Below are 144179 nucleotides of genomic sequence, written 5' to 3' on the forward strand. Positions count from 1 at the left end.
CGAAACGGCCAAGCCGTACAGTTTGAAGATGTTGGCTTTATACAGTTAGAGCTTATAAAGTTAGGACTTACAGGAGTAAAAGTCTTGGTACCTACTACGGGATCTGATAACTTTTTAGTGTAAAAGCTTTAGGCGCCTAGTCTTGGCAACACTTTACATACATGAAATGTTTTTGGTGGGATCACACTTACCCGTATGCCACACTTACCTGTCATCATCTTTCGCTTGCCCTTATCCCATTCACTTGGGGTCGGCCCATGTCTTTTTCTTCCATATCCCTCTGTCGCCCGTCATCCCATCGTTTACTTGCGTTCGTTTCATATCGTATTGACCTTATAGGATATCAATAACAATACTGCAAAAGACAGAACAAACTAAATGTTACGATCACACAAACAAATGTACGTAATGGAGACCAATAAAATCTAATTCTAAATGAAGTTTTTGGCGATGGTACCTTTGTTTATATATAATTTGACAGTTGGTCAAGTATAGTCGTATCATCGAGAGCGTGGAATTGCATATGTAGTAGTATTGTTTGTTTACAGGCATTCTATATTTGAATTTTCTATTTTCTTGTACTATCAGCATACAACCACTACAAATGCAATTCCATCTTCTCGATAATTCAACTATATATAGCGCTTTCGACGGTGGTACTTTCTTGTATGGAATTTGACAGTAGGTACCATAGGCTGCCTTTCCTATTTAGTCGGATTTGTTGTTGGCTAACTAAAGTACCTTGGTGAATATCTTGGACACAACACCGTATATACAAACGTCTCCATACTTGAAGAACTCAAGGTGAAAGAGAGGCTCTCAGCTACGGTCAGAGCGCGTATCCTCAGATACGTCGGACATGTGACGCGACGTGGAGAGCAGGCCATGGAGAGACTTGTTGTCCATCAGGGACGGGTCAATGGCTGTAGGTCAAGAGGACGTTCCCCAATGCGTTGGACGGATCAGATAAAAGCCCTTACTAACACCTCACTTAACACATGTGCCAGAGAAGCATCTGCCAGGGAGAACTGGCGTAGAATCGTTCGTCATTCAACGTGACCACGACTGCTCTGCCAAGAGTAATTCGACGGAGAAGAGATCCAAAGTACCAAACTTGACTACCACAACACAACATAGTTTGACAGCCATTTAGACTTATGCCCAATGACGAAAACTAAAACCACGACTAAAAACAAAAGGGAATAGTAATAGCTAGGAAATAAATATTTACTAGTCTCTGCCTAAAATGTATTCATCCTTACTTGTCCTATCATGTAAACAAACACTTCTCGAAGCCATTTATCTCACTTTTCTTTGGAATTACAATATTCATCACTTAAAATGTTGTTGTATACTTAAAGCAACTCACAAAGTATTGAAATCAACCAAATAACCACTGAAAAATATCATTTCTAATAAGATTTTCATCAATAATCGCACTAACGAACGGATCACCTCAAAAACATATGACATTACGGTGTCTAGATTGTCTATGAATCTTATTGTTGGAATGACACTTTGACATCACGTTTGTTTAGGCACATGATAAGACATGTAAGAAGATATTTTATACTTAATGGTGTTTTTATTAAACACCAAAGAAATCATGAGTAACTAACTAAACCAATCTGTAACCTATTTTAAACTACGAATTACTGCTGTTTAGAAAACCTAACTGTCAAGAGAAACAATTTCAACTTCTCAACATGCCATCCCTAATCTGCGGAACACAGAACTTAGGAATCGGGGATCTTCGGGCAATGTCGTTGGGAAACTTCGGCAACCTACCCTAATATGAGTCCAATCCTTTATCTCTGTTGTTGCATATCTAAATTAGTATTGTTTTGATTAGTTTGTGTTTATAGAGCATCTTGAGTTCCGAAAACAGGTTTACGTACCTACCTATATTGTATAGAAAGTCTGCATAAATCTTTGTCTAAGAACGGGCCAATTTCAAGACAACAGTCAGTCGATTATTTAAGATAAAGAGTGGTGGTATCATCTTGGGTCGTCCCATTCGTTTTTCGTCAAGTTCTTAAATTAGTCCTATTCTGCTTTCGTCACTCATTCTACATTCGTCACAATCCTTAGAGCCCATCAACGTGCACACTAGCGCCCCTGCTAAATAATCGTGATTATTTAAATTTAACGATAAGTATTTTTATAAAGGGGGCCGCTACGTACTGTATTTTGTATTTAAGTACCTTTTGAATATACATCAAACTAGTTTTTATGTTGCTGGATTCGTCGATCTATGATCTCGAAACAAAAACGGCCGTTTTAACTTTGGACGCATAGACTGACGAATCCAGCAACATAAAAATATAGTTTGATGTATTCAAAAGGTACATAAATACAAAACACAGTACATAGCGGTCCCCTTTTTAAATTTAAATTAATTATTAAATTTAATTTAAATAATCACGATTATTTAGCAGTGGCGCTAGTGTGCACTTTGATGGACTCTTAAAGGTATCGTCTTGGGTCGTCTCATTCGTTTTTCGTCACGTTCTTAAATTAGTCCTATTCTGCTTTCGTCACTCATTCTACATTGAAAGCCACCGACGCATAGGTAAAAGGTTGAACATAATCAGAGTTGTGCCGTTCTCGGGAACGTTCTCTGTTTTGTATGTTTTGAATGAATTTATTGAATATTCTCGCTCGAGAATATTTCCCATAGTAAACGGAGAACATTCTCGAGAACGGCACAACTACAAACATAATAAAGTTTTGGACTATTGAATTTAATTAGAATCACATTTAAGTGAAAAGTTTTTTCCAGAACAATTGTTTTTCTTTTTCTTTTTTGAGCAGTTGTCAATTCTACATGTTGTCACTAACAGCCGATTTTTCAGTCCCCGCGACAGATGGATAGAATTTATTCAATTGATAACACGATTATCATGTGCCATTCTCATAACTTAAGCCAAAGGCAAGAGCAGAAGGCAGAGGGTTTTTTTTTCGTATTCTACTTTGACAGGGTTGAGTGGAGAAAACGAGGGGAGGCCTTTGCCCAGCAGAGGGAATATATTTCCCATATAATATTGAACTTTGTTTCAAAGTGATAGAGTTAAATTTTATATAGTATCTGTCATTATGATTATGCCTTATAAAGGGTTAATTCATTAGGTTGGTTTATCGGACAAGTTACTTAAATAGTAACTGAAAAATCGGCATTAAGGCTTTTGGAACTTAGTTTTAATCAAAGATAGTTAAACCTTTTAACGGAAACATTTATGACTAGTTTTTAATAAACAAAAACAAGAAAATAATATATGTTTTTATTAGCCAATAACGGATTTCATCCGTAATAAAATAGATGTGCTACGTAAACTCTATTGCAAGTGATAAAGCTTGTAAAATATACTTTACGGTTCCTCATTAATACAAAATGTATCATAAAGGTGCAAATTTATGATCCCAAGCTAGGAAATATCTCCGAGATGAAGCTATCCGGAAGGTGGCAGCTGCCTGTTTTAATATGCTTCGCTGGAAGCCGTTCAAACTAGGAAAACGACTTTGATCAGTTATTAACTTTGTTTATGACTTTGTAGAACGGTATAATATACAGTTCCGTTTAGCGAAATGTGAGGTTTTTATTTTTAAATCGATGTAGGTACCTACTCAATTAACATCTGAATTGTGGAGTACCGACATCGTACAGAATTTTTATTAAAACACCAATATATCATCTTTGTGTTTTTTTGTATGAGCATGTATGGAGTTTGTAGATTGCATATTTAACTAGGTAGTCATTTTATAAAAATAAATGATGAATAATGCAATTAAATACTGTGAGTTACAATAGGAGACTGAGCATATTACTAACAAAGATCTAATAAAAATATGAAGCAGACCCATACTTACCTAAAAAAGTGAGGTGTAAATCACTTAGGTAAGGTGTAAATCACTTAGGTACAAATATAAAAAAAAAAGTTTTACCGAAATTAATTGGCTGGTACTGTATTATTATTTGTGCGTGTTTGTCAATCAGCTAAACCCAAATGCTGAAACCAATTGTACTTACTGAATAAAATACCACAGGTATTAAGTAGGTATAAATTAATCACGAAAATACATTTGCTACAATTTTTTTTCTTTAATTTATCATGGTTTTACACGAGTTAATTTCAACAAAAATAGGAGAATTAGGTAAAATTTATCATCATTTAACAAAGCAAATTAAATCGAGCGCAAAAACAGACTAATAGGCGAACATTTGCCAAAACGTGTAAATAATCCCTTGGGCCTTGGTTATCAATCCAGTAATTTAGCCTTTTTTCGAACCCTAGGGAAAACGTATGTTTTCACATAAAATATACGGCTTAACAATATTTTTTTATTAAATGCAGGGATAACGAAATGAGGCAGATCAGGGTCAATTTCACCAAACGACCATTTTTATCTAATTTCTATGGAATTTTGAAATATTGATTTAATATAATAAAATGTAATATGAATTGAAAATTTCTACTAAATGAAATTTTAATCAATACTATTGGCTACAGCTTTATCTTTAGCTGTAGGGGCCGATACAGACGGACTGCAACCCGACTGCAATTTGTATGGGAACTGCACGCCGACTGCACGTCAACTGCAACGTCGGCGTGCAGCCAACAAGTTGCAGTCGGGTTGCAGTCTGTCTGTACCGGCCCTAAAATCGAACAACATTCCAATACTTGTAAGGCGGACGCAGATGTAAAACCGCACTAGTGAACTTGTAACTTTCGCAGTAAGGGTGGTATTCCACCTGTCCGATTTCTTTCTCCAATGTGTATTTTGTCTCACATTTTGCTTAATGAGAGAGTGAGACGCAGTGACATTGGACCAACATATTGGACAGATGGAATACCACCCTAGCCAAGGCCGCGTGAGATACGGCTTCGCCCCGCTCTGTTTTACTGCGGCGCAGTTTAAAGTTCGGCCGTAGAACTGGCGGGACTTGTGCGATTTATGGTCACCTAAATATCTAGGAAGTGGGGTTGGATTATTAGTACTCTTAACTTCTTTATTCCCTGATAAATGTAGTAGGTACTAGAACTCTTCAAAAGTGTATAGGGAAAGCTGTTCTACCTCGGCCAGTTTTTTATTTTCGGAGTTTTAGAAAAAAATGAACAGTTTCAGAATTGTCTAACACGGGAATTTATACGGTTACATTATTAAACTACATATCGCCCTATGAAGTCAAGCTATTCCTTTATTAGTTTTGTTAGGATTGGCTGACGAAAAAAAGGGAAAAGTGTCCATGGTACTACACACGCGATGTTCCTTGGACAACAGCCGTTGGACCTTGGACGCATGATAATTAAAAAAAAAACGTTATAATCATCACATTTTTTTTACGAAATCACAGACAAGATTACCACATGTATAGATTAATGTTATAGGTACACGTGAACTTAGAAAAAATATTTTATAAAGGCCAAATTTTTCTTCTGCATTAGAATAATAGGAAACCTCCCTGAGATCGATTATTTATGGTATCTTTTAACGTAGATAATCAACAATAACAAACAAACAATCATTAAACTTGTCATAAAAACAAGATATACTTCTTAGAAAGTATATTTCTACATGTATATTTCTATAGATTAATGTTATACACGCGAACTAAGTAAAATTAACTTATAAAGGCCAAATTTTCCTTCTGCCTTAAGAATAATAGGAAACCTCCCTGAGATCGATTATTTATGGTATATTTTAACGTAGATAATCAACAATAACAAATAAACAATCATATTGACGACCGGTCTGGCCTAGTGACCCTACCTATGAAACCGATGGTCCCGGGTTCGAATCCTGGTAAGGGCATTTATTTGTATGATGATACAGATATTTGTTCCTGAGTCATGGTTGTTTTCTATTTATTTAAGTATTTATATATTATATATATCGTTGTCTGAGTACCCACAACACAAGCCTTCTTGAGCTTACCGTGGGGCTTAGTCAATTTGTGTAAAAATGTCCTATAATATTTATTTATTTATTTATATCGCATTAATCGTATTGTAAATCACTTTAAATCATAAGAAAAATCCCTACCAGTACTTAGATATTTCCGGAACAGAATACACATCCCTTTTACTATTAATTTTCTTCGGTTTGGCTATTTTTTGTTTAATGTCTCCGTGAAGATATAAGTTTACATCAGGTTTTGCTGGCCATTTCCAGTTTTTTAAAGATTTCTGCATATAATTAATTAATACACCCTCTTCGCATACAGATTCGACTTTGCCGACAAAGTGTTCATCTTCATATTCATATTCATATTCATTTATTCATAAAATTACAAACTTTACATGTCAAAAGGGTAGGGCCATATTTAGTTCATAAGTTATTTGTCTTTCTACTGTCTTTTTCAATGAAATAAAACATTGTTTCCTCATATATAAATATGACTAAATCACCTACAATCAACGTTTTCTAGAATCATCGGAGTCGTGGACGGGAATAAGCATCAACGTCACAATCGTCAATTGAATGATCAGAGTCACTTTTATGCAACATTTTTCTCTTGACTCTAGATTTTAGTGATTTAAGCGATGAGAAGTTTTTTTAGGCTTTGATTATTGGTACAAAATCAAATTGTAAAGTAAAAGAATCAACCTCGACCCGCATCAGCTTTATAATTTTAGAGTTCCATTCCAATGGAACAAATAAGAAATAGATATTCCTTTAACCCATTCCAAACGCTAGTTGTATGGCCACATCTTTACTGATACGAAGTTTCTTGGACAATTAATTAGTTGATGCCACTGTGAGACCGACGAACTTTTTGCAGACTGGTCAAAACAATGGAGCTATTTCGCTTGTTTGTCTTCCAAACTCTTGTGAAAAACATATGACTGCTTTCAAATTGTAAGATTCTCTAGATTTGTGGAAATTTGGCGCATAATAAGCTTCTTATTCAGTCTACAATGTATGCATGCACGTATGTGGGTACTTAGCCAAAAATAAGGTAAGTTGTAAGTGGGTAGTACTAGATTTCTTTGTCTCGATTAAATATTGTAAAGAACGGATGTGTAATTCTGCAACCCTTAGTTTGATGCTACCCTGTTCATCCCTACTTATCAATGTAGATTCTACCTTATTCACTAAATACAGGCTATTGCATCAAAGGCCGAGCATTGCCGGCCGAGTGAAGCGAGATCGTTTAGTAACACAAGGCCGTAGTACCTATGTATGGAGCTGCTCAAAATCATTTGCGATAAAATCTTAACGTTAAATGAATATGTTAGAAATGTTCAATACGTTTGAATCTGTTGCTGTCGTACTTTCGAAACAAAACTTGGTTTCGCAAATCAAACTCGAGCCCTTGCACACAAAAATGTGTCTACACACATAAATGTTCCAATTTCACCGTCAAGGAATACATCTGAGACTACATAAATTACAATACAATACAATATATTTATATGTATTAAAATCAGGAACAGATAAATACATTGACGAAAAAAGCATGTCTAAACTTATAGTCAAAAATCCTCTGGAAACTAAGTCAAGCTTCAGCATTTCGTTGTTTCGCTTATTATTCATCACACACCATTATTTACATACACAATAACCTGGATTCCCAAAATAATCAATTCCCAACCCCTGCAGAATCCCTATTTGCATTTACTTTCTCATTTGGTTACGGGTATAAAAAGGCAAGCACGGGCTTGCGAGATTTCGCTGCGATCCCGACACGCCGAGACAAGACAAAGCCAATATGACACCTAGTAATAACATTCGGTGCTTGTCGTAATAAGGAGGTGACGTTATGGCACGGTGAAGAGATGTCACACACAAAACTCGTGTATCTCTATAGATATGATAAGGTCTTTGTCTCTACCCAGTCTTGCCATAAATGTCCCGAGAGATTATGAGTTTAAAGTTATTAAATTATGTTATTTATTTTATTCATCATCATCATCATTTTATTCAATATTACAATGTGTTACATTATACGGACTTATAACGAATAAAAATACCTAATGATTATTCCATGTTGTCATCCCTTGCCTTTTGGCAATCAAATTTGGGTTTAATTAATTGACGCACCTTTTTCTGTAGAGATAAAAAAAACATTTAATATTACAAGCTTCAAGGCTTCTTATCATTTTTATAAAATGTCATAAAATATTGTACAAAAATATATATGTACAAATATAATAATTAAAATTCATCTTAATTAATATTATTAATATTCACACTACAGCAAAATTAAAAATCAAATTTGAAAACTGAAATTGGTATTAATAATACAATAAATATACAATGTATACAAAATTTCAAGTCCCTATCCTATCCTAGTCACAATTCCATGCATGTGCAGTGCATGATGTAAGGACAGTCCAGGATCTTGACGTGAAACACGATGTGATTCAGTAATTCGTTCGTGTTCACGTTCCCTATACCTACGCAGGATCTTAACGTGAACCACGATGTGATTCAGTATTTCGTTCCTGTTCACGTTCCCTATACGCAGGATCTTGACATGAATCACGATGTGATTCAGTATTTCGTTCTCGTTCACGTTACCTATACGCAGGATCTTGACGTGAACCACGATGTGATTCAGCATTTCGTTCCTGTTCACGTTCCCTATACGCAGGATCTTGACGTGAAACACGATGTGATTCGTTCCCGTTCACGTTTCCTATACCCAGGATCTTGACGTGAAACACGATGTGATTCAGTATTTCGTTCCTAATATTTACGTTCCATACATGCAGGGTTTTTACGTGAAATACGACCTGAAATAGTGTTGCGTTTTTGTTCTGCTTTGCGGTTACGAGATAGTGATCTTTGCAGTTTTTTAGACTTTTTGTCTGTTTCTTTTTCTTTGTTTCTAATGTCATTGTTACATCTCGACAATCTTTTTCGTTTCAGGTTATTCTCTACTTCTTTGATGATTTTCGCTTGCCGGCAATGAGTGGAGAGTTTTTTCCCAGAATTTACATTATCATATATAGGGGAGAATTGTCCAGAGATAGGGAGGTATTCCCATGATTCGTAAGAAACACCATGTTGGCGACTGGCTGGCGCGCGACCTCTTTGGAATATATACTATTTTCTTATTACCTTTTGATTTATTATGTCAATGCAGTCTGTCTGTCACCGTGTTACAACATCCTTGTACTTAATATTGTTTATTAAAATACTTAATTATACGAGTATAACGCGTTTCCATCATCCCATTAGTCATAATATTTACAGTCCACTTCATTAGCTATCACACCACCAGTATTAGAAAGCACTGTTTCGCCTAAGACGTTTATTTGACTGCAGTTCGATAATTCGAGGTCATTTTCTGTCATCTTAATTGTTAGAGCATTTTTTTTCAGAACTTAAATCACTATCTATAATGAAAATTTGAGAACAATAAGGATATTCTGTCGATTTATTAGGAATAAGACCAGGATTCGATAGCACTACTTGGAATGGCTTGAAGTGGTTATTTGACTGCATTTCGATAATTTGTTAACTTTCTGGCGCTGTTTTTTCTATTTCAGCAATAAGTTTTCTTTCTGACTTAGTGCTAACATACCTACTTGTTTGAGGGACGTCCATGGCGATTAATAACCGTAGAAGGAAACTCTGTTAACCCATGTGTTATAAGAATATTTAAGATATGACTTCTTAGATACTTAATTGACATCATATTTAATATTACACAGATCAACACCTAATACAATCGAAGTACTAAATGCAATTGCATATAAGCCACAACCAATACTGTTTGTTTGTTTTTGAACTTTCGGAAATATCATAAATATATTCCTCTGGAATAACTTGCCTGTGTTTCATTCAAATTTTGATACAATCTGCCCGCAATCATTGCTAGAACTGTGTTGGGGCTGGCTCGCACCCGCTGGACCAAGGACGCGGCGCATATGACATGTTTGTTCGAAACTTATTATTGTTTTCGTATTTTTTTTCAGAGAGTGTGGATTTTCTGTTGTTTGTGTTCAATTTAGTAGGTACATTGAGTAAGGCGTATTGGGGTAACTACGAAAACGGGTTAAATTTTACAGTAACAAATAAATACTAAACTAGAAGTACTTTCTGATGGCTAAAGCAGAAAGTGCTTCTACATAGATAGGGCATGAGTTTTGCGGATGAAGTAGCTAGTAGACAGAGGCTAGTAGGTAAATAATGAATAAAAGTCCGTAATATACCTAGGTATTATAAAAATATGTTATGAAACCACCCGGCTCGCATTCGACCCAAATTTTTATGACATTTTTTCTTGTGACTTCCTGTTTCAAACTTCGCCGCTTGCCACGGATGAAAAATTTACTATTATCGGTGTCCGATAACTTGATCAACGAATTCTTTGGCAACCGTTTGATTTGGCAACAATTTCACTTGCCAGCATGCATTTCTTGTTGAAACAGTAAACGTTTCGGGATTTTTCAGAGATATTCAGATAGAAGCGTCGAAGTTAGATTATTCAACCGTGAAAAATATGGTTTCGAAAACATGCGGTTTTTTCAGTTGTATCTTGTAGATGAATTAATCACGTAGCATTGAGTAAAATTGAAAGATTCTACAGAGATCTGAAGATGAAGATCTGAAATACTTATATAAAACTACTTTATAATAAAATTAAAAACTAAACTAATCTAAATTAAAATACGTCTAAATAAGGCCCCCACGGCATTGTGCCAAAGATGCTGGCAGCATTCCCTCGCTGAATGGCAATGCTAATGCGCTGCGAGAGAAAGCTGCTAGCTCTCTGGTCGTCGGTAAAATCGACGAGCTTTATGCATAGTTCTTTGGAGAGAACATGTGCGCTTGGACCCCACGGCCCCAGTGTCTCGACCCCAAATGCCACAAAATGGTATTGGGGGCCGAGACCTTGATATATGAAGATTCTTAGATAAGGATAACTTCTTACACAATATTATTTCATACTCGTACTGCCGGTGAGATGTCATAATGACATGGCGCGGACAAGACGCACAATCGGCACGATAACTAAATAACATGATTAAAATAATTTATCATTCAGATGTCAGTATACGTTCGCATTGCTCTGTTATTCACGCTTAATCCAAGAAGATTATTTAAATTGCTGACATCAATCTTATTACATTTGAATAAATAAAATACCTAGAAAAACGTTACCAACTTTAGCTTTTGGTTTCTTCCAAGTAAAATACGGCAATTGCATGAATATAACAACAGCGGGCGGGTATTTCAGAGTCGAGAAGTTTTCTTTAGTAACACTGAATGTGTATAATAATTTACATTCCTTTCTTTGATAGAATGCTGATTGTAGTAAGTAAAAAAAAACCGGACAAGTGTGAGTCGGACTGGCCCACCGAGGGTTCCGTACTTTTTAGTATTTGTTGTTATAGCGGCAATAGAAATACATCCTCTGTGAAAATTTCAACTGTCTATCACGGTTTATGAGATACAGCCTGGTGACAGACAGACAGACAGACGGACAGTGGAGTCTTAGTAATAGGGTCCCGTTTTTACCCTTTGGGTACGGAACCCTAAAAAGTAAAGGCTCACAATGTGGTACCTAATTCAATAAGTCATTTGTTTATTTATTTAAGTTATGAGGCTGACTGATCTTAATTCGTCTTCTTACTAATGAAAGTACGCTTAGCACAAGGAAATTCGTTCATTGACTCGTGCTTAAGGGGTTATCCGAGGTTTTCATCGATTTTTGACAAGTTTTGAATCGTATCTCCTTTTTTTGCACTACAGATAGAATTATAAGACAAGCGGTTATCGGTTTTTCAATGTTTTATCTCCGGTTTTGTCTACCGGATTTTGAAAGAAATGAATACCTACTTATTTTTTTAAGAATTTATTAAAGATTGTCTAAAAAACCGAAATCTACATATTTGGGTTCGTCTTTGACGTCTCGAAAAACTTGTCCAGGGTTTTAATTTTAAACTAATTAACACTAAAGTTATGGCCAGAAAACCAGTTTTTTAGGCTAAAATTGTTTAACTTTGATGCCAAATATCTCGAAGACAATGAACTTTGAAGTAAATATGGGAAACTATATTGCTTAAAGCCGTTGCTGTTAATATAATAATATAAGCGACAATAACATTATATTTAAGGGATTCAGATCGAAGGTCATTGTAATTGTCTAATATGTGGTAGTGTGCAGTGAATGCTGAATTGATCTTGAAATGCGTTTAACCACCATTTTGGTGTCAACGGCCGGTAGTCCACGTGCTACTTGTAAAGTCCAGCTATCGCTTTACAAGAGCTAATAAAATCACCGTACACTGTCTTGTACTAACTGTACAATTTTATTCGTCGAATTTAGCTCCTAATACCATGATACTGGCGAAATAGTCCCACTAGACTGAAGCCATAATTTAAAAAAATGAAGAAATTCTTGACGTATCTTAAAGTTGGAGTTAGGACGTATGACTTTTCCAGTTTTCCTTTACATTGTCCTATTGTTTGCAGACGTTACTGCTTATTACAAAATTAATTAATGGTACAAATAGCAATACTCCTAACTGTACATCGGTGGACCTTGTTACAACAGGCATAAGGTCCGCCGATGTACAGTTAACAGTGTGGGCGATGGTACAGTGAATGCCAAAATAGAGAACGCTGTGAGAAATGAATACACACGATGCAATGCATATAACTACTAAAATAATTAGTAATGTCTGCCATGAATAGCTTCCAATATCTTGTTTCAAAGCAAAGCTCTTTGAAATCCGATTTCTATTAAACATGTTACGCGCAATAATACAAAGCAATGCTATATATAGAATTATTTGATGTACCGTCTCGTCGTTACAAATGAACTGACATACACATTTAATACATATCTGGATGACGGACGTCGACGTCGGTGGTCGAAATAGACAGTGAAACCTCGATAGCACGAATTAAAAAAAAATGTAAAAAAATCCTCTTAGGGGGTATCGACTTAAAGAGGTTCTTAAAGGTTTTTTTCGTTTTAAAGAGTTTTCGAGTTACTCGAGAACATGAACAATTAAAAGATTACTGACGTTTGTTAGTCTATTCTTAGAGTTAAGAGATAAGAATTTTTTTAGAGTTAATGAGGTCAAACTTAATTTTTTGAGTTATGAAGGTAAAAATTGTACTGCATAAGCGCACAGCTGTGCGGGGATCGTTAGTTATTTTATTTTATTTGAATGGGAAGAGGTTTTGGGCTTTGAAGGGAAGAGAATAGCATTTTATCTCGTGTTAACGAGGATTTCGCTTTATAAAGGTTGGAGTTATCGAGGTTCTACTGTAATTACTTTCGGCTGCTTGTCAATGTAAGATCAAGCCCAGTGAATTATAATAGAATCCAAAGTCCAAAATTGAACCTCGAGGGTACTTTGCGACTCTTGTGGATAAAATGCAAATCTCATCAGTTTTTCAATAATAAAGAGAGCCTTTACGAGCGGGTGTGGTGAAAAATGTTTTCCAGCTTACGAAAGCAGAGAAAGCAATTGTAAAGAAATTACACTTTTGCAGAAAACTTTGTATTTATGAAACAATACAAATTGCAATCCGAGTCACAGCAAAGCGAAAAAGACACCCGACATCCAATAAGACTGTAACTGAAAAATGAATCACTACTTACTACTAGATTGAGCATTTAAACAAAATGCAACTGTCTCTGTCGCGCTAATATGAGTGAGAGAGAGATTACTACGTTACGGAGCGTAAACGACGACACGTTGGCTAGGCACCCAGTTCACATACGATGTCACACAATAGGCCTGATGACAAATTTTGAAATCCCTTTTATTATTGTCGATACACTTGTATTGGTTCCGAAAAACACAATATATTCATCAGATTTAACAAAAATAATTGCATTTTATTATAGCTAGTTTAAACCTCGCGCGAAAACGCCTCGCACGCCATTTGTGACGACATCAATTAGTTGGTAGTAGGGTGGTAGACATTGTTTACATACTTACAGTTACGAATTTCCCTTGAATCCGAATGATATTGTTAATTCAGCACCATATATTACGATTAGCCCGGGAAGCCGGTTACTGGCTACATGCCCATCCTTCGCCCAATACTGGTACTTTCTTGGATCCGGCCTCCCTTAGACTGGCGACTGGTTTGCGACTCGGGGTTTCGGTGTGTACGCCACACGTATGCTCTTGTGGCACGGACGTGGACCGACTGGGACAGCACGGATTATCTTGTCAAAAAAGTGCAGGCCGTTTTTCGAGACATGCGACGCTTAATGACATAGTCCGTCGGTCTCTTGCCACCATCAATGTGCCTGCTCTTCTTGAGCCGACTGGCATTATCAGAGATGATGGCAAGAGGCCCGATGGGGTGTCTTTAGTTCCTTGGAGCTTGGGACGGATGTTAGTGTGGGATGCTACCTGCGTAGACACACTGGCACCGTCCCACCTCCAACGGACTACTGTAAAAGCGGGCGGAGCGGCGGAAAGCGCCGAAATTCTAAAACGTAACAAATATAAGAGCCTCGGTAGAGAGTACCATTTTGTACCATTTGGAGTTGAAACTCTAGGTCCATGGGGTCCCAGCGCGCATAAGTTGTTCGCAGAAACCGCGAAGCGTCTGGTTGACGTAACTGGTGACCGAAGAGCTGGCGGCTACCTCGCACAACGTATCAGCATTGCGATACAGCGAGGAAATGCCGCCAGCATCCTTGGTACAATGCCTCAAGGGCCTATTTTAGATTTAAGCTAGTTATTAATTTCGTTTAGTAGTACCACTGTATATATATTGTATGTAAATAAATTATATTTACTTACTTAAAAAAAAAAAAAAAATTACGATTAGGGATGATAAATACATTATAAAAATTTATCACAATAACTCATTTTACACTAAAACTTTCACACGGTTGCAATTTAAGATGAATTATTTAATACATGTAAATAAATAAATCACCGAGCGCCGGTTTTAGTTTTTAATTTTTAGTTTTTTCTAATCTAATTAATAACATGGCAATGATAATTCCATTCAGCCAAATAATTAAAAAAGTTTGTTGGTGAAATATCGTATTATTTAGCATTTTATTTAGATAATAACAAATAGATATCTACTTTATATCGTGTAATAATATTTTTTGGACGTAATAAATGTTTAGTGGCGAAATAATATTTTTTTTGCACCTTCGAACTCTTTGGTGAGGACTTATGGATTTCGGTCAATGAGGTTGTCTATGTTGCTCTAAGAAATATGTTATGGATTGATGACGTCACTACTTAGATCGCTTCTGATTGGCGTTTCAGTAATAATGGCTGATTGGAGAATTTTGCACTTTTATTTTATTGAATATATTAATAATCCTTCAGTTTATACTGAGATTGGGCCATTTTTTTAGAATCATATTAACATATATGTTTCTTTGAAACCATTATTTCCATGATTATTTGTTACTTGCAACAGGCCTCACACAATCACAATCACAATTTCAGTTGAAATACTTCTACAATCGGACAAAGGATCTAGCGAGAGGTGATCTTCAGAAAACAAGTGCAAAAAGCCAGTGTTATAGCGCTGGCTCGAAAAGTTCAGTCATCCGCAACGAAGTGTCTGTTGTGTCGCAATCGGGAAGGTGGGATTGCGGTCGGGAGCTGGGATAGAAAAATTGCTTTTAAATCCTGATTGCTTAGCCAACGTGCCAATCGTTTACGGGCATCTTAATTTTAACTTGTACCTACTTTCAAGCGCCTTAACGGCTCGGCCGCGATATCCAGCGGCTTGCGATGGCGGGCCTATGGTTATCGCTCCCGCCGTCGCAAGTCGCTCGATGTCGTGGCTGAGCCGTAAGGCGTGTTTCAGTAACGTCTAACCGTCACATTCCCGACAAAATGTATGGGGTTTGATACTGACCGACTGACCGTCACAGATAAAGACAAACGATTCATAGCTAATTCAGGCCAGTAACGCGTTTATGAATAACGCCGTAAGGCTATCGGTTTGAAATTTGGGATTTGGATCCAGACTAACCTTTTTTATTACCTTATTTTTTTATTTAGGACAAAAAGTTAGGTAGGGTAACATTTGAAGCTTGAGTTTTGAGCCATAATATTTTTTTTACAACGAAGAAAAATACAATTTCCATATTTTATCTATTTTAGGGTTCCGTACCCAAAGGGTAAAAACGGGACTCCACTGTCCGTGCGTCTGTCCGTCTGTCTGTCTGTCACCAGGTTGTATCTCATGAACCGTGATAGACAGTTGAAATTTTCACAGATGATTTATTTCTGTTGCTGCTATAACAACAAATACTAAAAAGTACGGAACCCTCGGTGGGCGAGTCCGACTTGCACTTGTCCGGTTTTTACATAATACCACTAGACCCGAGTTCAAAATTAAAAGTGAAAATAATCCGACCTCACCTCCCGTGGTATAATATTTTTCGGTTACATCGTTATTAAGGGGCGGGTAAATTGCACGGAAATCCTATAGAGATAACCCGCTAGCGGCGCCGATCTCGTGTAAAAACGCCCACGGAAATGAATGCATGCGGTAAGCCGAGCGTTTACTGGAGATCAATTCCAGTTTTACAACTTGGACAGGTTTTGATACGACCTTGAAATCTCTTAAAATAAATAAATATTATAAGGACATTCTTACACAAATTGACTAGTCCCACGGTAAGCTCCAGAAAGCTTGAGTTTTTGTTGTGCTTGTGCTTGTGTGTGTGTCTTGGTGATTAGCTTATTAATAAAAACTAGGTATTATAGAGTTGACGATTTTTTAAATTATTTCGATGTTTGTACCAACTAATGTGATTATGTAAATTATTATAATTTTTATTTATTAATTATTTAATAGCACTAGTCCTAGTTTTAAGTTTTAATTGCCATAACCGTTCCGGGTCCATGAGATACTTTTTCATGTTTTAACATCCTGTAATTACCATAAACAAATACAAATACAATTAGCGTGCAACTCTCGCACGAGTTTCACTTCATTTCACATGCACGAATCAGCGTGAGCTATCTTTCAGGTAAAATCAAATCATAACAATTCTGTTTTGACAATTTGAAATGGTTTTTATTGTTTTGATACGACCTTGACCACTCAGCGTTAGCGGCTCACGCTGATTGGTGCCAAGGCTCGGAACCGGTTTTTACTTCATACAAAAAATACCGGTATTATTACGTTCTTTGGTTTATTATTTCATTTTTAAAGGGACAATCTAATAATACGAAGTTGTTACCTAAATACATGATTCAGAGCTACGTAAAGAGCATAAAATAATTAATAATATTGGGCTGTTTCGGGGTTTTGAAAAAACCGTCTCCGAGCCTTGATTGGTGCAGACGAAATGCAATCAGGCGTCGCCTCAAGGCATTTCGCTAGCAGTTTTTGGTGCGTGTACCGAACCCTCGAACAACTTGTATGTCGAATCGGTCCAAATTATATTTCGTCAAGTATTGTTGACGAGAGTCGAAGGAAGTCTTGGTTGGTACCTACAAATGTAAATTTAAAAATTGTAGGTATGGTAGAGTTAGACCAAGAAAAGTCTGCAGCGATTTTGATAGCCCACACAGTGCAAGTGTTATTTTAAACGTCAAACTTCTATGAAATTATGACGTATAAATAACACTTGCATAGCCCATGCGCTATCAAAATCGCTGCAGACTTTTCTTGGTCTAACTCTAAGTTAGGTAACGGAATATTTTTTTTTTAATATTAGTTAATGATAGCACCAATAGGCCTGATGACAAATTTTGAAAACCCTTTTAATATCGTCAGTACACTTGTATTAGTTCCGAAAAACACTATATTTCAGTTATACTCATAAGATTTAACATAGATAATTGCATTTTATTATAGCTAGTTTAAACTTCGCGCGAAAACGCCTCGCATGCCATTTGTGACGTCATCATTTAGTTGGTGGTAGGGTGGTAGATATTGTTTACATACTTACAGTTACGAATTTCCCTTGAATCCGAATGATATTGTTAATTCAGCCCCATATATTACGATTAGGGATGATAAATACATTACAAAAATTTATCACAATAACTCATTTTACACAAAAACTCTCACACGGTTGCAGTTTAAGATGAATTATTTAGATACATGTAAATTTTGAGTGAAAATCACCGAACGCCGCTTTTACTTTTTAATTTTTCATTTTTTCTAGTTACGACAGCCAACATGGCAACGATAGTTCCTCAGCCAAATAATTAAAAAAGTTTGTTGTTGAAATATCGTATTATTTAGCATTTTATTTAAATAATAACATATAGATATCTACTTTATATCGTGTAATAATATTTTTTGGACGTAATAAATGTTTAGTGGCGAAATAACATTTTTTTTGCACCTTTCGAACTCTTTGGTGCCCACGTATAGATTTCGGTCAATGAGGTTGTCTATGTTGCTCTAAGAAATATGTTATGGATTGATGACGTCACTGTTTGGAACGTTTCTGATTGGCGTTTCAGTAAAAATGGCCGATTGGAGAATTTTGCACTTTTATTTTATTGAATATATTAATAATCCTTCAGTTTATACTGAGATTGGGCCATTTTTTAGAATCATATTAACATATATGTTTTGTTGAAACCATTATTTCCATGATTCTTTGTTACTTGCAACAGGCCTATTATGTAAATACACCAGTATTTGACAAGGATTTTTGAGTTATCCGAGTCTTAGAGTAAGTATGAGAAATGTTTTGGAATTTTTTCCGGTAAAATTGAAAGTCATTTTACACGAAAAAGCATGTATTTTTTACTAAAACGCAACTGCAGTACTACCAATAGCGAGAGTACTAGTAATTGCAATTTCAGGTATAAATGCAGCTCGTATTTCAGAATTCACACTCAAAGGAAAATTTAGGCTTCATTGAAATTCGCTATTAAGACACACGGCACCATACGGTGTATGTACAACTTGCTCGTTAATAACTTTTAAAATTAAGTTATATTATAAACAATATCAGTTTATTTATTTATTGATTTAACATTATTGCACTACAAATGGCGGAAGGAGGCATTCTCTACCAGTCAACCATGGGCTAAACCGAAATATTGAGTTGGTGCAAGCCCTTGCATACAGTTAGTTCAAAGAACAATATACCTAATTGCTTAGTCGAAAATAAGACTGAGACAAATAATATTGAAATTACTTTAAAATTATTTCAAATACTTGTAAAAATAATTTAATTTATGTTCGAGTCTCACTAGAAAATATCATTCAGAATAAATAAAGAAGTTTATCACTGTCTAATTAGTAAATATCGTATAAGTTAATTAATAAGTTGAGAATAAATTCAGTAAGATTAAACAATTTTTTTATTTGTTTTATTTTATATTTAGTTAAAACGACATATTCTTATCTTATCTACGATTTGAATGAATCATATTCAGTTGAATTATACTTGAAAACAACGCTCGAAACCAAACTATCTATTTATACCTACGTACATAATTTATTTAAACCTGCATATTCAAAAACCGTCAATTACTCGACTCAATACGTACCGAGTGCACTTGGCTCGTAAATAAAAAGGGGTTATTACCCCCGAGTTATTATATTTCATACTTCGTCGCTCAACGATCGTCCACTCTTGGTAAATGGGCCAGAAATGCATTTCAGGCATCGATCATCGTGCAAAACGAAGATTTTATCTAATAAATTTTCCGGATAATGGATTTTTTTGATGTTTATCGTAGTTTTAATGCTTTATATTAATCCTGATTGCAATTATGTTGAGTTTAATACAGAAAAATCTGTTGAAGGTTAAAAAGATCGTCTGGATAATTTTATGCCTTTCTTATCCATTTAATGGTGATTACGGTGAGTATTGAGGCAATTATTGAATTTATGGACATCTTATATTCAATAAGTTAAATTCTGACTTCTTCAGAATGGCGGCTAATTTTGTAAAACACCCATAGGTATTTATTTTGAACTTGTACCTACGATATTTTAACCTTTTAATTTTTTTATTCTAAACCAATCAAATTAGATCCATAAAGCGTTTTAGATAAAAAAAAAGATATTTATTCGTGACGTTCACAAAACATGTACGAACATGTACAGACAACAACAGCAAGGAAATAAGACATCAATAAGTGTGCATCACGAAATGGACCCAACTCAGCATAATGCTGCTATAAAGCCAGCGCTGGTCTTTCGTAGGGCCCATTCGGAGGAATTCCATTCATTTCCATTCATCCATTTTGAGGAATTAATAGCAACCTGAAATCGTTTACCTAAGTACATTCATTTGGTCCTAAATGCGTGTACCTAATCCGAGTTGTGCACCTGGAGGTGTTTAGTTCGCAAGTCCCAATTTTTGTGTACTGCAAAATATTATGATTATCAAACTGCACTCGGGACTTAATCGCGTATTTAAGTTTTAAAATTTACCTCCGACGTTTCGAGGACGGCGATGTCCCCGTGGTCTCAAAAACTCGCGCGGCTAGAAGATGTTGATGTCAACTTGAGCCAGTCTTCTCCGAGACCACGGGGACAACGCCGTCCTCGAAACGTCGGAGGTAAATTTTAAAACTTAAATACGCGATTAAGTGCCGAGTGCAGTTTTAATAATGTTTAATAATCGTGACAGTTTAAATCAAAATATTATGATATTATCCAACCATTTCTTTTAGTGTTTGCGCAATATTTGGAAAACTCATTTCTTTGTAAATTCGTTATTCTATTTCATGAACATGTAAAAAATGAGATACGAAAAGTATTAAAATACAATCGCTTATACATTCAGTGGCGCAAACTAAAATCGTTCGCAGAACCAACAACCAGCCTCTTTCGTATTCTCGCGACGCCGTTGTGGAGCAACTACATTATGGATGGCTTATAGGATCTCAAATATTGATAGTGTTATAAATTGTGATGGCACATTTACATGTTACTGGCTCAACACAATTTTATGACGCATTCTTATACATTTGAATTTGAAGCTTTACCTTTTGGTTTCTTAACGGTAGCGAGAAAATTCGACCGCTCGATTTCGTGTATTTCGTTCAATAATATCTCCACTACTAGGCATTTAAATTCTACTAATAGAATTGAAAACGAGTGGTCAATACCACTAGATTCCCAATTTTTATCGCTCGTATTTCAAAAATTAGCATTTCGCCGTTTTCCACCGATTTTCGAGTGACGAAATCGAACGATCGAAATTCAAAAATCGGCCCCCTGTACGTAGATGGTAGCCTAATTTTTAGAAATTACAATTATTCAGGCCTAAACTGGTAGTAGGAGATCCCCCATATAGCGGACCTTCACCGATCTGTCTGACGGATGAAACTATGAAAATATGAAGGAAAATATGTTCCAGAACATAAATAAATAGGGTTGCCTAAAGAAATATGGTGGAAAGAAATTTATTTTTTTCAAAAATTTGTTAAAAATAGCCTTGACCATATTTCTTTAGGCAACCCTATTTATTTATATCCTGGAACATATTTTCATAGTTTTAGCCGTCAGACAGATTGGTGACGGTCGACCATATATGGGATCTTAGACCATGGGTACCTACACTTAAAGGTAATCCTGACTAAAGAAAGCCTTTTACTTATTTTACCATTTTAGATTTGTACAGCAACTTTAGGTTTCGCAACTTTTCATTTTGGTTTAACAAATTAGAAAATTATTTATGATCATGTGCATGGCGTAAGAGAAAAATAGTTTACTTTGGTATATTATATTTAAAACTTTAACGTTTTGAACACATATATTGTTAACTGTATTTGTGAACTGTGAACTTTATTAAATGTGAGTATACTTTAGGTGGGTATAGCTTCTCTTACCCTTAAAGTTAGATGACTTTACGCGAATTTTAGTAACCCTATGTGGTTGCCTATTTGACTCTACAGAATGACAGGTCAAGATGCAAAGAAGCTTTTTGAAATTAATTATGAAAATAGTAGTAAAGTAGAAGAAGAACTAAGAAGGTTTCAAGAGAAGCAGTGGGTCACAAGTATTTTTTCACCACACCAACTGGTAAAGGCTCTCTTCCTTGTTCAAAAACTGATAGAAAAGTTGCATTTTATTCACATGTGCGGCAAAGTAATGAAATGCAAATTTTGAGTTGTTTTCGTTTGCTGGTAGAATCGACTTTTATAAATGATGATTTAAAATGATAAATATTTAATAACATTTATTTGGATTTGATTTGGTTTGATTTTGTTTAATATCTTACAGTTAACATTTTCTTCCGGTTGGTGTGGTGAAAAATTTTGTGTTTTACTCGGGGGAAAACTTTCACCCTCGTGCTTTGAAACCCTCGCAACGCTCTAGATTTCATATTTTGGAATCTTTCGCTTGCTCGGGTATCAGTATTAGCACAACTTTGCCCCCTTGTAACTATAGTTCTTCGACAAACATTCTCATTTCTGTTCCATTTTTATTTTCTAGGCTAAGTACGGAGTAACATGCGTCCTTTACATTCCAAGCGAACAAGATTGCAGCAATATAAAAACACGTAGCGTCCCCAACTCGCCTCGTTACGAAACTTCAATACCGCGCCTTGAACTCCTGATTTAATTTCGAATCCCTTTCGCAGGTGTGCAAAGGGACTGTAATGAGCTACGAAGATGTGGCGCTGGATTTTAGGGTTTATTATTTCTGAGTTTTTTTTTAGTTTCATTACGGCTATAATTCTGACATAACTCTATTTGACCCTGAGGTAGTGTCGCTACAAGCTTATTCTAGTATGTATTTATTAAAACAGAGATTAAACAAATGATCATAAGTCTAAACCTAAATTAGCTTGAGGCATTGTTCCCAGGACACTAGCTGCGTTCCCCTTCTGCACAGTGAGGCTTAAATAAATAGGTATTTTCTGTTTACTGATATAGAATTGGTAACAGAACTAAACCTACTTTCTTTTTTGGCGCGTCTTAAGCATGCATCTCAAACTCATTGCAGAAAAAATACACAAAATTGTACCTGTACAACTATTTCATGCAGAAATTGTTTTTTTTTTCACGAACAAGGTTCCACACCAATATCGGCACAAATGCTTTATTGCATCGCCAGCATATTGCTTTGACGTGACACCGTGTAAAATATTTATGAAAAATCCTAAAGCAAGGCACGTATACAAATAAAATATTGTACAGACGTATAAAACTCGGCAAAGTCATGAAGAGATCAGAAATATTATATTATACATATTTCAATAAGTCGTAACATTTACGCGTATTTACTTATAGTAATATAATACTTCGGCCACATAATGAGGAGGGGAGATGAAAGCCTTGAAAAGCTGATCATTGTTGGAAACACGGAGGGCAAACGAAACCGAGGACGATCTCCAACAAGATGGAGCGATCAATTTAAAGGGGCTCCATCCTCAACCAACTTTTGCTCGGTTGTCAGAGACGCGATGAACAGACACCGTTGGAGGCAGATCATAAAGACCAGGTGTGGAGCATCCACATCCACCGATGACCACGATCCTCAGTCATGCGGGAGCGACCACAGACAGAGAGAATATAATACAGAGTAGGTAACTGGCACCTACAATCTTCAAATATTATTTCCTAGCTCAGAGACCCAATGAGATATTGTTACGGTCCAACTTTTGAGATTTGAAATTTAGATCTAAAAGATCTCTGTTTATTTTAGCATGATATTAACGGCTCCCTAGGGAACCCTTTGAAACCAATTTTTAATTAACCCCCTCTAATTGCCACGGAATTCGTTACAGTTTATCCTTTCAATTGACTTTTCGTTTCTAAATATTGCGGTGCCGAGGTTAAGAGAAAAGGTCCCGCTTTTCCATAGAAAAGTACTTCCCATTTTCCTCTCTGGATGTATAGATTTTAGAAAATATTTCAACGCAATTTTACGTATTTTAACCTTAACTTCGTTTGATTTTTAAAAAATTTAGAGTACCTAGGTATTATACAAGTTAGGAGCGAAAAACAAATACTATAAAAAAAATTTAACGCTCCTAACTCTAAAAATTCGAACGAATGGGGAAAGCTGTGCAGGTTGATATACATCAAATTGTGTCAACGTATTTTCAATAATGTTAATACTATGAAAGGAAAATTGGGACTACGTTTGTAAGGAGAAACGGTCGTTCCTTTTCCTCTTAACTTGGAACTTACAATTTTGAATGGTTTCCGTTTTTGGTGAAAAACCGGACAGGTTCCAAGTGTTCCAACAATAAATTAATTGAAATCCGAATCTGTTTTGAAGCAAGAACGCCCACGTCAAAATATAAATTATATTTATTGAATCACGACAGCTAAATATTTCTACTTTGATAAATCATATTTTTGTGTTCTTGAAATACAATATCCATGCTCTATTTATAATAGGTACCAAGTTTCCACTTTAGAGTTATAAAACTTATAAAGGACCATTAAAACATTTATTTATATAAGAAACCTCAAAAGCAATTATTTCAAACACTACCTTCGAATTCCGTTTAGTCTTATTTTGATTAAAATCTTTTCTAAGAATCAGGTTTTAAACTAAATTTCATTACTAACAGGCCTATTCGAACGTACACTGATACCAGTATGACATCTAACTGATGCCATTCATATATCATGCATTTCGGTCGTACTAGTCCGCACATGTAATGGCGCGGGCGAGACGCACGATAACTAAATAACTTGATTCAAATATCAGTCTGATGTCAGTGTATGTTCGAATAGGTCTGTTGTTAGGGAAAGGTGTTATAAAGAATTTGACGTTGCGTTATTTATGTAAAGCGTCGTGAGAAAATTAATTAAAATAACATTTTTAAACATTTTTTAAAAATTTAAACATTTTTTACTGCAATGACTTGTTGACGAAAATTACACAAAAAACCATGAAATAAGTAAGTACTGTTACTATCACTATAATATGTCGTTTAGTTTACTAACTAAGTAACACATTATGACAAATCTTGGACACTGTATGGTTCTTCTGATAAGGATGATATTATTACCTAAGGGGAGAATTGTGCTCCAACAATTTATTATACATGAAAACTATATCATAACCTCATTTAAATTTTAGAATATGACAGCAGCATGTTTACTTTAAATTGGCATAGAGTTATATCAATATACCTAGTTACCTACCACAATATAATAAGTTTAAAACTTAAAATAATTTTGTAGCAAGCTAGTTACATTTTACAGTGCTCTTATAGTTGTGTCTTTGTAAGTGCTGAACTTGGCGGGAGTACTGCTTTGCCTCCAAAATTCTTAACTGAATGATTTATGCTGCATCATGTCACGAACATAAATTGACACAAAATATGTGAAATATTAGACTATGTACCAGTTACGTACATGTATTTAGTACACGGTAATAGTAAATATACCAAAAATAGGTATTTACAATCCTGGATATCAAAATTATCAAATAACCAATAACAAATTGTAACACGACAGTCGTACAAATAGCTTTTAAGGTATAAACTTGTATCTAAATCCTCTTGGCCTGGTCTCTGTTTAATTTCGAATGAAATATTAGACTGGCATTTAATTAAGCAATTAACTCCGTGACAGGCTACGAACATCAGTCACCTGGTTTATCATTCCCGTGCTTTATCATGGTCAGTGATGCAGCCTCTAGGAATGTTCCCGGGAATTTCCCGGTATCACTGTCAACCTATCTCGATAGGCTACGAACGTCAGTTATCTTGTCTAATCAGCCCCGTGCTTTTCATGGTGAGTGCTGTGCTGTTTTCGGAAATTTTACCGGTAACTTTCCAGTTTCATCATCATCATCTAACTCGACAGGCTACGAACATCAATCATCTGGTTTGTCATCCACGTGCTTTATCATGCCCAGTGTTCATTTCAGGAATGTTCCCGGGAATTTCCCTGTACCGTGATAAGCATGAACTTAAGAGATAAATATGATATTTCATACGTTCATTCGAATTCATTCATCATTTCATCCAAAAAACTCATCGGTACCAGCCGGTGTTCGAATGCGCGACCTGAACGTCATACTCACGCATCTTACCTTCAGGCTAACAAAGCTATTAAACACCAATAGTGTTTCCTTTTTACCTTTTGGGAGTTAACCCTAAATACGCCACGGCACATCTTGGATAAACGTAGAATATCAGGTATTTTCACACTGTTTTCGCCGTTGATCTCTCATTGGGGAATATTCCCACACACGGGCAATTTCCTAGAATCGGGAATTTTCGCGGCACATCACTCGTCGCCAGTTTATCATTCCTTTGCTTCATCAGGCCTGCAATGTACATCAATATCTCGGGCCCCAATCAATCTTAGTTTAAGGGTAACATTCCATTTCTGACCGCAGCTGCACTACTAGTACGAACGCATCGGTGTTATTGTCAATTTCCATAGTAAAATGAATGGTAGTGCTGCTGTCGTTGGAAATGGAACACCTTTAGTCGGCGAACACTGAGGGCCTACCGCGGACATTCAAAATTCAATTTTTGGTATCTGACTCTCTATTGATATGTTTTCACGCGGCCCTCATTCAGTCATTGGCGTAGCTACTGGTACTAGACAGGTATACCAATTATTTTGACTGGGAACCAAATAATCCTTAAATGCTTAAAATAGGATGAAGCTTTTAGCTAAAAATCATTTGTTTTTCTGACATTATTAACTTATTTATTTGTAAGGAAGGGATATAGTACATTGTAGGAGAGGACGGAAAACCGCTAAAAGATGGACGAGTCGTTTGAGGGCCGACACGTTAGTGGAGGCCCTCTAATAATACGAGTCCATCTTTAGCGTTTCCGGCCGAGGCATTACATAGTGCTTTTCACGACTACTGCGAGGAAATAAGAAAACATTTGCATAACTATAAGTACTATCCCGCGATTTCTCTGGTAGCAAATTACTAGCCACTGCCTGTGCTGTCTCTTGAATTTCGGTAGGCGTCAGCGTAAGAATATAATTTTCTTCACTAACTCATTTTTATAGCGAGCGTTGATACGTGTTTCTTGTATTTTTTAGTCAAACACAATTTACACTATCCAATTCAGTAAGTATTTTCAGATCCCGCCTTTTTACTTTTTTTATCACTTTTAAGAGGCGTATTTCTGTTATTTGCTTCAAACCGACTCTAAACTTAGAAGCGTTTTTGTTAAAAAAAAACCACAAACAGCTTCAAAAGTAAAAAATGTCTTAAGCGTGAACTGAATGGATAATTGTTAAAAAATAATGAAATGAATGGTTTTGACATTTCTTTTTTTTTAAACAAGAAATTGGTCCTATAAATAACCTAATTTTATTTTTGAAGGAAAAAGTTGCACCAAAAAAGACCTTTTATTGATTTTTATGTTTTAAATGATACTCATTGCTGTAGCAAACCGTCATCAATGACAGATGATGATAACAATGAAACATTGTAGTAGTGGTGGTTCAGGTGCTACAGCTATTGCTTACTTTCCAGCTTGGTTTTAGACCATCTATTGCCACATTTCCGAACAGTGGCGTGAAAAAATATAAACTAACTAATTGACGCTTGAAGTGCATTTATGAATAAGGGGGTAAGTAACACTTTATCGGGACTGACATAGGTATTAACTAAAAACCACAAATAGAATAAAATAATCTATTTCTTCACACTTCACCCATGAAAATGTTTAAAACTTAAAAGGGAATCGCCGAAATCCATTCGTCTTTTTTACGACTTAGATGCGATTTCCGATCCACGTTCTATTTCAGTTCTTACGCTTATAAAAATAAGGTTAATATTCGGTTTGAAATAAGTTTATGTTAGATCGTTTTTCTATCTATGGAACGCCGGTCTAATAAACGGTTCGAATGTTTTGCTCTACACGCTTTGATGAAGTGATATATTTACGAAAGGATTCCCCACTACCATGTATGAGGAAAAAGTTAGTTTTTCTACTCGTCGACTGTAATTCTTGAATTAAGATTTCTTATACCAAACTGCAATTGTTTATTTTTAATCTATGGGCTCCCAACTCAACTACAATATTCATTTCGATACAGTCTAGGCAACTATAATGAAATTGACCAATCATAGCTCGCCGCGATCAAGAGGACGAAACAAAACCATAGCTCAAAATAATTATTTATTTTAGGTTGTATAGTAGAAACAATTGCTCCATAAGTCAAAAACGCGCATGTGACACCCTTAATATACCAACATCCATAGACTACGAAAACCACTTAGCGTTGCTTGTTAGTCTCCATAGGCTACGGTCGCCGAAATCGAGAAAACAACTGTCTAAAAATTGAATTCACCGCGGAGCAAGTACCAGGGCCTCATCAGTTACGAGAAGGTGTCGTTGACCAGCCCGCCGGGGCGCGTACCAGTATGAAGGTATCGCGGCTGCTGGAGTATCTTAGCTTTTGGTTTGGTTTGTTTGTATGATTCTACTAGATTAAAGTATTATTTTTGTTGACGCGTAGAAAAAGTATTGTATACAATAGTGATATAATCAAGCTTTTCAATCTCGCACCTTACTTAGACAACTCAGCAAGCTTCGTTGTCTAAACACGGTACTCGACTGAAAAACTCTCTATTATATCACGATTGTATAAAATACTATTTTCGCACTTTCACGTCAGACAAAATAAGTCAAGTGTTATACATAAAAGTAAAACACATCGCAACTACAACTCTGAGTGACACTTACTTTGGGAATGAGGAAATTGCGTTTTTCTTTATATTTAGGTACGCGTTAACGTATACTGGCCTGTTTGTTTATCGTCTACTTTAGCATTCTGAATCTTCTTCCTCGCGTAATCCTGGCATTTCGCCACGGCTCATGGGAGCCTGGGGTCTGCTTGACAACTATCCCAAGAATTAACATAGGCCCTAGTTTTTACGAAAGCGACTGCCATCTGACCTTCCAACTCAGAGGTGAAACTAGGCCTTATTGGTATTAGTTCGGTTTCCTCACGACTTAATCAGAACTATAAATATCCAATATCTAACATTGACTCGAGTCACTGATAAAACTTTAAAATTACATTGAATTTTAATTCACGTCGCCTTACAGGCCAATTCGAACGTGCATCTGTGATCAAACCGATATTTGAATAATATTGGAATCATATCGATTACCTGTTATTCACGCGTTAATTTCGCACTGACTAGTCCGTGCATGTATTAGTGCGAGCGAGACGCCCGAATAACAGCTAACTGGTATGATTCCAATAAGATTGAAATATTGGTTTGATGTCAAGGTGCACCTTCGAATTGGCCTCACATCATCTTCCTCGCGCTATCCCGGCATTTTGCCACGGTTGATAGAAGCCTGGAGTCCGCTTTACAAGTAATCCCAAGAATTAACATAGGCCCTAGTTTTTACGAAAGCGACTGCCATCTGATCTTCCAGAGGGGAAACTAGGCGTTATTAGGATTAGTCCGAGTTCTTCGCCATGTTTTCCTTCACCGAAAAGCGACTGGTAAATATCAAATGATATTTCGTACATAAGTTGCGAAAGACTCATTGGTACGAGCCGGGGTTTGAACCCGCGACCTCCGGATTGAAAGTCGCGCGCTCTTACCGCTAGGAGCGCTCGCTTGCACCCGTCAAACCGGTGTCTCGCCACAGTCTCGTCAGTCTCATCCTACCCTACCTCACCCTACCTCTGCCTAATAGGGCTGATTTAGACGGCGCGCGAACTCGCATGCGATTTTAGTTATATTGCGGACTGTGGATTACGTCCAATTCAACCAACCAATCAAAACCCGCAATGGTATGAAACTCGCATGCGAGTTCTCGCATCGTCTAAATCAGCCCTAATCTTTCAACTCTTTGCATTATACAAGATGCCCTTTTAGACGATATACATAAAGAATGTGAACGTTACCACGTGCATATGCTAGACGTTTTGTATTTTCACACCTCGGATATGTTAATAAACATGTTGGTGTGATGGACGCCATATTTTAATAGCATAAAAAAGTCAAAATGATTGATATGTTTGACTGACGGTTTCCACGTAGTGCTTTGTAATAAATATTTACATTAATTTTGATTGAGTTTTATTCTAATACATGTTGATACAATTACTTTAAATTTTATGTGTTTGAGTTGTAAATTTATTCATCAAAGGAAATACTAACAGTTTTATTTTAAAGTCATCTTTGAACATATAGTAGTATTAATTAATATCTGGGAGACCGAGCTTTACTCGGGAAGAATATAAAAGCTCAAAAATGCGCGTTTTTCCAGAAATAAGACCTAGCTAGAGCAGAGATAAGATCGATTTTTCGTCCCCAAAAACCCCCATTATAGGAAATTTCATCGAAATCGTTAGAGCCGTTTCCGAGATCCCCGAAATATACATACCTATAATTATATAAGACATATCCATACATATACCAATACAAGAATTGCTCGTTTAAAGGTATAAGATTATATCAATCATAGGTACCTACCTATATGTTCGTCTTCTTACTGCCTGGCCACGACATCGCGCGACCAGCGGCAGCGGCGGCGACGAGCGAAAAGCGAATGTTACAAAAAGGCGAAAAGAAGAGAGAGGCCACGACGCGCCGCTGCCAGCGGCGACTCGCGCGAATTTACTCGAGCGACCGGCGGCGGCGGTGCGCGGCGCGGCGGGCGGTAGAAACAAAGACACGGGCGCGAGGCACGCGGCCACGACTCAGCGGCGCGACCGGTCTTAGCGGCGGTACGCATCGGGCGGTGAATCGGGGAACAAACATTTTTATAATATTGGCGCGCGATAATGGACACGGAAGTGTCTATCACGGAAATATTGTTGATCAGTCAGAATTATTTTTGATCGGAGTTTAGGTCGTTTCAGCTAGGTAGTATTTTAACACGAAAGCAGTTAAATTTAATGAATATTGGTCTGTTTTTACACAAGACACCTCAAATGAATTTACCAATACGTAATGGTAAGTACCTATACTTATAGTCGAAATTTCTAATCATGAAACGCCTAATGGCTATTATACCATTAGATCTTTAAATTTTTAATTACTAATTTCAATAGTTACCACTGCGTTTTGCTAGAGTAAACAGATAGGTGCGACGACGAGCAAAGCGAAGAGGAGCGTGTTAGATTGACCGTGTAATGACCAAACAAAATATTTTAAAAGAACTTCATTTTTTAATTGATAGAAAGCCGTTTTCTTTTTAAAGTGTGCTTCATAAATGATCTCCAATATAATAATTCAGTTGCCAAATAAATACTTGGTACCTGCCTAAAAATAATCAAAAGCTGTAACGGCATTGAAATAAAACTCAAATTGATATATTTTAAGGCTCCGTTTTTGTTGCCAAACTATTAATTTTAGTACCCATTTCTATTTTTTTAAACTACCCAAATTGTATTAATTAGTTGACCGGTTAAATACGTGCCTATTTAAAATATCATGAAATATGAGCCGCTGTCGAGGCACTGAAGAGCCACTTCTGACAAAGACATTTTTAAACACTTGAGTACGTCCCATTCGCTCGACGCCGCTGCCGCTGCTGCGAAGTCGTGGCATGCTCGCCGCGCCGCGCCGCTCTACCTTGCCGCGCCGCCCGCCGCCCCGCTCGTCGCTTAAGACAATGTCGTGGCCAGGCCGTTGTTAACAAGATATTTTTAATTTTCCAAAATTAACGAGTTACAAAATATGTAATAATAAATCGATTTTCATGTTTAGTTTAACAAATTATATTTTTGCAGCAAGACTACATAAGGTACAGCGAGGCAATTTCGACTGCGGGTTAATTTCAACTAATCGAAATATCTTCCATGTTTTACATTATTAACTAGAGTGCCATATATATGTCCAGATAGCGAACAAGATGTTTTAGTGTGTGTTGTGTGTGACTCTAGTTAATAATGTAAAATATAGAAGATATTTCGATTAGTTGAAATTACTCCGAAGTTGAAATTGGCCCCCTGCACCTTACTAATGTTTAAGTAGGTATAACTATATTGGCATGTTCCAATCTGAGTCTATGTTAAACTTAAGTGGCACGAAACCGCGGCCAAAAAGCCGCTCCCATTTGGGTCGTGACCAGCTAGTTTCACGATACACAAGGTGTGTATACTTCATCAAGATTAAATGTTTTTATAAACAACTCATTAACATAATAACAGAGAAATAACCCGAGGGACAAAACGACTCCAAACCTCTCGTTTTATAACTTGGCGGGACTTAATGAAATATTATTTTGGGCCATTGGTGGGAAATGTGGCATTGTTTCTAAGAAATTATTTTCCTGTTTATAATGAGCTATAGGTTACTTTTTAGGGTTCCGTACCCAAAGGGTAAAAATATTACTAAGACTCCACTGACCGTCTGTCTGTCACCAGGCTGTATCTCATGAACCGTGATAGCTAGACAGTTGAAACACAGATGGTGTATTTCTGTTGCCGCTATAACAACAAATACTAAAAAGTACGGAACCCTCGGTGGGCGAATCCGACTCGCACTTCTCCGGTTTTTATAAACGTACTTACAGGCCGATTAGAACGTACACTAATGATAACTAAATGATATCTAATGAAGTTATTTAGGTAGGTACCTATTGTGCTTTCCTCGCGCCAATATCTAATATATGAGCTTTAGGGAGGCCCTAGCGACATCTACCGTAACAGTGTTATACTTCTTAAACAGCTCAAGTCCCACCCAAGACAAGTCAATTTCTGAATATTTCCACTTTTTGCATAATTAGCATCGTTCGCAGACGTTTCTGCTTGATACGAAATTAATTTCATTCAGATTCTTACTCTAATTTCTAACAGCAAAATGACAATTAAATGAAATATGACAGCACCGAGTTGGATTTAAGCGACATTAAATTAAATCTATATACATTTTAACGGGCACTTCTTAGAAATTCCAGTTCAAGATATAATTATCCTTCGTTTAATTCAACGGTCATTGCTCTGAAAGTTGAAGCTCGACCGCGAAGACCTAAGATTTGACAGATTGGTTAACCTCAACCAATCTGTCAAATCTTAGGTCTTTGACATTTTCATCTTGGATTGTGCGGGAACGTACAGTCGACGTCATATTGCAAGAAAAAACAACGGGTTGCACTCCGGGAGTGCCGGCAGAAGTGAAAACTCAATGACATTGTAACATTACAGTTTTTCGATCAGGTCACGTGTCCGTCTTACGTCTTACGAATCTTACGGTCACGTGACCTATCGCGAGTTTAACATTTTTCCCCCGTCACAAAAAGTGCACAGCGCCACTAAAGAAGTTTTCACTTCAAAAACGGTGGCAACCTCGAAAAGCTTTTTGTGCCCGGCAAAGTGGATGGGAAAAAGCCTGGACGTGGACGGACGCAGTTCAATACGTTGGTCTGACCAGATCCGCACCGCTCTTGACTCCACAGTTCACATGGCTCTCCACACCGCCAAAGACAGAAACAGATGGAGAAAGATCGTAAAAGTGACACACAAGGGAGGTCAGGACCCTCAATATTGAGGAATACGACGCAAGAAGGAGGAAGGACAGTCGACGTCAAAGATATGTTTACATTTTCCGCCTTATTACAAAGCAGTCAGATGCAAAAGTGTAAACATGTCTTTGACGTCGATTGTACATCAGATTAGGACTTAAACTTTATAAATACAATAATTTTAGCTTAGGTGCCGTGGGTTCTGCCATCAGAGTTTTTGAGTCGGGCTAAGGTGAAAATAATGAAACTATACCCGTTATATAATTGAATATGTTAATTTAGTGAAGTTCTACTTTATCCTTATCCATCGATGATGTATATCCCTTGAATGCATAAACATAAACGTGGGATCAGTCAATCAATCACATAAGGGGTCGATCTCCATTTGAATATTTACATTCCCTCCTACCTTTCCCTTCGAACAACTTTATTGCATGCAAGATCGAATTGAGTCCTTGAGACTCTTGAGAGGCACAGTCAAATTTTAGCAGTATATTTTTAGTACATTTATTTGGTACATACATACTTACATACATATTTTTTTATTTTATTTATTTATTTAAGCCATTTAATTCCTTAACAAAAAAAAGTATACATATTTCATTATTAAATTAAATAGTAATACATTATTAAATTAAATTAAATTAAATATTATCAAACTAATGTCGTGCAAATTTAAATTGAATTCTGATCAATAATTTAGTTTTTATTATTAAGGACCTCTTGACGAGTAAAGGCCTCCTCCATTTTACTCCACATTTCCCTGTCTTGGGCTATTGTTACCCAGTCGTCGCTGGCAAACTTCTTTAGGTCTTCCGTCCATCTTCCCAGTGGGTGGCCTGACTTTCTTTTACCGGGAGGTCCCTTACATATATACATATACTTACATACATATAATCACGCCTATTTCCCGGAGGGGTAGGCAGATACCACGGATTTCCACTTGCTACGATCCTGATATACCTCTTTCGCTTCCTTCACTTTCATAACATTCCTCATACACGCTCGCCGGTTTAGGGTGCTCTTGACCTGGCCTATTACCTACCTTCCTGACCTATTATTTATTTGGTAACCGAGTAAATCATACCCCTTTAAGGATGACTCACGTTAGAGTCGTTAGACCGGGCCGTGTTCGGGCCGGAGCTTCCGGCGCTTACTTTTCTATGACATAACATGCGATCACGTGATGCTTACCATAGAAAACGATGCACCGGAAGCTCCGGCCCGGACACTGCCCAGTCTAACGCGAGTCATGGTTTATTCTTCTGTAGACTTTTTATTTGCCATCATCAAAGATAAAAAAATCAAATATAAAAATAAGAAATACACCTATCTATATTTAATTTGGTGTACCTTGAAAGTAAGCTTAATATTACAATATCTTGTCGAAAATCTGATATGATTTAGACGCTAAAGGGTAAACAAAGTCCCAATTAACAGATCCTTCAAGGCGACGTTGCAAAATAAATATTTGAATTTTGAATACAACGTTACCCTTACCGGGTTTAACGAAAATCTCAAGGTTAGAAAGCGTTATTTACCTACAGGTTTTCGTTTTATGACGAGTCTTATTTCTTAATCGCTCAGTGAACAGTTAAAATTGTCGTGTTTTATCGATATTAAAACTCGGTCGCAAAGGAGGAGAATAAAAATAAACAATTTCATTTCGCTTATAGCTTAGCTGACTAAAATGTATGGTTCCAATATTAGCCGCTTATAGAACGCCCGGAATGCTTTTTGTAATTTTAGATATTCTTGGCTATAAAGAATAGTTTAAGGGCCCGATTCGGATTTTGAAATAGATACCTATTAGATATCTTTTAGACATCACCAAGATACGATGACGATATGCTTTAGATCTAACCTGTCAAATTTGACATTTGCGCGATCCTGGAGATACTCTTGAACGATTTCCACAGGATATGACTTAGAGATCCAATTCACATCTTATAGATATCTTACTCTATCTAACGTAAAAGTGACATTGGTTGCCCGAATTGCGCTTCAAAAGAGAACTAGTTGATATCTAAACTATAACGTATCTAGAATGGATCTTGTACGTGTCGTCTCTTGTGAAGTTCGAATACGGCAGTAAGACGGTGCTAACGCAAAATAGTTTTTCTAATATTTAATTTTTACATGTTTTAATCAAGGGGAAATGTCATCAGAAATCACACGGAATCAAGACTTTATGTTTGAAATGGCACAATGACAAAAAAAAGACTCCTAACTAAAAGACTCTAACGGAAAGATTAAAGTTGGTTCGATATAAAAACACAGTTACCTATTTTGCTGAGAAATAACACTTTTTTAGAAAGGCAATTGTTTTTTTAACTCTTACGAATTTAAACAAAAACCTGGCCGACATGGCGAATACTGGCGCATACTCCACCGACAAGAGCCATGCTCTTAAATTTTGATGATGATGATGAATTTAAACAAGACAATGGTCGAGTTTTTATCGCCTGTCGTGTCATTTTATGAGTCACTTTCGCACTGACATACATGGTGACATGCGATGAAAATGCGACCATGCTACCGCCGTACGTGTCATTGTCCTAAACAGCATCAATCTACTACACTGTAAAAATTTTACTGTTCCGTCTGTCAAATCTCATAATCTATTAAACGCATTCTTTGTTCCTGATCGACACCCGATCTTACAAGCCGACATGCGTATTTGCGTCCCTGTCATTCCGTTCTTAAGAGAAAAAAGACATACGGACCTACTTGATGGATAATAAGCCTCAAAAATGTATACTTCGGTGCCAGTATTCATTACTTTGTAGGAATGAAAAAGATATGAGTCGTTCATTTCGCATTTTGATGGAGACGAATCTTATTTTTCGTACTCTTAACGTACAGGTACTTTAATATCACAAATACGATAAAAACATAGGCAATTATAAAACAAAGACAAGTTTATTGCGATAACAGAAAGATAAAGTGTCGTCTTTTTTTTAGTATTTTACCTCTAGAATCTCAAATAGCCAATCGGCTTGGCAACTAATGTTTCTACTTGAAATAACATAAATTGAAATATTTTCATGGCATAATATTATTTGTTTCCGTTATTTCTTGAAAAGCTGTAAGTACGTTCTTTGTCCGCAATTTTTCATTTCAAAAACCATGATCAAAGTCGGGAATAAAATTTTGACGCCATTCCTACGGAATTTTATCTCTGAATTATGGAAATTCTTCTCTTTCAATTAATGTAATCCGCCTTAGATTTGTATCTGTGTTTTCTGGCGGTTCCAGGATTTTTGAGCCAAAATAAAAGAAAGCCCTTGAGAGAACCGACTAAATTTGTTTAGATACCACTAGAAGACGTAATCACAATAATGTGAATTGCGAGTCTTGCTATTTCAGTCAGTGTCTGTACAAAAAGTACTGAGTTTGACTGAAATATCATGATAAATACGAAAGTTTCCGTCAAAATACGAAGGAAAATAATGATGCACTAAATCTGTATATTATTTTCACCACACCAGCTGGTAAAACTCTCTTGATTGTTCAAAAACGAATGAGAAATTTGCGTTTTATCCACATGTGTGGCAAAGCAATCGAATGCAAATTTTGAGTTGTTTCCTTATGTTTGCTGGTAGAACTGGCCTTTAAATGATAAATATTTAATAACGTACATTTGGATTTGATTTGGTTTGATTTGGTTTGATTTTGTTTGATATTTTACAGTAAGTATTTACATCGCGTTGGTGTGGTGAAAAATTTTGTGTTATAAAACAAATAACTCTTATTTTATCATCATTCCTTTTATGGTGTTTTGTATGTATGTATGTATGTGTGTCACTTTATCTTTTTTGTCTTTTTTGTGTGTTTTCATTGCTGAGGCTTATTTTCGCCTAGAGGTTAGGACATCCAGTAAAAGTCGTTTTCGTAAAAACCCAAGTCTGTTTTAATTTTGGAGATTGGACTGATAAAAAGAGATCCCGGTGGCCGATTCAGAATTTACAATTTGTTATAGGTTTGATACGACGCGGACCTGGACGATCGTCTTATACTATACTACTATGTGATCGTGTTAACGCACCAGCGGTCAAACCAGTCCCGGAGGGGTGAGGGCCGCGGAGCATGACATCACGAGCGCGGCGAGCACTCACCACGCATACCACACATACGGCTCTCGACGACTGCCGTCTCATATATGTACATTGTACATACCTACTCGATACCTAATCCTTTGTAAAAAGCAAGTTAAAATAAGTTAACGTCAAGCAGGAGTTTTCTTGAAGAGTCAACCCCTCAGCTGAGTTCATGAATAACAGCACCTAACAGGACCGAATATCACACGCGTGAGCAATCCTTAAAATCGTGTCAAAATAATCGAATCTAACTATCGAGACATACTAAGCTAATTTTACGGTTTCACTCAGGTGATTTAGTCACTCGCGCGACATGTTTCGGACAGCTTAGGTCTCCATTTTCAAGCACTAACAGCGCATGAGTGAGTAGCGGTCACGACAGGCGGGCGTCACAAAATAATATCAAAACCGTATCAGGATTTTTAAATCTGAATTGCGCTCCTTTGGGATATGCGGCCGAGAAAACGCTAAAGGGGCCCACTGATTAACATCGGCCTGTCAGTTGTTCGGAACTGTCAAAATTTTGTTCTAACTGACAGGCCGATACCGTCCGGCGGACTGTTAATCAGTGGGGCCCTTAAGACAAGTAGGATGGCGTTTCCATAGCTTCTAAACATGCTATAATGGACCATTTTCAATGTTTTAGACCAGGACGGCGATAAAGAACGTAAATAATTTCGACAATCCATTTCGTTGTAAAAAAATTCGACAGATTTGTCACAAGTCACAGCCGGGGAAGATTATAACTAGAGCTCCTATATTTTGAATATTTTATCTTATTTATGAAGAGCGGTGGTAGCCGAGTGGATATGACGTCCGACTCTCAATCCGGAGGTCGCGGGTTCAAATCCTGGCTCGTACCAATGAGTTTTACGGAACTTATGTACGAAATATCATTTGATATTTACCACTAGCTTTTCGGTGAAGGAAAACATCGTGAGGAATCCTGCATACGTCTGCGAAGAAATTCAAAGGTGTATGTGAAGTCCCCAATCCGCATTGGGCTAGCGTGGGGACTATAGCCCAAGCCCTCTCGCGCATGAGAGGAGGCCTGTGCCCAGCAGTGGGACGTATATAGGCTGAAATGATGATGATGATGATGATGAAATTATGAAGAGGCATATAAGGCCCGGCAGGTAACAAGGCAGCAGCAAACAAGGGTCAATTATTAATAAAAGAAATGTTGCATTAACTTCTTAATATTAGTTGTTTCTTTTTTAAGCGGTTTTCGGTCAATTTATAGCCAATTTTAGGCTACTAAAAACCTAAGTTGCATAATTTTTTAGCAGATAATTCTAACAATTAACTGAAATTCGGGGGCGTACAACCTTAGAGTTGAACACAGAACATAAACTTATTTTTTAATTTTTTTTTTTTACTTTTGTAGCTTTTTATCGCATTTTTTAAGCTAACATGACTACTCCTTCCTATAGCACTTTCAGCAATTAGATTCTTCTCAAGGTAACTTCTCCATGAATAACATATATTTATCTATTTGCCAAATTACTGTCGAACGCACGTACATAAATATTTTTATGTCGCGAGGGGAGCGGGGCTAGATCCAGCTTCATACGCTGTCCGGTAGCCGCGGCGCACGATCGTGTCGCTCCGCCCCGCTCTCCCCACGTGTGCAGTGCTGTGAAATGTTGAAACTGTGAATATGTTGGATATAGTGTACTAGGAATTGTTCCCTGTTCTATGGTGAGTTATTGTTTTATTTGCGGCTGGCTGTCGTTACTCGGAATTGACGTGTTTGAAAAGTTTATTTTTAGTGTCGGAAATGTTGGCGGCAAAATTTTTTGACTTTAAAACTTATAAGGAAGATATTGAAATTAGTAAGTAATAACGGTTAATTTATTGTATTCTGTTTGTGCAGGTTTATGTAATATCGTTAACCTGTATTTTTCATTCAAATCTTGATTCTACATTCGCGTTTATTACGCTAATAATAATATATTTCTTTTTAAATGGATATTGTAGAGGTAATACATCTAAACTAATTAGTCTTAAGAAAATACATATGAATAAACCACAAGCAAACAAGTAACGAATAAAAATATTTTTATTTTTAAATAAACTTTGTTGCAAATCGAAATGCTGCGTTCTCTCCAGTATATTTGAGGATTACGACGACGTAAAATTGGTGCAGCTAGAAAATCCAATTGATTAAATGAATCCACTTACTTACGCCATGCGTACAGTTAACAACCAACCCCCTTATTCATTGATACGGGCCTGATTTAGTTAAATTATGTTTTATCCATTTCTTACAAATACGTAAGTCAAAACGACAGATAAGGAAAAACGATTATTAGCTAATTGTTGTTTGTAGCGCGTTTATGAATAAGGGGGTTTATTAATATCTATAAATAAACTTAAAATTATCTGTGTTATATGCTGGAGATATTGAGGAATAATATAATCTATTGGAAAGTTTGGAGAACTTGGGTTGACACTAATTATCTTATATATTATTAGAATTTTCAGAATATCAAAACCATATTATCGCAGTAATTTTAAAGGTTGTCTGGAAGAGATCGCTCTTTAGCGATAAGGCCGCCTGTTGTCTACCATAGTAATTTATATGCCTAATTTGTGTTACGTTTATTTTGATACGGTGAGCTATAAAGAATATTTGTAATGTAATTTCTTACAAAGTTATTATTAATTTATTTTTGTACGGAGAAACAGTAAATAACAGAAATAAAAATATTTTTTTAGACATGTATAGTCATAATGATAAAACGATGGGTTACTTTACTTCCATCATTTCATTTTCTAATAAGCCAACAGACGTGATTTAGTATCACTCCCTTTTTGTTTGCTTGTCCGTACTCATACGCAAACAAGCTTCATAAATCAGGGCCTGGAATATGTATTTAATTTTGGCAAATTTAAGCCGTGCAGGATTTATCCATCTGTTTTTTTCTCTTTCATCTCAATTCGGATTTTTTTATTATTATCAAATCAGTACCTTATATGTAATATATTATGTGCACCATTATGTTTACGTCATTTTATGTTAAAAGGCAGTTTTTCAGTCCGGGATTCCGGTAAACAGGCGTTTTGTGTACACTTGTAGGTAGAATATAAAATCCGGACATTTTAATTAAATGTCACTTCAGGACACTTTATATTACAATTGGTACCTACTTATTTGTGTACCTGAAACTTAAATAACGCATGGAAAAGGTGACACGACTTTTCGACTCACCTGTCACCGCGATACATATTTACTTTTTGATAGGATTTTGTGAATTTTGTCGATAGCTACTTAAAGAATTGTCATCTTGGCCACTGCCCCTCGTATGTAGGTGCCAACTGTACCTACATATGTACGGTTCATTAGTACGGTCAAGGAATTTAATTAGGGTTCCGTACCTCAAAAGGAAAAAACGGAACCTGCCTGTCTTTCTCGGAAACTACTGGACCAATTAAGTTGAAATTTGGTACACATATGGAAATTAGTGACCCAAAGATAGACATGTTTTTTTTATAATTTTAAAATACATAGGTTAAAAGTTATTTAAGAAAATAGCCAAAAAATTACCAACCCCCCCCCCCCTTTATCTCTGAAACTACTGGGTCTAAAATTTAAAAAAAAATACACAAAATAGTTCTTTACCTACAGATGACAGGAAAACCTATTAGAAATGTGCAGTCAAGCGTGAGTGGGACTTATGTATGGAACCCTAGAAACGCGAGTCCGACTCGCACTTGGCCGGTTTTTTTAGTACTATTTCGTACCTTGTCACAGTGATAACAGTATGAGCTCTCTTGACGACTTTCATATTGATTGTCACTGTGACAAAGTAGGTACGAAATGTACAATATACAAAGTACTGATATTTAACTCTTTGCCTGTACCTACATATATTCCACATATAAAAAAATAACAATAAATAAATAAATCATTTATTCAGGCGAAATAAACCATATTCGTATAGTTTTTTCTTCTGCCAAACTGCAGGACAGTTTGTTGGCAGAGGGAACTCCCTTAAAACATAGATAAGTATTAGCAAAGACATATGTAACTCCGTGTAAGATGAATAAAGTCTACGAAAAAAACGTGCCTCGGAAATCAAGAAAAAGTCATTTTCGTATAGATGGCGCACACACCTTTGGCCTATGGTCGGCTAGATGGCGTTGATGACACCGTTTCATATTTAACAATTTTAACACATAGGTATCAGTGAATGAACATGGGTCAAAATGATATAAAAATAATAACATCATATATCCATATATATAATTTTTTCGATAGTTTTATACGTTTTCATTTTGAGTTTTAGTCGTGTGTCGATAGATGGCAGTAAATTTACTGTGACTACAAAATTTACTATGACAGGACCCCTCTATACTATCTATTCTCTTTGGTATTAGGAAGGTACAAAAGGTTACAAAATTTATAGAAAATTAAATCTGTCACATAAATCGTCATGTTCACGTCTTGCGTATAGGTACATGTACTGTTAAAATTACAGTCTTTTTTCGCCCCATTTTGAACATGCATTACTCGTATATACGAGTAATGCACGTTCAAAACCTATATAGGTATACACGTATTACACGCTCGTTTTTCCGTACACATGCAATACAAATCGGGTCCCGGGACACGTATTTAATTTAAGCAGTACAGGCTTTATCCATCTGCTTTCCTCTTCCGTCTCAATTTAGCGAATGGCCGCCGCTATGGAGTCTTCCTCATTTATTATTTATTTCGATTGCTACGAAGCTGAGTGTACTTTTTGACAAAATGTGATGAGTTTTAGTGTAATATTGTCTTCGGTTAAATAAAATAAAACTATTGAAACGGATTATATCGCGTATATTGAAATCATCCCAACGTTTCGAACAGGGTTTACAGGGTTCGTGGTGGTGGTGGTGGTGGTATATAATCCGTTTCAATAGTTTTATTTCATGAGTTTTAGTGTGTTCAAGAAAGAACATAGTAGGATATAAGCATTTACCATTTTTTTAGTTTCATTAGATTTAAAAACAAAGCGACTCTAGAAACTTGGTCGCCATACATAGATAGAGTTAGACCAACAAAAGTCTGCAGCGATTTTGATAGCAGGCAGAGTGCAAGTATTTTAAACGTATAACTTCTATGAAATGTATGACGTATGAAATAACACTTGCACTGCGTATACTATCAAAATCGCTGCAGACTTGGTCTAACTCTAGAAAAACTAAGAATGTATTTGTAAGAACATTGGAATTTAATTTCTAGTTGTGACTAGATAGATAACCCAAAATCCGATGTAGTTTTCGTAGTAATAAAAATTATGTAAATAGAAATTTAGGTGGGCTTATTTCTAAGTCAAAGAATATAATTTCTGACCCATTTCGTAACAAATGAAAGTCGCTAGAGACCTTATACTTTTGTTACTGTGACAAAGTACAAAATGGGTAGGAAATTGAATTCTTTGACTGTAGGTACCTAGAAATTTCGACTGGAGTTAAAGTTGGTGTCATTCGGTGTTAGATTATTTGTAATAGTGTCAGAACCGCATAACAAGTTAACAACACACAAAGGACAAACTTAACTGGGCATTTAACATTTAACAGGCGATTTAGAAACACGCCATCGAATTGTAAACCCCTTATTCATAAACGCTAAAGGCCTCAATTAGCTAACAATCGTTTGTCTTTATGTGTCATTTTGACTTATGTATTTGTAAGAAAGGGGTAAAACATAATTTAATTAAATCCAGTCTCTTAAAATATAACCTAACCTGAGAGCCTCGGTAGAGAGTACCATTTTGTACCATAGGAGTTGAAACTCTAGGTCCATGGGGTCCCAGCGCGCATAAGTTGTTCGCAGAAATCGCGAAGCGTCTGGTTGACGTAACTGGTGACCGAAGAGCTGGCGGCTACCTCGCACAACGTATCAGCATTGCGATACAGCGAGGAAGTGCTGCCAGCATCCTTGGTACAATGCCTCAGGGGCCTATTTTAGATTTAAGCTAGTTATTAATTTCGTTTAGTAGTACCACTGTATATATATATTGTATGTAAATAAATGATTTTCTACCACCTAATAATAATATATATATATGAACATGCATATTCAGTTAAAAAATTCCATTGTACGTATACTGACCAAGATAAAATTAACAAAAAAAGAAAATAAGCCGGCTTACACCGAGCAGCGAGTAAAACAGCACTTTCGGCTTAACATTTGTACTACAATTAGGACAGCGGGCTTTCAGAGTAGTTAGGATCACAAAGGACGCGTTGAGGGCATCAAGAACTTTGGGCTATTTTTCATTTGTTACCTAAATTACTGCTCTTTGTTTGTAAAATATGATATTTTATCTCTTTGTAACGTAAGAATATTCTCATTATTTAGATAACGAAAAAAAGCGATTACCTATCTACGTAGTTATAGCCTGTAATTGGTCTAACAACTCGCTGGCCCAATATTTATTTATTTATTTTGAAGGTACAAATGACGGACTTAATGCTTTAAGGCATTCTCTACCAGTCAACCAATGGGTTAAACCAGAAAGATTAAGTGGATGCAGTGTCTTTTAAAGGGTTTGTATTTCAATATTACAGGGTTTTAGGCACTTGTCCCACCGCCGACGATGAGCGATAAGCGAGTAGAACGATAAACTAGAAACGAGTGGGCGACCGGCGAGAAGCGAGTGTTAGCTCCAATAGTTTTGTCGCTCGGCTATAGGCGAGTGTTCGAGTGCGACGGGCTATTACTCGCGTCACTCGCTCGGGCGGTGCAGCGTAGCCGAACACGCAGACTGATTGGTGTCGCAGCTTGAGTTCTGACTACGAAGCGAGCATCGGCGAGCGAGTACCGCTGAGCTAGTTTTATCTTATCGCGGCGACAAACTAGTAGAGCGAGTGTTCTCGCCGGCAGTGTGAACAGCCAGCGATGAACTATTAATATATGTGTCTCTTTTACTAACACAGGATCCTAATCTTTTGTTCGTTTCTTGGGCAGGGGCGTATTTTGAAATTTGGCGCCCCGGGCCAATAAGTTTCGGCGCCCTAGAAGTTAATGAAATAAAAAAAACAACGGGTTGCACTCCGGGAGTGCCGGCAGAAGTAAAAACTCAATGACATTGTAACAGTTTTTCGATCAGGTCACGTGTCCGTCTTACGAATCTTACGGTCACGTGACCTGTCGCGAGTTTAACATTTTTTCCCCATCACAAAAAGTGCACAGCGCCGCTAAAGAAGTTTTCACTTCAAAAAAAATAAAAAAATACAGAATGTTTAATTATGTATTTTTGACGTGAAACGTTAGGTAAACGTCTATGAAAACCCGTAGAAGGGGGGTCGGACCATAAACAAGATGTAACGAAGTGCTATGGCGTGGTGGGCTGGTGGCATAATTATAGCGATCTCTGTAAAGGCGTATCCAGACTAGTAAATTTTTCGCCAATCTGATTAAATTGCCCGATCGAATCAGGACGTGCGGACGCAAACGCCAATTTGGATCGCCGAATTCAACCGCCGATGATAACCGATATTACCGTCCGCACCTCATTTTATAATGAGGTGCGGACGCAAGAATACCAATTTGTGACGCCAGTATTTTCGTTCTGGGGCATTTTATTCGATTTAGAGGGCTTTAATATCATCATAAATATAAAATTGGTGATTAAATTGGATATTGACGCCAATTTCATTTCTGATCAAATCGGTTGATTTGATCGTCCCGTCTGGATACCGCTTAACTTTGTAATGTAACTATAAGATATACCTTAATCATTAAGGTATATTACTTATAGTTATACATTAAGGCTTAATGTATAGTTTTGATGTATAGAAAAAAGTAGCCATTACTCAGAACTGCATGTGCTGCGAACATTATATTAGATGGCGCTGATTCTGCGCTAGAAAACGGCGCATTTGGAGCTAAAATGACCCCTATTTGTTTATTTAGTAAGTAATTACTCATGAGTCCATTAACCGATTCTGGTGAAATTGGTGTCATTTGATAGATCTTATTCAATGTTAATGCTGTAAAAAACTAAAAATGTGGCATTTTTTATAGAAATTTTACGACTGCTCTTGCTTGAGGCTACCGTGTTCGAAAATTAATGCACAAAACTGACGCAAAATACCTATAGAACGATGAAGCAAAAACAGTTCTTTACGATCCTTTATAACCCTAGTAGAACATGTTCATCTCCTCAAATAATGCATTAGAATTTATGGCCGCGGCGGCGCTATAGCGGGTACGAGCGCCTGAGACTGTAGTTTCTAGAACGGTCTTGCATAGAGGGCGCATGCGGCGCCCTACACTGTAATGTCAGGCGTCTTATATGCAGGGCGCTTGCGACGCGCTTTACACTGTAATGTCGGGCAAATAGTGTAGTAAATAAAGGTAGTGGACCCCGCAGTAATTCCTCAGCCAGAAAAAACTTTACAGTATGATAAAGTATCAATAAATAAAAAGTATTGTATAAATTTCCAAAGAATAATAATAATAGGATTTAAGTAAATACCTAAAGTCTTAAATCGTTAATATCTTTTTACGGAAAAATGCTCCGTTTAAACTTTCTTCTCCGGACATATTCATGTAACGTATTGCAACAATATATGAAATATCAAAAAAAAAATCCCCGTAGAAATACCAATATTAACAAAATATAATTTTTTGGCGTGTCTTGGACCGGAAAATTGCTCAGTCTAATTTTTTCACTGGAATGCCATTTTATTGCCGATTTATACCTACAAATTGAAAATCTAAAAAAGTTACCATGTCACTATACTTTTTTCAGAAATTGCCTTTTTACTCGCTGTGGAAAATTTCTCTATCCATTTTATTTATTGAATTAAGTTCACAGTTTTCTTTCCATTCAACTATAAAAACATCCAAAAAAAAAACGAGCGTATTAAAAACTAAACATATCGGGAGCAGTATATAGGGAGCGGGGTGTACAAGGGATGATATTTCTTATGGATATTTTGGATTTAAGTATATACGTGACTACTTAGTATATATTTAAAAATAAATCAGGCTGAGAAATTTTCCACTCTCAGTTTTTAATAGTTCTAAAATACATAAACTTGGGTATGCATTTTTTTTTGGATTTTCTTACCCACTACGCCAAATTATATTCTAAGATCATATAAGAAGGAAAAAATGGCAGAGCAATTTTCCGATGAAAATGAGCGTCAAAAAAGGAATTATCATAAAAAAAATATTCTCATGTTTGACAAAAGTTTTAGATTTTTTTCTAGTATCACATACTGATACAAATAACTTATTTGGTAAAATAATTTTGGACGGAGGAATTACTCGGTTCAATATATAAACAGATTTGTAATTTTACGTATAAAAACCTAACTTAGGAGTATTTTTTTTTTTGGATATTTCATATGTTAGTTTCGGCTCATACTATACAATAACCAAGCAAAATTTCATCGACTGAGGAATTAATGCATGGGTCTCCATACAACATCTTGCTTCGTTTACTCCACTAAAAGCTCTGACATACCTACAGGTCGTCTGCGGAGTCTTTACACTGTAAAGTCAGGCTTCTTACATTCAGGGCGCCTGTTTACACTTTAAGCTTTGCACGCTCTGATTTACAGGGCGCCTGTGGCGCACCCGACACTGTAAGGTCGCGCGAAGCGCATTCTTTCATACAGGACGCCTGATGCGGTGCCCTTTACCTACACTATGGGGTCCCGGGTCCCTATAAGCGGCCCTAAGCGGCATTTGCAATAACTTTCCATGCAACGTTTCACGTAAACCACTGCGGCTGTGTCCCTGATATAGCCTATCCCTATTTTTTTATGTGAATTTTAAATTGAGATTGTCAAGACAAAAAAATAAACATTATGAAGTAAAAATTAGTTGTATGACGCAAAAGACGGCAATGCCGCCCCTGCCGGATTGGCGCCCCGGGCCATGGCCCGGATGGCCCTAGGGTAAATACGCCCCTGTTCTTGGGCGAGAAAATCGCCGATAGTTAATCGCTTACTCGCTCTTGGTGGGTCGCTCAAGTGCCTTAGTTACATTTTCAAGATAGTTGATATTCGACTTAATGTCACTATGACAATCAAATGTTCAAATTTCAGTTCGATAAAAGTGAAACATAGAACCCTGTAATATTGGGCCAGCGAACTGTTAGGTTCGCCAAACAAACAAAAAGTTTGTCGAAAATTATTTCGGCGGCTAAAATCGCACGCCTCGTAACTCCTTTTCATTGACATAAGAATTTGCAACTTTAGGCAGCAATACTCAAGTTGGAAAGCTCTTAACTCCTTTGGGAGAAATATAGTTATTTACGATACAAGTGCGGAAAAGAGAACACTCGAAACGAGTGGCGATAAATTAAAATATGACCGAAGGGAGTGTTTTAAATCGACACGAGTTGCGAATTACCTATTCGCACGTGCATCGTACAACGTTTTACAGTACATATGGCCCTTTAAACTTCTGACATACACACGGAAAGTGCTCTTTCCCGCACTAGTCCATGAAAGTAGGACCATATGTACTGTAAAGAGATTTGCGACTTTAGCTGACTTTTTTTTTTAATCATTTCTAATCTTTGAGAAATCAACTTTATATACGCTCAGGAATGCACCCTTGCAGTTCAAGGTGTTCAAATAATTTAAAAACCGGACAAGTGCAAGTCGGACTCGCCCACCGAGGCTTCCGTACTCTTAGTATTTGTTGTTATAGCGGCAACAGAAAAACATAATCTGTGAAAATTTCAACTGTCATGAGATACAGCCTGGTGACAGACAGACGGACAGGCGGACAGTGGAGTCTTAGTAATAGGATCCCGTTTCTACCCTTTGGGCACGGAACCCTAAAAAACACCGTGTATAGACGAACACAGTAAATTCAAATCGGTACATGCCAAAGTAAAACGCACCGATAAAACAGATTCCACTTCATATATCCCGAGAAAGCCTAACAAAGTTCCACTTTCCGGCCGGCTGCACTGGCGCCCAATCAATAGAGTCAAACATTGCCGTCCTATCTGCCCTATAAACCCTTTATACGACATCCCTTCAGATGTTACAGTTGCTTACTCGAGGCGAATCGTTGGCATCTAAGCCAATTTTTGCGCTTTTAAATTTGCAACTATCTTTTAATTCTTAAAATAGTTCAAAATTCGAACATAAGTTGTACTTGTACAAGAACCTTAGAGTTTAAAGCAATGTAATATTTTTTTTAACAATGGTAAGTATGGAATTAACGCTCATAAATTTACCCTAAGAATACAGTACATAAATGTACTATTTTTGCTCCTCCTTTTTCATCTTAGCGCATTCCAGGTTGCATTTAAAAGCAGGTTTGGATTTGGCTCTGGCTAACAAACATTTATCCAAATATTTGCGCAGGTTTTACCGAAACCGTCTATCACCGTACAATCCAACCCTGAAGGGAAACTAGGCCTTTTAAGTATTAGTACCTTAGTATTGCAATCTTGTCTACGGTACCTACACTTATAAAAGAAACTTAAATTGCTCATTAGGTACGCGGGTGCATTTGTTCCGAGTGTCAAGAGAATTGAAGATACAAAATTATATCATATAAAACGAAGTGGCAAAAAAGCTGACAATAATCCCAAAGACACCTTTTGGTCAAGGCAGTTTGGTGCGTGTAGGTACAGTTATTTTTACGCACCTTAGTCGCTGCGATATATCTTATAGGTACTTACACTGGATGTTTCGAAAGAACGACTCGTCCGCTTTAAGAATTAAGTCAGGACCAGGACTATTAGCCTTCGCTTTGCAATACAAATAATTCCAAAGAATTACCAACTGGGAAATTGGACTTTCACTGTAACATTTTAAGGACGAATTCCGATTGAAGCGACGCGACAGTTGAGAATTTATGGTAATTAATGGGATTATCTTTATTGTTTTTTGTATTGGCGCTCAAATGGATTATTTGGTGAATAAATTGTGTGTATTGTGCCAATTTTACGGGAATATAAAGCGAGGCAGTTGCTTTAGGGTAAAATGATTTGCAAGTCGAAACGAAAAATACGCGTTAATTTAAAAAGTCCCTGCTTGTACAAACACACAATGGGATATGAGCGTCGACGTCGCTCACATAATATAACAGTACATAACATATACATAGTAAGTACATACAGAAAAACTCGCATAAGAGATTCTGAAGGGACGATAAGAAAACGCATCTTAAGCGAGAAAGTGTATCCGTGTGTGTGTAATCGTGAAAGAATATATGAACTCGTAAAAAAGACACGAATTTGCAGGCTGTAAAATGGCGTTGTATGCGGGAAATCGTATTAAACGTGATCGTATTCAGAGATTTCTATGTTACTTACGAAATATTGTTTCTAAGTGAATACATGCTTAATCAATGACGCTCCTTTACGTAATATGAATAAAATATGAGTTACAGCGATGTCAGGATTGGGGCATTATTAAAGGGGCTGCAATTTAAGCAAAGTATTAAAATCATTGTGCCATTAGCATAAAGTTTAATTTACAGTGTGAGAAAAGATTATTCAATTGTAAAAAATGTTTAGAAGTCAACTGATCCGCCATAATCTACTTTTTTATCTATCATCATTAATTTCAATAATAAACACTAAGGTTACTAAATAACACGCGTTAAGAGTATTTCGAAATATTGTGGTTGTAAATTTAACTGCCTAAGTTCCCCTACTCCCCTAGTCAATGAGAGATGGTTGCGCTGCAGACTTTGTCATTTCAGAAGTAATGCTTCCAATTTTGTAGCAACTTGAACGTCTGCCCGATTCGAACTTTAAGTTACGTCAATTAATAGATCTAGAAACGATATGGATTAAATGTATCAGTGTCAAAAGTGATGTTTTTGTTTGAAAAAACGTCACATTTCTTAAACTGACGTATCTTAAAGTTCGAATCGGGCCGTGTGACCTTGTATGTTCTCATTATCAACTCAGGCGTGGCTCACTCCGCGATTTCGTCGCGTCGCTACAAGTACATGCGGCCACACCAGTTTTGGTGTCTAGTTGTAGTAGTTGCCGCGCACCGCTATGGAACGGACGCCTACTCGCGCTTGCGCTTGTATCTCTCGTAATAGACGCGTTTTGTTAGAGTGAACCTTCTGTACCTAATAGGTACAATTATTTATTCTGTAACTCGGTCGGAAACAACGTCAAACAAGCCTGTCAGTACGTTAAAGACCCAGACCCTGACCCTCATAATAGCGGCTCCTATCTGTTCATCGGCCCTTTTTATTCCGTGCGAATCTCTCCCTTGGGAGGCGTTCGGTTTTTTCCACCTAAAAGTACGGTTATTTAATAAAAATGTACCCTCAAAGTTGTTAAAATGGGGAAGTTTTTAGGCGTTATGTTTTAGTCTTTTGTGTGTTTTGCTTTTATACTGAGAACATTAGTAGGTATTTTAATGGCTAATTAAGTGTTTAAAGAAGTTGTATACTTATAGAAAAATACAGAATAATAAGAGGTCTATTAGACTTGTTGTTGTACCGTCGGAAAATTTCCAAAAATGAGAAATTTCCACTTGGAAAATTTTTAGATACGTACTACTTATATTTTTACTAGCTTCGCACACGGTTAAAAAATTATACCTACACCTAAACCTTCCTCAAAAATCACTCTATTGATAGGTGAAAACTGCATGAAAATCCGTTCAGTAGTTTTTGAGTTTATCGCGAACATATAAACAAACACACAAACAGACAGACAAGGCGGTAGGGGCTTTGTTTTAAAGGTGTAGTGATGTAGAAATTGATTTTTTTTTAAATAAACTTTTGGGTGGAAACTTTCCCATATTATGCCAACTTGTAAAAACTACTGGGAGTTCCTACCACGTTTTAACAGGTATTGATAAGCTGTGGTGACCGCTTTTCATCTGTCGCGCCGCGTCTTTCTTCGCTACCAACGTGTACAAGAAAACTATTCTTTTTATTAATTTAAATTTTACAATTATATTCCTAAACAGCGCTGTCATATCAAAACAAGGGCCAATACGTTTCGCCGCCCCAGAAGTCAAGGAAGAAAAACAAAATGCAATCCGCCAGGGGCGGCATGTGCCGCCCCCGGGGGTTGGCGCCCCGGGCCATGGCCCGGATGGCCCTAGGGTAAATACGCCCCTGGCTAAGACCGTAATCCGCGCGTCATCAAATTGCAGCCTCGGTGACGCAGCTCTACAGCCTCCATACTGAGAGCATGTCTAAATTAGAGATGCCACGAATGTTTGGCAACTATTCGGTATTCGGCCACTTTGCCGAATATTCGGTATTCGGCCGAATGATGCTTACTATTCGGCCTAATACCGAATATCTGTTGCACCTACCTAAAATAATTACACATTAAAAATAACCAAAAACTAGATTGTTAAATTTAATACGAGTACAAAGACCTTTTGACCAACAAATGTTCAATTTTGTTGATTACAGAATATTTTATATTTATCATAGGTCTGATTTGATCGACTAACTAGGTACCTACATTATTTAATTCTGTTCAACAAAAAATATATCTTAACAAAAGTTGTGCTTTGTAGGCGAACAGTTTTTTATAATAATTGTGGCTCAAAATGTTCGCATGTCATGCCGACTATTCGGTCGTCGAATATTCAGCGCTTCGGCCGAGAGGGGCCGAATATTCGGTATTCGGCCAAAACCACTATTCGGGGCATCTCTATTCTAAATAATTACAAAAGGCCTGTCGACGAGTAAACTTGCGTAATTAATCAAAACCGGGAATATTTTATTAGGCCTACCCTTTTATTGGTGCGCGGTTTCTGTGGAAACCTGGACCTATTTACCGTACTCACTTCAGCAGCAGCTAAATATTCGTAGACAGTTTCCTAATACACAAAAAGCCGTAATAACCATTGGAATGCTCAATCAACTTTCAACCGTATCTTTACGAAACAAATTCCAGATTCGAATAGGTTTTTCAATATCTGTTACGCGCAGGAGACCATCTGTCATCCTATAAACACTACATGAGCGTTTGTAGAACTCTAGAACCTCACTTAAAGTCGCACTATACAAGTATGAATATAGATAGACAATTGTAATCAATGGAATTTGCACTGTGGTAGAGTCACCTGCAATAATATGCAAAAGTGTGTGACGCGCTCCTATGGCTCTACAAAAATAAGACCGCTACTTAAAAGCTTAAGACGAAACAGGAGCTGAGTTTTAAATATTTTAGTTAAATATACCCGTCTCGCTAACGGAAGCGGCACCTAAAAGTAGTGCGATAAGGACAAGGCGAAAAATCCTGCGTAAAAATCCCAAAAATCGAGGTTTCGTACTCCTCTGTTTCCTCCTCTAAAACTTAACCAATCGTAACCAAATTTGGAAATCTAAATGATTATGAAATTATCTGTGTCGGACCGGTTTGCTTTTTTGGCTAATTGATATCAGTTTTGAATGCCACGCCTCTCATTGCGGCATAGTCAATAGGCCATTTTGGCCATTTTTGAAGGGCTCTAGCGCTTTAAAAAACAAAAATATCAAAAAAAGCAAAACGGTCCGACACAGATATTGACAATATTAATCTGTGTTGAAAAAATCATTGCTCTAGCTTCAAAAACCACGGAGGAAAACGAGGAGTACGTTTGTATGGAGAAATGACCACTCCCGTTGCCTCTTAAGAAATGCCCCGCATCAATGTAAAACATAATTATACACAGAATTGAAATGAAAATTATGTCAAATTATAGTGCTGAAACTTCATAGACTCGATTTATGGTTTTGACGCATGTTTGCATTTTTTTCCCTTTGAATTGTTTAAGCTCTAAACAATCTTAAAAGTGTTTCTTTGACATTTTGTAATCGTAGACTTCTTTTAAAAAATATCTTAAGCCAATGAAGACTACTAATGTTGTTTAAATGGACGGGCATTTAAAACACAAAAGTTCACCATTGTTCACGGTCTCATTGTTAACTTATTTCTCATTCAGTGACCGTAAACAAGAACCTTTTTCCAGCATAAATTTAGCAAACTACAAAGTTAGTCTTTACCCTGAAAGCTGTGTCACGTCTAGACTGCGCAATGATTTAATAAAACTAGCAGAGCGCAAATTTTACTAGGAAATATTTTGTGGACCGTGCCAACAAAGTGGACCACTGGGTAGAGATTTGGTGTGGAAATAACAAGACTTATTTCCTGACGCGAATGGGTAACGTTTTTCGCGAGTAAGGTTAGAGCGGTTTCCCACTGAAGTCCAGTTTTTTGCGGGTACGGTTTTTTGCAGGATCCCGTTTTCTGTAGTATGCATGCAGGATCCCGCAAACAGAATCCTCGTGTGAAAGTTACTATATTAGCACGTATACTACTAAAACGGGATCCTGCAAAAAACCGTACCCGCAAAAAACTGGACGTCGGTGGGAGCAGCTCTTAGGGTAGAGCTTTTTTTAAATTGTTTTAGCCTGTTGTGGGCAAAACTCTGTCTTTCCTGCATCTCTGTCCATAGCAAAATTAGGTCAATCTTTTCCAAAGACGTTAAGGTCGTGCCGCTATCTCCTGCGAGGTCGGGTACAGAGTACAGAAAATAAGAAAATATTCAAGGGTTCTCAAATGGTAATCAAATTCAGACGGTTGATTACCGACCCTTTTCAATCAAGAGCTTCAAGTTAGCAACATAGATGTAATTTTACAAGATCGATGGTTGAAATGAAAGAGAATTTCATTTTACTTTTTATAGAAACGTCTTAACAAGTTAAAACTCGCACGATAAATACGACAATAAGTAAATATTGCCTGATATAATCAAACAACTTACAGTAAACAAAAACAAATAGCTAGCTTACTTAATATAGTAAGAGTAGAGTGCTCACTCCATACACCAGTTTTGGTACCAAAACGACTATTATTTTCGTAGTCGACATGCACTAGCATCGAGTACCGGAATTATCAGTACTGCTACTTAACAATAGATGTTGCAGCGACCGAAAAGTCTAATGCTCAACAAATTTCAGCTAATATTGTAACCGGATTAACCGGAATTCTGTGAGCACTTTTTTATCTATGGTTAAGACACAATAAAGCAAAATATATACTATGTACAAAGGCGAACTTATCCCTACAATGGATCTCTTCCAGTCAACCTTTGAGCAATTGATGATAATTTAAGTACGATCCGAGTAATAAGAGACAGCATTAAAACTGTGAGTAAGTATTTTGATGATTGTCTTTAGATAAAAGTATGAACTAACTTGTCAAATTTTCATTTATTTTCAGTTGTACTTATACTGGATCTAACTTGGAATGTATTGCAGGAAAATACCTACGGTAATTAAGTTCTGTCACTACTATATACGTACCGACCATTATTTACTATGCGCGGTGGCGGGTGGAGCAGAGTTACTGTACCTAAATGTAGGCACCGACGTACTATAATGAATTAATGCCTACCCCAACTAAACTAAAACTCTTACATAAATAATATTTTAATATTCAAGTAGAAACAGCAAACTGTTTAATTTACATAATATTGTACGCATTGTAACAAATATTTTCTGGCCCTGATGCCACCATTCGAATTCGAGACCACAAAACTCTAAGCCCAGAGGATTACTGAAGCGGTTCCAAAGTTATCTTTGCGCTACATTGCTACATAATTTAGTCAAAACTTGTACTTATTTATAATTCAGAAGAGTTTGTATTTGAACAACAATTCGACGTAGACTAAAATTTTGCTTTATTTAATATGTTTCAACCATAAATAACCTTATTGAATGAACTGCTTTTTATTTCACAATAATAATCTACACAGCTTTAATCTAATTTATAGCTGTAGATTAATAAATTAATTTAAAATTTTAAAAATATTCCGTTTAACCTAGGTAACTACAAAATAATACCTATAATAAGTCTAATAAATAGAATGCTGAGGGGAAGGGACATCTTTCTTTACATGTGCTTTTCTTTAAAGAGCAATCTGGTTATTGTTATTAGGTAAGGGGGCTTAACTGCTTATTAAGGTACCTTGAGGCTAGATTCTCACGGCGTTTGTATAGAGACGTTCAAAATCGTTCAGACGGCTAGACGGCTTTCCCGCATAGACGCCGTGTGAACGACTTACATGCCTATTCGGATTTCGAGATAATCACAAGATCTTGAGACGATTTAGAGATCAACTAGATCTACATTAGATATCGACTAGATGTGACTTGGATATCTAAGTCATAACTTGTCGAAATCGTTCAAGAGGACCTCCAGAATCGCGGAAACGTCAAATTTGACATATCTATCTTACAAATATCTTTAAATTATCCGTATCGTAACTTGTTGAAGTCTAGTAGAAATCTAATTCATTTTCCGAATCGAGCCGTTAGAACGTTTCCTTACAAATTTGGCTGTCACTACGGTATTCGATAAAATCCCGTATACGGTATACGGGAAAAAATTACGCCATGTGAACCTAGCCTAAGTAAAAAATACACATCTTAAAAACTCCCTTAAATATTTCTTCCTTCATATTCTTATTTGTGGTGTTCTTAGTACATACTTATTATTCATTTTTCGCACCTGTACGGTCACAAACTTTATTTTTTGAGGCATTGAGTATTTATTATACATTTGACATTTCACAAGCAAATTAGTTAGAACCTCAACAATTTGAGGCCGTAAATAATCACGGCCTGAAATTTTTAATAGATAGGATAGAACATGCACACATGTACAGATATGTATGCATGTTCTATCCAGATTAGCTTCAAAAACATTATCAACGTTCTGGATTTCAAACCACCGTTCTCCCCGTAACCAAAATTTGTACAAACGAAGCTTCCCGGCCAGCGGAGGTCAAATCCAACAGTTGCTCAAATATTAGCACTGGAAACGTGTAGTTTGTTCTCAACTCGTTACCACTGAATTACTGCCACTGTTTACTGGTTTTGACAGCTTTAGAATAACGTTATGCGGTTATTTTATGTTGAGGAAAGTTACGAAACTGGGAGTTTGTGTCCGTGTTTTTGAGATACTGTGGTACTCGTAGTTGTGCGATTTAAGCTTTCGACTTCTTCTTTCATTTTTATCAAGCAGATTCGTGCGAGCTAAACTGCAAATTTGTATATTAAAGGATATTTTTTTTAAATCACCGATGCTTGCAAGATGCGAACTTATGATCTTTCGGAACACCGGCCAGTCGCTTTTAACCAACTGAGCTCGAAGTGACCTTAGGTAATGTTATCAAGTTATCATGCCAAACTTGGCTTTATCAGACGGGTTAAAAAGTAGGATCATTTATTATAAAGTTATAATGGGGTCGATATTGGCTCATATACAATTTATTATTCGAATATTTCTAATTATACCGCTTTGTAGACATAACCATCATTTCTCCGAAAATTGTTTCACATATATTTTTTTAATAGTTTTTTGTACTACTATCTACATTATTCATAACGATACATATTCCGTTTTTTTTGCTCATAATGTTGTGAGAGACTGAGAATGTATCTGTGCCCATAATGTTATTTGTAAGAAATTCTTTATTTATACACTTATTTCATACAATCATTTTTACAGAGGGAAACGTAAATTACCAATACTTTTTCACTGTCGCTGTATCAATAATGTTCAACCCGATATCTCCAAGTACTGTACGAACTGCGTAGTTATACTTTATGGGTTGTTAAAAAAAAGTACCTCGAAGACTAAGGCGGGAGCATTTGCTCTCGCTACGCTCGCTCACTGTGCGGGTCACAGGATTTCCGTTCTGTGAGGGTCGCAGTTCTAACCTAACCTAACCTACCTTTCTGGCAGCATTTCGGTTCTGTGAGTGTCGCAGTTCTGACCTAACCTAACCCACCTTTCTGGCAGCATGTCGGTTCTGTGAGGGTCGCAGTTCTAACCTAACCTAAACTACCTTTCTGGCAGCATTTCGGTCCTGTGAGGATCACAGTTCTAACCTAACCTAACCCACCTTTCTGGCAGGATTTTAAGGTTAAAATCCAATTAAATCAAGTCAGGTGACTTGACCTACTTTTCTGTTTATTTTTGTCTTTTTTTTTTCTTATTCAGAATTTACTATTGCAGGTGCATGCTGCTATAAATAAAATCAAATATGTCGAGTAATAATATATGCAAACATTTTATTAATAGAGATATTTATGTAGAATGACATTATGAATATAATAAATTCGAAGTTCCAATGAGTATTGTTTAAAATGAAAATGTATAATGATCATTAGGATGTAAAATTGTATGAGATACATTTTCGGAGTTTCAATAATCGAATTTGCAATTTTATATGAATATTGGCGCACCCGTTCTAATGACATATTTATTGTTTTATTTTGTATCTTAATACGCCCTTACTTCAAAAATATGCACTCCTGCCTGACAGGTCTATTCCTATGCAACCGTTTATTTATATAGAGCTTAAACAAGCATGTTGACGGTATGATAAACCCAGTTGGAAAACTACATAGCAAACATTTGCAGTGTAGTGTAGTTTTACTGTTGATCGCCTGTCATGTCGGCGTGACGGATGATCGTTCACAAGTTCCGACATGTTGTATTGGGAAAAACCGATTAACGGCTCGATTCGGGAAATGAATAATTAGAGATTAACTAGATACGATATAGTAAAGATATGTGACGTCCCACGGGTAAAGGTACGTACCTTGTGGAGGATGGCGCTTACGCCATTATTAACGCCGCTCCAATATTATTGCGTCGCTATGCGACGTAAGCGCCAGCCACCATAAGGTACCTTTTGCCATAGAACGTCACATATCTTTACTATTTCATATTTAGTGAATCTCTAATTCATTTCCGTCGTTTTAATCCAAAGGTTCTAATTGACCGAAGCGAAGCGAAGGTCTACGTTTTGACTCGGGCGTTTTGCTTTTGTATGTCCGGATGTTCTCCTCTACAGGTCGCAATTCTTAACCGATTCTCGTGAAATTTTGTAACCGAATTCTATGAACAGATAAAAATTTTTCGTCGAGCCGGTTTTTGAAAATTTTTCAAAATGGAAAAGTTGTGATAGCTCGCTCTTATACAAATAGTCGTATCGGTATCATAAGAGTGTATTCTTTTTGAGACATATTTACAGATTAAATGTCAAAAAATTCAGAAAATTTATTTCGCTGGTTTTGGAGGTATTAAGATATTTAGTTTTGTATGTCCGGATGTTCCCCTCTACAGGTCGCAATTCTTAACCGATTCTCGTGAAATTTTGTAACCGAATTCTATGAACCGATAAAAATTTTTTGTCGAGCCGGTGTTTGAAAATTTTTCAAAATGGAAAAGTTGTGATAGCTCGCGCTTATACAAATAGTCGTATCGGTATAATAAGAGTGTATTCTTTTTGAGACATGTTTACAGATTAAATGTCAAAAAATTCAGAAAATTTATTTCGCTGGTTTTGGAGGTATTAAGATATTTAATTTTGTATGTCCGGATGTTCTCCTCTACAGGTCGCAATTCTTAACCGATTCTCGTGAAATTTTGTAACCGAATTGTATGATTCGATAATTTTTTTTTGTCGAGCCGGTTTTTGAAAATTTTTCAAAATGGAAAAGTTGTGATAGCTCGCGCTTAAACAAATAGTCGTATCGGTATTATAAGAGTGTATTCTTTTTAAGACATGTTTACAGATTAAATGGGCAAAAATTCAGAAATTTTATTTCGCTGGTTTTGGAGGTATTAAGATATTTAGTTTTTACTTGAGAATGAGTAGCTAAATTTCGTCACCTCATGTAAGAACTATCATGGTGTATTTTGCAAACGTTCGCTTTTTTTGATTGCACGGAAGGTCAGGGTTCGATCCCCAGTAATTACATATATGCTGGGATATAAGTTTTTGTATTTTTGTACACTTATATTTCATATCAATTGTTGTTTTCTATTTTATTTTTTTATTAAAAAAAATTAAAAACTTCGTATTTTTTATTTATCAAGCGCGGGCTAAGCGTATTGTAAGCAGGTTCGATAGATAAGGTTTTAATTGTCAAATTAGATTCTATAAATTCTTCTAAACAACGGCGCCATACACTTACTCAGTTTTAAGCTCTGCTCGCGAGGTCTACAGCTCACAGAGCCACTAGTCTTGTACGGGTTGAAATACGAGGATCTCATAGTTACATTCTAACTTTATATCCCTCAAATATAATTCAATAAAGCTACATCTTGATGAAATCGCAAATAAAAGTGAACTCTAGTACTGGTGAATAAAGCTCAAAATATCATGACCAAATATATTTAGATGCGAGGTCTGCAAGGTAACTTTACAATTTCTATTCGAATTTTTGAGGATGGGTCAATTATACATAGTGCTGCCGACATTTTGGACTAGTCATTGAGTTTTCACTTCTGTCGGCACTCCCGGAGTGCAACCCATTTTTTTTTTACCTTTAATTCCGACGTTTCAGCTGAGTTGCACCATCTGTGGTCACGAAAAGACTCACCACACACCACAGCTGACCACAGCTGGTGCAACTCAGCTGAAACATCGGAATGAAAGGTAAAAACAATAAAACTATATTGCGGTAGACCCGTTTGTGTAATTAAATATGTATAGGTACAAAAGTGAGAGTTTAAAGTGTTATAATGTAGATGATAGTTCAACAGTCAGTAATACGGTTAGTTTAGCATCCCTCCATAAATATTTGTTAAATGATGATGTTAGCCTGTAAATGATGAAACTTAATTCATGTAGACTATTTTTTATCGTACCTAGCTGCTAAAATAAATTACACACTTTCATACATTTTTGCCTGCCGTGTTACTGAGAAAAGGTAATAAAATGTTTCGCTGCTTCTGATATTGAATCGCATAAATATTTTATACCAAAATACCCTTGTTTTTCTTTAGCGCACCAGAATTGTTTACAGGAAAGTTACAAAATTGACAATAAACCTCAACCTTTCCCATTCTAATATGCAGTTTTATAATATTATTCCAGAGAATAAAACCGCCAATAAGAACGAAACAGGATTTTTACGATTCGCCAGAAATAATAAAACAGGCCTTTTTCGGCTTCTCCGTGTAATTTCTCTTTCAATTTCTTTAACAATTTATTTCCTGGATACTTTGCTTGTCTGTAAAATGAATAGTATGGAAAAATGAATTTTTGAGCCACTTGATAAAACATTAAAGTTACACAAACCAGAGAATACTATGAAGTATTTGAACAAATTAAATTATTTTTCAGAAAATATTTTAATTTGTTTTTATCAAGTAGAAACACTACTATATAAATTATAAACTGAAATAAATGTCATATACTAAGAAAAACTGGAGGCCTTGGTCACTTTTTCTTAGTATATGACATTTATTTCAGTTTATAAACCAGAGAATGTTCAAAAAAATCGAAATACATTTATAAAGAAATATTAATTTGTTGCCTGAGTTGGATGCTGTTCTTATTATTGACGTTATATACCTATTGCCATAAATAAATCAGGAAACTGATAATAGCGACCAGCGAAAACTTAGTCATGTTTTTTTATCAAACCAAAATTTTAATCACTTCGGCGACAGTGATAGAGTTAAATCGACTTGTAAGAATAATTTCAGAATTCGATTCATGTAAGTTCCATTCTGTTTTGTCAATATGATAAAACGGTTCAGAAATCAGGACGGCAACGAAAGCGAATTCAGATTTGAGACAAATGATAAAAACATGATATTACATATTTACTTTTTAGGGTTCCGTACCCAAAAGGTAAAACGGGACCCTATTACTAAGACTTCGCTGTCCGTCCGTCCGTCCGTCTGTCTGTCACCAGGCTGTATCTCACGAACCGTGATAGCTAGACAGTTGAAATTTTCACAGATGATGTATTTCTGTTGCCGCTATAACAACAAATACTAAAAACAGAAAAAAATAAAGATTTAAATGGGGCTCCCATACAACAAACGTGATTTTTGACCAAAGTTAAGCAACTTCGGGCGTGGTCAGTACTTGGATGGGTGACCGTTTTTTTTTTGCATTTTTTTCCGTTTTTTTTTCATTATGGTACGGAACCCTTCGTGCGCGAGTCCGACTCGCACTTGCCCGGTTTTTACAATCGTAATACTTGGTGTTGCTGAAATGGATAGGGCTTGTGCTTAAAAATGTTTATTTTTTGTATTTGATTTTAACGAACCGGTCGCAATAAAGAATGTTTTCTAAAAACACTGACTCGTTATCCTGAATCTAAAAAATCTTGGTTGATCTTGGAGGGCAAACAGATTGACTAATACCTACTACTGTTTATCGGTACGTCGCAAACATGTCTTGCTCGCACTTTTTCTTTAGAATATTACCTACTTATATCTATTTCAGTTTATAAGAACTACAAAAAATAAAGTGCTTGTAAAGTTTTTAATAATATTATAGCTACAAAGTTTAAAAACACTTACATGTAGGTTCATGTGGGGTAAATATAAAACACGGGTAAAAATAAAACTAAGTTTTTAAAGTCAAATACTTAAAAGAAGTCTACACACAAGGCTTCTTTTTAGATGAATAGGAATGAAATAGAATACGTTTTTGTGTGTACTTACTCTTATTTTTACCCGTGTTTTAAATTTACCCCACCTAATCCTAATCCTAATCTGTATCTTTAGGTACTTATATAAAAGTAAACAAATAATTTGTGCATTTTCGGATAGTTATAACATTTATTGATTAACCAACCAAATACAAAACCACCAGGATCTGTCACTGAACGACCTGATTTTAACCTACATTATTTGATCATGTAATGTTTTAATCTACTCTTAACTGGCTTAAGAAGCCATTTGAGGGTAGATTTTGTTTACTCTTTTTTAAATACCTAAAGATACAGACTATAAGTTTATAACATATCATATTGGTATCCAATTTAAAAAATCCGAACATCGCTTCCTGATAACGACATGAGTAAATCTCCTCACGTCGTGGCAACCGTAACTCACGTTCGACGAACTCAAACTCACTCTAAATCTTGTTTTATAGTTCGCATACATTATTGAGATTAAGGCAATACAGTTATGTGTATTTATAGCTAGTATAGTGGTATATATAGCTTTAGTGACGTGTTTACAAGTAGCATTGAAAGATTTTAATAATTTGGATTTAACATGACTTGCCTTGACGAGGGATTCATAGGCAATGAAAATGCAGATGAACTCGCCAGAGCCGGATCTGTAAGTAACCTTATAGGTCCGGAACCATTCGTGGGGCTCTCACAGGGAACCATCACAACGGCTATTAAAGACCATACCAAGACCAAACACCAGGAAGAATGGGATAGTCTGACGGGTCTAAAGCATGCAAAGCTCTTTATGCAAGGAATAGACTCCGGCTGGAGCAAAAAGCTTTGGAAACTTAGCAAAAGACAACTCCAAATCATAACGGGGGTGTTTACTGGCCATTACGGGGTCAAAGGATTTCTGGCCAAGATGGGACACTCTGACAACACCGATTGTCGTATGTGTGGCGAAGAGGAAGAGACAGTAAGACACTTAATGTGTGAATGTCACGCCCTCGCCAGACAAAGAATGAAGGACTTTCGAGCAGGATACCTGGAACCAAAGGACTTTAAAACGCTACCCATGAGCTCCATCTTCCGACACATGGATATGGTGGGAAAAGCTCTTGAGTAGTTGACGGATCTCTTCTAGGGGGTAACTGCACAAAAGATCCCTATGGGTCGAAGTGTATCCGCAAGGGCCCCCGAAAACAATAAGATAAGATAACATGACTTGCCGCGCTTATCATGTGAGCAGTAACTAGTTTTGAAATATCTTTCAATTGTAGAACATATCGTACAAGTACAAAGTAAAGTAAACAATTGAATGACATTTAAAATTGAGTTACTGCTTTTATGCTAAGCGCGGCAGAAGCTGCTTCAGACGGTGCTGGAGCTCAAGCAGTTTTGATAAGATTGTTGATTACCGACACAGCACACACAGATTCAATTGACCAGTAAAATACCGTAATCGTTGCGTTGCGGTTTATTTTTGTATGGATTTCACAGAGAAATGAGCCCTTTTGAAAGGACATTCTTTATATTGAAGTAAATACGCTAACACCCATCGATACTATCAGCTTGCCGTAGTTAAATTCTCGGCAACGTTGCTAGTAACTTTACTGTAAACTGTTCGCAAGTTAGTCGTAGTCGCAAGATCTTATTTGTTAGTCGTAGTCGCAAGATCATTGTAAAGCCATAAGAGCCTGTTGGCTCGGCCACGACATTGAGCGACTTGCGACGGCGGCAGCGACAACCATAGGTGGGAACGAAAGGTCCGATCGATGTGTCTCGCTCCAACCTATGGTTATCGCTGCCGCCGTCGCAAGTCGCTCAATGTCGTGGCCGAGCCGTGTCACATATTTTTGCGGCCTTCGTTGTGTAACATATTATCGCAGGTGACTGTACCTATTCATAATAAACCTTTTAACGTAGGAAAACATATAATAAAGAGCATTATCAGCCCCAAATCAAGAGTATACGTCCGCGGCAGTCGACCGGTACTTAACCTTTCATATAAAAACAATAAGATTTCTAAGACAATAGAAGGAAAACTCGGTATTGTGGATGTCAGAGAGCGGTTTAGTTGCGTGGGTGATGTAAGTAGTTAATGCCGAATAACCATGAAGAGGAAAAGTTAGCTAACAGAACAGATACGGACATTGTTTGCTGACAAGACTCAATTAGCCTCATGCATGAAGTTTATATTTGAACGAAATATTTTTTATTCGGATGTTTGTTGCCGTTATATCATGTTACAAATGCATTTCCGTTATTAAAATTATCATTTAAGTGCTTTAAAAATAAAATCATAAATAAAAAGTACAAAAATTTGCCCGCGAAAAGCTAGTGAGCGAAACGCAACGCCATTAGTCGAAACGTCACGTGACGTTACGCGTTTCAACAAATTGTTAATACCAACCAAGAGCGAAAGAGATGGCATTATGACCTGACTCGCCACTAAGTTGCAAACGTCAGTTGCTTTCACACCGAGTGACGTCATCAGTTCTGTCAAATCGCGCCAAATATTATGAGCGTTTCAGCCGCCCAAAATTTTTCAACTTTTTAAATATTTTTTAATAATATTATGGGAAGGTTTATAAAAGTATTTTTATTTCTTCCGGTGTTCAAACGATATAGTAAATAATGAATTAAAATTTTAAAAAGTCATGGATGAGGCTAGTTTGGCCTGTTGAAGCAATCAGCAGAGACAATGGGACAGTTTACAGTTGTTGATAGGGGCGCGAACACGATTTCGTAAACTAGGTTCTGTTTGACATGCAGAAATGACCTAAATGGAACTGGGACGTAGCTGGTACCGTAAAATCAGGTAAGAATAGTCCTTAAGTACAACTACACTCCAGTTTTTAACGTTGATTCTTAACGAGCCTGTATAATTTGTAATCGTTAGATTTATTTTGTAGCTTAGATACACTTAATTCTCTATTGTTTCTAAACGCAACCATATTAGACCGAATGGTTTTATTCGTGTATCTATTCACCGACTCACTCACTCTATTCTTTCTCAACAACTCCCACTGTTAACATCGCTCTGTGTAATAATTTAAGTTTTTATGAAAAATACATATTTTTCTTTGATAAAAAGTGACTTTTTACCATCCACCAACATCTATCTATATTATATACTCAACATAATTTGAAAGAAAAATACTTAGGTATACATATTTTACTGGAACTTCAATTTGAACCATAGTTGCAAGCTGTGGACTAAAGTTACCTGATTTTACGGTACCTGTAGGTAATAGTAGGTAGGTACTTACTGTGAGTTAAAAGGTTTACAACTTTAACCAGCTCATTGGAGTAACCGTTAGCTGATATTTAATTATCAACAAGTAATTTTGATAATTTACTTTTCGTTCAACGGCTCTAGTTAATATTACAATTTGTAGTTGCCCTAAATAAAGATATGGCACAAAATAAAATGTTACATCAGAACAACGTCAACTTAGATTGACAAGGGTTGAAGAGGATAGTATAAAATTGGTTCAATTTTCCACCTGACCAAATTATAGAATAGTTTTCTTATTTCGGCAAAAGCTATTAAACTACCCCGAACTAATTTAGTTGGACCGTAAATCTCACCTACGCCGCAGGCCGCAAAAATTCTGTGGCACAAGTAAATAGATACTTGAGGTTTTCCTCGGTGATTCATACGTCAAGTTAACAACGGCTACGTAAGCACAGTACCTATAATAAAGAGTACTAACGTACAGTATGGACACTCCCTGCCTCCCGTTGAAAGTGCCGCCCACCCGCTCTCGGTTACCTCACAGTTACCGGCTGGCAAGGACGCGACGACGCGGTGCGCAGAGCGGAGGCCACGTAAAATATTCAAATATTAAACAAATATTTAAGTACAAAACCTATCAGATCACACTGAAAACAACACAATATCTATATGAACAAAAAATCATGTTTTCAACTTACGTAATATTTTGGTGGCCTGAATTTCCTTACAAAAATTTTGTTATATACTTCGTTTATACTGATTCAAATTAGGAAACTATTGTATAAATCGAGCTTAGATACCCACCTTAAAACATAATACGATTCTTATTTCTTCCTAATTCGCGCAATGAGTTTTGAGTCATTGAGGTCATCGAACCTGACAACAAAATGGCGGGAACCCTAGCACGTCTTATCTCACTCACACAAGCATGGTACGCGTTCACCTACACGGGCTAGACTGTGTGCGTAGGAACGCGTTTGTTTCATACATTTGATCGCCAGTGTCCGAGGTATGACGTAAGTAAGAATGCAGTGAGTTCTTACTCAGGGCCACTTGCACCATCCGATTAACCCGGGTTTAACCCGTTAAACCGTTAACCCGTGTCAAATTGTACTGGTAACCATGGTAACTCCAGGTTTAACTGGTTAACCCCGGGATTGTGTAATCGTGCAAGTGGGCCTTACTTACTTATTTGTATACCGAGGCTTTTCTAGTCTCGTCTACAATTGTCTAACGTGAATCCCGACATTGAGTAAGTCAATGTTTTATTTTAAAACTTGTGTCCCTTCCGATAAGTCCCTGTCGATAAAGGGTACGAAACTAGGCCTCAATAAGAACCACATGTTTCCCAAGATTTTTTCCTAAAGCATAGAAAAATATATTTATTATATATATTTTTTTATATAAAAAATGAGTTTGTGGACTTTGTGGTGAAATGAAAAAACACGTCCCCATTCTTTATTGATGTTCTCCAACATATAACGAAACCAGTAATTAATTATCAATTTTTTTGAACATGTCTCTTCTCAGAAATTAGAAGGTTTGGTCAATTTTCAGTACTTTGAAGGCCATTTTCTCCTAACAGGTTGAGTTTGGGCAGCTAAAAAAAATACGTGTCCGTTATTTTAGACTAATCTATAACATATATCAAAATAAATCAAATCGGAGTCGGACAGTTGGGTACCCTTCTCTTGTAAGTACAAATACAACCAACTACCTACCTGCCGGCTAATGGATGGCACATTGAAATGCATGCCCGTGACAGTTGTTTTCAGCTATTCTGCCTTTTATTTATTTTATATACGCCATGTTTGTTTGGTTTGTTTGTGTGGTAAAGGTCGCGGGAGTCCGCTGGATGCGGGTGGCGCAAGACCGGTCATTTTGGCACTCTTTGGGGGAGGCCTATGTCCAGCAGTGGACGTCCTCTGGCTGATATGATGATGATGATGATGTTTGGTACCCCCAATTCTTTCTGACCATTTAAGAATAAAAACTAATTAGAGATTTTTTTCTGATTTGCTTATCATCACAATCTAAAAACCTCTAAAACACCTTCTAAATGTTACACAAAATATTTGTATAGAATCAAAACAAATGCTTCCATTAGACACTATCAATTAATGCAAGTACATGCACGTATAATATAGGTATATCAGTCTTGTGGTTCCTATGTTATCGATTAAGCACAAGCTATTACTCACCCCGCCTGCGGTCGTGCACTCGCTTCACTCAATTAGATGTCCCTCGATATTCCACAGAAGAGGTTAATCTCCCATTTGCTTGGGAAATTTACGTGCGTTACTTCTAACGTAACTCCTTGGGGAGTTAAGTCTGGAACAAAAATGTAACTTAGGAAGAATGGCGTTTGTTTTGGTGTTGATGCGAAATAATTTTTACTGTGCTCCAAGATACTGGGACGATTTTGCTAAATGTATTGTTAAATATATCAGAATTTGCATTTTTATTCTGTACCTAAGGAATCGAAAATCTGTTAACTCGTTAATGAACCAATTAAAAAAAATCGCAATGTCCAGCTACATTGCAATTTCATAATCCTAAAAATTCTGCATAAGAAAAATATACAAAAAGATGATGTAGGTACCTAATAGGGTGATTATTTTTGCTAACCAGGCGGCTTAGCACGGTCGCGTTTTTATCCCTTGTCACCATGCCTGTCACGACCTAACAAGTATGTAAGTGCGAAAGGGACGCGCATAGTGATAGTCGATAAAAATGGAACCGTGCTGAGCCCGCAGTATAGGAATGCTTGCTTAAGTACTTACTCGGAGAAGCATTCTTACGCTTCGTTAACATTTTAAAAAGATTAGTCTTATTTCAGTCAGAGTAAAAAGTATACTATTGGACCTATAATCAATAAAGGTATTATACCTATAGCAAAAAAATCCTTCAGCAACAGCAGTCAACTGCATTACTGCAGCAGTATTGCAGCACGACATTACTTCTGATTTGCTGCCGCAAATGTAAAATTAGATGTTGCAGTTCAGATCTTTGACATTTAAAGCAGTAATGCGGCAGGTAATAATGTCTCGTCACAATACCTACTGTATCAGTTATACTGGTGTAGTCTAAATCAGCCTAAAAAGGAATGGACATAACTTTCGTTCCAATGGTTCCCCCATTTCTGCACGTTTCTTCTAACTTAACCCTCTTGCGGCCGGCACACGTGCACCTCGCTCAATTAGAGAGTATCCCTCGATATTCCACACAAGAGGTTAATCTCCTATTGACTTAATAAATCTTCGTCCGTAGTCAAGTTTATCCCTGAGGCTTTAATTCGAAGATAAACACTCGTTCGATTAAATGGTTTCTTGTGCTAAGAATCGTAAGTAGGCATTGCTTTTAATGTATGCATTTTTATTTTTAATCTATCTCAAAATATTAATTTATAATAAAACTACAATTCTGGTGAAGTGTATAAAATAAGTTTGATTTATTTTAAGATGAGGCAAATGACAGGATTAAACCATAATATATCATGATAGCCCTTAATATTTTGATCTTATTATCTGTACCAACATTGCCAAGATTTTTTTAACCTCCGACGCAAAAACAGAGGTGTTAAAAGTGACGCCAATGTATATCTGTCTGTCTGTGGCATCATAACTCTCAAAGGGATGGACCGATTTTGATGCGATTTTTTTTCACGAGAAAGCCAGTTTCCTTGCGGTGGTTCTTAGCTAAGTTTGATAAAATTCGATCCAGCAGTTTGCAGAGTATACGCTCTTTTACAAAATCATGTAAGGCATTTTTGACATAATGCGTAAGAGGTTTTGAATTTTTTGTTAATTTATTAGTTATATTTTCATGTATATATATACATGTATGTGCGAGACTAAAAGGGTCGGAAGCTTCATAGTTCAGTGGTGGGTGACCCAAACCCAGCCAAACTCCTGTTTCAGGTAAACTTCTAGAAATCAAACAGTCAACTTTGGTATTATGTATCTTCGTCCAAATTGATCCAGAAGTATCTATCGCGGATTGTACGTGCCTCCATTTTCCAATTAATTTGGATTTTGCTCGGACCTGAGCCTCTTAAGACAATTCTAAAAGGATGTAAGTACGCGTTTCTTCCTGTATATAAAGTACATTTGTAGAATAGGTATGAGAAAATTAACCTCGAAGTTCAACCTTTGTAGTAAGATTTATTTTGTTTCGTGCTGGTTTAATTCTCCACGTGTAGCCGATTCAATTCGAAAGGATTAATTTCTAAATTAAATAATTGCTGTTGAAATTTAGGGAAGATATTTCAAGACATAGGTACTGTGATTGTACAAAATAGGTAAATATATAACTCCTAATAAAATAAAAATCGGTTCAGAAATATTTAGTGAAAACCCAGGCTTGGCTTTAACTGTTGCCATGATGTTAAAAAAATTATGATCATAATAACTCGGTGTCATTGGCGTAAAGTTTTATTGCAGTATTCAATGAACAATTTCTAATATTTCGTTATTTATGAACTTATAGTAATCTACGCATTTTGTATCTACATACCTATTTATTTTGTATTCTTTGACTATATACTTACTACAGAACTCAGCAAGATTCTTTCAAGGATTTCTCACAATCGTATGTAATTCCTCTATAACTACATTTCACAAAGCCAACGGCGATAAACGAGAGAGGATAAACGAGTTTCCTTCATAAGCAATGCTTAGAACTTCTGACCTTTTGTACATATAGCGACATATTAAGCATTAATATAAAAAGGTAGGCCCTTGACATATGGAGAAATTTTCGTGAACAGCGAAATGCCTAATCCCTTATGTTGTCAAAGAGATTTGCTCGACCGAGCTTACCGGTATTTTGTATCAAAAATGCCATACGGTCCAATGATATTACGATTTTTACGAAAATGTAGGCCAGTTTTTCTCTATTGATCGTTATTATATTTTTCAAGCTTGCCCTCGATTATGATCAAGAGAAATGTATTTAATCTCACTTTTCTTGTAAAAATAATATACAAGCTAGGTCATACTGTGAGGCCAATTCAGTTTTAACTTGTTACGATTATAGTCATGCGCAAAATGTGTCACTGAAAAAAACAATGACTAGTGCAAAATGTCTGCAGCACTATGTATAATTTTATTTCGTCGCATTACTTGAAACCCCTAAGCAATTCACTGTTAGTACTCGAGTTATATAAGTACCAGTTAGAGGGAAACTCACTAGATGGAATTTAAATCAATAAAGAAAAACTCAATGACGTAACAGTTTTCCGATCAGGTCACGTGTCCGTCTTACGAATCTTACCTGTCGCGAGTTTAACATTTTTTCCCCACCTCAAAAAGTGCACACGCATCTTTCGTACGCTGTGAAGTACTTCACTCTTTTAGTTCACTAGTTCAGTTTAGTTCAGTAGCTCAACAGATCCATCTATATCAAAAGTACTGGTTTCATTTCTCTCATTCGCGGATATATTGAGTTGAATTAAGAATTCGATAGATAATTTCATTCAATATCAATCACTCAAATAAATTACCTAATGTATGAATCGAAGGTTTAACATGGCGTCCTTGTCACTCTCTAAGCGAATGAGGAAATGCATGGACACATTTTAAATGTATTCATTAATTAAGTGTCCATTATCTATATAAAATCAATTACGTAATTTCAAATGCACTAAAACGTCTCAATAAGTACCTACTTAAAAGTCTTTTTTTTTAACACTATTGTATATTTCCTTACAAACTCTAATGCTGCAAAAAGAAAATCAAAAGCAAACCTTTCATTATTTTCAGCAGAGGTAAAACAACTCAAGGACTTTTGGCTGAAACATTTTTTTTAAATACGAGGTCTTTTAAGAACTCATCAAGAAAAGTGTTGGGATTAAAACAGCTTATTATTAGTACGGTTTTGAGGGTCGTGTTTTCTCTCACCCAGCAAAAGGTATTATATTTAGACGTTAAAAAGGTATAAATTAAGCTTTCATTGATATAAAATTACGTATTCTTAGCTTCATTATGATTTCGTGGTCTTACTAATGTTGTTGAATTCCTGGATTTAAAATTTTCTTTATAAATTTATCAATGCGCATTAACGTATATATCTATGGACTGGCCTTAAGGGCACTAAAAATGGTACTAGTTTAGCGGTGTGACTCACGAATTCCAGCCAATCGTGCAGTCTAACGCAACTAGTTGCGACCAATAGCGCGCGTGATGCGAACTCATCACCCAATCGTGTTGTACCGGTGTCACACCGCTGTACTGGCCCCTGTCATGCCTCTTTATTATTGTCCGTAAAGCCAGTCCCTAGATATCTATGTCAATGTCAATGCGTCAAAAGCCAGCATGTTTACTGAGATACAAAATGGTCAATGTAAATATCGTCTTTTGTGCTTTAAAGATAAATTTCTATTTAACTAATGACAAAGACCATTTCATTTGCGGTTTGATTACAAAAGAGTATTCATTTGTTTTGGGCTCCACAGTTATTTATCGTTGTTTTTCTCCAGCAATTTATACAATGTGTACATTTTGTGACGTTATTCCTTGGCGATAAGGCTCTAAATCGTTTCTGATTGTATATACTTTGTCTCAACCATTTGCTGTTTATGTTTTGTATTCGTAACGGAACGGTTTTATTTGTTATTAAACATCGCTCGGGAATATTCTGCCGAATCGGGAACGAAATCTTTTTTATTGACAGAGGGAAAATGAACAGTTAGGAGTATTACGTCTAACAGACTTTATGAAACGATGTAAACGTCGCACAATATTGAATGAGGGTGAAACGTTCCTGACGAAGGCTTTTAATGTTGGCGAAAGAGATTTATTTCCTTGTTTTTACATCGCTAATGACTTAAGGCTAGGCTACTTAGAGGCTGACTCAAATTAAAGAAAATAACTTTTGGAAAAAATAGTCAAATTGATAGAATAAAATTCCAGATATCGATCGCAGTCTATAAAATCTTAAACATAATATCTACAACAAATACATGATACTAACATATTTATAAGTTCTAATGCCTAAAGTTATAATATTGTATATAGTAAGTAAGCATAAACGTTATAGGATCCAAGTAATAACTTTTGAAACTCCATGACAGCTAGTTTCGATAGCTGACTAGAAAATGTACCCTCAAGGAATAACGATCTTTGTTTTCTGTAATCCAATTTTATTTTCTGCAAGTAGCTCACAAGTTAATACAAAACTTACAGTGCCATCAAATAAAATTTACAGTGACAAGAAATAAATGAAAATTTTAGCTACTTAAATTTCATAAATACCAAAATTGTCTCTATTTTTATGTCCTCAGTCTAACGTACAAACAAATTGCAAGACTTGGTTTTTCTAAATAAGATAAAGGGTACATCTCGAGATTAAATTCGTTTCAGATTTGAGTCGGCCAGTATGTGATTTCCCTGGAGCTTACCTTAAGGCGGTGGCAGTCAGTGGATTTATGTTGAGACATGCAATGCCAGATTACGGAGTGGAAACTCATTTGTAGTATGTGATTTACAATGTTTACTGTATGTTTGGTAATTTTTAGGGTTCCGTACCTAAAGGGTAAAAACGGGACCCTATTACTAAGACTCCGTTGTCCGTCTGTCCGGCTGTCCGTCCGTCTGTCCGTCCGTCTGTCTGTCACCAGGTTGTATCTCATGAACCGTGATAGCTAGGGAGTTGAAATTTTCACAGATTATGTATTTCTGTTGCCACTATAACAACAAATACTAAAAACAGAATATAATAAATATTTAATTGGGGCTCCCGTTTTTTTTTTGCCTTTTTTTGCGTAATGGTACGGAACCCTTCGTGCGCGAGTACGACTCGCACTTGGCCGGTTTTTTTGTACTATATAAATCCAAGCCGTGAAATCTAAACTTTGCGTTCGTAGGTTCGAAACGATTCTAATTTGACAATTTGTTATAGTTTTGATTTGGTAAGAAAACCTATACGGCTCGTAGTGCTAGAAAAATGCCTAATGACACGATTATAACATTTATAACACCAAATCATGTCAGTAATCTGTCATTCACGCGGGCGTCTCGCTCGCACTAACACTTGTGCGGAAAAGTCTGAGCGAAACGAACGCGCAAATGACAGCTAACTGATATGATTCCAAAATTGATATCATTTTAATAACGGTTTGATCACGTTTGATGTCGTGCACGTTCGAATTGGCCTGATAATCAAGTAAAGACTGATCTGATTTCATCAAGAAACATAGTCCTGGGAATTTGATAGTGTCACCTTGTAGTCTGTTATGCACACAGGTCACGCAGCACAAGACTATTGTAAAGCCAAAATGATTTTTACTTAGTCTTAAAGATTATACTAGTATTTATTTTATGTACAGTCAACTGTAAAAATATGGGTGTAGCCAACTTATTCAAAAATATGTCCCATAGTTCTTAATTCGCTGACATAAGAGCTATGGGACATATTTTTGAGAAGATTTGTGCACCCATATTTTTACAGTTGACTGTACGAGTACGAGTATGATTTATGTACATAGTGTAAACAAACAATCCTCGGGATTAGAGTACCGATCGGATCCTCGATTCGTTTAAAGGCCGCACTGAAATGAGGATGCGTATGAGGATTATGTGATTTCCCTGAGGATGCGCCTGTCAGAGTTATGTGAGGTGAGACATGCAGAGTCAGATTACATTCGGTGGAAATAAATTGTAGTGTCTTTTATGCGTATTTTGCTGTTAAACCTTTTTTCTTTCCGTGAATACAAACTCTCGGGAGTCTCGGGACTATTGACGCATTAAGTATTAAATTATCGAGTTCGAAAAAAAAAAGTCTTTTTAGAGTCAATTTATTTTTTATTTTAATCCCTAATCACGTAGGATTTTTTTTCTGTAACTTACAATGGACACACAGCTGCAAAAGTGCATACCCATGAATTGCGTTAAAATCATTACGTCACTTCATGTAATATGTACCTACATCAAGGCAAAGAACTCAATAGTAAGGTTGCCGAAATATAAAGTGAGCTGATCTCTCGATCAAGTTTGAACAATATCGGCTCACTTTATATTTCGTCAACTTTACCAATATTTTACTAACATTCCAGAAATCTGTCTGCAACTCTTAACCTGGAACTCCAACGTATCTTGAAGTGACTGACGTGTGTAAATCACATGTTTTGGTTTTATTCCGCTGCGTTCAACGCGTTGGCGAGTTGTTGGTTAGACTTTGACACGTTTATACAGTAGGTACGAGCTTTGCGAAAACACTCGTAAATATGTGAGTCGCACTGCACTCACACTGTGTGTGTGCACTTTTATGTGATATTTCTCGTGTCAACAGCTTAAGGGACAAATGCAGCTCCAACATAGTTGCATTACTTATTTGAGTGAGTGAGATTTAGGGTCTCCCCAGATATATCGATACGCATTCGACAAAAGCCGATAGGAAAAAGCTTTATGTCCTCGCAATAACAGCGAAAAAGCCGTCGACGCGTCGGCAGGCGCCAGCCGATGCGAGCTGAGCCGAACGACGAATTTCTCGTTTCCGATTCCGCGTCGACATATGTGTGGGAACCATTACTCATCAAATCACGTACAAAACGAATGGCCGCTTAATGAATGAATTCAATTTATAATGTGGCCATATAATGCTACCTACATACTATAAGTATTCCTTACACTAATATACGCGTAAATGTACGTTATGTAATATAACTATATGACGTTATGCACGTCAAGTTGCAATGTGCTTGGAGTTCCAACTATGTTTGCACCGACGGGTTGCAATTCTGAGTCAATGTTAGCGTTTTGGGATGATGGAGTTTGTATTTCAAGTATCTCGCATACGTTTAATGTAAGTTTGCCGTTTTCCAAAATAATTTAAGTTTCCTAAGTGAAATGTTCAGATTTCAGTTTCTGCAAGCTGTATGCAGTTTCCAGTTATAAATTATCCGTTTTTTTATTCCACGACAAACAACAATAACTATTTCTATTACAGTCATTGTTAAACTTCAACATGTCCCGTAAAATAAAATTTCAATAAAAATGTAACAGAAATGAATATTTTGAAAATACATTTTAAGGAACTAAATTTTTAACTTAAAAATGTTCATTAAGCAAGCTGGTCTCGAAAACTCCTCCATTGAAATTGAGTATTTATTCTGGCTAAGCAAAATATAAATAGGTGTACGAGAGTTGCTGTCGTATGAATTACACGACCAAAATATTTCAGTTTCAGAAATTCATGCGTCCATAATATAATATTAATATCATAAATACCTATCACAAGTGCCTAGACGTGAAAGATAATTGGATTGATAGAACTAGTTTCAGAATAATATTACTGCTAACATTTATGAATAGTTTTACATCTGAATTTATTAGAATAACTCAAGATATTTTCACATGTCATATCAGTTTTCTCAGTTCATATGTATAAACTGATATATAAGTACCTATGTGGAGATGTATCCATAGAGCGACTGGTGGTGCAGGGCAGAGTAGAAGGTACCCGAGCGCGAGGAAGGTCGCCCATGAGGTGGACGGACCAAATAAAGGCAGCAATGGACGGCCCCTTGCACGAATGCGCTAAACGCGCAGCCGTCAGGGAGGAGTGGAGGTGAGCAGGTGAGCCGTCAAACGTGTCACAAAGGGAGACTTCCAAGGATGACCACGACCGCTCTGTCAAGAGTGTCCCGATCAAGAAGAAGATGTATACCTACATTTCTATTTAGGCATAAAAATCAAATGTCGTCTTCTTAGATTTGTTCTTTTATGTAGGTAGGTAAAGTCTATATAGAACTTGCTAACTATGTAAACAAACCGCCATATTGAAATTGTCTCTGAATGATGAATTTACTAGTGATGGGCAAGACTCCTACTTACTACTTTACTAATGTCAAACCATATCGAATAATAAAATACCAAAGTAAAAAACAAGTAGTTACTTATTTTTAATTTGTTTAATCACGATCAGAAGACAAATTAGTACTTAAGAATGATGTATTGATGTATTTTATAACCGTGGCGGTAGGTACAGAGCGTGGGTGGGTAGTGTGTAGCGGGTTTATATTACAAACTTTAGTCACAACACTACCCATCATAGACAATTGTAGAATTTAAAAGAAACAAAACCGTCATTCCAACAGGTCCTAATAACCTAACTTATGAACCCATTTTAAACTTTTAATTAAATATCCAAGATACAGTTATATATTTATGTATTTTACGGAACGGACCGTTTCAATAGTGTATATGTGTATGGTTTCAGTGGTATTTGATGAGGTGGTGTGAAAATTCAAAGAGAAACAGTGATAAAACAAAGTTACGTTGTTTGTTTACATAGTTAGCAAGTTCTATTGAAATATACTTTAGGTGATTGTGTGTTGGATATGTAATTATGTATATATTCAACTTTATGAAACGTTAAGGTTGAAATTTCATTAATTTCGAAATTCTAGTCGAATATTCTTCAGACGTTGTGACCTTTATTCAGTCTAGTCTAGTAAATAAGAAATGTAAATTGAGAAAAACTAAATATGTAACACCTATTCTCAATTTAGGTACTATAATATTTAGATGGTTCATCAAAAGAAAACTAACTTCATGAATAAAATAAATCTTGGTAAAAAGTTTTTTATCATGTAGGTATTTTATGTTTGAATAAGATAGTCTGAATATACTTTTAGGACCTGAGAAGTATAATAATTTGTTTCATTTTCAAGATTAATTATGTTGATAAGTCGTGCTATTGCGTGTATGTTATTAAATTTTACTTATTTTTTTACCACAACACTTGAAAGAACTCAATTTTTTTAACCGACTTCAATTTCATAGAAGGAGGAGGTTCTGTATTCGGTTGTGGCTATCTTTTTTTTTTTTTTTTTCTTATGTCTTAATTTTATAATATCATCCTGTCTACATCGTTTTTTCGATTGCACACTACATTTTCAAAAGTTAGTTTAAACTGAAAACTATGTCATCCGGGCCGCGAAAACAAATCGAGTGACACCTCATTCATCAAAAGCTCAGTGATTTGAAACTCTGATGAAATACATGACATACACAACCCGCACACCCAACAACACCCTACCCGTAGGATCTATAGAACAAATAGCTTATAGCGATAATACCGCCTCTTGCTAGGTACCATTTATTAACGTTATAAATCTGTTTCTGAATTTGTTTTCATTTGTACTGTACTACAAAAAAGAATATTTATCAAAAAAAACAGGCATTCCTGATTATAAATATTATTGACACTTTTTTTGGTTAATAATAACTTTACAAATTAACTTGATCTTAACCCTTTCGTTTTGTTTCGTCGAAGTCAGCTAAAATTTCAGGTAGATCGAAAATATAATGTAATGAGGGTAACATTGTACAAAGTGATTGCACAATAATTACCCTCATTTCCGCAATATCGTGTGTCATACTTAAAACATGCCGATGGCGCCATGACACAACTTTCCTTTCCGAAATCCTCACATTATGCAAACTTGATTTACGTTTCCGAAGTGAAATTTCCAGGAAAGTTGTTGAGAACGTTCGTCAATTACAAATCTTGAACGGGTTTTATCGAAGCGACCTAAATTTTATTCGCACGTCGTCACTTTTCAGATGAAATTCGTGACGATTACTTCGCTGGCCTTACTTTCCTTGATTTCAATCCTACTCGTAGGTGTGATGTATATGTAGTATGTAGGTACTGGTGTTTGTAATACTGAACAACTTTTAATTTATCACCGACCCCGACCGATAGGTGGTCACCATTCAATGTAAATCCATTGTTATATTTATTCAACTCACAAAGTATAGTTAAAGCTTGAAAACAAAAACCTCATGTACTCAGAGAGAGGTGAGTCCCTGCATAGAAATTTGTTTGCAGTGAGGGTCACCTCTCTCTGTAGCTGACTGTACTTTGGAATCTCATTTCTACTTTTTATCATGTACAATTACTATATAGGTAGATTATGCGACGTTTTACACACGGGCATCGATATTGCGTGGAGGTAACAAATAGAGTCGTAATCCAGTTCCACAGTCCCTTGTTACTCATAACTAACTCCCGATACAATGGAGAAAACACAGTAGGAATGACCAAAAATTTTTTTAAAGCATTTTTACCTATTAGCGCCCATTGTACCCACATGGGTACACCTGGGTTACAATTTCCCCTCTTTTTAATTTAATTCGATTTTCTACTGTAACTCTACCTAACTGCGTTAAAAAATGGTCGGTTCCCAAAAGTGGACGTGGGCACTAATGGGTTTAAAGCACTTCTTTTATTTTTAAATTAACGCTATCTTTTGAACAACAAACGAATCAAACGATATTTAAATATATAAAAACAAACTTATAAAAAGGCACTTTTTATATTTCCTCCTTTGTAATCGGATCCGATATCCGATATCGGATTCAACAATGCGAGAACCAAACAAAACAAACTGAACAAACCAAGCTTAAATCACTAATATTTGCCTATTCCCCAGAGCCAAACAAAAGTCCGTGAAACACCGTTTAACACTCACAGCTGTAAGTGGGACACTGTTTAGTTAAAACTTTAATGCCGACGATGAGGCAAGCTGTCATCGGAAGATATTTTTAGTGGTTATTGTCTGCCTTGACGATTTATTCGTTACGTTGAAATATGTAAAATATTCTCAACGTTTGAAATTAACCTAATTTGAGTTCGTGGGATATGTGGTTTAATCGTTTTATCTTCGTCGAAAGGAGTATATAACTGTTACAAATTTTCCGCTAACATCCACTTATTACAACACACACATCTACTTATTACTTATGCACACGCTAGGGGTATACGTACTTATTACGTCATGAGCTTTATTAGTTAGGTATCTTTTTATTATAATATTCTTTATTGGTCTGTTCTTGCTTGATAACAGTGACAAATGAAAGTCTAAGATTGGAACAATGTAGAACAAAAATTACAAAATTAATTATATTAACTGAAATACTTCAAGTTTTGAAATTCCATGCAAATTTGCCACTCTATAAATCTTATTAACTCACATTTATAGACGGGTCTAACGCGAATTTTATTCAATTACCTTTATTTACCGACGTTTCGACACAGGTTTCACTGGTCGTGGTCGCGGCTGACTGATGTCCCAGCAAAATGTCAAAACAGAGATTTGTGCAACTACCCGACGAAAAGTGTATGGAAAAGTTTGGGGTAGACCTCACATTTTCAAACCATCCACTACACATAATGTTAACGTGTGTCGAAACGTCGGTAAATAAAGGTGATTGAATAAAATTCGCATTAGACCCGTCTATAAATGTGAGTTAATATGTGTTCAAAACGCGAAAGTTTTAAATCTAATAATCTTATTTAACTATCTCAGTCATTGAAATAGTGAAATACATCGGCTCTTACGTCTCCAATTTATTTAATTTTTAAATAAATCTACCTAAACTCACTGAAAAGTTTCAAATTCAGCAAACTGTTGACCGAGGAGAGTCAACTGGAAAGACAATTATTTTATAAACTTTCAGATATTGTCTTGGCTCTTTTTATTCAGACCGGGTGTCAGTTTCAGTAACTCAAAATTGGATTAAACTAAATATTTTAATAATGCCTTTGAAGCAAGAAAAAGGAAGATGGATTTGAGTAAACCAGTTCAATACCTAGTTTTATTGACTATATTTTATTGTATAAAACATGTTTTATTATAGTATTGAATAAGTAAGTCGAGATAAAGGGAGACGAAAGTATTTTGTCGCAGAGAATAAAAAACACAACGGGAGTGTGTTCGAACATGCGCACCTACGCACTATCACCATCACCATCATCTCAGCCATAAGACGTCCACTGCTGACCATAGGCCTCCCCCATTGGGGGTGAATGCCATAATCGCCACGCTTGGCAGGCGGGTTGGCGATTCGCTGACGCTGCTGCCCGTCCACCGGTGGTCTTGGACGTAGTTTAAGGACATACCCGGGTCCCGCACTATAGCACAATCAAAATAGGACAATAGTCAAAATCTCTAGAACAGTCCTGAAATTTATTTATGTTATTTATTTAAACTTTATTGCACAATAAAAATAAGTACAAATGGCGGACTTAATGCCTTAAGTCATTCTCTACCAGTCAACCATAGGGCGAAACAGAGAATCTCGAACGTGGGTGCAGTGAGAAAAATATTTAAGAAACACAGACATTAACAACATTATTTACAATTCACAATGAAATTTAGTATATAAAAAGTCTGGTTATCTGACTTTTGGGGACCTTGAGGACCCGCCACAATAAATATCAGCACAACTTTAAAAAATACGTCTTTAGTTTCCAAACACCCACTGTTGCGTTTTATCCTATGTCCTCAGTCGTACTAGATTTTATAACTCACGCGTGCTGGTGTCCGTACTAAATTTATATGGACCAAGGTACTGGCACATTTATTTTATTTCTTTTAGGCGAGGGTCAAAGTAACTTCAACATGCTTAATATTCTGGTGAGACTATCAGGCCTATTCGGATTTCAAGATAATCACAAGATCTTGAGACGATTTAGAGATCAACTTTTTATAAGTTTTATTAATCAATTAAATTGTCAAATCACAAAATACCTACCTACAAATACAAATGCATTTCAACACATCTAAATTTAACCTTATAAAATAACTTACAATTAAATAAAAGCTAAATTACAACTAACACAAATAGTCCCCCAGATCCGATCCCTGCGGAAGGGTGCCCATAATGCTGGCTACATTCCCCCGCTGAATCGCAACTCCAATTCTTTGGCCAAGGAATAAGCCAGCCCTAGGATCCCTGGTGGAGTCAAGGAGCATCTTCTTTAAATCTTGGTACAAACTGAGCGCATCCTGACACCAAGGTCCCAAAGTTTCAACCGCAAATGCCGAAAACAAGTGATTTCCCGACAGTCCAGCATATTTGCGGCGTTTTAAAGCTTCAGCTGCTGCCGCCGCTCCGCCAGGCCTTAACGAAGTAGCGGCTCAAGCGGCGGAAGTAGGAGATCAACTAGATCTACATTAGATATCAACTAGATGTGACTTGGATATCTAAGTCATAACTTGTCGAAATCGTTCAAGAGGACCTCCAGAATCGACAATATCTTTAAATTATCCGTATCGTAACTTGTTGAAGTCTAGTAGAAATCTAATTCATTTTCCGAATCGAGCCGTATGGAATAACTTCGATAGATTTTTTTGAGGGTTTTCTAAAAGTTTTCGAACGAGAGCGTACGTGGGTAGTTTGAAGTTGATCATATTGTAAAGTTTTGTTATCAAAGTCGAGTTGAATTAAATTAATTAGGTTTAGCACTCATTTCTTATACAATTTAGTCACTTAGTGAACTGCCTTCTATAGTAGGTACCAAATAGCAAATTTTGAACGACTGGGACAAAAAGCTCTCTAATAAAATAAAAATATCTGACTAACCCAGAGCCGTTTTGCACAAACTAAAAAATTATAGGCAAACATTTCATTTTCGGTAAGTACAAGCTTTTATCGCTGACTGTACTTTTCTTTCCACAGGCAACTTCTCATCGAGACAATTCTGACAATCCCAAATACAATTAGGTTGCGTTGTTTTATCACAGACTAGAGTTCCTATGGCCACCTCCTGTCTCCATCTTTAGTTCAGCTCGATGGTACCATAATATTGCATTGTCATCCAATTTACATATGTATGCAAATTTTCAGCTGCATCGGAAACCGGGAACTTGTAATATTTGATTACAGACAGACAACGGGACTAAATAAAAGCTTGTAAAAATAAATCACAGATTTAACAACTTGTGCGTTGATTGGTTCACACGAAATGAAGTGGAAGTCGTGTGTGAGATGCGCGCCAATCCTCAAGACGATTGTCGAGGTCGCATAAAAACCAGTTGAAAACCATAACAAGATTGTTTGTTAGTGCTAAGTCGGGAAATCTTAGCGACGGACGGACGGATGAACCCAGCTTTTGACTTTTCTTAGTTATTAAAATGTGAAAGAAATGACAAATTAGTACCTAATCGTCGTAGAAATTGTGACCCGTATTGCAGTTTTTGAGTGATTATTAACGTATTATACTGTTTTATTAGGGTTCCGTACCCTTGCACTTTGCCGCTTTTTCTTATATACATACCTACCCTTAAATGTCCCGGCAAATCCCTAAGTTTATACAAAAAATCTTACCATATTCAAATTATTTGCATACTTATAAATATTTAAGTGAAACCTACGCTTACCTTGACCAAAATATTCAGGTATAGGCAGGCACAGATCATCAGCCCACTAGACGCAGCATACAGATGATTCCCGCTTTCTGCCAATAAAGCCTACCTATCGACGCTTGCAATATTTTTGCAAAACGATGTGGTTGCCCCGAAGAAAAAAAAAAACATTTTAGTATAAATACTTATGCGCAGCGCAGCCCACAACGTAGAGCAAGATCTTACCTTATACATATAAAAAAACCTCTGTCACCACAGCCATCCGGCGACAGTCACTCCTTCGGATCATGGAAGGCTTTGAGCATGTCGCGCCAATCAAATTTTGTCTTGAAGACGCTGTATATTTCATACCGCGGGGTTTTGGGTGCTGAAATGTTTTATGCTAGCTAAAAATAGTTGAAAAAAGAATACTTAGAATACCAAATATTATTATACCTACCTACGGTAAACGAATTTATAAATACACGAATTCCTGCGTCCTAACGGGTATGTTCATAATGCGCGATCTATATGAGGTAGTCAATGTTTTCAGGCCACATAACTCATGTTTATTTAGGCGCTGAGCAAAAGCCTTTTCAGTAAACTGCTCAGAAACTTTCCCAAATATACGGGCCATATTAAAATTGGGTAATGTTAATCATACTTTAAAATTACCGCTTTGGGTTCATTTACAAAGTCAGCGGTCATACAAATTAAAAACTTTTTGATTAATTAGTTTCGTTTAACCAGGATGTTTAAAACAACACAGCGGTTAGTAAAGTTAAACATTTACTTTAATGTAGAATTTTCTGAGTAGGATACATTACATTATCCAAGTAAAAGAAAAAAACCGGGCAAGTGCGAGTCGGACTCGCGTCCCAAGGGTTCCGTACATTACCCAATTTTTGAACATGTATTTTTTATGTGGTTCGTGAATGAAATGTCTTTAAAAAATCCGTAGGGGTCGGATCAAAAAGTAAGTAATTAAGTCCGACTCAAGCTTGACTGCACATTTCTAATAGGTTTTCCTGTCATCTATAGGTAAATTAGTGTATTTTTGTCAAAATTTTAGACCCAGTAGTTTCGAAGATAAAGGGGGGGGGGGGGATGGTCGGACAGACAGACGCACGAGTGATCCTATAAGGGTTCAGCTTTTTATTTTTGAGGCACCCCGGAACCCTTAAAGTCATATTATAAAATAAATATTGCACATTTTTAAATCAACGGAAAACTGGAAAAAAGCATTGCTTCGAGCAAGACTGGAACATGCGAACTTTTGGAATACCGATCCAATCACCACCGGTGTTCCAAAACGTCTCAAGTTCGAAACTTGCCCAAAGCGTTGAATTGTTCTCTGTCCTTTTGTAGAAATAAATTTAGTGTCACTTGCAGACACATCTGTTTATTTTTATTTATGACATATTTTCTTAAAATTATTTAAATTTTATTAAAATGTGTACAACGGGACTTAATGGCGTATTTAAGTTCTAAGATTTACCTCCGACGTTTAGAGGACGCCGTTGTCCCCGTGGTCTCGGAGAAGACTGGGTAAAGTTGACATCAACATCTTCTAGCAGCGCGAGTTTTTGGAACTACCCGCAGTTGTTCTTGTTTATCGGTTTGAACGTTTCAGTCCCGTTGTCCAATTTCATAATGTGTAAGAATCGTGAAAGTTTAAATCAGTATTTGAATTTCATCCAAAAAACAATAAACTTGAAGCCACCTTGTCATTAAAAGCTCACTTCCAAAGCTTACATCCACGCCAAATATTTCTAAAAGCCCTCATCTCAGAACAATCACCAAAAAGCCAAAATCCAGGCCAGTGGTCAACTGCCATTGTCTGCTAGCAATAAAAACCTATTGTTTGAGGTGTTTCAGAACGACGTATCTTCATAGTAAACTTTTGTGCTATTCAGACCACTTATAATTCAAAAGAAACCAGTATAAACGTAGCATTGAGTTCTATATCAACAATACGCAGCCACAGGTCAAATTTATACTAGATCTAAAGCAAGCGCTCAGTAGTCTTTAAGAATAGCCCTGGCACTTACGCTCTTATAACATTTTAAAGTATAACTTTGCATACATTAAGGGCTTAAGTTTACAGGTAACTAGTGGTGGTTAAGACCTTATAGAACTCGTGTTTAAAAGAGGTCATCGCCCGGAATAGCGAGATGGCATCGAGCCAGCTTGTTCGAACTAATGCTTTTGCGCAACTGTGTCTGCATACGGAACCCGTTGGTTAAGGATCTTGGGATTTAGGATTGACGGGTTAATGTCATTAATATTTTTTTCTATGATTGCCTATTAGAGCAATAAATAAGATTAACCCTTTATAAGGCCCCAGTTATACAGATATGCTACGTGAAAGTTAAATACACTACCATGTTTGTAATGCACTGGGGAACACATCTACGGCAAAAAAAAAACGAAATCATTAAGAAAAACATGTGGTCAATATATGCACTCAGCCTGTTAGTGCACTTGAGTTTTCAGATGATCTGTTTCCAATACACCTATTCATTGACATTGACATAACAAACATAACGTGCGCTGTACAGACTGGCGTTTAATTGACTACATACGGTAAATCGAACATTATTGTGTATCTTGTAGTGGGTAGGATTAATATACGAATATCACTGAAAAAATTATAATCTGTGGCCCGTTTCACGATACAATTTACAAGCGGAAGTCTTTTTCTATCAAGGAGTTAGAAAGAGACTTCCGCATAAAGTTCTAATTACAATACTTATCGATATAGCATGTAACCTTTTATAATTTTATTAATCTTAAAGTGGCAAATGATACACTTTCCTGACACTACAAACAACGTAGTACAGTTATTGCAATTCACGATGGAGAGTGGATTTATCAAAATTAGACCTTTTCATCATACCAATAAGAGTCTCGCCACTCGCCATCGTGAATTGCAAAAGCTAATAATTCAAATTATTAGATACAGCGACGTGTATATTTTTAATAGTATAATGGAAACAATGACGATAGCTTGCTTCCCTTGACAGGCATAGTGCATAAGTTGACCACATACTATAAATTAATTAATTACACTAAAATTAAATACTGACCGAAAAAGTATGAATGAGGAAAGAAAGCCTGATGTACTCGCTATATAATACCATTATAGTTAAATAAAAAAGAGGATGTTCTTCTCCGTAAATGTTTATTAACTAAGTGGTTTCCAAATCGTCTCTGCCTTATAAAGGGTTAAAAAGTAAATTTCGAATGAAAAAAAATAATCTTTAATTTAGTACAAATTGAAATATATCACGCAAACATAATTTTTGATTAGAATATGCTTGATGAATAGAATATATTTGATGAAAAATATACGCAAGTTGCAGGGTCAAGTTGTTTAAATAATGGCAAGTTATGCTTAAAACTTTGTGTGTGTATTTCTTTGTGTGGTACTAGGCCAATATGCCCAATTGCGCATAGGTACTCGTACCATATAACATTTCAGTGAAAATAAGTTTACAGCTAGGCATTCCTACATACAAATACGTTTTTTAGCATGAGAAAGAACCAATTTAAAGTAAGAATGAAAATTTTTTGGGCACATTATGCGGTGTAAAAATGTTTTGATGTTCTAGAATGATTGTAACTCATTATTGACTTCAATACTTACAGGATCAACTCAACTACCTCATTTTAGGAACGACAAGTTTACTCTTGCATTTCTAATCCTAAGAAAGGATTAGTAGTTACAAAGTCAATCTAAAAACATATATAGCTTACCTATAAATAGATATGGACGCTGATCCATATCCTAAAAATGAAGATATCAGTCACGGAAGGTAAACAAAAAATAAGCCGAAGCGTCATTAATCATCGCTAAATTTTGTTACCACAAGCTTCCTGTGGATTACCCGTTTGGGACACTTTTTTCATAATTAATTGTGAATCATTTTTGAACACACACAATAACTTTGTCAATTTAGGACCGAATAAACAAAGACGGAGCGACATGAGTAAACAAAGAAGGAGCGGCCTTCGTCAACAGTGGGAAAAAGCTGCGAAAAAAATGGTACCATATACTTTTTTCGAAAAAACATAAATTTTTGGGTTATTTAGACTCAGAATCACGAGTACTATTGAATGAGACAAAGAAAAAAAGTGTCCCCAGTTTTTCATACACATTTTGGGTGTCAGTTTTGTAACGGTCCATACAAAATGTATGTGAAAATGCGTTACAAAACTGGCATTTTTTGGGACACCCTTTTTTAAATTGATGGTACTCGTGATTTTGAGTAGAAATAATCCAAATGTTGATGGATTTTCGAAAAAAAGGAAATGGTACACTTTTAAGTGAAAGTGCCCAATGCGTCAATAACGAACATTCATAGAAAGAAAATCATAAAATTTACTCCAATTTATTAAGCACAATATTCATTATCATTAATTATTGATTGACACAATAAATATACTTTAGTTTTTTGATAAAAAAATCAACTATATTTTTCTGGTTAAACCTCGGGCTATTTTCATAAAAAAATATAGTATATTTTTTTATAAAAATCGCCCAGCGCCGATTAGTCGGCTAGATAGTCGGCCAAATCAACAGTCGGTACATCACTAAAATACCTATAGTCTTTCTTAAGTTTTTGATGGGGCGTTTGCTTGCCACCGTCATGGTACCTATTACGAGTATATAAAAAAACTGTTACTAAGCAGATGTTATTATAACTTCGTTTGGTGTAAAAAAGAGACTTTTCAAGGGTTATCTTATCCCGTTGTTATATTCCTTAACAAAACACTTAGCCTAATCGTAAGTAGGGTAAAGATTATGTTATTGAGGTATGAACGCCTTCATTTTAATTTATAATTGCACAGTTCATTTTAATTAATATAATTATGTTTCAAATACTTTATTAACTACTCTACTACTTTTAGGTGTTTTTGTATTTATCATAATTTAAACCAAGTTCACATCAAGATTATCCTGTAAAGTATGAATTAATAAATTATTGAAAATAATAATATAGGTAATTCGGATACTGACATTCCCATTATAACCTTTTATGTTAAATATGTGGTCTTAACTACTTCAAAGCTTAACGAACAGGCTAATTAAGTAAAGCGAAGTTCAAAATTAAATTCATTTTAAGCTAATTTAACTTCAACTTGTTATTAAATTCGTGTATCAATATAGTAAAGGATATAATTAATTTATTCGTAAGCACAAGCACAGATTTCGGAACTTACGAATTGATTATGGGGGTCTCTATTGTTTCCCAAAAAGTTTTAAGTCATAATGTATTGTTAGTCCGCATTTTCGTTAGTCATAACATAATTGTTTGGTTCAGAAACGCGTAACTTTTCAGGATTGCTATAAAACAAACCTAACCTAACCTAGTTAACGGTGTTAGTTTTAGGACTAATGATAATACTTATGACAAACAATGCATTATGACTTAAAACTTCAAACAAACAAAGGGACCCCATTTTATGGTTTTGGTTTTTAGAAATATCGTATTGTTCTCAAATACATGTCATAGTAAGTTAAAAGGTTTGATAGGCGTGCTTCCAAACAAGAGGCTGTTCTTCGAACCCAGACTCATATCACTCATACCAAATGAGTTTCTTGGAACTTACGAACAATATATTGATATAACATTGACATTATTACCACTAGATCGTCGGTGATTTGTGAAGAAAAGATGTGATGAAATGCTATTCAATCGGAACTTGAAAAAATGTTTGTCTGATGTGTCCAAACGTGTTTTTTTAAAGCCTATGTGTGTGTCCCACTGCTGGGCAAAGGCCTCCCCTCTCCCTTTCCAATCCTCCCTGTGCTGAGCAAGATCTCGCCAATCCCGCTGGAATCCCGTTTTATTAACTATAAAATTGTATAAACTTATGTAAAAAGCATCATGTAGAAGCCATTAGGTACGTTAGATTAGATTTGTGGTCATATTGAAAACCTGACCGTTTTTGAAGAAAACGCGTTCGGTCAAGTTAAAATTTGGCAAATGGAACATCAGAGAACATTGCAAAAGGTAACCGTTAGAAGTAGCCTACCTAAATAGATTAGGTTAGCGATGGGGCTCAAATTCACTTGCGAGACTTAGTGATGTCCCTATTTTATTATTTAAAAGACACAATTTTATTCATTACCTATCCAAAAGAATTAAGAGCTCATTACAAAAACATGGAACCTTTTCGTAGTCAAACAAAAAGGGAATTACCTAGACGCGTCATGTCGCGGAGAGAATTGGAGCGCCCTTTGATGAAAGGGGGCCGTCTTTTGGGTCACACAACAGGTTCCGAATTTTCGGAATAATGTTTGTGTGGACACTTTCACATAGAAATAAAATGAATTTTATAAAATTCCACGGCTTCAATCTTAATTTTTTTATATTTTTGTCACTGTAACACATTACATTTTCTCTATAATATTAAAGTCTTTTCATATTTTGTATACCAATCTATGTCAAAGCCAGCCTATGTATGTATTTTATGTTCTGTAGTGTGAACACTACGGAGTCAATTTTGGTAAATGATGCTTTGTGTACCGGTGATCATTTGTGGACCGATTTACATTAGTCACACTTAAGGTTTTTCCAAAAAGGAAAATTTTATATAAAAAAAAACAAAAAAAAAACAATAGGTAGGTAGTCGGGTCCAATTTTTTTTTATTCGTACACTGAAAAATTATAAGTTAGGCACTATTAATTGATAAAATCTTGACATATAATCGTAACAACCATCTGAATAACCCACCAAAGCAATCATCATTATATAGTATTTATGCATTTTTATTACACAGAAACTTCCAATGAAACTAAACGTAACACTATCAATAGTTCTCTCATTAAGTTGCGTTATCTTAACTACGAAGACGGATCTTAATGACTGTTCTCAGTGTGCGTTAAGCTAGCTATCAAGTACCTACAGGTAATTGATGATCTCAATAGTTTCCTCCTCCTGAATTTAGTTACAACCAATTCAATCCAAATAAGGTAAACGTACTGGCGGCCTAGCCAAGGTGACGCTCGCTTGGGCTTCGCTATCGAATTGCTTTGTACCTATATCACTCTTCTATATTAGTGTGACAGTGACATTTGCGTTTCGTTCGCTATGTATTGGCATGTTGTCTATGAGGCCTGGTGCTCGACGCGGTCCCAGTACATGACATCTTGAAACTTAAGTCATTGTCAATAGTGGTGACAGCAAGGTGTCATCTATTGGGCATTAGCATGTCGAGCACTAGTACGTTTAACTTAGAGTCTGTGCGGAAAGAGAAGTCGTGGGATGTATTGGGACATTCCACGACTCTTCTCTTTCCGAACAGACTCTACCAAACTATATCTTTGTCTGAATATGGGAAAAATATTATTTATATCTTTATTTATTTTCTTTCTGATTTTGTTTACCTAAATATTTCTGGGACAATACAAAATGACTAAACTAACTAAATTCAAATAAACCTTACTTTCTTTACACATCTTTTGGGAACAAATATAATTATTCATCACTGGAGAAGAAAAAGTGACGAAGCCTCCTTTTTCAGTAACTTACCTACCTACTTACCTTACTTAGTTTCTTTCTATGGCTAGTTTATTTAAAGTAAAGTAAGGATATAATAATAAAATACAAAACAATACAAAATGCATAAGAATATATTATGATAAATACTTAACCTTATATAAAATTATTCTTAGTTACAAAATTTGTAGGTATGTATTTTTTTGTCATGTCTAACTTAGCTTTAAAATCAGAATCTTCTGAACTAATCTTAATAAATGAGCAGTCGATTTATCTTTATGGCTTGGGTAACACATGCTTCAGACTTACAAAAAGGACTAACGATGAAAGATTTTATCCGAAGTTGAGTTATATTTTTTTCAAACTTTGTAAGTACTTGTTCCTAAGCGAATTTCAAACTATACTAGCACGTTTTCTTCAATCATCTTTTATTTAAAAGCATCGTGTTCCCGAAAATCAAAAATAAACCGATGTGTACCTTTGTACAAAATATTATTATATGTCTGTTTAATTCATAAGTTAATATTTATTTGTCTTTTTACTGTCTTTTTCAATTAAATAAAATTATTAGCTGTTGTATTTATATGTACTTCACTATTACAGATAAGTGTTGTCGCACTTTCAAAACTAAATTTGGATTTGCGAGCCACGCTCGCGCCCATGCACGTACAGGGGCCCACTGATTAACAGTCCGCCGGACGGTATCGGCCTGTCAGTTAGAACAAAATTTTGACAGTTCCGAACAACTGACAGGCCGATACCGTCTGGCGGACTGTTAATCAGTGGGCCCCTTAGCCCCCTTAATAGTTAAGACCCTTTTTAATTTGTCAGGATGTCGCCGTCGACGGATACGTCTGGGAGGACATCATCATCATCATCGTCATTACAGATTACAGCCATAGGGATTTATACATATTCCCAAATTATATACCTATGCAAGTATATGTATGTAAATATAATGGTTAATTTAATCATAGCAATCATAATATTTTTCCTATATTATAAGTAGCTGTATGTAAGTAAATATTATTTACTTTACCAATAACATTTCGTTTCACTAAAGAAATCTAAAAGAAAATTATAACCATGGTAACAACAGGTAACAGCGGAAATTGTATAAATATGATGGTGAATTTAATCGTATCAATCATAATATTTTTCCTTTATTATAAGTAGCTGTATGTAAGTAAATATTATTTATTGTACCAATAACATTTCATTTCACATGTAAATGAGAAAGAAATCTAAAAGAAAATTATAACCATGGTAACAAGTGTAACAACAAGTAACAGCGGAAATTGTATGATATTTAAGATTTTTCAACTTTAACATAACAGCGACCACATACTACTACTGTGATAAGAGCAAAATCTTTTGATCAGACCAAAGAACACGTAGCCATGGCAAAACCTTTGTCAACCTAATTAGAGACGGTGCGGCGTGCCACTCTTTTGATACTCGTACCGAGGGCGACGGCGCAAAATGACAGCCTTTGATCTGCCTTCGATTTTAAGTTATAATTTCTTTTTCACCTCAGCAGCTCGAACAAGGGTACTTTGCTTCTTAAAAACAGTGAGCAAAATCGCATTTTGGTCACTGAGTGAGACAAAATGACATTCAAGTGACCTTTATAGTCAAATGTCATTTCAACATGCGGGGTCTAATACAAGTTCCAAATACTTGGGTTCTATTATCTCTGTCCCTTTCACACTGTTAGCAAAAAGAAACAGACGAAAAAAGTTCAAACGACATTCAACGGTATACTGACTGTTTATCATGGTATAATAATATACTCCGCCTGGTACTCTATTCCGAGATTCGCGTATGACCTAACTGACACGGGCCTACGTCATCATGCTGTTTACAGGTTCTCAAACTTTAAAATGTGGGAGAATTTTAACCAACGGTGAAAATTATTTTAACGGCATTAATTTTAAGTTATTCATGTAGAAACATAGTAAAATAAAACAAATCTAATGTATTAAATTAAACTTTATTTATCTATACAAGACAAACGTTTGAAAAACTAATTAACAGTTACACATTAATTACCAAGCTTACGACGTGAAAAGTTTGGAAAACACTGCGACTGCTGACACTGAGCGAGAAGGAAATAACAATTAACACGCGTTCGACAAGGATGACGGTCAGGGCATGAAGTTATCTAGATCCGAATTGTCAAATGTGACAGCGCTATCCTGTGTTGCCAGTAATGTAAACAGAATTACCCGAACGTCTGAAATTTCTTTCGTGAATCGGAAGATATTGCTAACGAATAATTAAAAATGACGTGTTATTGTAAAATTTAAGATAAAATACATATAAATGAAAATTATAATATTATAAAGAAATATTTTAACTTATTAACCATAGGTATAATGTACCCATGTAACATGTTATGTTGAAATAAAGTGGCAATGTTATTGTGACGTAGGCCCGTGTCACTCTGGGAATAGAAGACCATGTTTTATTAGACCATGACTGTTTATAATAGACCCCCGAAAAACTTCAGAACGCATCGTTCCAAACCACGTACGAGCTCCGTACGAGTATGAATTCTTAATAATTAATTATTTTAATTAAAAATAAAGTTTAAGATTTGATAAAAACTGACAAAAATACTATATTATTTTAACTGTACAATAAATTGTACAATTAAAATAATGAACTCAAAAAATACACAGATTATCACGCAAAATTAATTATTTTACTTTGTAGAATTTCTACTGTAGTTGACGAATAGTACGTATCCGCAATTCGGACCGTATCTTACAATTTTCTTTTTACAAAAAAGAAAAAGATTGAAGTGTCAGTTGTGTTCGTTATTTCCATATTATTTTACTGAAATTTATTATTACGTTTTGTTTTTGTATTCGATTGCGGTAATTAAACTTAATTGTTTATATATCTTAAGAAAACATGAGTGCAGGTATTAAGTGACGAAGAAGGATTACATTTTCAAGTTGTCTAATAGGTATGTTCTCACTGCTAAGATGAAATTTTTTGTGTACTACACGAGATCAAAGTTATTTACATCTCGCGCGCTTTTGAGTCCCTTACTACGCTCAAGATTCTAAATTAGATTCACTCGCTACGCTCGTTAATCTATTATAGAATCTTTCGCTTGCACGGGACTCAAAATAAGCACTCGAAGAAATATCAAACTTTGATCTCTTGTTGTACAAATAACTATTTACGAACAAATGCAATCAACATCAAGCTAACAAAAATGGAGTTTTGGTCGCCTTGCTTAGCTACTAAAAGGGATACTTACTTACTACACTTACCTACTTAGGGATAGCCGGTAACACAACAGAGTCAATTTGCTGACATCGCAAAGTTATTTTGTACGCTGTATCCTTAAGGATGACTATCGTTAGACCGGGCCGGGGCCGTCCTTTACAAACGGAATACATTTTTTCAGTAAATATTCAAAGGAAAAATGGGGTATATTATTTACCAGAGTCGTTAAATTTTATAGTGACCTTTTTCCACAATATGTTTCACCCTTTTGCATGGTGCGCTAATTCAGAAGGCGATATTTTGTAAGGTGAAGGAATCTCCCGACATAAGCTCTTCTAGATTTGAGTGAGGTGAAGTTTCAGAGTACTATACCTAGGATACAACTACGCTAGCTTACACAGCATGCCCGGTCAGTTGAACACAACCATAACACCGCACCGCATCTCGAAAGTTCTGCATTCGGAAACTAAATGTTAATATCAATAGAATACAATTTTTTTTTAGTCAGCAGCAGAACTTGCTAAGCGGGCGAAGTGTTCAAATTTACCTTGACGCGCTCTTATTCTCTTAACAATAAAGACGCGTCAAGATCACTTTGAACACCTCGCCCGCTTAGCAACTATTGCTGCTGACTAAAAAAATGGTATTCTGTTGATATTAAAATTTAGTGTAAGTGGTACAGTATCAGTAATTTTCTTCGATATTAAACTTTCGTGAGACATGTTTTAAATTGTTTATACGACAACCTGAGGAAGGACCCCCGACGGGCCCGAAACATGTCGCCAATAGCGGCTAAAAATTCAAGTGAGTGAAACCGTTGTCGTATAAAGTAATTTTCTTGTTTGAGGAGTGCAATAAAGATTTGTTATATTGTAGAATATTTGTTATTTAGTTAAGAGCTTCATGATGTATGCAAGTATACAGGGTAAGTAGTTCATTTTCTTAGAAATCCGTATTAAAACTTGTATTGAAATTTAAAGTACAAACGTAAGTAATATTCAGACACGTTGAAAAATTACAGGAGAGGTAGTATTACCTATTCGATTTATTGCGAAAAGACACCAAAAAAAATGCGACATTTTTCTACATTTTTGAGAATTTCGATAAGAGTTTTTGACTTTTTCAAAATATTTTTTCACTATATTATAAGCCCTTGTTAAGACGCATCTTTTGAGACCTGGACCATTTACGTAGCCCTCACGAGACAAGGGCAATGTCTCACTTTTGCTGAAATTGGAGGGCTAAACTGATGCGATCGAAAAAACATTTTCAATGTCAAATTGTCTAGTGCGGGCTTGTGCGATCTGTGTAAGACAGTCCCCAGATAAAAAAATGGATATTTAAAAAAAAAGTGATAGCTTTAAATAACGTTTTTCATTATCCATGCTAAGATCGTCGTGTTTATTTGGCTTATATTGTAGCTAAACAAAGAGAACTAGCTTTTCAAGTTTCTGAAGTAGGTACCTGTTCAAACTCAAACTACGTAACTTGCCCATATTGTTGAAGCATAGTTTACAACTCCACATATTAGACCAGGGAAACCAAAATACGTATACTCATGTTAAGTAGTCTTTGTAAGCTTTTAGTGAAATGTTTAAATTAACTTCTACTAAACTAAATTAATAACTAGCTTAAATCTAAATAAAATAGGCCCTTGAGGCATTGTACCAAGGGCCTTAACTTCAAACTTTTATTCTGGTACTGAGGAATAATACCAAAGGTGCGACCAAAATCGAAATGATGCCAAATATTATTAGAAGTACCTACTGAATTAAAAATACATATTACTTATTGCGTATTATTATTTATATATTTTTTGCTTTTTTATCTCCTGAATACAGTTTTTAGTGGTTTCCAGTCCACTACCCTTACGTTTTGGTACATTCAAGCGGCCGTTAGCGGCCACTATGAAGCTGAAAAGTGGTCACGTTTTTTCATTGGCATTCTGCCTCTTTCGCACTCATGAAATGTTCATATAAGAGTACGTTATAGCTTCCCTTTTGCACACTTCAATTAAACAACACAACAATTAACATCACCTTCTTGACATTATCACAGAATAAATAATAGTACTAGGTACAGAAGGTTCACTCTCCCACAAAACGCGTCTATTACGAGAGATACAAGCGTAAGCGAGAGCAGGCGTCCGCGCGGTGCGCGGCAACTACTACTGCTAGACACCAAAATTGGTGTGGGCCGCGTATGACCGCATGTACTTGTAGTAACGTGACAAAAACGCGGAAGGAGCCACGCCTGACATTAAGGTGGTGGTGGTACTGGTGGTCGACGCGGTCCCAGTACATGTCATCTTGAAACTTAAGTCATTGTCAATAGAGCTGACAGCAGGGCAGGGGGATCTATTGGGCATTAGCATGTCGAGCACAAGTACCACCACCTTACACAACAACACATCTAACACATATTTTTATAGAGACGAGAAAATGTATTGGTTTTCTTATTCACGTCTGTCCGTTCTGAATCCCGACCGATCTAAATGCAATTTGCACCTCAATAAAAATCGGATCCCAATCAAATAAGATTTTGTAGCACAATGTATTTCACTTTGCTTTCTCGGGTTCAAATATTTGAACCATTCTATTTGAATCAGTTCTACTCTGGACCAAACTTGAAGCTTAATATGATTACTTACTTACTTGGTTGGCGTGATGCTGAGTCTTGGCCTCCAACACAAGAGCACGCCACTTCAAAGTGGCGTGCTCTTAATATGATTGGATTATATTTTTTCTTTATCTAATTTAAGACTCTAATTTAAAATAAAACTATCGGTGTCTCTTTCAGCTCTCATATTATTTACCATCAAAGTATCGTTTAGTTGTTTTTACAACTACCTAACCTTTGAGCTGACAAGGTTGATACTAGGGTTTCTGCTCGAGAATTCTCGAGGCGAGAAATCTCGAGAAATTTGTCCTAAGTCGAGACGGGAAAAAAACACTCAATGCCTCGAGAACTCGAGAAATAAATCTCTTGTGATAAGTAAAAAGAAAACACGCGTATAACACGTGATGTGTCTATAGTGTTATTCTTTAGGTAGTTAAATAAACGTAAACAATGTTTTTTTTTTACATTTTCAGGTACTTAAAACATTTATAGTTAACCAACCAAATAAAAAACTGCCTTGATCTGTCCCCTATCCTACCGTTCTGGCTTCAACCGATTTTCATGTTTTGAAACTTTTGAACTGTCATGACATTGTTTTTTTTTTTTTTTTAACTATTACTTGTGAAAGCAAAATAATGTAAACTATCGTATATGATTTGTAATTGTTTCATATTTGCGGTAATTTAATTTTCAAAAGTGTTTTTCAATATCTAATGCTAAAAAACGAATTATAGGGCCATGTAATAACAAATACATATGCTCAATTACTATTGATAAATCCTATTCCTATTAGCAATAGCACAATTTTAGCAGCTTCATTGTCACGTTGACTATTTCGTAGTAAAACTTTTGTTTCTGTTCTGTTCTGTAAAAGTTTGTCACATCGAGTTAAATTTATTGACTTGAATATTATTGTCTAATAAAATACCATATGTAGGTATTGTGGTTTGATTACATTTTGTTAAATACCTAAAGAAATACACTATAGCATCACATCCCCGGCGCGCAAGCCTGCTCCTATAGTACATTTTTTGTTTGTTGTTTAATTTTTTGATTATTAAGTGCAATTTATGGTAACTAAAAATTTACCCTATGTTTAATTAATTATCTCACCTACGATTCCTATGAGTCTGATTTGTAATAAAGCAAAAATATTAAAATAACCTGGTGTTTCTTGAAACTTTAAAAATTGAGAAATTAAAAAGATCGAGAAACCAGAAACCCTAGTTGATACCTTCATTTGAAATTTGATTTGATTACGAAATGTTATGGAAAGAGAAGATAAAGAAATATCAAGACGACATCCATTCTAGTAATTACAATATTTTGAACTGAACCCACGTTCTCGTTTTTCCATAGTGGTAAATTGTTAATTTCGGACCGATACGACCTTCAAACATTCAAGATATAAACGCACTTTCATCTTATGGCTCCTCTACACGATGGGCCAACGCCGGCCACTCCAAGGGATGCAGTCATGCGGTAGAATGAGATAGCAATATCACTTGCTCCCTCTAACGCATAAATGCGTCCTTTGGATTGGCCGGCGTTGGCCCATCGTGTAGAGGAGCCATTAAAGGCAACGCACTAGCAACCCCTTCGACCGGCTAGCCCGAGTTGCGTTCTCGCGCGTGAGTCCATACTTGAAGTCGCGCAATATGTATCATGGAGTCGCGCGCGAGATCGGTCAGGTGTTTGCAGGTGTCCCTGGGCACCAGTAATTGCGATAAGTTTGCTAGTCTGGCTCCTATGACATAAATAAATGCAGCATCCCATGTAAAATTGTGTTTAAAAGCAAACGTTACTTAATGATTAAGTCACCAAATAGTGTCATAAAAGCATTGTTGACAGATTGTTACCTGAAAATCAAGGTATCGTCTTGGGTCGTCCCATTCGTTTTTCGTCACGTTCTTAAATTAGTCCTATTCTGCTTTCGTCACTCATTCTACATTGAAAACCACCGACGATTGTGATGAATGTAGAATGAGTGACGAAAGCAGAATAGGACTAATTTAAGAACTTGACGAAAAACAAATGGGACGACCCAAGACGATACCAAAATCAACATGAATGTTCAAATAAAAGTTTACTTTCGCTAGTAAACATACATATCTCACCGTTATCTTTCTAATTAATAAGCATAAAGGCGTATGCAAGACGGTTATCACGAGGTCAATCCCGGGAACGTTAAGTTTGAGTGTTAGGAACGGCCGTAATTCCGGACTAAGTGTCAGTTAGCGTCGAAAACGTTCGCAATTAGCGTACCTTGCCTTTTACTGCTCGTACTGAAACCGGTTTGAATTTAAAAGTTCTAGTCCGTCACGTGTTAAAGGCTCGTTTTTAAAGACGGGTAATTGAAAGCAAAACTTGGCCCATGCAGAAGTTTGATTTTGTCAATTTATCAGCACAAGGCATTGCTTGAAATTAGGGAATGCAAATCGGACTTACCTACTTTGATTTAATTACTTTTTGTTTTATATGTCTAGATTTTAAAGTTAAAATTACCGAAGGGCGGATATTGAATCTGCTTGGGTCTGATATTCATAAAATAAATGAAGAGCAGTTGCAAAAATGTAACAAGATAGGTACTTACTTGAAAATGACTACTTATAATACATATAGGTACTAAAATGTGTTTCAGTGATAGTTTTGTACGTCTTTCACTAAAGAATAAAATAAATACCGTCACTAGATACATAACGTTGTTAAGTAGTTAAGTAGGTAATTAGATCATAATTTATTGATACAAATTGTTTGATAGAATGCTCCCAGTACAGAAAAAACCGTCTGACTTTTTTTTACGTGCAACTTTTATGATGGGATTTTTTACTTTAAATCTGCGATTCCTAGCAAATACAAATTATTAAACATTGTACCTAATTCTAAAATAAAATTCTATTCCATACTAGGTAAACATAATAAATACGAGATTAGCAAACACATAATTCACGTCCCTTTCCCGTACATTAAACAGACATTAAACAACAATTAGCCAAGTCTGCCGGTTGATAAGTGAAGTTTGACTTATTACTTGTCGTCATTTATCATCGTGGTTTTACACGAGGCTTTTGTTTCATAATTTCGACATCACTCATATGGTTGATGTGGTATGTTCTTAATCAAGGGAACCGTTCCCGTGGCAATAAGGGTTACCCAATCGTTTGTGCAAAACAGTAAAGTTAACTGTAAAAATATGGGTGTACAAATCATCTCAAAAATATGTCCCATAACTCTTATGTCAGTGAATTAAGAACTATGGGACATATTTTTGAGTAAGTTGTCTACACCCATATTTTTACAGTTGACTGTACAACAAGACGGTTACAATCGTTTTTAGAAAACGCAACACGAAACTTAAATAATGACGGATGCAGTTAAGCAAAAATATGTCCACCAACATTATTTTTGCAATAAAATGTCAACTTTAAGCGTCAATTTTTTGAGTTGACGTCTTATTGCAAAATGAATGTAGGTTGACACATTATTGCTTATCATCCATTTTATTTTTTATATGACGCATATTTCTCACGTCACTTTTCGTTATTCCGATATATTTTATTGACGTTTGTCCCTGAAGGCCAATTTAAACTTATATTTTGCCATCAAAATGATATCAGTTTGTTATAATTTTGCCGTAAATGTAAAATTGCCGTAAGTTTGTTATAAATTTCAGATCTTGTTCAAATACTTATTCAGAGCTGCTTTTCATCACGCAGCTTGTATGTCGTATTTTATGACATAAAATAAACATTCTACATTATTAAGCATAACGCTCTCGAGGTGCGAAATTCAGGTAGGGTAGATCGGGGGCAATAGTACCACGGGGCAATAGTACCATCATTATTATCTTCACAAGTACAACAAAATATGAATATGTGGGTATACACGATAAAGCCCAATACTTGTCTGGACCCGCTCACCAGTCGGCCGCTCGCTACGACGCGGAACGGAGGTGCTAAGAGACCATTTTTGTTTTCGAGTGATCAAAGTAAGTATTTACGAGAAATATTTTGTCATATTATTCAAAACTAAATAATCCTAGAGTTAGATTGGTATTTGAATATTCTCCTTCTTAACTGAAAATATTGATTACAGTTAAGCTCTAAAATAATAAACCTTTATATAATAAACATATTATTTGGGCTTTATTTACGTTCCAATTATTTATGTTACTATTGACCCGCACGAAGGGTCAATTGCACCACAAGGAATCATTGACGAAAAACGGGATTTTCTACCATACTCTTACCGTTTATTAACAATTATTCTCAAAAATACGTAAATCAATAACCTACTATTTCATATATACGTACAGTTTTGGTTCAACTCATATACATTCTGAACTAGGAACCCCTACCCACATACTACCCTACATTTCCCGTTGAAATGCCAACGTGAATCAGCAAACATACCCTTGATTCTATCTTTTTTCGTGTACCAAAAGTCAGCTAGCATTTTGTTTCTCTTTGAACTGACAACCTACACAAATGGCGCGAAGTTAATAAATTGACATCACCTTCGGGATATACTTCGTCCTTTTTTCTACTTCACGAATATTAATATTGGAGGAAAATAAAAGATTATTTTAATAATATGATGTTTGAGGACAAATTTTATTTTTGCAAAATGAGCAATTTTGTCGTTGTTTATTTATTTTATTTTCTTTATTTAGGATTACCAACAGATAATACATCTTACATGCCCTTCAATCTATATAACAATCATGACTGATGCTTATCTAATTATAGGTAACCACAACTTATATAAGTGTCTTGTATCTGTGAACAATATTTAACATGCGATAAACTTATGGGTAAATGAATTAACAGGTACCAGTACATTAATCAATCCTAGCCAAATTAAGTATTTTAAAGCACAATCTACCGTATAAAACTATAAGATTACTGTATTTGGCGTTGGCAGACTCGGTTATTAGCTATGGATTATCAAGTTATGGTAGAACGTACAAAACCTACCTACAAAGAATATATGATATCCAACTAAGACTTATTAAAACCATAGTACCATATAAAATAAAAACTAAGTACAGAGAGAACTATGCCCTATTGTTTAAATACTGCAAAGTAATGAATGTATTTGATAAAGTTGATGCAGCAATCATTAAAGAACAATCTCATCAAATAACTCACCTGCAAAAATTGGAGAGATCTAATAAATTGCGTCAACTCCAGAATTTACCAATGTACACGGTGCCAAAGGCAAATAATGTATATGGCAAAAGAACTTGTTGGTATATTCTCCCAGATACATTAAATAAATTACCTAAGGAATTAGTACATATATTAGAAAATACAAAACCATCGCAAGTCAATAATATTCTAAAAGAATATTTCACAAATGACAATGCTCTGGCAAATATACTGGCAAACAAACTAAAAAAAAAACCATTAGCTAAATTAAGGTAAGTAGATACTTGTTTATATTCTGAATTAGTTAGGTAACAACAAAACGCGAGTTTAGTGACCGCGCACATAATCTCATACTAGAGATTTTGCACACATATGTATGTAGATTTAAGTACTTTTTGGGAAATAAATAGATTTAAATTTTTTTTTTTTAATTTTAAATTACATTAACTAACATTACATAACTTGACAACTAGGGTGATGTTAAATTGTCGATAACAATTATTAACTACATACATACTTATATACAAATATTTTCTATAAATATTTTATAAAGTATTATTAAGACATCTGTGAATCTGTGTGTTGTCGTATAAAAATGATCATACCTAATCTTCTTACTTCGTTTTCATTTTTTGGAAATTATCGTCATATTTATACTACTCATAAGGCCCTGTATATAAGTACAGAGTTCAAACTCTATTATGACACGTCTCAAGTGGCTATTACTGTATGTTTCTTTCAAAAAGTGAGTACGCTCAAAAACCTGGCTTCCATTTGTTAAGTTGTCTAGTAACTACTAAATAAAGAGAAATAAGGCCAACCCAATACTCCCACCTCAATCCAGGATAGTTCGGATTGGGAAATATTAAATTCTTCTAGCCATGTGAGCACAGTAATTTGGTCGGATCTAAAGGAACAAGTCGGAACAAGTTACAAACGAAACGCTATCCAACCCTCTCCTCAATTACATTTGTTTCAAACTGCTTTCCTTGGACCTTATTCAGAAATGAAAATCTAACACCAATGCTTTTCGATACCGCACCAATTCAATGTGAACATCAGTGGTTCACGTTCATATTATATGTAGCAGCACTAGAGTTGAAGTCACGCATACAATAACAAAATCATGTAAGGACAGTGACATTTTAAAGTTAGTGGTCTTTTTTCGTACCGATAGCAAGTTGACCCGCCAACTGCAGTGACCAAAAGTTTCTTCAATGTTTTTTTGGCTTAATATCGTGCGTTTAAGTTTCATTCATTCAATACTGTTTTTGCGATTAGTACTCTATGCAGCTGTGTGTGTAACCATTCACCTCAACTCTCCTGCCCATACTTATAATATAGGTACGCGTAAGGGTCTCAAAAGCCGATAGAAAAAACCTTTATGTCTACGTATTAAGGGCGAAAAACACGTCGTTCGGCTCGGCTGACTCGGCTCGCATCGGCCGACGCCTGCCGACGCGTCTCCACGTCTTTTTCGCTGGAAGAAACGAATTTGATTTCAATATCATTTTGATACGTTAGATACTTGAGAATAAGGCTTCCTTGGGCTCGCTAACTCGAAGGCTGTGCCTGTGGCTTTACGCTACATTGCGTTTCTAACTTATTTAAATTGTAACAAAGTAACTATTTGCCATTTAGTATCGATTTTGGATTAATTGAACAACGAGGCAGTGGGTTGAATTGGGGAGCTTTTAATTAAATTTTGTTGCTATTAAATAAATGTATCAAATTTGAAATATAAATGTATAACACACACACGGTTTAAAGAACAGTACAATGAAAAACAACGCTGTCCTAAAACTACTGTTAGACCTCCTAGTGGGAATCGTCTTAGGATGTTGGCTGTACTATTTTATAATCTTGCCTGTATCTGTTTTTTCCCCAATAAAGAAAATAAAAATAAATAAAAATTCAATAAATACCACTTACCTATTATTTTCGTGATAGTTGTTTGTATACTAATGAATAATAGGCGAGTCTAATTATTTTTCATAATTTTCTTATGGGTCTACTTATTTATATCTTGCAATAAGAATGCTGTTGATGTAACAGAAAAATAGGTCACTAGACTATTATACTCTGAGATTCCAAACGAGAACTTCTTATTCTTTCTAACTCTTTGTTTTGTCTATTTATCCCAAATAAAATTCTCCCGTGAAAACTATTTGAAAGTTATCAGTTGTCCAGAATGTCCACAAATAAAACCTGGGAGATATTTACGAGAGCCAAACACTGGAAAATAGTAAACAATATAAATCACTTACCGTAGAGTTTTTGGTGAAAATATTTTCAATTTTCAAAGACATTGGAAGCGCTTTGTTTGTTTGAGTTCTGAATCGTATTTCATAGCAGCGAATAAGCATTCAATACTTAACGTCTATAGAAATTTGAGTCTTATTACATCTCGTGAAGTATGGTTTTGCTCATCAGTTTCAATGGCAGTGACCGAGATTATTAGGGTTCATTTTCTTTTGTGTGCGCTAATACAGTTCGTTGTACATAAGTTGCTCTTTATCACCCTTTCTTTTCGGCAATAAAATGGACCTTCTTAAGTGTAGCCGGCTAGCGTAGACTACTTTTAGCGACTAACGAAGAAAAGAGTAATGTTTTTTGTGTCTTTTTGGTATTTCGTACGTCCATTACGCTGCCCCACCACGCACAAAATCCGTAACAACTGTTAGGAAAAACATTCCATTGTGAACTGTATTAACGCGCAATAAATTCCAAATTCAAACTGGTTTTGTAATGGCTATGATGGCTGTTATAATGTGGCTGTATGAACTTTATGTCTAAAACTTCAAACAAGCATCGAAAAAAAATTTTAACACACCGTGGTGCGAGCAAAGAGTTTTTAGAAAACAACCTATCAAATACAAGGGTGTTTAACTGTTTACAGAAGTCTATTTTCAAAGCCTAGCTTAAAGATCAACAAACCACGTTTTGTGAGCCATATACGACTAATTACATATATAGTTTGCCTAAAATATGTACCTAATTTACTTAATATTGATGGCTCTTTTAAACCCCGAACCTAATTGCCATGGGCTCTTCTTCTTAAAAGTTTAATGATCTCTGGTCTAGCGGCTAATGAAAATTTTTATGAAGCATAAACAATCCTTCATTGATTTTTTCATTTTGGCTACCCGCATATTCGTTTTATTTATCATAGTTCCATAGTTACTAATTTGCGGAGCTATTTTCCAAACAATGCCAGTTGAAGCTTCAACCATTTCCCCTTTGTAGGCCATTTTCCTATTTAATACCACAGTTTGCATTGTACAGATAAAGTCTAAATCACAGACGAGGGACTACAAATACAAAATTATTCCACGGATAATATCAGTTGATAATTCAGTAGCTCTGTTTTGCCTGTTTTGGTGCAAATTGATCAAATATGTCCATATTTTGCGGTTTTATGCACTGTTTCAGATGATAATTTGTTCTGAAATATAATTACATATTTGGTTAATGTATATTAAATGGGTAATATGAAAGTACTGGGGATATAGGGAAGCTTACCATATATAATTCACAACTGACATAATTACGTAACATAAGCCGCTCAATGTATCTACACGCACGCGCGATACCTATAGGTATATAGCCAATTTGTAAATATATAAATGAAATTAAAATGCTTTATTGCCACAAAAGAGTACAAAATATAAACTAAATTAACTTAACTAACTAAATATTCTAATAATATTAAATATATCTAATAAGTTATATAACTGATTGATAGATAAAAGTACCTTTTAGTAACATAACAAAATCAATGTTTGACAACTTAAGATCGTATCCTATTTTTATTTGAGAAATTTTGTATTACTTTTCACAGTTAAGTAATTTTGGAACGATTCTAATAGTAACGATTCCGCTACTGTCTTACAAAATGCACGAATGATAGTAACGCAATGAACCTAAAACGCTCTTAGGTAGGTAAAACTATACCTATATTAGAAAAAAAAAACAAAAAACATCGCTAGTGCTCTCGATTCTTGATTCCCAATAAATAGTACCATCTTCATAATATCAAATTTAGGTTTTATTATTAATTATGTTCAGGAAAATGGAGCGAAATGACGAATACCTATAAAATAAAATAAGAACTTAAAATTATGTTCAGGAAAATGTACGATATCGTATTCTTTAAGTTCTTATTTTATTTTATAGGTATTCGTCATTTCGCACCATTTTCCTGAACATAATTAATAATAAAACCTAAATTTGATTGTAAATATTAATGGAAATAAATTACTTGTATTTGTATGGTCATACGAAGCTAAGTCAAGTTAGCCATTGCAAACCGATCAGTCACCCAAATGACTCAAATTATACAGGACACGGCGTCTATTTGTAAACAGATCAATTGTACGGTCAGCCGGCTCGAGAGACAAGAGATCAGTCCTTGACGACCGGATATTGTACATCTGTAGTTAATTCATACCAAATAGATTTTTACTTTTTAACGAGCAACAAGTGTAGTCAGGGGCCGATTTTTGAATTTCGATCGCTCGATTTCGTCACTCGAAAATCGGTGGAAAACGGCGAAATGCTAATTTTTGAAAAAGTTACGAGCGATCGAAATTTGGAATCTCGTGGTATTGACCACTCGATTTCTATTCTATTAGTAGAATTTAAATGCCTAATAGTGGAGATATTATTGAACGAAATACACGAAATCGAGCGGTCGAAATTCAAAAATCGGCCCCCAGGTTAGTAAACAACTATTACTACGAGTCCTAATCCTGAAGTTCCCAAAAAAATATCAGCAAGCAAATTATTCACATATGTGATTAAAGATATATTTATACAGAACAAAACTATTTCTACCAAGCAGATACCTACGTCTGTAAACGATTGAACAAATTCTTAAAATAAAGGAAACATGGAGAAAAAAATCACAGCTTCGGGCATGATTGGAACTTGCCACCTTTTGGGACATCTTGCCCGAAACGGTGAATTAAAAAAAATCCTATAATTTAAAAATATATACAAAACAACTTGAAAAAAATCCTTTTGAATTAATTGACAGGTACCCAATTACCTTTCATTTTACTTACATCTATGCAGGTACCTACAAGTAAAATTGACGTCCAATTAACAAATTGGCACAGAAAGGCCACATATCCCACGTGGAATTAGTTTGCCGTGCTCGTGGCAAGAGCTCCTTTATTCGGCCTGGAATTAATTCGCTAGTGTGTCCTAATTGGATGCAGTTTAAACACCGCTTGTTTGCTGGTTTATTTATTTTTTACCTGTTGCGAGAGCGTTACTGGAACATTTTATGTTTTCATTTATTTCAGTTTTTTTTTATTCTACGTTTTAAATTCTTACGATGTTATTTATATGTCAATGTGATATGTCATGTTTGTTGATACTCATTCAAAAATTGTTAAAAACGTGTAGGTATTTCAATGCCTTTAAGTTTTTTGTAAAATTGATTTCGCAAATTCTGTGTAACCTCTCACTAATCAGCTGAACCTCTACTCCTTAGTCCAGTGGTGGGCAAACTTTCTTCATGGGGGGGCCAGAAAGTTTAGGTAATTTAAGTAGAGGGCCAGAATTGTAGCTAAAATTTATTTTGATTTGCGATTATCGTGGGCCAATGCCATATACTAATTATTTCATAGGACCGGCGGCGGGCCGGATAAAATCCATTCGCGGGCCGGAGATGGCCCGCGGGCCGTACTTTGCCCACCACTGCCTTAGTCGCTACACTCTTGCCAGAGTGGTTATGGTCATTATTGTGAATCTCTACTGCTGAACCTAAGCCAAGACTTTCGTACTTTTATATAAAGATATGTTTAATAAAAATGGAAACCATAGGTCTAGATTAAGATAGAAACTGTATCAATATTTTTTGTATGACCGTTGTTTCAAATTTAAATCTCTAAAAATCTCTATTCTTATACGGTCTTGGTAGGTATAACTAATTTATTTTTCGTGATTTTATGGTTAGTCCCTATAGAAAAGTTTTTCAGAATGACTATCTTCAACACTCATTGTCGTTCGGGTTATTTAACCTGTCCTCATTCTGTATTTTCAAGCATACCTTAGCATCGAACGTCAAAACGTGGACTATCAAATTTACCTGTAGCCTTGAATTTTTACTGAATAAGGTTTTAAGTAACTAGGTACAATAAATATTAGGTGTCACTTTCGCATTCGTTTCGTCAGAGGAAGTGCAAAATTCCCTACTGACATTTGACCCAAATATTTAACTGTATTTGTCTAATTAACAAGAAGGCTTTGACCCTTATTCAAACACCTCTTAACACCCTATAAGAGTAACCACTAAGCCGAACAGGGTAAATACGGTTACACAATTAACTTTCCCAGTGAAGCCCTATTAATCTTCCCGTGGCCACTCTTTCGAACAGTGTGGTAACGAAGTGGCTAGCGTTGGAAACTAATTTAATTCTGAGATGAACTTCTGTTTGAGGTATATAGTTATCGATTGTGTAAGAGCTGATAAAATGAAAGGCTGACGTAATGAAATATGACTACACCACGGATATAGAGGAATAAGAGTTGATAAAAAATATAATTTTGTATTAATTGGAACAAATCATAATTATTAATTTGTGCTACGAACCGATTTAAAGCTTAACGATTATAGTAGGGTTTTACCTGTATATAAAGGTATTTTAGATACATTAATTAGAGTTTATCTTAATGATCAAAATTAAATCTCATAATCTCCTGGCTTCAGAGATTCAACAAAATTAATTGGCGTTTACTCAAAGATAACGGTTTTATGATTTAAACGTTAGTCGACTTCTCATTGCAATTAGCGAGTAAATTAGTAGAGGCTAAAAGTTATTATTACTTACTTAACAAATTATTTGAAATTATAGAGTTATATGTCTGATCTCAAATTAAGATATTCTGTGACATTTCATTCAATGGGTATCGTAGCGATAGAGATACTAGTTTATTTGTACCTAACTTAAAAAAAATTGATAACGAAAAACCTAATACAGTTATTTTCATTTGGTTCACCATTCATTCGTTCCGCATACGTTTGATTCACTTATTGTGTGCTACTGTTTAATTGTTTATACGTGTCAATTTATTTTAAGCCTAGACGTTAGATCGCACGTGCGTTCATAGTAGTTATAAATAACCAGAGCACGTGCGGCTTTGATCCGCTAGTAACTGACACGTTACTGCTCCGGTGGTTTACCAAATCAATCATTACAAAAACGTGCTAAGGCCACGTAAACAGAGTAACGATAGCCAGCCATTGTTCCCGAAACCCCGTTGTTTAGTCGATTAACGCGCGTTTGTTGTTTCAGGCAGCCTGCCGATGTAAACACACGCCCGAAATGAGATGAGCATGCGCGTGGCTTGGGCCAGGTGGTACTGGATTGTGATCTTCACGACGTGCACCGCGAGGACCGCCAGCGACTGGCTCGACTGCGCCCGGTTCGCCGCCTGCGTCTGCAAGTGGTCTTCCGGCAAAAAAACTGCCACCTGCGCCTCGAGCGACCTCCGCCGACCCCCGCCACTCTCATCCGACATCCAAGTATTAGACATACACGACAACCCAATCAGAAACCTTCCTGCCGAAGCCTTTGCTAATATTGGCTTATTAAACCTGCAGAAAATCAACTTACGAGCCACTAAACTTCGATCGCTGCATGCGGATGCATTTCTCGAATTAAGAATTCTGATTGAAGTCGATTTAGCTGAAAACGACCTTTCCAATCTGCCGAGGGATATATTCAGAGGCAACGAAAGACTGCGTTTGGTAGTTCTGACCAACAACCCTTTGACGACGCTAATTGCTGACCAGTTCCCGCCTTTGCCGCATCTGCGCATGCTTTTATTAGACGGTTGCCGGCTGCGGACGATACACAGAAACGCTTTACGGAATTTGAAATCTTTAGAGAAAATCGATTTGCGTAGAAACCAGCTTACATTCCTTCGTTACAGTACGTTCTCGTTGCCGACTTTGAAAACGATTTCTTTGTCGGGCAATCCGTGGCGATGCGACTGCCGACTACGTGAATTTAAAGATTGGTTTTTACTAAGGAAGTTAGATACAGAGGAATTAGTTTGCGTGGAGCCTTCCACGAAGGCGGGGAACAAGTGGAGGAGTGTCTCTAACGAGAGCATGGTGTGCGCGCCCGAGGTACGCTCCAGCACGTTGGTTGTGAGAGCTGAAGTCGGAGTGGCCACTTCCTTCGGCTGCTGGGTTCACGGGATTCCAAAACCTCAAGTAACATGGTTATTTGACGGTGTAGATGTACATAACAGTAGTTTAGATTGCGATTTGGAAGAAACGCAGACGGATATAGAAGACGATGATGATGAAAGAGTACCGGGTAGCGTAAGATGGGTGAACATCACGCTGTTGAATGTAACTTCCAGTGCGGCCGGTGAATGGTCCTGTGTAGCTAAAAGTAGCGCTGGAGAAGCGAGAGCGATTATTAGTCTCGTGTTACCACGATCCCAAACGGCTACAGCGAGAACAGCTCCCGGCATTCCTCAACTTCTAGGCGTCGTATTTGGTGCATTAGGTATCTTAGCGTCCCTGGGCTTTTTAGCGGCTGTGGCCTGCTGGAGATTAAGACGACGCACAGTCCCACCAAGCAGAAGCTTCACTGACCAAGAAAAGAGATTATTAGATGCATCAGTAGTCGTCAGTTGCGATCGTTCTATAGGTGACATGGCATCTCCCTGCGATTTTGAACTGACAGAGAGATCTGGTGACGATCAGCCTAGAGGCTGTGGCTTCGACCCTGTACATATAACTATAGAAGGTACTCCAGGGGCTTTTCCTCCTCCGCCTGCAGAGTTTGCTGTCCCAGTTCCGTACGGAAACATCTATATATCAGTGCAAGTAGCTGGGAGAGTTGGTGAGCCGGGGAAGTACCCTGATCTACTGAGTGGAGGAGCGACGTTGCCACGTAGAAGTAGGACGTGTTGCACTGCACCAGCGTATGACAATATGGGACCCAGAGTGACCGCGACGGGGAGTTCTTCAACATGGTCTTTACCTGGACCTAGCGCGGAGAACGGTGGAGTCGACAACACTGAAACCCCCGTCCTGACCTTACCACCTCCACCACCTGAGTTTGTGTCCCTTTAGCCTCGGCCCCTGGTACTGGACGCCTCTGCCCTGAGGTGACCTGGTACCACACAGACTTTCGGTCAATTAGACTTTTCCCCAATTTCTTCATTATAAGATTATTAAGTAAGTTTTGTAAATACTTAATTGCTAAGAGGGAGATGTGTGACATCCTGTGAGATTTAAATACGTAAGGTTGTTATCACTATTGATGATGATGATGAATGTTATTTATCATTATTAGTTAGAGTAAATCTTGTTGCAGGTATGTTGGGATTTTGTTGAAGTAAGAATCTAGTCTTTGCGTTGATTTCCTAGGACATTATTTTAAATACTTTTTGCATATGTGTGTCTTCCCAACTTTTGTAAATATAATTATTTATTACTTATAAACTTCCCAAACATAAGACTGACCCTTTTGTCTTGTTTTCGTCTATCTTCATATCTTTAATGATGTATAAAGCTATACACTCCACTTAGTCATACAGGATAGCTTCTAAACAATTTCTTTGAGAGCAAATAATGTAAAAATAAACAGATCACAAGCATAGTATACAATCGTTTCATTTGACCATTTCTGCAACGCTACGATGATGTAAAAAGGCAATAGCCTCCTGACCAAAAATTCTGTAGTCAATGTTAACTAACACTATACTGTGGTATTCGGAGTTATTTAGATAGTAGAAACTGATATATGATTTAATATTGTTTTTGACTGAATTGACTGATTATATTTGATGATATTACCACTAAATGGTCAAGAGGAGGATACAAATATACAGTGTGGAAAAAAAGTCGGGCCCTGGAGGGAAACTATCTTAAATCCTTAAGTTGGCTCATTTTACTTAAAGGAGACATTCCTTTATTTTTAAAAAGAAACAAACTGCATTCAAAGATTTTCTAAATCTCGCTTGCCGCGCCGCGCCCGGGACTCCAACCGACTAAAAATTCCAAAAAATAAACACTCGCAATTTTATTCTACTAGTCGATACAGTTAATGTTAATGATAATATTTCTCCAGGATACATATTAGGTCTTACACTCGTCTGTCGTACAAAATATCCATAAAATCTAATATTTACTACTCAAAATTTTTTTAGACAAGCCAAATTGAAGAAAAAACGAAAAATGTTGAATGTAGTTTTGTTTCTTTTTAAAAATAAATGAAGTAAAATGAGCCAACTTAAGGATTTTAGGTAGTTTCCCTCCAGGGCCCGACTTATTTTTCCACACTATATATCTGATACAAGACAATACAATACAATACACACCTCACATACACGTAGTTTACAATAAATGTACAATAACATAAACAAAGACAATAGAGGTAACAACAGGCGGTCTGATTTTATGAACAATCAATTAAATTTTCAAAACTCGCCGTATTCTCACAAAAATTTTGACCAAAGGTAAAATAAGGTAAAACAAAACATTTATTAAACAGCTCTCACTTTACTCTATTTCTAGATACTTTATATATTAAAGTTCTAGTCCAGCATTTTCATCAATATACTGCCTCAATTTGGTAACTCAATCGAATTCTGTTGACACTCTCATAGACACCGTTTGCTGTAGAACAATGGAATTTCTATTAAGTCGGGCTCGCCGTGAATCAATTAACCATATCGGCTTCGTTGGTTAAACAATGGTTTGTCATACACTGTCTATGGGCTTTAAGGCAGGAAATGGAAAGGACGAACTAACTTCTAACTAGTGGGTCTTCGAGCTGTAGACTTCGCGAACCCTCTATGTAGAAAATCTTCCAAAAACTTTATCGACAGAAAATTATAGACATGTAATTCTTAATTCTACATTTTGATACAGAGATGATCGTCATATGGACGAAAATTCCGGACAGACAGTCCACGCTGAAAAGGAGACGTTTTGCTCGCTTAGTCGAAAATAAAAATAATAACTTTAGATCTGATTTTTTGACATCAAATACCTATAGCTGTTTTTCATTATAATAATAATATTACATAATTAAGGATTAAAAATTCCTTACGACTGTTTTGATATAAAACCCTTAACTCTAACTTAAAACTCTATAATCCTTGGGGTGATGCGGATGGCGATACAAACGCAAAACAAGGAAAACTTAGTAGATAAGTATCAGATGCGGAAAAACTGTAGAAGTAAGCATGCAAAGTAATTTTTTTCATAAAACCTATTTCTAACTATGTATATGCATAATCATAATATATCGGTTCGGAGCTATAATAGAACCAAATATTTAAATGAATTGAGTCTGCAGTTACTCTGAATGATTTAGTGAACTACAAGTTGGCTAATAATTATCATTTCATTTAAAGCTGCGATCTATATAAGTAAAGGATGACTCCGTTAGATAGGGCCGTGTCCGGGCCGGAGCTTCCATCGTATCGTTTTCTATGGAAAACACCATGTGATCGCCTGTCATGTCATAGAAAAGTAAGCGCAGGAAGCTCCGGCCCGGACATGGTCCGGTCTAACTTCAGTCACCCTTAAGACGAAACAGGAGCTGAGTTTTAAATATTTTAGGTAAATATACCCGTCTCGCTAACGGAAGCGGCACCTAAAAGTAGTGCGATAAGGACAAGGCGAAAAATCCTGCGTAAAAATCTCAAAAATCGAGGTTTCGTACTGCTCTGTTTCCTCCTCCAAAACTTAACCAATCGTAACTAAATTTGGAAATCTAAATGATTATGAAACTATCTGTGTCGGACCGTTTTGCTTTTTTGGCTAATTGATATTAGTTTTGAATGCCACGCCTCTCATTGCGGCATAGTCAATTAGGCCATTTTGGCCATTTTTGAAGGGCTCTAGCGCCTTAAAAAACAAAAATATCAAAAAAAGCAAAACGGTCCGACACAGATATTGACAATATTAATCTGTGTTGAAAAAATCATTGCTCTAGCTTCAAAAACCACGGAGGAAAACGAGGAGTACGTTTGTATGGAGAAATGACCACTCCATTAGGCCATTTTGGCCATTTTTGAAGGGCTCTAGCGCCTTAAAAAACAAAAATATCAAAAAAAGCAAAACGGTCCGACACAGATATTGACAATATTAATCTGTGTTGAAAAAATCATTGCTCTAGCTTCAAAAACCACGGAGGAAAACGAGGAGTACGTTTGTATGGAGAAATGACCACTCCCGTTGGCTCTTAATACAACCTGAAAAGCGTTGACGACTTTTGCAAAGAACATTGATAAGATTTCTTAGAAAAATAATAACCGATGGCGAGATCTTACAAAGGCGTCTTTTGTTCACACTAATAGACAGCACTTAGAACGGAATCCGACTGAAAGCAGACATTCGATACTGAAAACTGTGTGAAACGGTGTGGTTTCATGTTTTTTACTTGTTCTTTATTTATATTTTAAAAATGATAAATGTGATAGGAATGCGAGGTAGGCAATCCTTTTATGATATTTGTTGCTTTAAAATCATGCAGACTTCACGGTATTTACTTAATTAAATTTTAGCAATGAGCTACACAAAGAATTTCGGTATTTTCGGTAACTACTACAATAATACAATTCCATGGAGATTATAATTTGTACGATATAATAATTTTATTAAGCCAAAATTTTACAACATGTAATTTTAATAAGCTCCTATATTGAAAAGCTGATACGTTATTCCTTGAGGAAACCTCGGCATAAAGTTAATTGTACAAAATGTTGACAGAAACTTGATGCAATTTTTGAATAGGTATATTATAATATTTATAGACCACTTGAAAGGCATAGGGTATGTTCGTTAGTCACTGGAATTTCAATTTTGTGTTTCTATAAACTCTAAATCAAATTCAAATTGACTAAACAGGCCGCTGTGACACGACTTTCAGGTAAGGTCAAAAAGGGCTTAAGTCCCATATTATAATAAGGGAGTTAATACTTTTTATGTAAATAGGATTATTGCAACGCTGCTTAACTGAATTCTGAACTAGGCGACTCGTGACCTGGTTAATAATAAACTAGGATTTTGCTAGCTCAGTGACTGTGCCTAGCTTATTCAAGCACACCTACGTAATATTACCTAAGGCAACAAAGTTATGGTACAGTGACCAGTAAGCAGGACGGTACTCATACATTTTCTTAGGAACAAGCTGATTACAGGATGACTTACGGTCCGGGTCCGGGCCGAGGCATCACGCACCGATCATCAGTCAGGGAAAACGAAGTGTCGGACGCCACGGCGGCATCGACTTTCTAGTGTTATCTATTTTTTACCACGGTTTCCTAAAAACCGAAGAATTGGCGAAATCACCAGGTGACTTTGCAATGCATGCACAGGGGAATCTAGGCGATGTTGTGATTAGTCCGATTTACCTACTCGATATTTTTTTCACAAATCCGGGAATTATAGCCGGGATTCGAACCCAGGACCTAGACTTTACCTAGTAGCCGCATGCCTTCAACTTCCTCATTATTAATCGGAATAAGTACCAATACCTACACTAATTCGAATTCAATTCAATTGCATCAACACGGACTCGATATATTTTTGTTCTAAGATGATCTGAGAAACTAACTTTTTGATAACGGTGCTAAGTGAGAACATATATAAAAATAAGGACTAGCCCAGATTGTTTAAGACAGGAACAACGAAAGCTAATAATCCATTTACACTCCAATAGAGAATAAAAGGAACAAAAGGCGGAAATAGAACAACAAAACTAGAACTAACTTCCTACGCAAAACAGTATCACAAAATAAACTACAAGTACTCGTATATCCAGCTAACACACTTAGTTTATTCTCATGAACGCTCCCATACTAAGTTAGTATTTGAGCGCCAATGAATGGTGACCTAGTCTTTTTACTTTTACCTCGTAACTAAGTGATCATTACCTGAATATAATTTATTGTTTTACTGCGATGGTGACTCTTAATAACAAAACTTCCGTGAGACACAGGCATATTAAATATATTAAGAACGGGTCACTCACGTATTTAAGTCGAAAAATGTTCGACATGTTTCACTCCGTACCGAGCAGTGTCATCAGGAGCTCGAGCGTGAACATGTCGAGCGTTTTTAGACTTAAAATATGTGAGTGACCCATTTTTAATATATTTAATATGCGATGGTCATTCATAAAAAACTATTATAAGTAAAGAAAAGATATGGCGCGCAAGGTATGGTAATAACTTTATTGGGGCATGATATACAGTAAAACTAAATAAAATAAGGTGAGTAAATAGAGCGTATTCTCAATTTAAAGCTATCCGATCAATCGTGGTTACAAGCATCGCTACCTGTTCGATACGGCGGGCTGGGGTTGCGCAGAATTTCTAGCGTATCACTGCCGGCATTTCTATCGTCTGTCCACAGCTCTGCTGATCTTGTAGGAAAAATCCTAAGGGTTTTACCCACAAACTATGAGGTCACAGGCTTGGACGATGCTAGAAATGCCTGGCTGTCTGCCTGCCCGGGACAAGACCCTCCATATAATCTAAAATCACAGAGGAGCTGGGATGACGCCTTATCGAAATTAACTTATACCACATGTTTAGATAACAGCGAAGGAGCTGAACGCGCCCGTTTGATCGCAGTTGGGTGTAGGGAGGCTGGCCACTGGCTCAACGCATATCCCTCGCCCAATACTGGCACTCATTTAGATGGAAACACCCTCCGTGTGGCAGTTGGGCTGCGCCTGGGGGTTCCAATCTGTGCACCGCATAAATGCCACTGTGGGAGTGATGTGGACCAGCTGGGGCGTCATGGTCTGTCTTGCCAGCGAAGCGCGGGGCGATTGTCACGTCACGCCGCGCTCAATGACATTATCCGTCGGTCTCTTGTCACCGTCAACGTGCCAGCGATACTCGAGCCGACCGGTATGGCCCGGGACGATGGCAAGAGACCGGATGGTATGTCGCTGATTCCGTGGAGGATGGGACGAGTGTTAGTGTGGGACGCGACCTGTGTGGACACACTGGCACCGTCTCACCTTCACGGTACCACAAAGAAAGCGGGTGCCGCTGCCGAAGCTGCCGAGTCCCTCAAAAGGCGTAAATACGGGGGTCTCGACGATAATTAATTTATCCCTTTCGGTGTCGAGACCCTCGGTCCGTGGGGCCCGGGAGCTCGGAGTCTTTTTACAGATTTGTCGAAACGGCTTGTTGAGGTCTCTGGGGACAAAAGAGCTGGCAGCTTCCTCGCTCAACGCATAAGCGTTGCGATCCAGCGAGGAAATGCTGCCAGCATTCTTGGCACTATGCCCCAGGGGCCCTCTCTAGATATAGATTTTTAGGTTTTTTTTTTTAGGTTTAGTTTTAGTTTTGTAGGTAGTTCTATATTTTTTTTAGGTATTAGTTTTAGTTATGTAGGTAGTTTTAATTTTAGGTTACTTTTTATTCTAAGTTTGTTATTAATATTGTAAACTTTGTATTAAATGATTACTTCATTTTCTATAATTAAGGTTAATTTACATTATTAATAATTGCGATTAACTGGCGCAGTCGCAAAACGATTTATTAAATTTGAATAAAATAAGCAATAAAACTAAACTATATGTACCTATTATAAAACTTAAAATAATCTTATGAATAAAAACTGCTCCCCAGGTCGCTATCATGTGTCATGCGCCTAAGTATTAATATACCATGACCAGGTCATTTGGGGCAAATTGTGTAATTTTTGTCTTTCTATCGTAGGTACCTAGTATGACTACTGCACTGATTGGGCCTAAGAAGCCTGGGTCGTGCCTGGGGATATTTTTGTTTCTTCAAAGTTCTTTTTATTTAAGCATAGTGTTATTTATTTTTTATTTACAACCACAAAAATTCAAAGTATTGTAAAAGTATTTACTTACGTAGAAATTTTATTTCGCTAAAAAGTTAGGTTTTTTGTTTATTTCCCAGTGCACCCTTTGCACCTTGACGTTTTCCGGTTTTGCCGTTCGGTAGAGCGTTCTTCTTCATTCTTCTATAGTGGCGCTGGCGCTTCTAATTAAGTACGCGTGCTCTTTTTTATGTGCAATATAAATGTGCTGCATTCCGTGGCAGCTTCCGGTTCCAAGCTACCAAGTGCTGGAATGACTTGCCACCTCCTATTAGAAACTGTGGTTCCAAATTCGGTTTCAAACGGAAACTGCGTGAAATACTTATTAACACTCAAATTGAATCTGGACCCGCTGCACATTAGTTATTTGTATTTTTTTTTTTTTTTTTTTTTTTTCTTATCAAAATATCGGTAAATAAATCATAAAAAATTTAATTCTTTTTTTTTTTTTATGACGCTTTCGTTTTTTCTTTACGCCATATTTTTTATTTTTTTCTTTTTTGCTGCTTTTAAACTCAAAATAACTATTAATTTATTTTTCACTTACCGTACTTTATTATTATGTTTTTTTTTCTTTTTTATATATATATTTATATTTTACTAATATTTAATGTCACTCCCTAAGGCCTTGGCAGAATAACAGCGTTGGAATTTGCCTCGTTTGCAAATTGCAACAATATGCTGAGACAGGGCCTTTTCCCTACGGCACACATTGCTGGACCCAAGTGTGTATTCTTTTCTCTGTTTTTTTTTTAATGTGTACATAATTTCTTTGTTTTGCTGTTCTAATTATCTTAATTCTTTCATCTTATCTTATTGTCCTGTGTATGTGTGTTTTATGGAATAAATGTCTTTCTTTCTTTCTTTCTTTCAATAAAGTTAGTAAAATAAAACAAATAAAAAATACTTCTTGTTCTTCCTTGCTGGAGCACTTTATGTGGGGGTCGGCTCTCCTAATTATTTTGCGCCCCGAGACTGTCAAGGGTTGTCGAGTCGGATAAATTGTTTTTCTCAAAAATGGACGGCAAAGTCGACTTTGCCGTTTAAAAAATAGGTTGCGAAGCGCGTAGTTTATGGTCAGTCAAAAATTAAAAAGTTAAAAACATTGCAGTCTCGATTTTGGGACTGCAATGTTGCATACAAATTCCATTATTTGTCGAGTTCCAAACTTTTTAAAAGTTGAAATGGCCATATCAAATGAAGGCACAGGCCCATTAAACAGCAAAACAGATGATTAGTACCGCGACTATTTAGCTGTCTCAAATAGGTTGGCGTATTTTCGGCAGAAAAATACACTTCTATTTTTTTATTAAAAAAATAAAAAGGCGGCAAAGCTAATTTTTTCAATTGTTTCTACTTTTTTCTGTGAAAATATATACGTAAGAAAGTTGCTTTTGTAAAATATTTCTATGATATTTATATTTCTTGCACCATTTTTGAGAAAAGCACTATATATGACTCGGCTGGAAGGCTACTTGCTGGCTTCGGATTCAATTAAACGGACTCCCAAGGTCGTCCGTTTAAAACGAATCCTCAGCCTGCAAGTAGCTACTTCCGAGCCTCGACAATAATGTACTATTTCTTAAGTAGTTGGGTCATGCTGGCCCAGCCTGTTGCAGCGTCCCTGGCCTCTCTCTTTCCCCGGCAGACTATAGGTAATGTTGTTGGTCATCCCATCCCATCCCATCTCAGCATCCTACTCTGATCTACTATCCTCAAAATTTGATTCATTCTGAAGAAATCATAATTATTATTGCTGTCACTTTTCAGGGCACTACGCTTTTGATATAAATACATAATCATTAAGATTTATTAACAGAGCTCGGATCGGACTAATCATTGCTAAATAATTGCAACTCAGAAATGGAAAGGTGTGTAATGGAGCCATATTATGTATAATATTCTCACTTATATTTATAACCGCAACCCAAAATTCGCTAAAAATTTGTGGAGGTATTTCCATCAACATTTTTTTTTAATTCTGACAGTTCAGTTGAACTTATGCAACGAATATATATTATACTAATTTCACCATACTTGAAATATTTTGAAGTAACGGAAAATGTTATATTAAGTTTAGTTGTCAGTACAGTTGTCAGTTTACATCCGGAACGTCAGTCTGACACATACGACTGACTGTGGACTTTACTGTCAGAAATAAAGGATTTTTTTAAAGTGTACGAGTATTTGTGTTTTGGAATGGATCCAGGACACATTCATCACTTTCCAACAATTTTCAAGAATACCGACGTGGTATAAAAAGATATTCGTAATCAAGGCTCACACTCTTAAACTCCTTTAACTCGTAGTTCAATCGAGGCTATTGGCTTTTCAAGCTATGGTAATACCCTTATAAAACAAGCTACACCGGACACGCATAAATGTCCAAAAATAAACCTTATATCAATGAAATAAGGTGCAAACACCGTTAGCTGTCACATGTTTACGTGGCGAGAGGACAACGCACTGCGGTAAACAGATTTTATGTATCGACTTTCGGAAGTCTACTAGCAACTAGGACTTATGAAATGGGCTATTATGCTTTCATCGCCTAGGTTCAAAGAGTACCTATTTGGATAAAGTGTAATGTAAAGCTTAAATGTACACATTGAATATGGAGGAAAAAACCGTGCAAGTGCGAGTCGGACTCGCGCACGTAGGGTTCCGTACCATAAGGCAAAAAATGGCAAAAAAAAAACGGTCACCCATCTACTGACCCCGCCCGACGTTGCTTAACTTCGGTCAAAAATCACGTTTGTTGTATGGGAGCCCCATTTAAATCTTTATTTTATTCTGTTTTTAGTATTTGTTGTTATAGCGGCAACAGAAATACATCATCTGTGAAAATTTCAACTGTCTAGCTATCACGGTTCGTGAGATACAGCCTGGTGACAGACGGACGGACGGACGGACAGCGGAGTCTTAGTAATAGGGTCCCGTTTTACCCTTTGGGTACGGAACCCTAAAAATCGTTTCGTTTTTGCTTTTTTGCTTTGCTTGCTCTTTTATATTTAAAAGTGTTACTGACATTATCTTCACGCCTTCGATATAAAATGTTCATCTTTTCAACCAACCTTTGCTGTATTGCTAAAAGTAGCGGTACTAGCGGTGGTTTATTCCCTGATACCTATAAGATAGGTTTACCTAGTTTAGGGCTCAGGACACTATTCCTAGGCTGTCTAACAATAGAAATAGAAATAGAAATACTTTATTTGGTGTAATACATAAAAATTAACCTATAATACATCTTATTCTAATATATTCTAACACCAAAATGGATGCCACTCAGCATATGCCGATGACTAAGATACTTCGTCATGGCGCTGGTTTTCAGGGCAGCCAGGAAAAACACAATAAAAATTAAAATAAAAACAATAAAATAGAATAGGTACTTACTCTTAAAAATGTAATACCCTTCTACTAGTTATGTAATAAGCTGCATTTTAGATACCTAAATAAATCATTTCTCATCTTCATCCTTATAATATATAATCATCTGACTTTACAAAACAGTTAAAAATGTCAATTACAATGAGCAAGAAAATAACAATCAGCTTAAATTAAACACAGATATTCCAGTAATTAATTCTGGAGTAGCGTTAATTAATTTATGATCTTCATCAGCAATTCTGAGGAATTAATAATAGTAATATTATTACATATATTAAATTGGGGTTCAGAGAGCGAATTCAACGAAATCCCGGAGCATTTGAAAGCGGCATGCTTTCCTTGCGAAAACAAGAGCCATGATTGGTCAAAACAAGGGCCAAGATCGGTCAAAGCGTTATACTTACGACTGTGTGGTGTGTGGCTCTGTTAATAAGTGGGCTCTATGGGCAAAAGTGTAGGTACTGGGTTTTGTGAACGCTGGATTTGTAATAAGGACCGACCTGTCAAAAAGGGGCCCGTCTGAAAATCAGCGCTGGGTAAAAAAACTGAGATTGGTACCCATTGCCTATGGGGCTGTCCATAAATTACGTCATCGATTTCTAAAATCATCCAAAAATCATGCTTCGAATGACCCCGTTTCCTCCTACGTCACGCTACCATCATCCGATACCAAGACCCCCCCCCCTAATTTGAAATGACGTAATTTATGAATAGCCCCTATACCATAAAATCACCTACTAATAACTATACCTATATAGTTTACTGTTCGATTTTTGTACATGTATTTGTATAATGTTTTGTAAAATGAAGTATATTTTTGATTTTATATAGTGCAATTTTTTTGGTAGTTGTGGCATAAAACATTTTTTTTATTATTTTAAAAGAAATCTGCTCTAAAGCGGACATTACATTATACAATTTGCAGAGCGCTAAGTAATTAAGTGTTGCTAAGCGAGATAAAAAAGAGCTTGTTCATTACACTACACCAGCTAGCGACGCTAGTTAGTGTCTTATTTTCATTTCAGCAGTAATCATCGTTCGAATCGAACCGCATCTTCCGAGCTAGTATATCATGGCACCATCAAAAAGTTGGTTGGTTGGTGGTTGGGTTGGTTGGTTGGTTGATATCATTTGTCATCATCATCAGTCGTTCCCTCAATGCTGAGGATCGTGATATCATGTCCTAATGTTGCTGACCAGTCTCTTCCATAGACTTCTGTCACCCGCCATATGCACGGCTTCCTGCAGATGTATATATGCAACGGTATATGCACGGCTTCCTGCAGATGTATATATGCAGATGTACTTGTGCGTATCATCTGTAATGTCTTTGTTTTTGTAATCTTTATGTTTTTTATCCCATAAAAATGGCATGCCTTTATAAAGTTCAATCATGTGTAGCAGTACTTCCTTTTCCCTAGTCTGGCTGCGTCATTTTGAACTGAAATGCAATAACTAAAACAATAAAACATCCATACATTCGAGTGCGTCGGTGGCGTGCCGACAACTGACCTTACACAGTAAGCGCTGAGCGCGCTAAAACCATTTACACTATGCGTTCTAGTGCACTAGGTAGCGCTAGTGCGGCAGAGCACATGCGATCGTACTAGATTGGGTCACTAACTGGCTAGCTGTCTTTACACTATACTAAATTAGTGCGCTAACTCAGCTAGCGCTCTGCAAATTGTATAATGTAATGCCCGCTTAACGATTTCGCTGACAACCATCAGCTAATTAATAACATCTGCTAGACAGCTCCAAATATTATTTAACTACACTAGCTCATCTCACGGGTCACAACTTTTGAATGAATCTCAAAATAAATTAAATCTGAGCCAAATTGGATTTCATTCATTTAAAGTGTTCGAGGAGCAAATCGTACGTTTCAGTTCAGGAGCAAGGATTATTGCTACTCAGAGCTAGGGTTACCATCAGTCTAGAAATAATCAAAAATATTTTTTATTTAGGTACCGTAACGGGGTGAAAAGACACCATTTTCAACTTCAAGGACGATTTTCGCCAATAATCCAAATGATAAAAGTAAAAATTTTGATATCTTTTTTTGAGTCTTGGTTAGTTCTTCAATTTTGCGTTTGTGAAATAATTTTTTACCAACCCAATTCAGAGAAAATCAAAGAAAACTACCTGTTTTCACCTTATCCTTAAAACGGGGTCGATAGACACAAGAAAGGGGTAAAAAGAAATATTAAGTTTTAGTTGTCATAGGCATCAAATTTGGTCATTATTATGTTGATACTCTATTGGCAAATGGTATATAAAACTTACTTTTTTTAAATAAAAACAATCACTTTAGCCAAAATCCCCGTAATATTTTACTTAATTACAAACACGTCGACTCACTTTCACCCCCCGAACCGCACTGAGCGACGGCGCAAACGTTCGAGTAATGGCCGCGATGGCAGGAGTTTAAACCTTACGCCCTACAACAGTGAAGTAATCATTAAGTGGTAGTTTTCCTCGATCCTTGTAAACATAGTAAAAGTCATTATCTCTCAAATTTTAATACTATATGATTTTGTGATAAACCGCTACTCGACTAAACATTATTTCCCGCCAAATAGCGTAACTGCAAGACATTCACATTTATGAGCGGCAAACACGTAGTAACCTACACTTGCGTCAGAACAACGGAGGTTGTAAATGACAACACTAAAAATTTTATGAAATTCAAAGTGCTGTAAATACAATGATTTAAATTATTGAGTTTTTTCTGCTATTTATTGAGTGTTTGCTGAGTAAATTTCAAGCAAAACGAGAAAATCTGTGTTCCTATTTTCCCCATTTTTCATCGTATTGGCACGTGGTTTCGACCTATCGACGCAGAAAAAATTGAAGATTCCAAAAATGCAATCAAAATTTTTTTGACCACGTGTTTGCTTTCCGGCGTCGATATATGTGTTAAATAGCTATTTGATACAAAATTATTTTTTCGTGTCTTTTAACCCCCAAGGCGTGTCTTTACACCCCTTTGCGGTATCTAATCACCCCCTATGGCGTAACTACGTATCTACTGACCCCTTTATCACGTAAAATTGCTTGTTATTAGTTTTTTGCAAAAAAATGCTTCATTATAGAGAAAATTAGTGATATTATTTATTATTTAGGTACTACAGATACTATATTACCAGGTTAGCTAACTTTTACTAGGTTAATGTCAAAACATTTACCACTAGAACAAAGTTCAGACAGGCTTCATTTCTTACCTCGGCGAGACCTTACTTTAGAGTCAAAAAAATCTAACTTTTAGGCAGTTTGATTAAGTTCTTTTGGCATCAATGTAGAGAATAATAAGTCTACTATATACGCATTCCAAAAAATCTAATTTTGGAGATGTACGTTTTTAAATATAACAACTTGAAAGAAAAAGTTCAAAATTTCTCTATTCACCCCGCGATTTCTGTTGACCCCGTTTTACGGTATTTCCCCACATACCTATAAACATGTAGGTGTTCCACCGTTGCATCAAAACTACTATAGTATTTACGGCTGTTACTATAGTAGTAACAGCCGTCATCTCCATGCAATTTGTAACCTTAAAATAAAACGCAAAACATGCAAAATAATTATGTATTGAGATGATGACGATATTATCGCTAAAAAGCTGTCTTATCCAGTCAACTCCACAGTGACCGGGTGTTTTGTACATACCTAAGATAATTCAAAAATAAGACATTACCTACCTGAATGCACTCAATACGTCTACATACGCACTAATTTAACTCATAAGTTTTATTTAGTAATTAAGTTTATCTTCCTAAGATACAGGATTTTCCTAGTGCTTGTAGATGTCATAAAAATAAATACTTATAAGATATTATTAGTTTGTCATGTTTACTAAACAAGGAATTTATTAAGTAGCGTGCGGTACCGAACTCCCTACTTGCATTTCTCAAATAATCCTCGGCCGTGGTCCGACGGTCATGATTTTACGTTGAACAAACGATAGCGCGAAGTAACTCGATCACTGCGCCATCCATCGGTAATCGGCGTAACTAATATCCATAGTGGAGTTGCATCGTGCAGCGGCTGCGCTGCACCGCGATTTTGCTTTACGGTACATATAGCGCCATCTGTTAGCGTGTGGTGATGGTGGAGTTACAAAAGAAAAAAAAATCCTATCCATACTGAAAAGTCCAATCAAATTCTGACTGTTGGTAACCCTAGCAAAATTTAAAACAATCCCTAATAAATCGTTATCCCGTTCGACCCCTTTTCTGGGCTGACCGATTTCGGCTTGTTTATTATTTTAAATTATTTCAACCCCTCGCTTGAGATGGGGGTGAAATTTCCTTCCGTGTTCTTAATTATGAGAGCACAGAGGTAAGTGATTTTGTGAAAATTATTGTAAACAGGATTAATATGTATAGAAAATTTGTTAATATTAGGAGCTTCATTATTGGTAAGAAATTTAATATTAAGTTTATTAAAGTCGTGCTACAACAATTAAAGTCGCTGAGTGATATCAAAAGGAATTCTCAACAAAGCGCACAGCAGCATAAGTTATTAAGCAAGTGACGTATTCAAAATTACCTGCTAACGCTAATTATATTATTGTCTTAACAAGCAAGTTGTGTTCAGTTCATTTTGAATACCTCGCTTAGCAACATCTGCCGCTGACTGTACTTTTCTTGAGCCCTATTATGTATGTACATGCTTGAACGTAATCGTGATATGTCCACGAAATAAGAAACGTATTACCCATGCCGCATTGCGTACGTCCGGGACGGTTGTGACACAGATTATGTTATAGCCGATATGGCAGTCTCAACTCCCCGGTCTCAACTTTTCCTTCTTCTTTCATCAAAAATGTGCTTCTATAAACGTCACTCGCTTAAGCACTTGTCCCACCATCGCCGAGGGAGCGATTAGTTATCGACTATTTACTCGCTCAAGAAACGAAATAGGGTTAGAAAAGATTTTCTAAATTTGATATCAGATAAGAGGATCCATTTTAGGATAATAGCTCGAATTAATAAACCTAGGTTAACAAATATGTATTACAAAAGTTGCTGTTACAATTAAAAGATTTTAAATGGGAAAGGTTTCATTAACTGTAAGGTAAAATCAACAAAACTCTACTCAACTCGACTCGGTGAAAGGTCAACTCTAAATTCTTTTGTGTTAATGGAATATAAACTAATTAAGGAAATTAATGTGACAAAGTCAGTGTTATTATTTATATTAATATGGACAGTGGGTGGGAAATGAGGTGGTGTCGCAAAATCTGAAACAAAAAAAAAATGTTAGTAAATTGAAAAAAAAATAATAATTAAAAAATAAAACAATCTAGAGTGGATCACACTTGTTAAAATCAAATAAATACATTTATTTTTTTGTATTTATTTAAAAAGAAAAGCTTTAAGTGGGTTAGGGAATGGAGTATGGGTATTGGCAGGCGTGGCTCACTCTGCGATTTCGTCACTTTGCTACAGGTAGCTAAAAGTACATCCGTTCGGCCCCAATTTTGGGGTTTGCCATAAGCCGTGCGTGGCGCTGTCGCCACCTAGCGGCCATATCTGTGCTGATCGTAACAAATGCGTTTTGTTAGAGAGTGAGTCTTCTGTACCTAGTACTATTATTTATTCAGTAGTATTGGTTGGAACATTATAAATAACTTGATAGGTTTAGTGGAAAAATTAGAACATAAGAAAATTTTTCCCAAAGGAAATCAGGTGATTCTTCTGTGTCAGAGTAGTATGGGTTAAAGAAAATCTTAAGTACTTAATGGAAAGTCAGAGGAAGAAAAATGTTACTAATAATTGTGAATATAATAAAGTTTTCAAGTTATAAAAAAACCCTGACAAGTTCAGAGTACAAGAAATCATGTTAGGGAGACAACTTACAAAGGTTTCGTCCAGTAGTGTTGGATCATACAATCTGACGGGGTCGGAGGCAGAAGGCTTTACCTTTTGCTGGTGGGTGTCCACAGGAGTAGCCACCCATTATGTGCCCCGCTGGACGTTTGGCCGAATGACACACCGACCAAAAGGCAGCCTCCGCCTTGCAGTCCGCCATCCTGTGGTCCGGCCTGCTACACCGGAAGCAGAGGCTGCTCCTATCCACTGGCGATGGGCACAGTGCTCTGGTGTGTCCCGTGCCCATGCACCTATAGCATCTCATCGGTGCCGGGTCCAGCGCCACTACCAGGGCCGAGGACCATCCTATCAGTAGTCGACCCGTGCGGTGATCTTCTTGGCTGCTGTTATAGGGCATTGTGCCAGTGCCGACCCTGTTCCATTATATTGGGCTTTATTTGTTCCCACATTTACTTCGTTTAGTGGGCATTCGCCCAATTGAGCGATTGAGCTTGATAAGGCTACTATTTAGGGAAGGCGGATCTGAAGGGGAATGTTGTGATAGTTTGCATTTTGGTGCCACTATGGCAATGGGAATGATTTTAGCAGGGGGAGTTTGAGTGCACTTATTGAGGGAAAGGGTACGGAACCGGATCTAGAGGGGGGTGGAAGTTAGAAATTTTACTTTTACCGGAGAAGTTTGTGTAGAGGTATTGGATTTAGGGACAGATTCATCTGTGGCTCCTTCTGAACGACGGCTGCTGAGAACTTCTTGATTCTAATACAAAATAGGAAACAGAAGAGTTGAAAATCAAAGGTACTTATAAATCTAAAGATTGGCACGGATTTATGATACAGAAAGTTGAAAGGTTCCGATGAAACTTGGTACTTACCATTTGAAATGTTCAAGGATATGAGGCACAGTTACGAATCACAGTTGAGAATACTTTATATTCTTAAACATATAGAAGTAAGGAGCAGAAGGGGGAAAAATAATTTTGCCACAACAACACTTTTCAACGAACTTTGAGCGCAAAAATTTACTTCTAGACAGGGTGACGCATCGGTTGTATGTCCGATGCAGTCCTACCTATTGAGAGTAAGCACAGTGTGCGTCTGATTGAGATTCTTGGTTAATGATAATTAGCGATAAAGAATTGTTGCATAACTTATTTTAAAGTTGGAATATTATTGGTGTAGTAGCGTAGCTGAGGCTGCCCAGGAGTGCCTTACTGTCCGTATGTAGTACTAGCCACGCCGTCAAAACCCGTTCGATACTTTTAGGGGTGTCTTCAATACTCTTAATTGCTATCGTACCTCTTCCCGATTACCGCTTTATGGTTTGTGCAGGCCGTTGGATTTCGTTAAATATATGAAAGCACATGATTGATTATTTCTGTCGACCGACTGCTCTGACGCGAACTTCAGATAGTGCATGGAGAGTTTGGTTGTGTTCTACACGAGCATATAAAACAAGAATAAGTGGAAAGCATCTGAGCTCGTTAAATAAGAGTTCAAAATACTACTAGCATTCTTGCTTGGAAATAGAATACTACATTCGCCAAGAAAGGAAGGATTCAGTTGTTCTGTATGGGGTGTGGACTGGGATAATGGCCACTGGGAAAAAGTGTTGGAGGTTACGGCAGACGTCTTTCCATTTTATATGAGGAGGTTTTCGTTGGTTTTGGACGTTCGGACAATGTGAGCGGTAGAATCGCCTGCCGGACAATGTGGCTACAGATTCTGGATGAAGCGCGAGAACTTTGCTACTTAGGGCTCACTTGCCTCACAACCAAGTGTCTCAAAGAGAGTGGAAATTCTGTGATTTTATAATTCATGCTGAATAATTTGATTACCTTTTAGTAATGGTCATTTTATACACCACATTTACATCAAAGGGTTAAAAATAACAATACCTGGTTTTGAATATGAACATTTGAGCTCCGAGTCAGGTTTATTAAACCTTTACTCAAATTTAAAATTGGCTGTTACATCAAGGGTCTGAGTGTACACTGAGAGAAAAGGATAACAAAAACACACTTAGAATTACAAAAATAAACTTAATCTGGGGACAAGGAGAGTCAACTAATAGGAACAAATTGACTTTTGCAATTTCTATTATCTGTTTGTTGAAATTAGATTTAGGATTACTGAGCTGTTTGTAGAAATAAATAAACTTTACAGAAATAGTGAAACGTCCATAATTATTACTTAACTTAATTTTTTCCCCCAGTACAGAACTGTTTTAATTCCTGGTGATGATTTTTCTCTCAGTGTAGACTATAATAGGAGAGTCATTCTTGACCGTCACACGGGTACCGTATCTGCTTGGCATTGCGTCATCTGTTCCCTTATGGTTGTTTCCGTTATCGCCCGCTGTAACGTGCAGACACTACAGATATTTGTCGTTTTAATATATTTATACCATGAAGAATGTGTGGCACACATTTTTGGGAAAAAATCGCTTTTTGGGTTGCGAGACATGCATATTTTTACAAGTTCACGTTTTTGATGGAATTAAGAACATCATTATTATGAAATGAAATGAAATATTTTTATTTCGAACATATGGTCCATATAAAGGGTTAGATATTACAATAACTTATATCTATAGTTAGTATTATAATTAAGACGAAACAAACAAACAAAACAAAACATTTATAGCTTTCGCGGCGGAACAGCAACAGGTGAGTGTAGCTGCACACACCGCTTGACCAGGGGCGAGTCCCAACGCTGCGCCAGCGTACTTAGGATACTGTTCGTGCTGCTTCGGCTGCGATTGAGGAGTGACGCGCATCGCTTCCTCATGATGGCGAAAAAACAGTCTGTTCGCGCCTCAGCAAACATTGCTGAGGCGCTACAATACCGCGGCAGCCTAAACAGCATCCTAAATGCGTCATTGTACTGGACTCTCAGAGCGCTATACGCCCGCTGCGTAAAATTAGCCCACAGACCGCACGTGTAGAAAGTTTGACAAAAAGCTTTGAACAAAATTAACTTTACTTCTTTACTGCCACGTGCGAACCTGCGGGATAACATGTTACAGCGGACACACAGCGCTCGGCGCTCCCGCTCGATGTCCTCGTTGTCAGACAGTGTATCCGTGACCCAGTGGCCCAGGTACTTAAATTTGTCCACTCTCTTTAACGGAGTTCCGCAAAGCTTAGCCTCCTGCATTCGGTAACTTTTATTGCCTGATTTAAATTGCAAGAGCTCGCTTTTAGACGCATTGTACCTGAGCCCATGGGCCTCAGCATACCCTTCGCAAATACCTAACAGTTTTATAAGACCACCCATCGAGGGGCTCAGCAGCACCATGTCATCAGCATAGCTTAGGTTATTGACACATACGTGTTCTATGTGACATCCAACACAAGCGCTGCTGAGCTCCTCGATGAGGCCATTCATATATAGATTGAACAATGTAGGAGAGCTCAATCCCCCCTGTCTGACCCCGCAGTGCATCACGTACTCCTCGGACAAGGCGCCCGCCCACTTAACACTGTTTTTTTGGTTACCATACCAATGCTGAAGCAGTGAGATGACGTCACGGGGGACCGTCGTGTCCTTGAGTAATTTCCTCCATAATAGGTCGTAAGACACCATGTCAAACGCTTTTGACAAATCCAAAAAATAGGCAAATACCGGCGTCTCACGTGACGTATAGTAATGGACGGTCTGCTTAAGACATAGGATTGCGCTTTCAGTCGATAAACCCGGCCTAAATCCGAATTGAGCATCATGTAGTTTAATATTTTGTCCTAAAATGTCATCAAGCAAACCGTCCAGCACCTTGGCCACAACCGAGGCGAGCGATATCGGCCTGTAATTGGATATGTCAGAAGCGTCCCCTGTTTTATTTTTTATGACAGGCACAACAATTGTTTTCACAAGTTCCTCGGGTAAGTAACTATGACTAATACATAAGTTATAGAACATTGACAAGACTACTGGTAAGTGCACACCCGCATGCTTGAGATGCTCAATACTGAGGCCGTCATGTCCTGGCGATTTCCCCCTATGCATCTTACTAATTTTACCAGCGACCTGCTTGGCCGAAAATCTAACGAGCTGGGTACCGACTTCAGCCTCAGCATCAAGCACCCCAAGCGCTTGGCGTGTGAATCCAGCTGTGAAGTGTTGCTGGAAAGCATTAGCGATGGCAGACGGTTCTGAATAGTTGGCGACACTTACAGGAAGGCTAGCCCTAGAATTCAATTTAGCGGTGTTTTTCCAGAATTTTCCAAAGTTCCGATTAGAATAATTTTTAGCAATAATATCCATCTTTATATCATGCTCATGTTTCTGACAGTACTTTAACTTGTTTTTAAAAACTTTTTTAGTTTCACGCATCTTATTGTAGACATAGCCAGCAGCCGGTTTACCATAAGTTACCCACCACTGAAACCAAAACCGAGCCTCCCGGTGAGCTTCACCAACGTGTAAATTCCAGCCTGTTATGTACCTATTCTTTCCACGCTTAACACACTTATAGGACTGTTTCGCGGATAATTTTAGTATAGATATTATATTATTATACAGATCTCTTAACTTATTTTTATGATCGGTATTTGAACACATCCTATCTGCGCAAACCGAGAATTCGGTAGGAAAGTTAATATCCTTAAGTTTATTCGTACAACAATTCGTATATTTTTCCACTTGTACCGAGTCCCGTTCACCCCATTGCACCTTATCAAAGGAACTCGAATAATTAATTTGAACTTTTGCCTTAATCAGCTTAAAATCACATTCCAATAACAAAGGGTAGTGGTCGGACCAATAAACATTGTATAGCACTGCCGCACTAACAACCGTGGTTCGCGCGGCACTCGTCACCACACAGTGGTCAAGCCATCTTCTAGATCCGTGGGCATCACTGACAAAAGTGTAGGTATCACTCGGTAACATATCCATATCTACACATGACAGGTACTGTTCGGAGCAAAAGCTTAAAAGTTCACGTGAGAACAACTCACCCGGGTGCGCGTTGAAGTCCCCAAGCACGAAGACGGATTCCACATCGTTACTTTCCACAATCGACTGAATTTCACCCAAACATTCCGTAAATTCACTTACGTTATCCGCGCAGTCAGTCGGCATATATACCGACATAACAATCACCGACCTATCATTGAGTACTATCTTGATAGCCACTAGCCGCACACTATTGCACTGAATGACCGAGACACACGGAAACAACGACTTCCGCCACAGTAACGCAACGCCACCGTGTGGTCGCCCTCGAAGCACCTGGGCTGAAGAATCAATTGCTGATTTTCCCGTAAAAGCAAACTCCTTATCAATGGTGCCAAGGAAAGGGATATCATGCTCCAACAACCATGTTTCCTGCAGACCAATTATTCCGGCCGTGTGGCACAACTTACGCACACATTCCACAGATCTAACAACATTTTTGCAATTAAAGCTTATTAATTTAGTCGTAACTTCCATTTTAAAATTTATTTATTTTTATCAATTATTATCTCCACTTCCATTATTCCGTGAAAAATTAACAAAACGTCGAAATGCCACCCCATCTGGCCAAAAGTCGTCCCTTAAAAATAAATCTAATTTATGTTTGGGTACAAACACTTTGTATGCGTCATAATCTTTTTGAATTTTCATTGTCATTTTATCCAGCCTCACGCTAATATTAGTTTTACTCCTTATATATTCTGTGATGTCACACGCGGACGTCTCTTTAGCAACGTTATAAATATAAACAGGGATTTTGATATCCGCCGCCTTAAACTTGTTGTCAGAGGTCAATACTGCTTTTCCCTGCTGCCCAATAAATCGGTTTCTAAGTTTCTTTCTTTGAACTAATTGCCAGTCGCTATCAGGCACCTGCGCTTTGAATACACCACCCTCCGCTACTTTAGAATAAGGTGCATTTCGTTGAAAGTTACACGGTTCACTCTTATCATATTGTCTCCGCGGCTCGAACTCGGGTTGTGACGTTATACGCTCAGCTGACGGGTGAGTCATCGCCTCGGTCGGCGCGGGCGGGGCAGCCGGCTGAGCCGGCGGCTCAGTCGATTTTTTGCTCGAACGCTCGCTAACCGGTGATGTGGGTACGCTAACTGTCGGAACCGCGCGCACTATTTGACTACCCTCCAACGACGCCGAATCATTTCTTTGTCTATCATCAAATTTCTCTAGGGACACCTCGGGTTCATTAGATACATGTCTCAGGCCCATTGGTCCACTATTACACTCAAAGCTATTATTACCTAGATATGCCCCTCTTTTGTAGTTTATGTTTTCCTCAAATATGTTTACTAACGAAGCTTTCTTAATGTTTTCTAACTCAGCCTTCATTAATTCCAACTCCTTCTTGGTAGCAGTTTCATTGATTAACATATCGGTTTGACTTCGTAATTCAACAAGATCTCGCAAAATCTTTGACGCATCTAGATGACTAAACATTATACGGGCGGTAATTTGTGCAGCTCTCTAGCCACAAACACCGGAATTTCGTCCACGTCACAATTTTTCATCGTGACAATTATGTCTTCCAAATCACGATTTCCTTTTCCATCGCCTTTACGTTTGGTCAATTCCTTTGTCGTAGACAGGGATTCAAAAAGTAACCGTTTTGCAGTTGCGATGTCGCTTTCCGAAAATGCAGTAACACATATACGTTTCAAGCTCTGTTCATCCATAAGATGCTGTTTGTTGCTAATATACGCCAATAACTCGTTTATCACCAAATTACACGATCTACACTTCACGAAATTAGACATTGTTAATAATAACAACCACGCCACTCACGCTCACTACCGTTCGCATGCGCGGGCGACGCGAGACGCGACGCGAGATTATAACAAAGCTGTACTGGCGCAATTCGTGTCCGGTATAATGGATGCATGCTTTATAATTTTCGCAGGCAACATGTAGCAAATATGTAGGTACAACGCAATGTATGAAATACGCTACCAAGTATTATAGTTCGTTTTTTTTTTCATTAGAAAGAACTTGAAAGAAGGTAAGCGATCTTGACATGCCTTTTAATTGTAAAACGCTTTTTAAAAATCAGTAACTATTACTTATGAAAGCAGAAGAATATAAATGACCGTATTAGATTCATAATTGTTACATATCTGCCGTAACTTATTTTTAAAATGTGTTTTTTAATTAAAAGACACATCAAGATTGTTTACCTTATTTCTAATGCTAAAAAAAACGAACTATAGGGGTATTAGGGCTTGAAATGCTTTATGCTTTATTAAACTCTAATTACTGATACGCAGCGTATTTAGCACAATACTGGGCAGAAAGTAATATTTATGTATAGCTTGGTTTTATTTTTATTTAAAATTGAAGCTTGTGTGTTTTTAAAAGTAGGTAACTTAAAATCATGACGCGTATATTTTTATCAGTTCGTTTCCAATGTGTTTCATCATTGCAGTTGCTTTTACAAAACTGTCCAACTCGTCCCATGATTTTTGCTTTTAAATATTCATTATTTTGTGCATATAATTATTATCTTGTAATCTTTAAGAAGCTATCAACCATATCCACAGACAAATGTCATTTGTCGTTGTTGCGCAATTAGCTTATGGTACGTTCGGTGTGGTAACTATCTTCGCACCGTTTTGAGTTCTCAGTTTTTTTTGTACGAGTTTCCAGTACCTATTGTAAACTAAATTAGATTTTGCCCTTACTGGCTTGGTATCATACTAACTTGATATGTCAGTGTACCTTGTGACACAGCTAGACAGTCTAACCAGCCTGGTTGTTTTTGTTTCGCAGGAGTCTTATTTTGGAGGTGATTTCATTGACTGACTGACATATCTATGTATTTGGAACGACCGACATTTAAATTCAAAATTCGATATGACAATTACAAGACAAAAATCAGACCAGGCCCCAATTTCACCACGGTGACAGGTGCGACAATTGTAAAATCACTGTTGCTGACGTCACAGGCATCCATGGGCTACGGTTACCACTTACCATCGGGCGGGCCGTATTCCTGTTTGCCACCATCATTGTATTATTTAAAAAAACTTTATTATATCGGAAAAAAACAGATATTTCTTTTGCGAAGTTTCTGACAATTGTCAAGATTTAGAAGAATTGTAGGTAATTCTTGACAGGTAATGAGTTATATGTCGGAATTTCGTGACAATTGTAGTGTTTCTCGTGACAATTGTCATAAACTTAGCAAGAGAAATATCTGTTTTTTTTCGATATAATAAAGTTTTTTAATAAAACAATGATGGTGGCAAACAGGAATACGGCCCGCCCGTTGGTAAGCGGTAACCGTAGCCCATGGATGCCTGTGACGTCAGCAGCAGTGATGTTTTACAATTGTCGCACCTGTCACCGTGGTGAAATTGGAGCCAGTTCACGACCAGACAACCAAACAAGGCAGACGACGACCACAGTCCGTTCAATTCCCATATAAAATTAATGAAACCTTTTCTATTATTTATAAGCCTTCGATGACGGTTTTATCAACAAAGCAAAGGTATTTCATAAAATGCATTACCATTTATAAATGTTTTCTTTATACAATTAATTTCAATAGTCAGGCATAAAACACGATATAAAACAAATTAAAAAATAACTTAAATAACAAAATAGAACTACGAGTACGTAGGTGAATTATGAATAAGAGCGGTCCGAAAACTCTTCCTTGCGGTATTCCATATAAGTTTTGACAAATGACATGTCATTGATGTTTTCATCGTACTACGCAATAAAGTTTATATAATAATGTAAAATAATGTGCTTGTTAAACAAACTTCGGTATTAGCTACAAAAACCTCATTTAGAACATTTTACGGCAAAATGGCGGGAGTTCATTTAAACTGGCCTAGTTGCGCGAGGAGGCATTTTCGTAACGTGCGATATTTTCATAACATTCTGCACTGTGGTACAAGTCAAACCAATTCTTCTTCTTCCTCGCGTTATCCCGGCATTTTTTCACGGCTCATGGGAGCCTGGGGTCAGCTTGACAACTAATCCCAAGAATTGACATAGGCACTAGTTTTTACAAGTCAAACCACTAACATTTGAATTTATATATACTAGCTTTTTAATTTTTATGATAACGTGGTGATCTTATGCCAAATCCAATCCAAAAGGAAAGAAAAGTTTTTGGAACAGGTTTATAGTACAATTGTTTTGATATTACATTTTATTTGATTCAAGTACTATAATGCTTTCCTACACTTAATGTATTTAGAATAAAAATAAAATAAAACAGTAGCTATTCTATAACTTCTTGCATCGTTTAAAGCAAATCCGTTCATAAAACAATGGAACCATAAATATTTAATTCAAACTTCGCTTTTCTTAGAAGGAGCTGAAAAGACAAAACGAAGGGCTAATTACGTAATTTGACTTTGAGATTAGAATCTCTTAGTAATTTGTGGAAGCCAATTGAAAGCCATTGAAACTGGTGAGGAAGGGATAGCTCAATCTGTAGTAAAATAATAAGTAAGTACCTACCTATTTTATAATTCGTTGTTTTAGCATTATAAAAAGACTACGCGTTATTGACGTGTATTCTATTGAAAAACTTTTTAAAAATTAGTTCTTGTAATTATTACTTATGAAAGCAAAAGAATGTAAATTATCGTGTATGATTCATAATTGTTCATTACTTATGAAAGCAAAATAATGTAAATTATCGTATATGATTCATACTTGTTGCCGTGACTTCGCGAAAATCAGATGACCAAAAAAAACCACGTCACAGAAATGAAGATGCTGCGGTGGTCTGGTGGTGTAACCTTGAAAGATAGAGTCAGAAACGAATACATAAGGGGAACATTTAAAGTTGCATGTATTGCTGACAAGCTTCAAGAAAATCGCTTACGGTGGTACGGTCACCTCATGAGGCGAAGCAAAGAGCATACGACAAGAGCCGTCATGGAAATAGAACAACCTAAGTATGGCCCAGGACGCCGACCGACTACCTGGATGGGGACCATTTCCAAAGACATGAAGACGACGGATTTAAAACCAGAAATGACACAGAAATGTCCAGAGTGGCGTTTTCGGACTAGAAGGGCCGACCACAAGAGACATGACATGGCTGACATGGATGGGAAATAGGCTCAGGAGAAGAAGAAGAAGAATTGTTGCCGTGACTTATTTTTCAAAAGTGTTTTTCAATAAAAATATACGTCAAGATTGTTTACTTTTTTCTAATGCTAAAAAAAACGAGCTATAAATAGGGGCGCTCTGGTAGCCGAGTAGTAGGCATGCGGTTTGCAAACTGGAGGTACTAGATTTGGGCCCTGTCTCGTGTCAATGAGTTTGATCCGGGGCTTCTTTTTTGGCCTATTTTTTTTTTATTATAGTTGACGTTTTGGAGGCCTTCGAATCGCTGCGGCGCGGCGCCTTATATAGGAAACCACAGGCGACCAGAGAGTTGGCCAGTATTTATCTTAACAAATACGCATTGCTAGCTATATACAACGCGGCAACGCGACCAACCTTCTGGGCACACTGTCTATCAGCAGCGTAATTTAGGGAAAAATATCCAAACCACCAAAATTTGTTTATAAAATTTGAACTTGGAAACTTTTGAAAAGGGTAAGGGGGGTCATTCATAAAAGCCGTTTTTTAAATTTATATAAAGATTCTTTTATTTTCTCTAGTACTGAATAAATGTTTTCCGACATTCAAATTTTTATTCGGCATTTAAAAAGTAGTAGGTTGTTTGAAAAAATTGAATAGAAAACATGTCACTTTCGCAAACTATGTACCTATAGTACATGTTTTAAATAATATGTAGGAAGTAAGGTTGTAACTTGCACCAGTTTCTTCCGAGACGCATACAAGTTATGACGTCATACAGTAGCGAGAACCGAGCTTTGACAGGGGAAATTGAAGGAAGCAAGTTAAGGGCCGCTCCAAAACACATTCGGCTCAAGTATTTTAGCTTTCAGTTTTTACTGGAGCAAAAAGGCCAAAAATACATATGTCGTGTTTGTGAAAACTGTTGCTATTGATTTGAATTTTTAATAACAGGCAATAAATAGACGAGATATTCTGTCTAAATTGTTTACATAATATAAATGCATAAAGTCAATCTGATATATTCATTGGCCCACATGGAAGCGATTGATAAAAACAATTTTTTTCTAATGTCAGCGAAATATCTCAGCATATTAGTAGGTAATATATTACTCTATGCTGTTGTGGGAATATCCGGTCTATATTTGTATTACCTACGCATAGTAAAACTATAGGTAAAAGTAAGTTATCAAGTGTGTAATAATTTTCTCCGTTTACCGATGAACACACTACACCTATTTGATGCATTTAAGCCAATTATATTACTTATACTTAACCTATATATCTTTACGAAAAATTTTAGATGCCACTTGCATCACTATTCTTTGTTATTATAATTTAGTTACTAAAATTAAAGAATCTTGTCCATGTAAAATTGACACCAAATTAAATGGACATCAAAACTAAAGGTATTTTACATTATTGTTATTAGTTAAGTTACTTATTGGTATGTTATTTATTTTCTTAATTAAAAACACAATTAGCATAGTAGCTGTGTATTTTTTCCAGACCCATTTTTTTCTACTTATTATTTAAAGAATAATCGTATGAATAACATAAAACAAAGTTACGAAAAAATACCTATAACTTACTCTACTTACTTGTTGACTCTGCTCGAAGCAAGGAATCACTGAGCTTATATAAACGAACTGGCTTATACACAATAAATATTCTTTGTCAACAAACCTCCCGTCGCAAATGTATTCCCCCAGATCTAAGGAATCGGATTTCCTTATACGGCACTTCTCAAATCGCTTTCGTCAAGGTCAGAGTCTGCATTCTCTTTGTTTTAGTGTAATTCGAATCTAGCGGATCCTATTTTGACAATATGAGTCTCAGTTGGTGATGTCATTCATTAATTTATTTTGTAAACTTTTGGACCTTTGGGTCGAGATGTCGTAACTTCATTTGATAGAAAAAAAAAATGTATTTTGTAGTAACTTTTGCTACTTGTTTCCATTAATTGACATAAGTATAACTACATTTTGTATAGTAATACTTCTACATGTTGGGATATTATAATTATTGGAGTGCGACATATAAATGTTTTTTTTTTCGTGACTGAATGAAGATGTTGGATTAGCCATATGAATAAATATTTAGGACTAGGTAAGCACCTAGTAATTATTTAAGCGAAATTTTCAAATTCTCTAATTCAAAATATCAAATTCTGAAACAATAACCACAAAACAATTGCCCCATAAAATGATTCCTTATTAAAGTACAGAAGATACATAACTATGATTCGAATATAACTAAGACATGCAAACTCCTTTACAGTTCCCTGATACAATTTACTAAGTTAACAAGAACAAACCCCACAAATGCCTGCATCATGTTTGTCAAGAAAACAAAGCTGGTATAAACAACGAAATATTTTCCAAGAACAAGTTTCCCTCAATATATTCAGTCCTAAGTCTGCACAATCGGATTGTGTCGCGGGGTTCCTTCTAAAAACAAAAGACTTACATGATGAATATTACTATAACCATGTCTACAATCTTTCACCTTATGTCTTTAGAATAAGGACGGGATTTGTATACATGTTTATAAAGACCAATGGAGTTACGACCGTTTGGAGCGAAGATCGGAGTTTCCTCAGGATTGAGTTGAGTGAAGTGCAATGCAATAAACACAGGTGTTTGTTGCAAAATGGCGTTTTGTAGATACGGCGGATACACTTTGACATTTTTAAAATCTTTCCGTTCGATTATCTGGGAAAACAGCGTCTTGACGTCAAAGCACATAACTCAGACAGTTTGCTTAAGTTACGTAATGGTTTATGCCAGTAGGATTGGGGACTATTATTGGTTTAGTAAAAAAAACTTAGTGCGGTAGGTAGAAATTTCAGTCGCAATATAACTGATGTAGTGGACGCTGATCTGCGCGAGCTCCGGATAGAAAACTGGCGAGAAACGGCACAGGACCGGGATCAGTGGCGAGCAGTCGTGTTGGAGGCCAAGACACACTTTGGGTCGCTGCGCCAGAGGAGTAAGTAGTAGTACTTAGATATATAACTTCAACAGTAGGTACAGCACACACCAACTGAACGTTGAGCGAGTGAACTCCTTTTCTATTTAAAAATTATACACTGCCGGTAGGTGGAGGAAATCTTAACTTGGGTGCAGTCTATTGCACCCAAGATGATTGCAATACCATATGCCTCCTCAAAACCTTGGGCGATAGATTGCCGGGTCCGCTCGTTTCCCGGAAAGACTACCCATTTCTTTTTGAGTCTGTAAACAGTTTAAGAAATTAACACATTTAAGATTAGGTACCTTTTTTTTCATATAATTTGCTTTTTATTTATAGAAATAAGCTTGACCTCCCAATTTTTTTAGCATTACTATCGAACCCCTACAAGTACGTACCTTATTTACGGACTTCTTCCAACAAGTCGAAAAGTAATATTTCAGAGAAATACTACAATAATCGGACCAGAAATAAATATAGAAGCTTATATCCAATTACAAGGTCCATAACAAGTAAAGGAAATTTTGTGAACAAGTTAGTTACACAAAGTGAAATAATTAGACATATTTTTCTGCTGTCTGGTTATTATTTAGGTACCTATTTGTAACTAATACTTTTGTACTTTTTTGTTTTTTTTGTTTTTTGTACTTTCCCAACTAGCAAAATAGTCGTATAAGAATTGATTTACTCAGCCTGTAATCGTATAACAGCCGAGTTACGGTTGTTGAAACACCAATATATCGTATAATAGCGGTTAACTCGACTATTTAGCAATTTTCGCTAATTAGTGCTATAATCATGTCGTATAAACGTTTATAGCACTATCTTTTAACACTTTTATTCCACCTTTTAATAAATGCTGAGTTAGCGCTACTAGATCACTTTTATTCAGCATAATTGTTCTATTAAAATCATATAACAGCTATAGAATAGCTAATTGTCTGAATAAGGCGCTTTAATACAACTGTTACTCAATTCTCTTCTCTGTTGCTATAAAAGCTTATTAAAAGCAATCCAATAACCATTTGGCAACAATGCTGCTGTAACAGCGCGCTTATATCATAATTCTGGTAATGGGGTTCAAACCGCTGTTATAGGAGCTGAAGTGTATTTACAGGTTTTATTCAAAATGTATTCAGCTTAGAGTACTTTTAAAGAGTTTTGAACTACATTAACAGCACAAGTCAGCCATGTTGTCGTTTCAATATAGTCCGGTGGCCAACTGCATGAAACCCTACCTGATAAAAAAATAGAAAAATCCTACTCTGTAGGGGTAGCTGACTTTTAGTAGCATCAACTGCTCTTGGTCGGCCGCGGCTTAATTTGGCAAATTTTGCGCAAATGGCAAAATAGTGGCACAAAAATTCATCAAAAAGAACCCCATCGTATAATAGAATTGAGGACAGCAAAACAAAAGTGGTCAGCTACATCCTGTGTTGGCAGGTTCCTGTGGCCTACCGAATTTGTGGTACAACGTGACAGCTACAATTTACCTCATCGAAAAATAGAATGAAAAAAACTGATTGTAATACCTACATTAAATTTGTTGACGTATGTCTTGGTCGGTCTCACCTTAGCCTGGCAGCTTTTGCAGTCCGTCCGCATTAAAAAAAATGTCAATGGCAGCTATCCTACCATACAAGTGACATTCTATTTTTCGATGAGGTAAATTGTAGCTCACTTGGTACCACAAATTCGGTCGGACACAGGAACCAGCCAACACAGGATGTAGCTGACCACTTTTGTTTTTTGATGAATATTTGTACCACTTTTTTGCCACTTGCGCAAAATTTGCCAAGTTAAGCCACGGCCGTCCAAGAGCAGTTGAAGCTGCTAAAAGTCAGCTACCCCTACAGAGTAGGATTTTTCTATTTTTTTATCAGGTAGGGTTTCATGCAGTCGGCCACCGGACTATAAATCCATAAACATGGCGACATCATGTGCTATAAGTGTAGCAGTAAACGCAGTTACTCGACTTATAGTCGAATTAATGAGATATAAGAGAAACTAGATCGTGTAAGCAAATTTTTACTTATTTTAATTAATATTTTTTTATTGAAATTTAAGAAAATAGACGGCCCATGTATATATATGAACCAGTGCCTTTGGTTTTATCAATAAAGTATTTTTCGCGCTAGGTTTTACTGTATTACGTGTACTTACAGACAGTAAAAACTTATGTACACAATCACGGTAAAAATAAATGTCATGGATGACAGCAGTAAAAAAATACTTAAGTACCTTTTTGTTTTATTAGACACGTGAAGACGATTAGGCCTCAAACATAATAAAATAATTGTAATATAATCGCTTACCTGAGATCGTTTTTAGCACATATTAGTTGAATAAAAGCATTTACTGCACTCTTACACATTTAAAATGCCGAGTAAAAGCAATTCGGCTACTTTTACGAAACATTTTTGCTGAGAAAAAGCAGTGCGGCTGCTTTTATAGAACACTTTCACTGAGTAATAGTAAATTGCTAATGTTTATAGAACAAATAGTCGAATAAAAGCACTATCGTTGCTATTAAAACACTAGAAGCGCTTTTATCCACTTTTACTCAACTCTTGCAGCATCGATTTGCTTCTTATACAGCGCTTACTCGATTTTTATAACACTTTTAGTCTGTATAAGTGCGCCTTTTCGCGTTGAGTAAACGCTTACAGGACTTTTATTCGACTGTTTTTACACCTTTTATAGCACCAAAAAGCGAAAATAAAAACGTGCTCTCAACTTTTATAGCACATAGATTTGCTAGTTGGGTTATAGCTGTGCCCTGTTTATCAAAAGCTTGTTACTTGTAATACAAGCGGATGTCACTTTTTGACACCTTTTGTTAGAAAGGGACTTCCACTTGTATTACAAGGAAAACTACAAGTTATCTAACTATCGCTTAGTGGTGGTGATGGCAAGATGTGATATTTAAGAGTAACACAATAGCATATATTATTTTGCTTTTGTTTTTTTTTTAAGTTTTTCTTTATGCCTCCAATTCTTTCGTAGAGGTCGTTGGAAGTTCACTTTCATATACAGTCGCCATCAGATATATCGGAGCGGCCAAGGTGCTCACAAATATCGGAACACGCCTCTATTGTCAGGGCGTTAGAGCGCGTGTTCAGATATTGTGAACACCTTGGCCGCTCCTATATATCTGATGGCGACTGTACATCAGTCTAACTAAACTACCAAAATACCAATTGATAGTAAAGGCGGAACTATTATAATCCACATAGGTTGTAACCTAAGTCTTTAATTAAGTACTGATTAACCAGACCAACTTAATTACTAATTAACTTAAGTTAATTACTAGTTAATTACTATTAATATGGTAATTGCTTCTTCGGGCACAAACGGGAGTAATTATTACGTAAGAGTACTTTGTGTTTAAATACCGTAGAACCTGAAAGGGAAAATTTGTGGGCATTTTGACTTGGCAATCCAAATGAACATTGAAATTGTAAAATTTATGATACCAATTTGATGTCACATGCGAGTACCTACACTGATAACAATTATTTTATTAAGTACATAAAGAAGCTGAACTGTTTTAAAATATCCATTTTATTTTAAAAGGCCGATAAAAGTATTTAGTATGTTTATTAGTATTAAGGAGTGTCTTTTCAAAAGAGCTTAATTTTGTATGATTTTCATAGAAAATTAAGCCCTTTTGTGACTCTCCTCAATTGGCAGCTTTCCCTCGCAACGCAAGTAATATTTTTAACGAACTTTTCAAAAAACCGTATAAAATCGTTCAAAACGTTTTGGAGATTCGTTAGAATGATTATAGTTCGTTTTTTTAGCATTAGAAACAAGGTAAACAATCTAGACGTGTCTTTTTATTGAAAAATAAGTCACGGCAAATATGTAACAATTATGAATCATACACGATTATTTACATTCTTTTGCTTTCACAAGTAATAGTTACTGATTTTTAAAAAGCGTTTTTCAATTAAAAGACACGTCAAAATCGCGTAGTTTTTTCTAATGCTAAAAAAACGAACTATATAAATAAGCGTTACTAACTATATTTTCTTCTGTAACTACGTGACTGTGACATATAATTATGTTGACCCATTTCCCCAGGAACTTAAGGAAGTAGGCGTAAAAATGTTATCTTATAAGTTATCATATATGTACTACATGTGTGATACATAGCAAACATTTTAGCGTCCATTAATGTGTGCAAACTACTATTCTCCATCATACCTAGGTGTGTACAGTTGTTTTGTTACGACTATGATGAAAGTAGCTCCTCAGAGCCAAATAAGCAAAATTTACTTCTAAATTAGATATGATGTTTATATATCGACATTATTCTTTGTTATACTTGTCTGAAATGCCTTTTTAGGGTTCCGTACCTCAAAAGGAAAAAACGTAACCCTTATAGGATCACTCGTGCGTCTGTCTGTCTGTCCGTCTGTCACAGGCTATTTTCTCGGAAACTACTGGACCAATTAAGTTGAAATTTGGTACACATATGTAAATTAGTGACCCAAAGATGGACATTTTTATAAATTTTAAAATACATAGGTTCGAAGTTATTTAAGAAAAGAGCCAAAAAATTACCATTACCCCCCCTTTATCTCCGAAACTACTGGGTCAAAATTTTTGAAAAAAATATACAAAATAGTTCTTTACCGATTGGTGACAGGAAAACCTATTACAAATGTGCAGTCAAGCGTGAGTCGGACTTATGTAAGGAACCCTAGAAACGCGAGTCCGACTCGCACTTGGCCGCTTTTTCTATTTTCCTTGTACTTTTGTGCCTGAGACTTCTTTTTGGAATCTAAGTAAATACTTAGCTAATTATTTCTGTATAAAAGCTATTTTAGGTAAACATTCACAAATTAAGTCACATAAATACGACAGTTTTATTGTGAGGCTCGTAAATTTCTGATGGATATTAAAAATCATTGGAGTAGGAAAATTTTCTAGCTTATCCCCAAATATGAAAAAAAATCACCAGCGCTCTTTTAAAATGTAAACCTACAACAATAAAATAAGTATAACCGTTCAAACAAGTTTGTCAGTAGAAAAAGGCGCGAAATTTAAATTTTCTATAGGCCGATAACCTGCGCGCCTACATTTTTTAAATTTGACGCTCTTTTCAACTGACGGAAATTGCTTGACAGAGTATAAGTTTACTATTAGAAGTATTAGAACAAATATGTGTATCTCCTTGGATTTCACGGGCCTATAAATCCCGGTCTTTTGATCGGCTTGCGTGGGGATATAGATCCAACACGTAGAGGCCCCTTGGAGAGCTTTAATGTCATGTAGAACGCCTGTTGGAAGTTCCAACAGGCTCCAACATGGAACCCATTCACGGGTGCATAAATAGATACCCGTATAACCGTATTTTTTTTTTCAGTTTATTTTTAAATTAATGTATGAATTTGAATTTAAATGTTCTTCAACTGTAATTTTAAT

The 144179-nt window shown here is 36.4% G+C and overlaps 1 protein-coding gene across 2 annotated transcripts; it reads left to right on the forward strand.

Annotated features, from left to right (window-relative positions):
• The first annotated feature begins 38947 nt into the window (after nucleotides 1-38947).
• LOC134794706 (leucine-rich repeat-containing protein 24-like) lies at nucleotides 38948-110316 on the forward strand. 2 transcript variants are annotated; one of them, XM_063766486.1, is made up of 2 exons: nucleotides 38948-39084; nucleotides 107981-110316. In XM_063766486.1, exon 2 carries the CDS (start codon nucleotides 108016-108018, stop codon nucleotides 109777-109779), a length of 1764 nt encoding a protein of 587 aa, XP_063622556.1. In that variant the 5' UTR covers nucleotides 38948-39084; nucleotides 107981-108015; the 3' UTR covers nucleotides 109780-110316. The 2 variants fall into 2 exon arrangements, with proteins under 2 accessions (XP_063622556.1, XP_063622557.1); XM_063766487.1 differs by having other exon boundaries at nucleotides 38949-39084; nucleotides 107985-110316.
• The last annotated feature ends 33863 nt before the right edge of the window (nucleotides 110317-144179 follow it).

Source organism: Cydia splendana, chromosome 11, assembly GCF_910591565.1.
Source record: "Cydia splendana chromosome 11, ilCydSple1.2, whole genome shotgun sequence".
NCBI classification, from domain to species: domain Eukaryota; kingdom Metazoa; phylum Arthropoda; class Insecta; order Lepidoptera; family Tortricidae; genus Cydia; species Cydia splendana.

Coding starts and splice junctions, on each gene's coding strand:
- LOC134794706 (XM_063766486.1), top strand. CDS start 108,016: ATGAGCATGCGCGTGGCTTGGGCCAGGTGGTACTGGATTGTGATCTTC.